Genomic DNA, 123570 nt, shown 5'->3' on the forward strand with positions numbered 1-123570 from the left:
TGAAAGCATTTTTAAGCATTGGAACAGCCTGCCCAGGGAAGTTGTGGAGTCACACTCCCTGGAATTGTTCAAAAAACAAGCAGACCTAGTGCTTTGTTATATGGTTTAGTGGGCATGGTGGTATTTGGTCAAAGTTTGGACTTGAAGACCTTGAGGATTTTTCCACCCCTAATTGTTCTATGATTATTTTGCATTCTTGCAAGGAGATTCCAAATCCAAGAAATTTCTCATGCCGATCAAGAATTAAATGGAAACAGACTCCAACAGTTTGACAGCACCAACAGTAAAAACAATTGCCAGACACTAGAGCTACCATATGTGGCGGTTGTGTTATGTTTGGAGAAACTCTATCAGAGAACCAGCTACTTCACAGCTTTGTTCTCACGTTCTGTTAGCACCCTGCAGTCTCCTAAAATTCCTGCTAGAGAATAAAAGTATTTTATTCATAGCTACCCAACAAAAAACAGATGAGGTACTCTCTCACTGTTCACAGCATAATGCCACTGTAACATTTTACTGTCAGAATCTAAAACCACCTACTCATTCCCACACAAGAAATCAAAACCAAACCAACTCATCCTACATACTAACAAAGTGTACAGAAGAAAAACTTAACTACATATTCCCAAAGACACACAGGCAATAACCAGATGTCATGGAGAACTGGATGACCAAACATCCTTGAGGACACAGAACACTAAGCCCTGCTCTTGAGGATTCAGCCCCACTCCAAAGGGCTCTATGGGTTGTTTTCTAAAAGATGCCTTGATTAGCAAAGGTGTTTATGCTGTCCTCAGACAGCATCCTGCCTAGGAACAGCCAGAAAATACAGAATTGATGTAATCTGCTTCTCCACTGTCTTCTATCCTATCTGCCTGGCAGAATTAGGGTGCAAGCTAAAATTCCCAGCTGACATGGTTAGACAAACATGCCACAAGCTTCAGAAACAGCTGCCTGTTAAGCTGCCCTTTGGAATTCATGGCCCACCAGAAAAACAGCAAGGCAATTATGTGCCCATACCTAAAAGTCACTAGCTGGAATTTGGTTAAGGGGATTACAATGAAACATGGATATGTGGTTGTGAAGAGCCATTCTCCTCCAGAACTGCCCCTTTCCTCCACAGAAATGTTTCTATATCCTGAAATTAGGACTCTCTAATACATAGAAATGTTATGAGGCCTTCTGCAGAATCCAAAGAAGAGGACAAACCTGTATTTGTTTAGCCCTCAAAAAACATTTTTAATCCTTTTCCTTAATCTAAAGCAATTTTCTAGAACAACTTGGAGAAGCGTTGAATGATACATTGTATCATACAATGAAGTACCATGCAATGTATCTAAGTACAGCATGTTCAGCCTGTTTTGATATATCAAAAATGTTCAGTCAAGAGTTAACAGGCTGCCTCATACTTCCAGTGAAGACAATTTATTTACCACTAGCTAGAAATTGCAGTTCAGAAGCAGTTTCCCACTTTTTGAAGGGAATACAGAACCAACAAGGTAATACAAAAAATCAGCTTCTATTGTATCACTATATACCCATTAATGGCAAACTGAATTTTTATTAAAATTTTTCTGGAAAGAAACCTGCAGTAACAGTAAATCAGATGGTGATAGTATATAAAAAAATACCACTTGTTCTGATATGCCACATTTTGTACCTTACACTGTGCAGTACCTTATTACACAGCTTGATGTGAGCACCAATTCTCAATGAAATAAATTTAATGGGAATTAAGTCCCTAACTACCCTTAGCTATTTTCACCTCTAAACCAAAGGAGAAGCAATACTTGGGAGAAAGAGATACTATACTACATCAAGAAGTGTGTGAAAATCTGACTGTTAATTTGAATTTGAATCAAAATAGATTCTGAATCTATAGATTTTAGGGGTTTTTTTTCCTATCAGATTATTGATTTATTCAGTATTCCTATTTTTGCCTGTTTTATGAATGCAGTATTTTTCAAATGCAAATGTACTTTCAGATATAGTTGTTCTTCAAAGCACTGTAATCCTATTGACCATCTTCTTGACAAATGCCCCACAACAAGCTGGATATGCCTTTATCTTTGGCAGAACTGGGATTATCATAGCCCATATGTGTTCAAGTAAGAACGAATTGAACAGATATGTTTATGTATGAAATGTTTAATAAATGTCAAAATTCCTATCTAACTTTAATCAATGCTGAAAGCTGACCAATTATACAGAGGAAATGTTTACACAAACAAAACAGCTGCATAGCCCAAAGTATTCAGTACTGGTATGAAACTTACACACATACATAAAATGTTATGGAAAACTGTTTGAATGGACCTTGAGGGGAAAAAAAATCCCAAATGAAAACTCTGCTGGACTTGTTTCTGAAACTAATTAATTCCTTCACTAAAACACTTCCTGTGTCAAGCTCCTGTCTCAGTGTGCCCTGGTTGCACAGGTACCAAAAGATTGCCCATGGAAAGGGCACACAGAGACAAGGCACCTCCCAGCAATCTACATATGCCACAGCTCTTTTCAGTGAGTTCCAACCCCAACCTGACACCAACTTCCTCATCAGCCTTGGACAAATCATCTGAGTGGTTCTTATTTATCCACCTGGTGTGGGATTGTAAGGGAAAATGAATGCTTGCTGAGTGCTCAGTGACAGAAGTGTGCACTTGTGTTCCACACACTTTTACTGGTCCTACTCCTACCATTCTGTCCCTCAGTCCAAATGGTGACATTTTCATTATGAATATAAAAGCAGGAATAAAGCCAGAGCATATGGCACTTCATGGCTGAACAGTGCTTATAGAATTGCATTTCACAGCTAGCATGTGACAAGCACACTTGTCAAAACCTGGTTAACCTGTATATTCACCTCTAATGAATCTTCATGACCTTGCCATATACAGTTTTATACTGGAAAGGATTTGAAACTTTAAATTATTTGCTTAATTAAGCTTAAACTTTAAAAATAATGGCCCTGGCCCCTAGCTGTTTCTGAAAAAAACCAAAACAAACACAACGCAATCTTCAGAAATATTTCATAGAATAAAAAAGCATGGAGATTGCAAGCTGGTTTATAACCTTAACATTTGCAGGACCATTTGTTTCTAATTCAGCTAAGATAAATAATGTCAAAAGTTTTCACTTTTATAATGAATGTGACAGTCTTTAAAAATGGTTTTTTCTTTTTAATTCATTCATCATAATACCTGGTCATCTATTTTTTCCTCAGTGCAACTATCAGTACTTCACTTACTCAAAATTCACCAGTAACAAATGCTTGTCTGTTACCCTGGAAATCTGGATTAAAAAAAAAAAAAAAAAAAAAGAAGAGGGGGAGAGGGTTGTGAATATTAGCAACTTGAGGAATAAATGGCATTTGCTGCTCTCTAAGAAGTTTTCCTAGAAGCTTCAAAGATTCACTCACACAGTTCACTGTAATGTTTTAGAATTTGCCACAGAAATTAAATTTGAGTACTTTTGACTTCTAGAAACGGTGTTCTGCTGCCCTCACTAGCAGACACATTTTTCTTTAGCTACTTTCTTAGCTACAGGAGTTTCTCTGCCCAGTGCCTCCACAACAGCACTGCAGGATGACACATAACTGTGTATATGATGCCCTCTTCATCTCCAGGGCAGCCCTACCAAATTCATGTAAATCCATACTGATCTACTTACCTGGCCACTATTTCTAAGCTAGGCTGGGAAATGTGCCAGTTTAGTGAGTCTCTGAATTTATATTTCACATATTCTGATGATAAGGCAGCAATTACTGTTGCTAATACCTCACTATTCAAACAAGGATCTATTTTAAAGTAGAGCGACTCAGTCACAGCATCAGGCTCACTTCAAACTCAGGCTGATACCACTGCATAAACAAAATATGCCTGATCTTTCAAAGATTTCTTTGGAATTCTAATAACAAACAAACCAAACTAAACCAATCTAAAAATCAGTAGAATAACTGTTCCCTTATATCAGTTTTTTTTACTTCCCATCCTTTAGGAAACATGCTTTTGAAAGCCATAAAATGAAGGCTATTCATCACTGAAATGTCGTGTTGTCACTTTTTCAAAAGCCTCCCACAGAAAGACAGACAATGTAAGATGTCAGAGTAAAGTCTTTGCTTAATCCAATTAGCATTTAAATATTTTAATCAATAAAATATGACAATTAGACTGGGCTAGAAGCCAACTCCCTGAAAGCCACGCCTTTTGTCACACACAGTCTTACTTGCACTGTTGTGTTACAGAACAGTAGTAAACATAGCAGAACAGTAAATATCCATGACACAATTTGGGAGCTGTATCAACTTAAAATCTTTACCTTCTATGGCAGCAAAAGGAGCAACCAAAAATCAACAGCAAATAATAATTTCCTGGAGACTGGGCTGGTTATGATATATTTAAGATGCATGTGACCCATTAGCCAGCAGAAAATGGCAAATGCGAGTTCTATGTGTTTGCATGTGACCTGAAACAGTTAAAATACTGATAATTGAATCATCAGCACCATGATGACACAGAAAACAAACCCTGCTCAACATTTGTTTTCCCAATGGCACTCGGCAGATGAGCACACAGCAAGTGCATTTGCTGGAAGTGCTGATGCCTAATGAGTCACCAACATTGCTAAGTTCAGTTTGCATCTTTTAGTGCAAAGAGAGAGACAGAAAGGAAGGAGTAGTTTTGAGAAGTTTTCTACTAGAAAGCCAGTCTGAAAATGGCTGCCTAAACTAATTAGATAGTTATTTGGTCATTGAGTCACCAGTGCCTGAAAAATCTACTTGCTTAAAAATCTACTTGTTTATCACAAATGTTAATCACAAATGGCATCCAGGCAAAAAATCAAATGTCAGTAGTGCCTTCCTGAACCACATAACAAAGTAACCTTTTACTAGCAATACCCACATGGAGAATACTTCATGCATCTTTCTTCTTGGCAAGACATCAGATTTTTCCAGGTTCCTTGAACACAGCTTTTTCTGTTATCCTGAAGTGCAAGAAGTAAGCCCTCCCTGTCAACAGAGCACTTGCATTTTCTGCATTAGACAGACATTATGAACACACGTTCTGCAAAGTCAACTATGGCCCCTCCCATAAAAGTTGATAAAAAACCAGTTTCCTGATGAATTTCAGAGACAACTTCATCCATAAAAGCACACATCTGAGAGGAAGACAAGCAGTACAAAACCAACTGGTCTTCATATGAGGCACAGCTATAAACCTCACAAGAAGAAAAATAAACACTTGGGTCTGTTATTTGTAAGGGCAGCCACCAGGCTTTCTTGTACTGTCCAACCAGTTCTGCTGACTGGGAGAGCAAAAATACTTTAGCTTAATAGCAAACCTCAGCTGTGATGCAGCAATGTTTTCATTCTCTCATGATATTCAGGGAGAGTTTTCCTGTCACTACTATTCCCTTTTGCATCTGGCCACGTTCATTTTCTAAACCAGTGATCTAGTGAGAAACTCATAAGCAAAAGAGGTATGTTCATGCTCCCATGCTGAACCAGGGCTCATTGAATAGACAGTTCTATTAAGCAACTGGTAGGTCAGTGCCAAAAACCACTCTTGGATTCTTCAACAGCCAAAGCCAATGACAGAAAAAGGCACATATTTAGGCCATATATACTTATACAAAATCAAGAAGCCCAGCTCCAATCCAAGAAAAGCAATGATTTGTCAAGGGGAATTCTAAAGACTTTGGTAGCTCCAGAATTTTATTCACAGCACAGAGGCCCTATCATAAACTAAATTTTGTCATTATAGATGTAAAGAGCTTGTCTCCTGGCTATCATCTTTCAATGAATAATGAATCTCTCATGCTGGGGAACCAACTTGTGTATCTAGGAACCTTACAGCTTTGTATTAGGAAAATAAAGCAACATAGTTCACTGCACCACTTTGAACAGCTGTGTTTCAACTTTTGCATATAGCTTTAATGACCACTGATAATACAAAGGCACCAGCCATTCTTGCCCAGGACTGTGGAAAGACTGGCAGAGGGTCACGGCCAAAGCATCTCTGGGTGGAGCAGAGCTGGAAGATTTGTACAATCTGAGGCACTGCAGAGAGATGGGCTGATGACAGGAGTGATGCCAGAACAAGCAGGTGCAACAGACTTGCCATTTGAAACCTGCACATCCTATTTTGCCAAAAAAAAAAAAAAAAGGATGATTTTTGTGCAAGTCTGGGCCATTTTCAAGAAAAACTGAATGCAAAGTGGACAGTGACGTCGTTGTACAGAAGACAAAGTCTTTCTGGTTGTTATTCTGCTGATGAAGGAACAGAATGGACCAAAGAGGGAAAAACCACCACATTTTACAAGAAAACAATTACAACAATCTTAATGCTTTGGAACAGTATTGCCAAATGATAATTCTTTTATGGTCCCTTCTCCAGCTTCTGCAGCAGGAAGAGCAGGGTTAAAAAAATAAAACAACAGGGGAATGAATGGGAGAATACCCTGACACAACAAGGACCCTTCAACAGCTCCTGTTTAATTTTCAGCTGATTGGCTTCTCCAGGCACAGTGACACTATGTAGCTAATCTGTTCTCTTCGTACTCTGCACCAAAATGCAGAGTACTTGCATTGCTTACTCTTAGCTCAGTAATAGTTCCGGCCAAAGAGCACACAAAGAAACAGCAAGGACAGTATATACTAAGAATTCAGCAGTACCAAGGAAAATTCTAATCCTACTAAATTTGGCAGCACAAATCTCTTATGTAACCTGTGATTTAGAGGACAGGCTGATCATCTGGGAATATTACTGTGTTCTTCTCAGTACATTAAAAAAAATTGGCAATTTTTCATTACAAATTTTGTTTTTCACTGCATAATGTCTCAGGAAAGACATCCCATGCTTACAAAACATTTTTAGCATCAACAATATGCTTTTATATATGACAATTCAATTATACAGAGGGTGTATATAAGTTTAATAGCTACCCTTAAGTACTTCTCTGCCAAGGCTGCCTTGAACTGTGGTACATCTCTGAGGTTCAGGCTTGTGATCTACATTTAAAGCAGTGAGACTTCAAAATAATGCTTGGAAAATGAGCTTTTCTGAAAGTTGAGTGTTATATCAGCAAAATTTACAGATCTCTGAACTGATACTCTCATGAAGCTGAGGAGCTTTGAGAGCTACAGATGAAAGATCCTGAGCATGTAAAAACCACCAGAAAAACAGAAGACTATGTATCCACCATTAAAAAAAAAATCAAAACGAAATCAAAACCTGTCTTTTTACAACAAAAACAGATTCTAACATGAAAAAGCAGCTGTCCAGTATTAGGACAAATGTAAAAAATAGGACAAATGTAAAAAAGCTCAATTGACAAAAAAATTATGAATCAAGCACCACATTATTTAAATTCCTGTTGTTCTTCAATCTTCAATACATCCTTCAAAAAGAGGAATTAATTCAATGCCAATATTTATAGAGTGCAATAACCATTCAATTCATGCCAATTCATTCAAGAATTATGATGTCATGCTTTTGAAATAGAGATACTGGCCAGTTTTAGGAAGAGAAGTTTTATTCACAGAATAACAAAAAACAATCAATCCTATAGCACATATCCATAAAGGGTGAAGAGTTCAGGGATTATTGGAGAACCTGCCATCTGAAATTGTCACACACACTGCTTTGCTGCAGTGTGTGTGACAAGATTTGCTGCGAAACTTGAAGCCAATTGCAGACATTTTGTTCTCACCCATATAAAGAATGTGTTATAGAGATATACACTAATATGGGAATTCCTTGATGTGTTTGAAAACAAGTGACCAACACCAAGTTATCACCAGCTAGCTAACCCATGTACCTCCATGCAGTTGTTACAGTAGGAGAAGCTTTTGCAATAAAAAGCAGCAACATTCCTCTCTTTGGGGAGGCCCAGCTCATTCCACTATCCTGACAAAGCTTCTCAGCAAACATAAAATGCCAAAAATAATTACCTCTTCAGCAACTGCATGGCAGGAAGGCAACAACAAAGAGGATAACTGTAAGCCCAGTGTTCTTCATTTTGCCCTACAGAAGGAACAGCAATTTTTTCAGTTTCCATTAGTTATGTAGTTTCCTCTGTAATAATATGAGAACAAAAAGGAACCCAAAACAGAATCTGTTCATAGGGAAATTCCCATTGATAGTTTTTCTGTTACAGTTGAAAGACAGTTGCAGAAGCATGAAATTGCCAACAGGAGGATGCAGGGGAGTAAACACTTTAATAGGTCTAGTAAAAACCTCACCATGCATTAAGAATTAATAATTCTTTGCCCTAAATTAAGAATGAACTAAAAATTAACCATGAATTAAGAATGAATAATTCCTTTTCTTAAAATACATGCAAAGGAGTAATTATTATGCTTCATAGCAGGAATTACTTTAATATGTAGACACTAAGCAAAAGACAAAAGAATTGCAGAGCCACAGTCAGCCACTCATGTTCAGAGACTGACTCCTTGTATCAAACCAGAGCTGGAAAGCAGGCAGCCTGCTTTGATCTTTTAAATTTGACATGTATACAAGCAATTACATCACAGAACTCAAACCCAGTATTTAAAAGACAGACTACCATAGGATATTATGAGACTGAGATATTTAGAAATTGATGCTCATTATTTTATTGCCTTGGGCCACCTGATACCATATGTAAAGTCTCCTTGGGGGCTAACAAGGGAATAGCTGATCAGTCCTAAAGCCTGTGCTGGTGTTGGATGGGGTGGAGTTCGTTTTCTTCACTGTTAGTGGGTTATTGGGGCTGTGTTCTGGATTTGTGCTGAACACAGGGTTGATAATACAGAGATGCTGAGCAGGCTTACACAGAGCCAAGGCCTTTTCTGCCTTTTGCACTGCCACAATGGGAAGGAAGCTGGGGCTGTCTGGGAGACTGGGAGGAGACAGCCAGGACAGGTGACCCCAACTGACCAAAGGGATATTCCAGACCATATGACACCATGCTCAGTGGATAAAGTGGGAGGAAGAGGAGGAAGGGGGGACATTCTGAGTGATCAGTTTGTCTTCCCAAGAAATTATAATGGGTGATGGGGCCCTGCTCTCCTGAAGATGGCTGAATACCTGCCTGCCCATGGGAAGCAGTGAACTAATTCTCTGTTTTGTTTTCCCTATTCAATTGTCTTTATCTCACATTTCCAGGATTTTACCCTTCTAATTCTCTCCTCGGTCCTGATGATGGGAGAGTGAGTGAGCAGCAGTGGGGCTTGGTTGCTGGCTGGGGCTAAACCACAACAATGCCAAAGAAAGAACTGGCAGGACAACACACCAGATTTCACTAGCTTAAAAATTTGTGATTTAAGCAACCATACTGTAGGCAGAAACAAAATACAACAAGACAATTGCATTAAAATCTGAAGAGCAAGGTCATAATAGTTTGGGATGAGAATAATCATAAATACTTATAGGCATACAATTAAATGAAGATACTTTAATGAGTTGATGCAAGTTCGTATTTTATACATCTACCAAACATTACCATGAGACAAGCAGAAGACTTGTGATAGGGAAAAAAAAAAGTATTCATCTCAAAGATCTCTGTTCTGATGGTAATCTAGTTTCAACCCAGCCACTTGGATATTCTCCTTCCCTTTGAACTCTAACAGTTGCTGAAAGCCATTACCTTTAAATACCAGTCAATATTAGTGCTAAAACAACAATAAACAAATATTATGTACATTTTAGGCAAGCAGGCTGTCTTTACCTCTCATTCCAAGTACTATCATCCAGAAAGTAATATTCACAAATCATTTCAGAGAAAAGTTACTGTACAAAGACACAGAAGGTAAAGTTCATAAAAAGACTAGTCAGTACAATTAGACAGACGTTTGCTTGTAGTTCTTCGTATCCAAGACCTTCTTGCCACACATTGAGCAGATGCCTATAAGCACACAAAAAGTGTGTAAATGATTTTAAAATTATTAAAATCTTTTCTCAAAAACACAGTTACTATGTTTTTGTAAGCATCTTTCTCACGAAATTGTTCAAATGAGCTCTTATTAACAATGTATCTGTTCTCAGACATGTTCTCAATAGATACTACAAACTTAGAAGTAATATTGTAGCTTATAATACAAATTAATATGTGCAGCATGTGTGTAATCCTTCCTCTGAAGAAAACAGGCTCTATTTTGAGAGCATTATCATTCACAATACTGCTGGAAGCCTCTATAATTTGCTGGAATGCCTGAAGAGAGCCAGGAAAGACTCACTTCTGACCAAAAGGTAGAAATGGTGTACTGTTAATCATTTTAAGTCGTGTACACAAACGAGGCCCGAGATGGGCAGACAGTAGCAGGACTAAGAAAACACAGTCACCAACAAACTGACTGCTAAATGGGCATTCACAGGTGGGGTGCTTTGGAGAACTGTGGAAGTTTAGAACATGTTTTCATAGAATTAAGGTATTTATAGAGCAGAAGTGTAAAACAATGAACACCAAGAATACTTGAGAGTTGAAGTGATGAACACTGATGTCCCAAAGTACTTTGTCCTAAACTCTAAGAGTGTCAAGTCAAAAGACCAGAGTACCAAAATGTACACAAGTTGGGCAGAAGGGTGGGTTGTCTCAATCTTTCCCTCTCCTTTCAAAGCAGAAAGGTGCTAAGTCTTTTATCTGGTAGGACCACACCTCAATTTACACAAACATTCACCTGCAGACAAAAAATGGCATCTACTGCTGCTTTCTCCAAATTGTGTGCTTTCATATACTGACATCATGACTGGACATGTATCTAGCAGTCCATTAGGGAAGAGAACAGCAGGGAACATGGCACATTATTTACTCTGGAGACCAAAATTCAGCCCACTAAATACTGACTTCAGGTTTAAACTGAGGATTAATTAACTTGAGATTGCCTCTCAATTTCAGAGATATGCAAAGCTGAAGCACTGAGCTGTATAACTGCATTTGCTTCAAGAAGTATATCCTAATGACATCTTTGATGGTCAGAGCTAGAACCTTAATTAAAAAAGTTCTTAATTTTATGAAGATAACAGGTTCAGCCTGGAAAGATACACAAACAGACAAAGATCAAATTCTGAAGCCCACCCAAACCAGACATAAATTTTAGAATGAGTACAAGGTTCTACAGCATGGGATTCAGGCAGCTGTCTGGGGAGGACCCAGCAGGCAACATTCCTACAGCAGGCTGCTAAACCACTGACACAGTGACACAGCACAGTTCACCTCGTGCTATAAGAACTCTTCGGCAGTAAGTCATGTAACTGACTTCATGATGCTTTTTTCCATCCAGGAATTTTAGATTTAGCTATTATAAAAATGGGAGAGGAGAGAAGGGACCAGAAAAGAGACTGCAACAAGCAACTGAGTTTTAGAAGACCTGGGGTTTTTTGGGATTTTGAGGAAAATCAAACTTGTTAGATGACAGTTCTCTAAGCAATTGCCCAGATTAAGTTTCCAAATGTACCGCTTCAGACATTCTAAAAGAAGCAGAATTACAGAATGACAACAGTTTAAAAGAATCTCCTTCAGTCTCTAGTCCTGCCCCACTCGAAACAGCCAACTTGGATAAGGCTGGCTCAGGACTGTTCAAGCCATTCTCTGAATACCTGCAGTAAAGATTCCACAACCTCTGATGGTTCCTGCTACCAGAGTATTTGATCACTCCCAGACTGAAAAATTGCTTTCCTTGTATTTAATTAGAACTTTCCACATTCTAACCTGTGTACATTATTTCTTATTCTATTACTGTGTACCTAAAAGTCTGACTCCATGTTCCCTGTGCCTGTCTATCAGTAGCTGAAGATAGCAATTAAATCTCATCTTAATAAAAAAATACAAATTTAAGTGTTGTACTTCTCTTCATAAATACAAATTTAAGTGTTGTACGTCCTCTCTTGTCCCAACCCAAACTGTGGTATTTTGGCACTCAGTGAAACTCACCTTTTTTATAGGCACATCCTTGACAATAGTGGGACCCTGGCTGGTGAACAGAACTCTTACAAATCCGACATATTGCAAATTTGTTCTTTCCATAAGGATCAAACCTGGGAAAAAGGAAAAATATTTTATTTATGCTCCTTGAAATTAAGTCTTTTTTCTGCCTCATCCTAAAAAGTCTAAGCCAGAGGGTGCAGTCAGAAACTACAGCAAAAACTGTAATTTAGAAAAGGGACATACAATAATTATTTCTAATAAGCTACACAAAGTATGCAGAAAAGCTCCCACTTTCCCTATTAAGAGGCATTTCTTCCATCACAGACAACAACTTCATAAAAGCAGAACTAAAAATGCTAATTTTTATTAAGATACTACATGACTTTGAACTTAAACTCCTTCCTTGGCCCTTGCAAACAGAAAGTCCTGCAGACATGAAGGAAATGCTCAAGAGATTATCCTGGCAATCTTAGCACAGAAAGTAAGTATTCTCAGCTTCTGTCCTACAACAGCATCAAATCCTAGCAAATCCAGTGAGAACTGCAATAAAATACTCCATGACTGAGCCGAAAGCACCCATGAAATACATATGGACATATTTTTACCGACAAATCAAATACCATAATCCTTGCAATTTTAATTTATGAAGTGTATTTTGGACAAATTTGGAGTGGTTGCCTAGCTATGCAGGAAACAGGCTCAGTTAGTTTGCTAACGGATGTTTTTAGCCAAAATCAGTGTTAAGTACTAACCTTGCCTTCTTTGAGGTCAACGCCTTGTTTTCATTTAATTTGCGACCACCGCTTTCTACAAAAAAAAAAAAAAAAAAAACAAAAACCAATAATGCCGTTCCAGGCATACTTTAGAAATCTTAATTTACAACTTTTACACATATGCAAATAAAGTCACAAAGAGAGATAAAATATTCAGCACAGCATTAGGGGACAGGGTAACAGAACACTTCATGCTCCATTTAAATACTCTATGTATTGTCCTCCCATGCAAGAAGGAAAAAAAACAGAAAACAAAACCAGACAAATTCAATACGAAAGAGTTCTGGGCAAATAAATTTCCAATGCATTAAATCAGTGTGGGAGGGAAAGTACGTGACTTAATATTTAAACTGATTAGTAATATAAAGTTTTGGACTTAAGATGGTAAGAGCTCAGGTGCCCAGGTGGCTTTCTAATACCTCAAAAGCAAGCTGCTAAACCTTGCTGAGGTTACCTGTAGTGTTTCTTGCACCATCTTTCCATGTATCGGGAGTGATCACCGTTCCAAGCTTCTTCTCGCCTACATACAGAAACATTACAAAGGAGAAAAACAGAAGCATGGAGTCACTCAGGTGGGAAAAGCCCTCTGAATTCATCGATTCCAATCTGTGACCAATCACCACCATGTAATTGAACCTTGGCACCAAGTGCCATGTCCAGTCATTCCTGAAGCACCTTCAGGGACGGTGACTCCACCACCCTCCTGGAGCCCATTCCCATGTCTCATCCCCATGACTAGGAAGAAATTCTTCTCAATGTCCAATCTAAATGTCCCCTGGCCCGGTTTAAGACAATGTCACCCTGTGCTGTGGCTTGTTGCCCAGCAGAAGAGGCCGATCCCCACCTGGCTACAACCTCCTTTCAGGGAGTTGAAGAGGGCGATAAGGCCAACCCTCAGCCTCCTCCTCTCCAGACTAAACAACCTCAACACCCTCGGCCACTCCCCATCAAACCTTGTGCTTCAGACCCTTCACCAGCACTGCTGCCCTTCTATGGACCCTGCTCCGCCACCTCAGTGTCCTTTTTGTAGTGAGGGGTCCAGAACTGAACACAGCAGTCAAGATGCGGCCTCACCACTGCCGAGTACAGCAGGGCAATCCCTTCCCCGGCCCTGCCGCTAACGCTATTGCTGATACAGGACAGAATAATTTAATCTATGCACATTAATACGCTCCACAGGCGGAGAACGACGGCTCACACAGGGGAGAACGACAGCTCACACAGGGGAGAACGACAGCTCACACAGGGCCCTGCCGGGAACCGCCACCCGCGGCCTGCCCTGAGCAGCCGGGGAGCCGCGGCGGCTGCTCCGCTCGGGGAAGCCCTGGATCCCGGCGGGCAGGGCAGGGCCCGGCGGGTCGGGCAGAGCCCCCCCGTAGCCCCGTACTCACACTTGTCGCACACCATGGCGACCCCTCCACAGCCGCCGCTTCCGGCACCGCCCCGGAAGCGCCTCCGGCCGGGCCCCGGCGCCTTCCGCTGCCGGGCGGCGCCGCGCGCTCCGCGGTAAGAGGCGGGAGCGGCGCCCGCGGCCGCGCGGGGTTTGGTTGTTTGAACAAACGCTGTTTCCTGTCCCAAAATCCTCCCCTTGGCCCCCAGCTCGGCCCGGAGCTCTGCCCTGCGCGTCGCGGCCGCGGAGGATGCTGTCCCGGCGTGCCGGTGACGGGGCGGGGCTCGGTGTGTTGCAGGTGCCGCTGCCCGGACGCCATGAGGGAGGCGGAGGTCAGGAGGCTGCTGGCTGCCAACCTGCTCTGCGCTCTGGCCATCGTCCTGGCCACACTGGCCCCGGCTTTCTTCCTGGACGGATTCAGCGTGCTGGGAACGCACCTCACGTGGCTGTGTGTTTGTTCTGTTTGTGTTGCTACCCTTAATATAATCTTACACTTAGTCCTTAAACCAAATCGGTCTCCTAAGAGACGTTCCTTTGGTCACAAGGTAAGATTTTATTTTAATTAAATTCTTAAGTTGTTACCAGGTAATAAAGAGGGGAAACAAATTCTCTGAAGTAATCAAATGAGAAGGAAGATAATTTTCAATGGTGAATTCTCATTTTCCATTAGTGAGTTGAGTGTAGCACCTTTTGAAACAAATTTTTCAGTATTTTCATGATGTTAAACTTTCTCTACCTGTAAATAACCTATTCAGGTGAGTGATTCTATGCTTTCCTGTTTCTTGTCAGTGCAATGTTGTTTGTAGTCCCAAGAATTTGCGTGGTGGCAAAACCTGGCAAAATTAAGTGGCTCAAAACCCATTTTGCAGTCCAGGCCTGGCTTATCTTCTTGATAAGTGGATATACTAGGAAAAAATGTCATCACACGCTTCTCGTGTGTAGTTGTACGTTTGTAATAACTTTAAAAGGAAAAAAAATTTTTTTTCAGAATCTGACACGTAAAAGAGATGCTATGCTACAATGCTACATTTCAACAACTAAAAAAATCAAATGGAAAAATATTAAAATGTCTGCATTTCCTTCTATGATGAAATTATGAAATTTGCATACAGAAAAATCTAAAGTTGGGAGAAACTTCTTGTAGTTACAGTTTTTAACGGGGAGCATTAAAGATATGAATCCTAATAAAACCTTTGGAACAGAGTGATTTTGGAGCAGCACATGACTTACCCAGCAGGGAGGGAATACCCCAGAGTTTTGAAGTCGGGGGAATAGTCTACTTCTGACTTGCTGAGCCAGGCCAGATGTAATGCTCTGAGGTGGTTTTTAAGCATTTAAGTAATCATCCCTGCCAGCATATCTTTGTGTGCAAAGCTCCTGTCTAGTTTTGCTGACTGAGGAGGATGTGAAATGCACAAAACCATGATGGGAAGGAAGCAAGTGTTTTAACCATCTGTGATTTGAAAATGAAGCACACTTCATGTTCTAGGTGAGATTTCATCCCAGGAAATAAATATAGAAAGGAATAAATGTAGAAAAGTAAGGGTTCATGGAAAGTTACGGAGTTTGCACTGGTGACCTGATCAGAACAGACCTTACCAGAACTGTTTATCAAGTGTTTTTCCTTCTACATGATATAGTGAGTACCCAGAAAACTCGTTTAAGTTCCTTGAAAATTATGTGTTTTGCAGACTTTTAGAAAGTTATGGATATTTCTCAAATATATTCAGAATTTAAGATGCCAAGTTCAAAAGATGTCGTGTAGTTTTAGTTAATGTAATTTTGATTCTTTACATAGCAGACTTTTTTATATTGTAAGTTTTCTTGCTTTTAATTTTTTTTTTCACTTTTTGTGAGAGTTGCCTTTTAATGAATGGATATAACAGTCAGATGTAAAACAGAAGTGTAAAAATGTCCAATAAAATTACTTCTGGTTGTCTTGTAATTTCTGGTTATATTTTTTATACGTTTGCCCTGTTTAATGGGATGCACAAAAAAATTGTAGGTGGAGTGTGATGTTTTTTAATTATTTATTTAAAGTATTAATATATGGAAAACTGTTTTGAAATGTGCCATGCTATTATATTGTGCTGCAGCTGAAATGAAAGAAGTAATCAGAGTACAAAGCTCTTGATAAGATGTAGACTGTGTGTGTTACTTATGTTCTGTTTTGAAGCATTATTCTGATATTTCATTGCTCTTTTTTAGATATCCAGATTTCTAAAATGCTGTATATACTTTTTCATGTCTTGCATACTGTTTCATGCGATTATTGTTCTTTATGGAGCACCTCTCATAGAGTAAGTCAGAAGACCCTCTCTTTCTCTAAATATTCTAAGGGGCAGCTCTCCTTGCAGATGTTGGTATAAGTACTTGGGAATTTTCTGGTACACTGGAAGTTAAGGGATCAACTCCTAGCTGGGGGAAGAAAGGTGTCTGTTTCAGCTTTCTCTTGGTTTTGGGTTGTTTTGGGGTTTTTTTTGTTTGCTTGTTCAGTTGGTTTTTTTGGAAGCCAGCTCTTAAATGAGACTTCTGTAAATAAAAATTGCAACACAGTTACAAACAACTGTTTATTTTAATTTTTATGGTAAACATATGGACACAAACACTTTTTGGAGCTTCATTTAGTCATTTTCCCTATAAGATTCTAAACCACACATCTTGCCTATTTTTCATCCTTTTGATATTAGTGTTTTAACTGTTATGAAAGTTTAAAGGAGGAAGTGTGAAGCAACTTGGGTGTTGAGAGATACACTAAGTAGTTGGATAACAATAGTTTCATGTAGTTTGGTTTCATGGTTGCTGTCACAAGTGGAAAAATAAATGGAATAATGAAGTAAGTATCCTAGCATACTTCAATTTAGAACTAATGATCTATGTGAAGTACACCTGTGGTTTTTTAAAAATTGCTACATCTCACTCTTGAGATAACAGCAGAACTCTTTCCAGCATCCTTTACTATTCTACAGAGTAAGAAGAAAATATTTTATTCTATTATATGAGGTTTAAGAAAGCACACACGCTTTCACAAGTTGAGTTAGAGGGACTTTTTTCTTCCTAAATCTTGGAACTTTTAGAGCATTAGTGACCACCTCACTTAATTTTGTAATATTCTTTTTCTTTTTGTAGGTTAGTGACTGAGACATTTTTGTTTTCAGTTCTTCTGTCTACATTTACTACTTTACAATGCTTGTGTTTGCTGGGACCAAACATACAGGCATGGATACGGGTATTTAGTAAAAATGGGTAAGTCCTAATCTAAAGTTTCTGATATTTCTCTGAATAGAAATGGACAGAATTGATGTAAAAAATATATAGTGGAATTTTTGTAAAGAAAATAAAACTTCCTGGATGATGGGTGGTTTTTGTATTTGTGATTACAGACATATGGGAGCTTTTCTGACAAAGAAAGATTTATTTGAAGACACTGATTCAGAAAAACAGCATTTTATTTTTGGTGCTCAGATGCTAAATCTCACTTTATATGTGTTTGAAGGAAGTAAAGTTTCCAGCACATATTCTACTGAAGTAAAAGCATTGTGCAATTCTATGTGATGGTTGTCAGATAAAGGGGAGACCTGACACTGAGCTGTGCATGGAGAATCTTGCACATGATCCAGTAGTACCTTCGTAAATACAATTTTTAAAGTAGGAATAGGAGGTCAATACAAGCACTGTTTTAAACTTGAATACAATATTGAAAATTACACATAACTTGCTCTGTTCTTAATTATGTAATATTAACCCATGCTCTTTTTTCAATTTCAAAGAAAGCTGTTTTGAGTGTCAGTTTTCAAGGATTAATTTTTTCAGGAGTATGTTTAAAGTAAAACAAGCCTTCTAACCGCATTTTCACCTCCAGTGGCAACCATGGCATCAGCATCTATCAAGGATAATGTATTTTTCAGAAGATTTCCATTTCTTCTGCTTTTTGTCATTCCATAAATATTAGCAGGTAGAAAGAATGGGACACTGAAACATAAAGAGGCTTCACGTGTGCTTGAGATTCAATGAGATTTTAGTATTCATTCCCTTTTAATAGTTCATAATGGTGAAGTCTCATCTCAGAAGACAGCAAAAGGTTGTATTACACTGCTGACCTATGGAATTATTTTTGGTTTGCACTCCTTTACAGGAGGAGACTTAAATGCTACTTTCAGGTATTAAGTTCTGGTTTATCTCAGTTCTCAATTTACTGAAAAATATCTTGAATCCTTATTCAAGTCATTTACACTTGTTCTTTTCAGTGGATGTGTAAATATACTGTAATAAAAGCAAGGAGTCATTTAGCCAAAATAAATCTTTGCTGATTCACTTGGTCATCTTTGGAGGTTTTGCATCTGAAATAACAGCTGAATTGAACAGATGTATGACAATATCAGTCTGTCTTAGTGCCAGGTAGATTTTGAATGCCTGTTGATTTCTTTTTTTCCTAGTCTAGATCTTAATGCAATTTCAGCACAATCATTGCATAGGAAGCAGTTGTCTTGTTTTGACACTTCTGCTGTGAGAATTTGTCAGTACTTCTTACTAGTGAGCCACGTGACATTATGAGAGAAAAAGGTTTATTATTAATGATGTTTGTTTACACTTGGAGTGAATATAGACTACAAAGAAATATTGTAGTAGGTTTCTTTATGGATAGTAGCAAGCTGCTCATTTAAAAATAATCCTGTGTTTTTTCTTTTGACCTCGTGAAATTGGAACATCTTAGGTTTGGGCATGAGATGAGTGAAGACATGATACATTAAATAAGGTTGTCTCTAACCCAATCATATGGAATGAGCTGGGACTGGTTAAGTGGAAGAAAAGGATGGTTAGGTGAAATCAACAGAGCTGCTTTCCTTGAAAGCAGAATTTAGGGAATTGAATTGCACTGGATCAGTTAGCTTGAAAGTCTGATTAGGTGTATAGCTTAGTATGAAAAAAAAAATTGTTTTTAAGTACCTGAGTGCAATTTAGACTTAAGTAACCTTAAGCCTATGTGCACATAGAATGTGTGAGAAAAAGTAAGTCTATATATTCTACATGACAAACCCTTCCAGTCTTAGTTAGCTATAAATAGGGCCCTTTTCACTAATTCTGCTTTTGGGAAGGGGTGGGCCCACACCAGCATCTCTGGGCTCCTCACTCGGACATCGAGAGTTGTGACTGATGTCGGGGTCATGGCACTGATCATACACTGTCATGTCCTGCTGTGAGTGGTTAGAGGGAAGTAAAAGCTGCAGAAAGGGGTATCAGCATTCATGGCAGCATGTGGCTGTTATTTAAATAGTGTTTCAGTAACTTAGGTGAAATAGCTTCCTGCATAAAAGTCTTTAAGAAACCAGTTTTTTGGGTTTTTTCCTCTCTCTCCTTTTGGAGACTGTTTGTTTCAAATCACTGCTCTGAGAAATTGTGTTGAAATTATAATAGCAATTATAAGGGGTAATCAGGGCAGAAAAGAGATTTTATTTGGATGTTGCCAAAAAATAGTAAAAAAATCATGACATTAGGGCTTCTTCCTGTTTTCATTATGCCTATTTTATCACTTTGTGAACTACATACTCTTACAGACAAGAAATGCCCCTTGTAAATGTAGGCATCATCACACACCAAGGGCTGCTTAGTATTTAGTCCTACTACAGCCTAGAATTCCAAATCTTGTCTATGAAGAAACTGTCTCAATAGATTATTTTGTCAGCTAACCTCTTAATTCAAACATTATTTGATGTGGAATTGAATGTACTGTGTTATTTAAAGGGGTTAAATAATTACTTTAGGCTTTTAAAGACCTTTCTGCCACTAGTGTTATCTTAATCATTGCTACTTTTGTCTGCAGGATTTTCTTAGTTTAAATGAAAGAAATGTGGAAAATGCAAAGTTTATAGACATTGCTGCAGTTTTTAGTCTTATGCAAATGAGGAGTTTATGTGATGGTTTAAATAATAGCTTCAAAAATCCCAATAAGTGTCAGTCATTCCAAGAAGAAAAGTGAGTACTTAAGTAATGACTTAAAGTAATTGCTCCTTCAGGATGATGCTGGAGGACAAGTCAGGTTGTCTTTGGGTAGCCAGTCCATGCTGCAGAGGGGTTCAATTAGCAGCTGAAATAGTTGCCAAACTGCCAATGGCTGTTTTTCACTTGGGCACCGTGCCTTGCTAATTCGGTTGTTCTGCATTTGGACTCAGTCTGATCTCTCCATATGGTACAGCAGTCTCTGGTGAATCTGCCACACACACAAGATGTCTTGTGAGGTATAACTGTACCTCAGTCAGTCCTTGGTGTATTCTGCTGTCCTTTTCGCTGCTTTAAGGTTGTTGTGAATGTTCTCTTCCTTGTTCTGCCTGACAGCTCCCTGCTCAGTTATTCAGCTTCTGAAAATAATTCAAAAGAATTTTCTGTGTGCAGACTCCTAAACAGTTTTCCAGTTACATCAGGACTTTTCAATAAAAAGAATCTCAAACTAGTAGGATTGTGAACTGGAGTATTTTAAGTTAAAGGGGTCGTGTGATTGTAGAAGAAACAGTTCTGCTCAAAATGTCAACCTTGCACTGTCAGTACTGTAGTCTGCAAGACTTTTTTTTTCTGCAAACATTGAAAAATGTTTGCTTTAAATTTGTGAGCTGTTTGGTCAATAGCAAGTGCAGCAGTGTGTACTTGGAAGTAAAGAAATTTTATTCTCTTCAAAACCAAGTGTTCATGTCATCCAACCTAAACAGCACATGCAAAGTTCAGAGTTTACTGTGCATCTAGTCTTTGAGCTATAAAAATGCTCATTTTTTTCCTATGTTAGCTGAAGCTAACAGGTGTACATTTATAATCTGAGATGCAGCAAACTTTAAACTCAGCTCTCCTGCTGTACTGATTTGGAGCAGTGATTCTAGTAGTCTGGTTCTCCTGTCCTGAAACTGTGCCCTACTGCCTTCTGAGCTTCTGTTGCTCTTTTGTTAATTGGTACCAAGTACCCAAATGTTCATGGCCTGAGCAGAGCGATCAGTTGGTACATTGATGGTAGTAAGCACTCATCTGTTAAACAGAAATCCAGCTTTTCAAAAACTTTTGAAATCAGTAGTGGCAAAAGGCTATAAACTCAGGACTGAAGTAATTTAACATCTCTTAGAATGTGTGCCATGACTGGTAGTGTAAGAGTTCTTTAGTGTGCAAAAAATTTATCCTGCAGCCAGTGTACTTGAACTTGGATGCACTGCTACCAAAGGGCTCCAATGTGCAGTTATATTTACTTGCAGTGTTTCTTTTCAGTTGATGGAAACTTGTTTTGAAATATTCTCATAGTGGACTTCTATGTTAAATTTTGAATTGTTGTAGTCATCAAATATGTCTACACCACAGAGTCCTTTGTGACTGTGCTTGTGCTTTTCTGTACAGTCCCACAGTACACTTCCATGTCTGCCTCTCCCTGCACTGCACACAGCTATCGAGATAGATTTATGTGCTCAGTCTAGCAGTGTTTCAAGGTAACATAAATTAGCTTTTGCAGTAAACATCTCAAGGAAAAAAAAATCCTGAAGGTGTTGTATTAAAAGATTGTAATTATAGATAAATTATGCAACTTAGATTTTTACTTCCAGTTTGTATGTTTTAGGAGAAACCTGCATGCTATTTACCAAATATGTGAATTTTTATGTCTGTTTGTAGCCTCAAAAATTTGGGGAGAAATCTAATCTAACTCTCTGCCATGGTAACGTCTGCTGTTGTTGAAAACTTCTAACACACTTTTTACAGGGCTATGTCCATATGGGAAAGCAGTCTACAGATTACTTCTGTGTGCAGTATACTTGGAGCTTGGTTTGGAGCATTTCCTATTCCTCTTGACTGGGATCGGCCTTGGCAGGTTAGTATCTGCACCCTTACCATAAAGGGACAAAATACTAATTTTCTGGAGATGCACACTACACAAAATTGCTCTGAAGCTGTTCAGGTGTATTGTAGTTGGTCATAAGCTGCTCCTACAGAGTCATGCCAAACTTTTAACAACTCTTTGGAAACATCTGTGCTTAGGGCGTAAGGAGGTAAAATGCATTATTTTTATTTCCGGTTTAAATAGATTCTTTATTACATGGTTGTGAGTATCTGTTGCATGCAAATTTTATAATGGAATAGAGCTCTAATGATTTGGATAAGAAGAAGCTAGACAAGCTGGAGGAGAAATGGGAAATGATGAAGATGGCTTCAAGTTTGCCTTCAGTCTAGTAGCTTTTATTGTTCACAGGTAGGGTAAGAAATGCTTTCCTGGTGTTTTAGCTCCCCTCTATCTTTCATAAAAGCACTTAACAGAAGGTATTTTAAATGGATTTAGATCAGTTTGTGGAAATGCAAACTGGTATAGCCAAAGCATTGTACTAAACACTTGTGATTTCAAAGGAAGGCAAACATTAGCTTTTTAGTTGAACAAGAAGAAATGTGAAGCTGGCATTGCAATTCTATCTTTATGAATTCCAGTGTTTATGCTAATTTCTTACTATGTTTTTTGGCATGGAGAAGTGATTCAATTAAACATAACTGAAGTCTGCAATTGCCATAAAATGATGGCACTAGTAACAGCTTCTTCCTACATGTGCTCAGTGTTTCGTAACTTCGTCTGGTTACCAAACTCAGACACTCTTGGCTGAGTAGTGTCTACCAGGCCTGTTCTTAAGCAGATGGTTTCAGAGGTTTCTTCCAGAAATCAGTTAACAGGCAGCACACTTTCCACTGTGATATTGTGGAGGTGCTGTGGCTTACAGCTGCACTTAAAATTTGTCTTCTGTGAATAGCTCACAGCCTTTATGCCATTGTCTTTCATTGCAGTAGTGTAATTAGACATTAGAATTTGTATTTTAAAAATAATGGAGGAGTAGGTTAACATTTAAAGCAAAACATTTTCTTCCCTGAAAACACTTGTTTATTCTTGCTAGATATTTCACCGTCAATCTGGCATGGGTATGTGTTGACGCTAATTAATTGTTGACAGACATGAATGTAACCCAAAAATCAAGGGATTCACTGAAATGCAATCTCCTTCCAAGTCTTTCTCACTTCCCTGTGCTGATGAGAGGCATGCACTTTTTCCTTAATCAGATGGGATTTTAAAATAGCATGTCTCATCTGGCAGGTGTTGTTTTATTCCCAAAAATCTCAGACTTTGCTTATGTGCTGTGTATAAAACCTCCACCTTTTATGCACCAATGATATGAGGAAAACTTAGGTCAGGGGGCTCTGAGTAACAAAACAAAGACACTAATAGCTGAAGACAGATACTTCAGGTAGAGTTAGTTTTAGCTTTTGGTCCATTCCCACATGTTCCAATAGTGGGAGACATAAGTTTGATAATGGTCTGAAAACTTTTGCTGTTTGAAAAGTCTTCCAAGTTAATAAAAGACAAACATGACTGAAAATTTAGCTCTATAATCTACACTTAAACATCTAAAATGATACTAAATGACTCCTCAGAACAGTAAAGCATCTGTAGAAACTTCAGATACCCAAACTTGTCACTGGCTGTTTCTGGGTGTGAATACTCCCCAGTGCTCCCTGTAGTCTGCAATTTCCCTTTTCCTTCACCCTCTCCACCCTCATTTCTGACATACTCCTGATACCAAAGTTAGCAGGTGAGAGTTTATGACTCAAGTTCTACATCAAAGATCTTTTGCCTAGATCTAGAGCATTTGCTGCTATTCTTTCCCTTCCCCTCATTTTTCCCATCCTCACTTCTCCATCTTACACATTATAGAGTTTTGAATAGTGGGATGGGGGAAGAAATTTTTTGTTCCACTTTGAGTCTGACCTGCTTGATCTTTAATAATGTGGGCAGTTCAAGAGCAGTCATAGAGAGTTTGCTTATCAGTCCTGCAGGCTGCCACTTCAACAGTCTGAAAACTGCAGTTTTAAAGGCTAATTTTTTAAGATCTGCTGTATTAGGGGAGATGAAAAAAGTTCTTGTTAAAATGTAATGTAGTTTTTACAAGTCCAGTTGTTTCAGCAAAGCAACACAGTGAAGCACCAAAATTGTAACAGGTCTTCAAGGCAGAAATCAACTTCTCTAAAATAGCTTGTCAAGGATCCTGTTCACAACTCTCAGAAGTTTTCAATCACCTATTACTAATCTAATATTTTTGTGACGGTGATCTCTTAAATATTGGTCACTAAACCGTAGAAGTGGGAGCAGCGTCCTGGCCAGGCATTTTTGGTATTTGCCCAGGAAACACTGCTTCCCAGCTTGCCCAGCTCAGGCAAGAGATCTGTTGAGATATATTGTGAATCAGGTTCTGGGGAAACACAAATTCATGCAACAGCTGATATCTTTTGTCTTTCTCTTCCTACTGAACAGTATGGATTCAGCAACCCAGGTATTGCATGTAGTAGCTGCATGGCTGTCTCAGAAATCTTCAGAACCAGGAAACTTTTGTGTTCTTCAGAAGTTCACTGGGCACTGGCACAAAGTCCCTTTTTACAAGAGTATTCCTTTTGCTACCTGATGTCAGGTGATTACAGAAACTCATAGTGAATTCTTTCACTGTAACAATAAAAGAGAAGTGCTTTCTCTGTTGTCTTCAACCTCAGACAGGGGAAAGAAGAATGATCCTCAGAGAAGTCTGCTGTTGTTGCAGATCTGTTTAGTTTGTGAAGATCTTTAGTGCTCATTGCCCCTGAGTGACCTAACCACTTGCTGAACATAAAAATACCTGCACATAATACAGCTGCAGGATTAATAATAATAATATTTTTTAATCTCCCCCAAATACAAGGACTACTAATTTTTTGCATAGAATGCCACAGAACTTCAGCTGGTATGTTTAGGGGAACACCTACAGATTAAGTCCCAAGCAAGGTCTGAAAGAAATCATGTAGACCTTAACGTGACTTAAAAGTAATCAGAACCCAGTCAAAACCAAATTACTCCTAGACATCTGCATGAGTAAAGTATTAAGCTGTCATGCTTCTGACATCAGCTGTTTCTCATATTAGCCTAAAGACAGAGAGCTTGAGGATTACAGTTTTGGATTTACCCTTTTCCTATCCAAAAATGGACTCAAATGGAACAGCTTAGTCTTTGAACTCAAGACCAGCTTCTGAGATAAAAAGAGGTTTCATTAGTGATTGTTTTCCTTTTTGTATTTTAGCCTTTGTGCTGTAAACAACTGGTTTTTTGATCTGTAGTGGAAGTGGTTCTGCTTTAAAGCAGAAAATGTGGTTTAAATCTTATTCGTCAGGGAAGACTAAAGTGGTATTATTATTTTAGAGAGCAGTGGTAAGGCCTTTAAGCCTGCTTATTGCAAAATCTGGTTCTGATGTTTGTATTGATTATTGTTAGTATTTGTGGTGTAACAACATGCAATAGAAACACTGCTGCATTACTACCTGTAACTTCAGAAAATTCATTATTGGCAGATTGTCACAGAAAAGGTGAGATTGGTACTACAAGAACTGGATGGATCAGCAATAATTGAGAAATATCATGTGATAAAGCCAACCAAAGGGGTTTTGCTGCTGCCCTTGGGCTCTGTTGGTAGTCCTGGAATGTCAAAAGTTGTCAAAACCACAAAATATCCAGCTGGTACAGAAATGTGCTGTGAGTTTGGGATGAAAAATGCCATTGCTTTAGCTTTGTTAGAACAATATAATATGAAACAAGCTATACAGAAGAAGTCACTGTATCTTGAATTGGCATATTTTTCCACTTAATTGGGATTTAGCACTTAATCAAATCTGGTGTCTACACTTTAAACAGTAGATAGTTTAAGAGTATCTACAGTCAACTTTTAAATTGAAAAATCATTCACAAATGGGAGAATTGTAAAGCTGCTTCTGTGAAGTCTGGTTTGTTGATAAAAAGGTCTTCAAATGGAAATGGCCTGTAGTCACTCACCTAACGCAAACAAGAGGTTGGAGGCAGTACTGTGAATGCTGGAATCCAAGCAGAGTACTAAATAAAGCTGTCTGCACTATTCTGTAAGATACTTGGCTGAATTGCCACACTCATACCTACCACAGTTCTTCTGCTTTGTGTCCTTCAAAGAAAAAGCAACATTGGTTTCATTTTTTGCAACTGTTTCCCTGCCCTTGGCAGTCTGTTTTGAGTCTATCATATTTTCCTGCAAATAGAAAGAGCTGAAAAATTACCTGGTAGTCATTGCTTTACATTGTGGTTGAGATGTATCAGTAGAAGTTGTACTTTTGTACTATTACCTGGATCTTACCTGGTCAGAAAATCAGATGTCAGCATCCTTTGTGTCTTTCACTAGAATTTGTTTTTACTTCTAAGTACTTCAGGGTTCTGTGGAGTAAACCTGATGATGAATTTCATAACAAGAATTCTAACTCATGTGCTAATGACTAAAGCCCAAATGCTACTTCATCCTTACTTATTTACAAAGCAAAGGAAACATGTTGCTTCTTTATACATACATCTTGTGGCATACAACAAAACTGAGATAAATACAGATGTCTCAGAAAATCTTCACTTTATTTTCCACATTTATGTTTGAAAAATATTGCATACAGGGGGTATTCAGATTGGTGTGCCTCTCTACCCTTAAAAATAATAATGTTAATTGCATTTTTTAAGCATACAACAACTTCTATGCTAAGTAAATATTACTTAACAGGAACAGAATATTGTTTCAGAAATAAACTAACATTAATTTTCTGAATAATGTTTGAGAATGGAGATGGAAAATATATAAAGTATTTCTGTTAGAAGTATAAAATATATAGCTGAAAGTCAGTTTGCGTCCTATGATTCGGGTTTTTTTCATTATTCTGTTGCTTTTTTAAAAGCAACTTTTAAGTGTGCCATGTATGTTACTCCTCTGATAGCTTTAAGAAAAATGTTGTAACCATGCCAAACAGTTGGTCAGGGAGGCCCAGTCTGTTGTTATTCCTGCTTGTAGGTCTAGAATTTGGCTTATCTCAGACAAAGGTAAAGCTTTCCCCGACTCATTCTGCCAGGCATGTTTCAGTTAGACTGGTAGACTAATTTTGCCAGTGTTTTGACATTGTTATCCTATTTTTCAGCAATTTTTAAAGCAGTTTGCAATGCTTTATTGTGATGATTTAAGTAAGGCTGTTCTAGACAATTTAGAGTTGTACATCCATCTCAAGATGCCTCTAGGCTGATCAATGGGTATGTAAGGATTGCAGTTGATAGGACAGTTCTACAAAGAAATAGAAAATACCTTCCTTTCTTACAGTTGCTTAGTTTTTCCAGATTACCTGTTTCAAGTTGATGCAGTGCTTTTAATAACCACATGTGATCAGGATATTGGCTTCATGTGTCCCTGAGAAGTGGAACCTCAAAACACACCACCACTAAAACAGGAGGGGATGGTGTAGGAGTTACTAGGCACATCCTTTCTCTACTCAGCTTGAGGAAACTAGTTGCAGAACAACATGGGATAGGTAAAGACGTTATCAGCACGCTTTTTATGTGGTGGAACTATTATTCCAGACACAGCATTTGAGAACAACTGGATTTAGCTCACTGGGGAATTCCTCAGATTATTGCATGTTTTGATAACAGACTTTTAAATCATGTCTCTGTGTTTGTTGTGTGCATGCCCTCCCATACATCCAGGGTTTTTTGGTAGCTTAACTTTGATCTGTACCTGTTACTAGTGGTAAAACGTGACTTTGAAACAATATTCTGCTTACAGTGTTATCATTAGGTAGAAGTAAAATTGCTATATTCCTACTTCATAGTGGATACTGCAAGCATAATAGGTAGTGCTGATAAAGCTCACCTGAGTTGACTGACTGTCATGTAATTTAGCCAATATGACTGTAAATATTAGCCTTAGATACCTCTCAGACATTTGTAGCCTGAAAAATAATCCAGAGAATCTTGGGTACAGTTCTTGGTGCTTACTCAAGTAAGCTGAAATGGGACTATAAACTTTCACTCTACTTTGGTTCTTCTTAACACAGCTCAGAGAGTTTCCTTCTTGTATTCCTTTTTGGATCTACTACCTACTGTGAAAGTTTTGTTATAAGAGAAGTTGCTTAATATGAGAGGAAGGGATAATACGCAATTGGAGTTATTTTAAACAGAGGTAGAAGCTTGTTCCACTTCAGTGTGGTTATCATTGTTTATTTAATAATGTGTTTTCTCAATGTAAACCTTAATGGTGAGATTAAAGGCTGTTATGCTTGCTATAACTTTAGAACACAAATCCATGAAATCAACTTCGAGTTACAAATGCCAGCCTGAAAAAAGCCTCTCACTTTCTTCTTGGTGTGTACTTATCAACACACACATTCTGTACAATGTGATAAGACACTTGTAGTTAACATGTGCATGCAACCAAAATAGATTAAAGGCATGTACTGAAGTTTTTGAGACAGTACAGACTAAACAATCAGGAATTTAAGGCATGTTAGAAACAGGGAGGGAAAATAATTGTGCTCATTTATTCAGTTTTAAAATGAAACAAAATTATTACATAGCCTTCTAATTGACAGTCAGAAATTAGTTTTTTGAAACAGTAAGCATACAAAAAATTGTGTTTAGGAATATGAGAAAAACACTCTTAAGTTTACTGAAAAGTAAGTACAGTAGATTGCCCCACTGTATTTGCATTTGTATAATGAAAGTTCCAGCAGGCAGCTGCTTACTTCATAATATCTTTAAAAACTTTGTGTTGCTCCTCTGGTCTATAAGCATCTGGCCCTTATGTCCTTATCAATGTCTATGTAATTCCCTTGCATGGGACGCAAGGTTCGTAATAGATGACAAAACTGTCATGCAGTCAGAATTCTGCTTTAGCCAGCTGCATGCACAGTCCAGCAGAGCTAGGTACCTTGCTGGGATCCTGCAACATGCTCTGCTTTCCATGCAATATGCTAAGCATTCTCACATCATAGAATCTTAGGTGTTCTAAAGAGCACTGAGGAAAACTAGCTCATTTGTGTCCTGAAAGGTTGGCAATTCCTATTTTGAGTCATTATTCTTAAAATGAGTTCTAATATATACTAAAAACCTTGCAGTTCTGCAGTGTCTTTTAAGCTAGCCTAAAGAAATTCCTGTGAAGTCCTAACACTGCTGCCAGATGAAAAGGCAAAAAGAAAATTTAAACAAATAGCAGAAGTTAGAATTGCTTTGCATTAAACACTGCCTCATGCTCTGTCCATTAAAATGCATTTATTGTTCTTGGTAAGATTTGTTTTTGCCAAGCTGCTGTTCAGGTTCCTAGTAATCATCTACAGGTTGTTAAAATTGCCCTTTTCACCATGCATTTGATATGTAAAAAAACTGATTCTTCTTGTGTTAGGCTGTGAGAATGGTAGCTGATGCTTCCCAGCTGCTGAGACAGATAAGGCATTTCATGACAGTTTCATGAAAAATGTTCTGTTCTATCTCCTGTGCTCCCCACACTTTTCTCTCTTTATCAGCCTTTTTTCCCCTCAGCAAAAGTGCAGCTTGGCCATGTGGCCTAACATCTTATTCCCCTGCTGCTGACCCAGCCCAGACATGACATCAGTACTGGGGCAGGATATGTCAGCTTCCTCAAGGCAGAAAGGGAGCATGATGTAGGAGGAACTGAGCTGGAAAGTTCTCAGGGGATGAGAGGGGTGTATTACAAGTCTCATATTTTAAGCAAGCAGAATGGAATCTCTTGAAACAGGCAGACAGATATTTGCTGCTTAGATTTTTATCACTTACAGGCAGTTCATACCAAGTCAAGGACTTTAAACCAAGTTTGAGATAACATGAAAGAGGGGGAAAAAGCAGGCCAATTGAGTAAGTCAAAGTCATTTAAAAAGGTCCAGAAGAAAGTGATTGGGTCTCAGAAAAATGAGGCCAGCAGCTAATACAAAATAAAGCAACCCACTTCCACAGAAAGAGGCAACCCATTTTCATAGACAGCCAAAAGCATGTGAAAGTGGTGTTATTTTAGTGCAGCTGCTGTGCTTAAGAACCATATCTTAATCTGTCTTTGATAACTTGCTGCTTTAGATATATACCCATGGGTGCCTCAGGCTATTTGTAGCCTAAAAGCCATCAGTCAAGAACAAAAGGTGCAAAACTGGTATTATTACCTGTTTGTTAGGGGGGTTTGCCAGGTCTTGAGGGTTAGAGAAAATGGCAGAAGGACAGCAACACTCTTAAGTCCAGGCTTTTAACTGCTGTGCTGAGGGAGTTTTCAAAAGGCCAATCAAATTGCCCTCAGAACTATTTTGGGCTGTCCAAGCAGCACAGTAAGAATAAGTGCCTGGCCTAATACCCCTCTGTTCCATGCCACTAGAAGGGATGAGGTGGTGTCTCTTTCTGTCTTATTCATAGATGGGGAGATGGTATGTTTTATGTTTTCTTCCCTTTGCTTCCTATCTTTTCCACCTGCCATTTTTGAGTGTTCAGAGGTCAGAGATTCAACTGTTAAAGAGAGAGAGCCTGAAACTTAGGTAAGGTAACACTGATTTTTAAAAGCCAAAGCGAAAATTGAATGTTTTAGAAGACAGACAGAGGCATAATTTAAAAGTTACACGGCTATTGAAAAAACACATCCCAAGTTGCAGTTCAGTCAGGTGAAAGAGGCTACAACAATCATCAGATATGTTTTTAATCATACCAATAATCACCCACTATACACAAAATAGCACAATATACAGGGTCTTTGGGTCATCAGGGATATTCACTCTCTAGTTAGGGGAATATGATCAATTCAGAGTCCATCATCTACCTATAGTTCTGGAAAGCAAATAGGCAACTACAAATTCACCTAATGTAGGTAAAAATTTAATGAAGGATTGATCATTGATCACTCAGCAAATCTGATGTAAAAGCACCACCGAGTTAAGAAGCCTTTGTCCATAGTTTTGTGGATATTGGAGTGGTATTTGACTTCATCAGTGGATAAAAAGGTATGACTTGAGTTCCATCTGAACATTACTGAGTGAGCAGAAGGGTTTCAGGGACTTTTTTTATTGTTTTGTCCTTTAGACAAATGTAATATGCAAAATGCTAGAAATAATTACATTTTGTTTAAAAGTTGAAAAGATCCACCTGAAGTGTAAGTTTAGCCAAGGCCACAAACTTATGTGAGTTTCAAATACATGTAGTACTTACCATGCCAAAGCCTCTCAAGGCTTTTTATAGATGATCTACTATACACAGTAAATGAATGAAAACAAGCAAATCTTTGGCTTGAGAGGCAACTGCTGAAATACTCAGCAACAAAAGCAGCAGAGACAGAATGTATGAAAGTGAAAGAATGAAACAAGGTCAATAAAGAGTACCTAAGGCACCTTGTTTAGTAATCATCTTTGCTACACTCCTTAAGACCTCCAAATAACATATAAAAGCTGTAAATGCTAAGGAATGTGAAGATGAAACAACTGAGGAGGTTGAAGATGAAAGAACAGAGGACAAAATACATTACTCTTTTTTGTAGTTAAAATTCCCATGATCAAAGGATGTGAATAAATATATTCTTTTAAGTGATAATGAAGTAAAGAGCAGAATCAGAGCTAGGAAAATGAATGAAAGGAGGAACCAGTACCATTAAGAGTAGGTTCATTTGATATTCATGAATTGCAAGTCAAAGTGAAGTAGAAAAGAAGGCTGGAGATTGGGATATTTCCTGTATTGTCTAGTGCATTTCTCAGTCTCAAGTACTATGGGGAGGGGGAAATATCCCCCTTAATTTAAAAAACAAAAGAATAGGAGAGTCCAGTCCATACTTGCTTTAGGAATATGCACTGTAGAGCAGGAACTGCAAACCTGTCCTTGCGAAAAAACAAAAAGAAAGCAAAGGAGAATTTTAAAGAGGCCTGGGAGTTCTGTTTATTCTGAAATAAATAAATTAATTACCACCTTAGTTGAGACTTTTCATCAAATGCAGTATGTAGTGGACTGGTACTATAAGCTACATCTGATGACAAATTGGTTAAGTCAACTACTGCTTGGTTTGGCCATTCCTCCCTGCAAATCAATACCAATTTAAAAAAAAAAAAAGAGCAGGGAAGAATTCTATTACTACTCTGGGTCAGCACAAGATGGTTTGTTAAAATGAGTCAGATCTATTGAGTTGGTTTCCTTTTCTTTTAGTTGAAAATAGAGCATATAATTAAAGCTCTCTTTGACATAACTGGCTTACTACAAGTTTGATGATCTGGGTGCAAGATGTTCAGTCAGCTTCCAATTTTGTGTTCCCTCCCTACTGCTAGCCAGAGGGAAATTTATCCTTTTATATACTTTTAAAAAAAAAAAGCCAACAAACCTCTATCTATCTCAGTCTCTAGCCTTATTTGAATACTAATTCCTCTATACACACCTGAAAGTTTCAAAACACCATGAGAGATTGAAAGGAGAAGTTGCTGAGAAATCCGTAGGTATCCGAATGTGTACAGCAGAGTAGGAAGTCAGGTCAGCTGAATGCTTCTTGGGATATAGATACTTCTAAGGGGTGGTTTTTCCACATAGTTTTTGGACTATCAAACTAAAGTCTGCAATAGCCAGAAGCCTGCTTACATTTTAATGCATATTAATTAAAAACTGTACAACAGCATTTAGTGTTCATGAAGATGATTGTTACGCTTTTGGCATTTTTAGGAAAGCACATCAAGCTTTAAAGTAGAATAAGACTACTGTCTTTCAGTACCTAGACTTTGTGCTCATGAAGTACAAAAAACCACAGACATTTTCCTCATTGTCTGCTTTTGCCTTGTGTTCTCCCCTCAGGTATGGCCCATTTCCTGTTCCCTCGGAGCTACCTTTGGCTATATGGCTGGTCTGATTATTGCACCTCTGTGGATACACTGGAACCGGAAGCAGCTTACATACAAAAGCAGATAACTGGAGCAAAAAGAGACAAGGTATTTCTTTGTGCAGATTCCATACAGACTGTGCAAAAGTTGGGGGTTTTTAAGAGATATATATATATATATATATAGTCAAAGCAGAAGACTGTCCAAATGCAGTTAGAGTATTTCAGGCCAAGCATCTCCACTCAGTAAAATCACATAGATGCCATTTCAGCATGGTGCAGTTTTTGCTTCCTCTAGACTGTGTAACCCTGAGAGATTGTACCTTCCAGTCTGAATAAAATATTTGTAACAGATGTGGTGGCTTCTTATTACAAGTTCGTTGAGTTTGATTTTATTCCTCTGGATTTCACTGGTTGTAGAAGGCAGAAACGTAGGTTTAACTTTCAAACCTGGAACAAATTCACTATGTACTTAATGCATTGTATTTAAAATCAGTAGAATTTCACAGTAAGCCTGGCCATTGTAAAATGTCTCTCACGTGATCAAACAGCAGTTTATGCATCTTGAGCCTATTCTCTTCTTCACTGTGTGTTTCTTTGGAGTTAGAATGGCTATAATAGCTTCATCAAAAACAGTCTTCAGTCCTTTCTGTGTTAAAGCTGAACACTCCACGTAACAGTAGGCTCCTATCTGTCAAGAAAATAAGTTAATTCAATAGCAGTACGTCTCAGCTGTTCAATTCCATCTGAGCACTTCTGCTTTTTTTTCTCCCCCCATAGCAACATTGCAATGTTTGGCTGCAATCTAAAACAAGTTATCTGAATGTGCACCCCCTGTAGGAGAAAATAATATTTATCTTTTGTCCAAAGATCTGGAAGGTATTTAAGTTGGTTTGTTTCTGTGGGAAAGAAGTAAGTTCTCTACATTGGCAGTGGAGGCCTAAGATATGGTTGATAATTAAAGAGCAAAAAATAATTACATTACTCATTTGTGTTTCAAAAATAAATGCTCTGTAAGTGTCCTCATAAGCATTATCCACACAGTAGTTACAGTGGTAGTATAACATTCTCAAATAATGTCTAAAAGATGCTTCCAACATTTTGCTTGAGCAGGAAAGGTCCCTTCCAACCTCCACCAGTCTGTGGATTTTAATTATCTTTGAGTAATATTTATATAGCTTGTATAGCTTTTACAAGTGTCTACACTGAAAATTAGAACTGTTACTGACAAGAAAGTGTAATTACATAGGTCTACTCATTAATGTAAGTAAGTGTTGTTAACTGGTAAGCAGTCACAAGATTCCATATGTGGACTGCTAAAAGATATGCAAAAAGTGGTAAAGGAAGACAAAGTAGAAATAGGGGTGTTTTGTTGTTTTGTTCTTTGTTACTTGGTTTCATTTAGGAGTATCCAGTTTACCTCTTTTGCTAACTTCTGTCCTTGCTCCACAGATACGGGCTTCTCTTTCATATCATTCAGTCTTGCCAGAGTTTTTGGGTCATCACGGAGATCAATCTAGCAAGAAAGATTGAAGTCATGCTGGAATACTTTCTCTAAACAAAAGTCAGCAGGCAATATGATACCCTCTTTTTAAAGGAGAATCATTCAATCGAATATTATCACTATAAAAATGGAGTCATGTCATGATTCAGATTGTGGACCCTTCCTGATTCAAGAGCCCTCAATTTAAGTTGTGAACCTTTAATCTAGAAGGAAGAAACATTTATTCTGTAATTCAGTACTTCAATTAGATGCGATCATCTTCAAACACCAAATGCAGTGGCAGAAAGATTAACCCATAGGTAACACCAACATGTGAGTCACTTCATAAATGAAGCCCAGTCCACTACCCATGAGAAGCAAGAGGAAATTGTCTCATTTCTCCCCTTTTCCTTTGCTTCAGCAAATATTGCATGTGACTAATAGTTGTAAACCCAAGAAATTCCAGTAACATGGGCATGAGCAGACAATTTTATTGAATAAGTCCCGTGACTTTTTAGAAAGTCACGTGGGAGACATGCGGCTCATCTTGCCACCGTGTTTACAATGGACATAAGTTTTTTAACAAAATGGGGATAGCTCATTGGAGAACAGCACGTATCTGTGTTTTTCTGCCACCTGTAAGGGTTGTTCCTCCAAAGGCAGAAAGAGTTGCTGCTCAGGTCCTGTTGGGCCTCAACTTTGAGCCCAGAGAAAAGGCACCATACACTGATCCTAATTGTTTAAATAAAAGTAGAACAGAACCAAATATACCTGTGTTCCTACTAGTAAAAAGGGAACATTAGGTGCATATTCCTTCAACTCCGGTACCCATTCTTCCTTCACATTTTGAAATGAAGCAGGGTTTACCACTGAGAAGCAGATAAGGAAGACATCGGTCATAGGGTAAGATAAAGGTCTCAGACGATCATAGTCTTCCTAAGGAAGAAAAATTCTGTTATCTGCAATATTAAACTGTTGCCTGTATTTTAACAGTTATATTCAGAAACTGTATTTGTATTTCATGAAGGTTGTTGAGGCAAACTTTCTGAATGTTTAAAACTATTCCAAGTTGGTTAGTGTCGCTGTTAGAGCAAAATTTATATATGAAGATAACTATATGTGAATGTAAATATTTTGAAAAATGTGTTAATACTGATAGAAACTTGCTTCTCTATGAGAATATACAGAAGATTACCATTCAAAAAGTTTTCACTTCAGGAAAAAAACAAAAGGCTTATGGTTCAAACATACTTGCAGATCAAAGACTAGTATTTGTAGAGAAATGAGCAGGTGTGACTGCTGTAGAGTCATCCAGGTTATACAAAGCTAGACTAGATTAAGGCTGTTTGATGCACTTAAATGTTCTATTTTGGTTCATACACAGAGGTGATATCTAAAGCCCTCCGTAGAATTTTGTTTCTTAGAAACCTTACAGTCCTGCTCCTAGTGTTCAGGGCAGTAGGCAGGATCAGAAGGGACCTCTTTTGTCTGACTGTGCTTTCTACTAGCAAGCCCAGCAAAGGATTAGATGGAACAGAAATTCAGAATCAAGAACACTATGGAATATTAATGCCTTTATTTGTTTGCTGGGAGTGTGGGAGAGGAGTTAGTGTGAAAAAGTTATTTAGGACATTTAGAGCCCCAGCATTTAAAGTCAGCAGTCCTACTGCCAGGGTATACCATACTGTGGCAAGACAAGTACCTAGGAGCATTGCTCCTCTTGTAAATCAGAGTTCTCTCTAGCAAGGGAGAAAGTGGATTTTTGCCCCATGTTTTAGCTGACAGCCAGAAGGAACATGCCCCAACTTCTCTCTGCAAGGCTTCCTTTGGTCTTTGGCAGTGAACCAATGCCTTACCATTCCTACTATAGAATTTTGGTGGTTTTTGCAACATAGATAACTAAGACTGAGGCCTGGCATTGCAGAGACACTAACAAATGCTGGATTTATACCTTCCACAGTAAACACCAGTTTATTAGGGCTGCTGCAGCAGTTTCCCTTTTTCCCATGTAAACTCCCCATCTTAATTAAATCTCACAAATATTGCAATGATTCATTCATTAAACATAGAGGCAGAAATGTAATTCAAGTCCATGTTTGAAATGAGACAGAAAATTAAATTTTTGTTTCCTTGGGAACAGCCACATTACCAAATTATTAACCTATAGTCACACCCTCAGAAACGCACTTCATTGAGTTGTTAGGTTTTAAACATGGTCACTCGAATTTCAGAAAAACTGTGAGAACATCCTCAGAGCAGTTTCTGCTTGGCTCATTTTTCCATTTGGAAGTCAACAGCTGTGGGAAGAGAGCTGTTATTCTCATGAACTGGAGGAAAGACAAGCACAGGCAGAAATTCTGCAGTAGCAAGGAGGTGATCATTCCTTGTCATACTCTTATGCCATTTCGAGTATCCACTCTAGTTTTGTAAACAGGCTTGTCAATTAGCTAAAGCATGCTTAAATGTTGACAGGGCTTTCCAGTTTCACAACCACAGTAACTGACACCACCTTGAAGCTACAACATTTGACAGGCCTTTTCCCTGCCAGTGTCAGGGTCTTGCCCTGATTCAGAAGAAAGAAACAGTAACCATGTCTCTTCCAAATTTGTGGACATTCATCATAGAAAGCAGAAATAACTTCAAAACACCAACACAGGAAGTTGAAACTCTTTTAGCATGCAGTTAGATTTTTTAGACATGTATTTTATGTTTCACTTCTACTACTGAATATAGCTAGATCCTGCTCAGGGTTGCACTCTGTTTTCTGGGGTGGAGATTAAAATCCTAAAAGAAACCTCTCAACTACCAATTACTCTGTTCCCTGGAGTACAAAATCTGCATGAAAGAACACACAGTGGACCCATCAGTTGCTCTGAAATTCAGCTCTAAATCATATGTGGGGTATTAGTGAATATGTTGTATTTTTTAAAAATCTACTTAAAAGCTGTAATTTGTTCCTACTGCCAAAGAGCTGCCATCCCTATACTCTGCATTTTCTAAAAATCTCATATCTGGATTAGGATAACTAGAATACTGCCTGCACTAAAAGCTGGAATGGAGAAAGCCTTTCACTGTCACCAGAAATTACTGTTAGTCCATTACCTTAAAATAGCTCTTTAGTTAATCCATTTCAAATTACAGATGGACCTTTTATTCATAGCAAATATTAATCATTTTCTTAAAGCCAGTCTCAGGTCTGAACTCCTTTCCTGCCCTGCATTTGTTTGTGTGCCTTTTGATTTATACCCTGTTCCACTTGCACTGGGCCAGCTGTGGGCAAGTGTATTTAAGAGTTAAACAGAAGGCAGGTACAGTGTGATTGGATACATCATGTACCACAGCCAAAGATGTGTGTGCTATTTGCTGCAGTGGCTTCACTGCATTTAAGCTTCCTTAAATTATCAGAGAATTTGGCGATACCCACCAGCCCTGCTGCTTGAAACATGACAGTGCTCTCAGGCTCTCCTTTGAACCTTGTGTGTGCTCTGAACATCAGGTGTGCATTGACACTAATAGTGGCAGTAGTTCTAACAAAGCCTCCCACCACGTGATTGGAGTGGTCCTGAGTCCTCCTGGGAGAAACTCTGCTTAAATTTTGTCAACATCTAGTAGGCCATCTGGGCTTAAAGACTCCTTCTGCCTCCCAACAGCCCCTCAGAAACAGCAATAAAACCTGTAAACTTTCTCTGATATATTGGGCCAGCATAACTGCTACAACTGGTAGAAGAATCTGAAATACCAAATTAATTTAGACTGAATGTTAGAGAAGCCTAGAAAAATCTTATTGCTTCAACTATAATTTATTTCTTCAATCTAGTGTAAGGGAAATAAATGTGGTTTATTCTAAAATGAAATGCAATGGCAAAATTGATTATGCTAGCCAGTCAACATAAATTCCAATTTGAGTGCTTGTGCATACCACACTATACAGCAATTAGATAATTAGACAATCTGATTGGGGGAGGCACTGCATATATATTTAGACTTCAAAAATATTTAAGGAGATTAGCAGGAATATTTTAAGAATGTGAATAAGATGGGCAAGAAAGCCCCGAAGGACTGAAATAGTCAGTATAAGTCTCAAAAACTTGAGGCTGTAATAGTGAAACAGCTCATTCTCCAACATACTCTAGAGTTTAAAAAAAATTGTTTGCTGAAGCAGGTGAATACAGAAAATATGAGGGCTATATTAACTTCAGACAAAACTGGACACAAGAATGTTGACTTAATTAATGTTCTGTGGAGCTGTGATCCCTCTAAAAGACATGACACTGCAGCAGGGCTATTCATAATTTCCCTAGTATCCCTGTGGAAAGCCAGGACAGCTGCCAGTACACAACAGACATAAAGAAGGAGATGAGATGGAGCTAAGGACTTGGCTTCTCAAGTACAAACAGGGGGTTTTGTTTTTAAAGTGGAGAATGGAAATTCAGGTTTTAAAATTACCATGTCTTCTTATGGTAGGCTGAAGGTATATCTAGCATTGTCTTTATCTTGGTTCCTGAAAATCAATCCTTTAGGTCTCCTTTTCCATGTTACAGTACCTAATCATCTGCCTGAGATTTTCTTCTGTCTTGTGTTTGAATACTGTATTTTGGATGGTGAAGAGGATTTGCTCTAACATGTCCAAAATCTGGCTATTTTCAACATTTACCTGTCCAGAAACAGAGGTCTTGGGAAACTTTTTGTATGCAGACTGAAGAATGATACTGCAATTCCACAGCATTACAATATTCTTCATTTCATGGGTTTGCTCAGACCAAAAGCAGAACACAGTGTCCCGTTTCAAGTCATGCATTTGATTTTGAACTGATACTTTTGCCCAGTTCTATGGATATCAGCTGAGACACAGCTAAAGAAAAGGAAACTGTATTCCAAATTCTGCCACTGACACAGTTTGTAGTCCTGAGCAAATCATTATCCTCTCTCTGTTTGCATTCTCCCATCTGTAGGGGTTTGCTAGCTTAATAATGCATTAGTCTTTGCAAAGCACTCCAAAAGCCTTTGATGTACACAGCTTATGTGCAGTGGGATATTTAAAAAAAAAATAAACTCAGACAAAGTGGACTATAATAATTTCTGGACAACCTTCTTGACCCACAGAAAGCACTATTTCCTTATATTTATTAGAACACTGAGGTGAGAGGTGCAGACATACAGAGGTTCTGTATGTAGAGACCTTGTGGCTCCCCTGATTTATGGTATCACACTCCTCCCAGCTCCAGTTGAAGTGATGGACACACTGTCTGTCTGCAGAGACACCCCTCTGTCAGCAGTGTGAGACCACAGGCCTCCTGCTCATCTGGAATGGTATTAGGGTCTCTCTGGCTGCTTCAGAGAGATGGAAAGCAGTTAGTCCTTTGCAGCCAATCCCTCCCACACCTTGACCAAGACCTTTGAGGAAGTCCAGGCCTCAGATCTGCCATTGTAAGTTGTGAAGACAATGTTAACCTAGATCTGTCTGGTTGATTTTTATTTCTTTGCTAGTGTTTTTAAGAAAATAGGAGAAACCAAATTATGGTATATCATTAACACTGATGCAAGGGCCTAAGATGTGTCATGTTTTAATTCACACTCAGTGTCTTGTTCTGACAGAACCAAAGTAATGAATTCTTTTATGTGTTTTGCAGTTTAGGAATGAAATTTTAACAATGCATCTTCAGTTGTTATACTGACATATCCTTGAGAAACCTGTTTCTATTCCAAGAGGTATAAAGTGGATGGGTGGAAACAAAATAAAGCTTGCACCACTGGAAGAAAAACCGTAGCTCAAAACCTCTGCGTTTGTGATCTGTGTGTTAGCAACCATCTGTTGCTTTCACAGCTTACAACAGCAATCGTAAGGAGAGGTTCTCACTCCCAACCATCTGTTTTTAGAGGGGAAGCCAAAAATAGACATCAGGCAGAGTTGCTAGAGGAATCCAACCTTCATGCAGCAAAGGGTAATCACTACTGCTCAGAGGAGTGCAGTGAGGCAGAGTTTTGCAGAGTAAAATCCTTGGTAAAAGTCTGTTTTAACCACTTCATAGTAACAAGAGTCAGAAGTCCTCTCTCATTATGAATTGCCATATTTCAGTTTTTGAAATGCATTTCAAAGCTGTTCTTCAAGACTGCATTTTTCAGTTTTCCTCCCTGAAAATAAGTTTCTGTTTTAGAAGGCCCCCTGTAATATTTTGGAAAACATAACAAGTGAACCATAATGACTGATGTACATAAATGTGGACTTAGTAACAACTCACAGCTACCTCTGGACACATCTCGTCATCTCCCCCAAATTATTTGGAATTGAAGGCTGATCTGCAGCTTTGCCATAAACACCAGGCAAAGCCTCAAAGGTTTTTGAAAGCAACTGCTTTACTGCAAAAGTACACCAGGAACCAGACTTCACTGAGCTGAATCACCCTGTGGTTTCTGATTCTACAAGACACTTGGTGGGGGAGGAGAGAGAGGGAAGTGGCCTGTACTGCCCCATGCCAAGCATAAATTGCTTCCCTGGCTAAAAAACACTCTTCAGATTTTTCAGTCTGGGCTGTGTAACACTGTAACCCTTTGCAAGGAAGGAGGGTGGAGCGTCCCCCAGGATGCTGGTTTCCTGGCACTGCCACTCACAAGGCACCACTAATGCAGGACCATTTGGCATAAAGCTGCAGTTTGGACTGACAGTGCATTGTCTGCTTAGCCAATTCCACGACCCAAGCTCTGCTATGCTGATGACTGCATTTGATTTTTCAGTTGTCTACATCTGTAGCCCTTAGCTTTTGAACATGCAAAACAAGAAAGATGCAGTGATTATTCCCTGGCTGCAGGGGAAAAGTGCACTACAGACCCTCTGTCTCTTCACAGGCTTCTGAGGATACAGCTTGCGTTGCTAAAGAAAGCAGAATTGTCCTGTTGTGGTTTGTTAGCACAGGTTTCCCAGAGAGTGTAAAAAGCTGTTGGTTTGGGCCCAGCATCTATTTTTAATTTATAGAAAAGGCTGCAAGTATGCAGAGTAAGTGCTCTTCCATTGTATTCTAAAAATGAAGTAAACTGATCTAAATCCATTTCTGAATTCCTGTGAGGAGGACTGTTCAAAGGACATATGAATTATACATTGAAAAAGCCCAGGGTTTGTGAATTACCTTTTTTTTAATAACAAAACTTTCCTCCTGGCATATTTGAGAACTGTGCAGCTGCTTACATCTCTGAAAAGCTTTTCTGGATAGACAGAAATAACTAGCTGGAAGATGGAGCCTAGTTAAGATGGATTTTAGATCATTAGAGACAGGAAGGACAGCATATTTCTTATATTATATACAAAACTGCCTTTAAATGATCAGATTTTATCCTGGCCTTAATATGAGATTCAGTACTGTCCAAATGAATGACATTACATTCAGTAATGTCCAACATCTTGCCATGTGGTGATGCTAAACTACTTTCCTAGATGGTTTCAATGGCACAATCCCTTCTCTCCATTACCATGAGAACTTCAGCTTGCTGGTTGGTTTTCTAAAAGTGAAACTCCCCGAATTTTCTGTATAGGGCTTATTATTTTAGCATCTGTATCAACAGAACATGTATTCAGCTGACTGCAGGCACAGTTTCACTTGAACACCTTCATCTAAACCTGTTGTCTACCCACTATGGAGCTCCTAAGAAATGGCAGCATAGCTGGCATGGACAAACCCTTTCACTCCTTGCCCATACGAAATTTCAGTCCTGCTCTGCATTTCTTTCTCACTGTCAGTGACTTTATGAACAGCATTTTTTCCACACCAGATTTCCATTTTCCTCAGGAAGGGAATTCACCCCAGTTGTGTCTGCAGCCAAGAACAATCAGGATTTTCCATTCTTATAGATACAGCAAATAAAAAATAAAATGCACCCTGACAGAGAGATCTGGACAGATCCTCTGCAGAACCTGGTCTTTGGAAAGATAGATTCTCTGACTTTATTTTCACAGAAGAATATGACCTGTTGTCACAGGCAAGACAACCTACAGAGTAGAGTTGGTTTAATACAGTTATCCATATAATATCAGATATGTCTTTTAATTTGCTACCTGTATAGAGACTGATTAGACAAACAAGACTAATCAGATAGGTGTCCCATTCCTTTTCACCTTTTACAAATGAACCCCAAAAGCACATTCTTAAGTCCAGTGTTGAGGAACACATAGAAGACTACAGCTTTGCTGCCTCCTCAAGGTTAGTTCCCATCACACAACTTCTCAGGAGAGTGCCAGGGCCATTATGTGCACCTTGAATGAACACATCACAGTGAAAGTTTCTGGAATGAAAGGAGTTCCTAAGAGTCTTCTGCACCTTGTTTTATATCAAGTCCCATTTGCTGGGGCTAACTTCAGCTCCCACTGAAGAATGTGATAAAACACTCAGCAGATGTTAAGGCAATTGAAAGAAAAACTGTAGGAAGTTTTTCTTAGGTGAGGAGTTTTTAAGCCATCTCACTGCCTGTGGCTGGCCTATCTGTTGTTTATAACTAAAGACACATCCCAGGTCACACCTGGCATCCATCCCTTCTTGACTCCAACACTGAATCCCAGCTGGAAATTGGACCAAGGAAGTAGCACTAAGTCCTAATGATGATCTTAAAGCATTTGTGACTACATGTCATTTAGAGCACAAGCTGCCTGAGGTACTCTGAATCTGTGTTTTATTCATGTGGAGCAATATACTCACCTAGGATGCTGACAGATGTTGCTTTGCTCTGGAGAATAATGCTGCCACCTGCATTTTTATGTGCACACCAGTGAGTGCCTGGCATAGCAAAGAATTATTGCACACGTGCCACAGCACAGATGCAGCATGGAGCAGGATTAAAACAGACTGGGGACAGTAACTGTAAAGTGTCAAATGACACAACCTCTTCAGAGCTGCTGAAAGTGTCACGTAGCACTCAGACATTTTTCTTAACACAACTCACCCAATCACCAATTCAAACAAATAGACTGCTTGTAAAACCACAGAACAGAGCACTAAAACGACACAGTTCTTCTCCTCTGTGTCCTTATTTTGCATTTTTTTCTCATTAGGGGAGGAGCAATTTTGTTAGAAATGCAAGTGTTAATTTGGAGGCTTAAAAAAAAGTCCTGAAGTTCTGCCCCAAAGCATCCATTTTTGAGATGTTGAAGTTTATTATTCCCAATAGAACTGCAGGATTTTGAATCAGTGTGCTTTGTATTATTTCTTAATTACCAGGTTCCTGGAGTCTCTATAAAGAGACATCCTTTTCACCTTTAAATGAAAGATTAATTTCTAGTACCCCACAGATACAGAGGAAGGTTGATACATGAAGATAGATGAAGGCCAAAAATTTAAAGACCCACATGCAGCAAAGGGCAAAACCATTTTAATTTCCTAGATTTTTGGAGTAGTGGTGTATGTGGGTAGGAAGAACTGGCTCATCATTTTGAATGCGCAGGACTAGCAAAACTTTGCTGAAGTAGGTTTTACATCCACTTTGTCCATGTGTTCTTAATAAGGAACTGGAACAAAGTTTACTGAAATCAGCTGTAGGGTGCCAGCTAACACAGAGCTTTGGATTAGACCCTAACATGCCCTTTTACATTGCAGGTCCATGCTATGGAGACAGCGCTCCATCTAATTTTGTTTACTTTCTTTTAAGATGTAGTTTGGAGGCTGAATCAGGAGCTAGGCTATAAATGAAAACTGCATTTTTTTATACTTCTCCTATTTACCAAAGTATGTAGAGTTCTTTGCAAAGAAAACAGATTTCAATGGAGAAGTCTGAGTATGGACCTGACAAAAATTCCCAGGGTCTCATATGTTCTGTATCAGAAAAACTCCACAAGTCATACTACCTTAGCCAGTTGTCCCATTCCATCACCCCTGCCTCCTGCAGCACAGCTGTAGATTATATGATACTCAGCTGAGTGCAGGTGCACACACCATCTTAAAATGAACTCTGGGAAGTAAGAGGATATGCAATAACATTGTGCTGGAGAGCAGTAACTGTTTGTATTCAGTGTTGCCTTTTTAGCTGGTCATGTTTAGATAGCATTGTAAGATGCCACTGTGCCTCAAAGAAATTAAAAATTAGTAAAATTCAGACAGCTCTCTGTCACAAACTAAAGGATATCTACTGACTTTTAACCCAGGAAAAAAGGGCTTTTTTCTTGACCATGTAATCAGTGTTTAGCAAGGGTCCATCCTAGGTCAGTAGTCTCCATAAAAATGTGCTTTTAACATATTAAAAGTTGAAGTTTCAGAGAACCTGTCAAACTTGGTTTGCTTTGTGTTCTTTATTTTGTTCTGCCATTAACTTGCTGTTAAAGTGGCAAAGCTATTCTGGATCTACATTTTCAAATGCATCCCTTAGATTTGGTTTTAACATAGCTCAGTGTCGCTATTCAGAAGTACCGTGGGGCTTTTGGCACTCTGAAAATGAAATGTAACTGTCTTGAGTTTCCAACATCTATCTAGTGGATGCTTCTGGGAACTCAGAACACCATCTCCCATTCTGCAGCTCCCCATCTGGTGATAACAGTGCTTACCTATCCTTCTAGGAAAGCTGCCGTGCTTTCAAAGCATGAGTCACAGCTCACGAAGAGGCGTTTAGATGCAGGCTTTGCACTGACAGTATTATTGTTGCAAGGCCATTTTTAATAACCAATCTGAAGGTATAAGTCCTTTTCCTTTTAAAGAGAAAGCCTGTCTTTGCTTAAACCCTTATCTAGAGAGCTCGAAAGACAGATTGTTAGCTCAGGCACTTCACCTCCTCTTACACTGAAAAACTTAAATTCCAGAGGGAGAATCTAGGCATGTTTTTATTTTATCAGCATACATCCAGTTGTTAAATCTACGTGGCTGGCAACATCCTGAGGCACAGAGCAGCTTCAGCGGAGGCTGAGCTATTCATAGGCCAGCACGCTGGGCTGGGAGTGAGCTCATGAGCTCCCAGCCTCCCCAGTGCCAGCTGCCAGCTCGGCTGGGACATGGAAAGGGAGCGAGGCAAAATGCATGTGGGAGGAGGGAGGCACAGGGGGGACAGGATGTTAGCTGCTGACATTTCACGTTTAGATCTGCCAAAATCATGTTGGAGGGCTCGGTGTTTACACCTCTGCAGTAAAGGGTGGCAGGCTTTGCATTGTGTGAGACTGCTTCACTCCAGGCTGACATTTGCAGCTACAGCTGCCTGGTAGGGGCAACTCAGGAGGAGCAGCGTGCTCTGGGGAGGGACATTTCTATTTTGCAACAGAGCAGCAGCTCCCTCTCTTCTCAGTAAGATACTGGAGTGGTACCTAGGGCTAGACCAGGCCTACTTACCAAAGCCAAGACAAAGAGGAAGGAGTATAAAGATTACTGCTATTTATTTATAGCAACCATCACAGGTTTGGAAACTATCAATTTTAATAACCACACCTCACACACAGACACCTTCACATTTATAACCATTTGTTTCTATATCTCTCCTTAATGCAGACACTCATCTCCCTAATAACTAAGTTAGCTTTATACACTTCAGCAGCCTCACCAACTTAAATATAAAATTGCTTTAGCATCAGGGCTTCTGTTACAACCAAAAAATCAGTTCATCTGAGTTAAGACGGCTGTGGCTGCAACCAGTGTGACCATCTGGGCTGAGATGTGCAAAGAAGTGGCTTGTTCTGTGCTTGTGAACACCATGTGTTGTGGTACTGTTCTGGGGACAGGTGAGAAGGCACCAAGAGCTTCGTTTTATCAGACCCTGTATTAGGGTGTTTAGGGCAGAGTTATAAAAGCAGAGAGCCAAGGAACACAGTTCACCTCAGCTTTGTCTGACCAGGCCCCTCTAGTATCAACAGTAAGTGATGCTGAGGGATATAAATGTTATTATGAGGCACTGCACTGTAGTAAGATTCACCATACCCTGCTCTGCCCAGATGCTGGCTTGGTGCCAAATCTGCACAAAACAGTCATGCCATGCCTCAGCATCTCTCTTCCCAGAGCAACACAAGCAGTACAGGCTCTGCTACTGCAGCCTCCCCCTTCCTTCCTCTAGATCCCAACCATCCTTTACAGCAAAGACACAGGAGCAGAGCAAGACTTCCTGTATGTGGTCAGCACACACTGGAAGAAAAGGACACCATGAATTAAAATCCTACAGTAAAAGGAACCAGCAGAAGGATAGACTCCAACTGTCATTTTAAACAACAGCCCTGAATATAGAGCAAAATCCCCAAAAGGCAACTCCTGTGTGTCCTACCACTTATTCTGACCATTTGGGACATGGCAAAGGGACATGTGGCACCTCTTTGTTAGTGCTTGTGGACATTCCTCCAAAAATGTTAACTTCCCGAGAGCTGGCATTACTTCTGATATCTTGGAATAGCAAAATGATAATCACTTGCCAGCAGTTCAAAACCTCTCCAACAGACCTCTCTTAACAGACCCCTGATGAAACCATGGTTCTCTTCCCAATCTGATTTAGCCATGCACCCCTGTTCAATGCAGAGCAGTATTGACACAGAGTCTCCCAGAAGAGGCTGCTGCAAAGCCAGAGGCCTCCAAACATCAGCATCACAAGCACCTCATGTTTAAACATCAAGTGCATTGATGTGTCTTCAGTGTAGGTAGGTGCCACAGTTCTCATCTTCTGGGGAAACCAAGACCTGCTCTAAACCCTTGCATGCAGCAAGGCTAGAAGGAGCTGCTAGCTCCACCTCTGGGAGGAATTGCTGGAGGAATGGCACTGAATTCCCACCCACCTCCCTGATATGGGAGGCTGCCTCCACAGCTGCAAACCCAAATGGGCTCTGAGCCTCCACAGCCCAGCAGCTGTACTGGCTATTTTCTGCTGAACTAGGGCCTCAGTATTTTCAGACAGAGAAAAGCCTTCTTGAACTCACAAACACTCAAAGGCCTGTGTGTAAACTGAACTTTGTGAACCACTAGTGGCATTTTTCCTTGCTATATATATATTACCAGGAAAAAATGGGATTTTAATAGGTTTGTTTTCAACCTACTTTAAACTCATGAAGATATGAGGCCTTATGTCATCGTTATAGTTACTACATGTGATCCTGTGTGTGTTGTGAGGAAGCGAGCTAGAAGTGAGTACTGGATGAACTCAAAAGCTTGCAACTCCTCTGCCAAAGCAAAGTCTGTCACAAGTTGCTAAATACATAACCACGCAAGTTAAAGAGACCCACACACTGATAAGCCAGTATTTCAGGGTGATGAGCCTGCTGTGCACCAGCTATGAATCAAAATCTTGTCTTTAATCTTTCTTCTGCCAACAGCTTTCTGCGTGGATTTGGAGTAAGTCACTATCTGAACTTTCATTAACCCCTTTCACTCCTCTTCCCCCTGAATTGAGATCTGTAGATTGGACCTATTTACTTTTTCTAGGGCTGGAAGTATAATCAGCTGCTGATGATTGTGAACTGCTTAGGTACCACAGTGATCACATACAGCCAAGTTTTATAAAACTATACTATCAGGCCAATATTTTACAGTAAAATTATTTGGGGCTGACAGAATTAGAGACAAAAGCACAGATGCATGCTGGCATAGAAATTCTAGCTTTGGGCAGCAATGTATCCAATCCATGCAGAAGTCTGTGGAAGCAGCAGGCATGTACCAGGTACAGCATGCTGTTTCCCCAACACAGAGAAGACATCATCAACTCTTTATATATTTAAGTTTTAATGTAAGCTTTCTATTATTGTGTAGCTTTGGGAAGACAGGCTTGTCAGCTGCTCTGACAAAGCAGCTTTTAACTGAATGAAGTTGCTGGACTGGCATCTTGATACAGACTCCCTTCTCTAGTTGTACTGGATGTTAGGATGGAGCTCCCATGGGCAGTCTCTGACATCTACCAGTTCCCCACACGTGCTGAAGTGGGATGGGGATAGTGGTAAAGATTTTATCAGTACCACAGGTCTGACTAAAAGGGGAGTTCTGCCAAGACGAGATATATCTGTAAAGGTAGCCTCATTAAAACACCTTATGTGAACTGAGGGTCTTCTGAATCAGGCCAACAAGTTCTATTTCTAGGTGCCTCAAAAACTGCCCTGGAATTGAAAATTAAGATTTCAGCTTTTCAAAAATTGGGAATAAAAAAGCTTACCTCAACTTTCTCTATATACAGTTTCACACTGAAAAGTTTTTTCCTAGTGTAACAGGAACACCTTAATTTGCTGTTTGTTGTAAACTGGCCAGTTTGCCCTACTGACTTTTGAGGAGGCCAAAGGTCACCTGTGTTTGCAGGCAGAGTGGGTACCACAAAGCCACCTTAGTTGAGGTTACACAGAGCTAACACATACATTAATAGCAACAAACCCGGAACAAGCATCCCCAAATTAACCATGCATTTGTACAGAAGTGCTAGGCTCATTTTCACACTTTCCAATGCTCATTAAAAAAAAAAAAATTAGTTGCACACTAATGAAATGCTTTGTCTGAGCACTAGATCCTCACTTTGCAACCTACTTAAGCAACATTTTAAAGCTGTATTCTGAACTACTTATATTCAAAACCAGGACTATGATAGTAATAAGAAATGCACTTAGCTGGCATAAATTTGACTAGCTTGTGTTTATATCAGGGAGATGACAAGCATGAAGTCAGTCTTTGTGGGAAGAGCCTCATCCTTCAGGGTATCAGCTTTCTGGAAATGGCGTTGTTTCCTACAATTCTCATGGAATTAATTTTTTTTACTGATTTCAGGCCTAACAGAGATATAAAACTGGTTAAATGTTGATTCCCTAACTCAAGGCTATATATAGATCTAAAAAGGTACACTAATTCAGGCAGCAGTTGTTCAATTAAGTATAGGAACAACATGGTTAAAATTTACAGCTTCAGTCTATGCGACTTCAGCAAGATTGTCTTACGAGTTGCTCTTTACAACAAGGAAGCATGTCTGAGGTCATGTGAGACCAAAGCACATGCTCACACTGCAAGAAGAAGTTTAATATAGGGAATACACAACTTTACCGAAACCCATGCTGCGTTTCTGTATATGCCCTGCACCTCCTGGGGTCAGGCTCTTCACAAACGGTTTCAAATAAGCGATCCCCAGACAGTACTCTCACCCTGGAGACCGTACTTGGCTCGTGGCTGGTGCCATGCAAGTTAAGCTAAGGAAGAGATGATTTGAATCATGGAGCCCTTTAGAAACCACTAGACCAGTGACCCCTCCAAACATTCAGTATTTTATCCATCATTAAAGTTACTTAAGAGCCATGCTGACATCACAGCATCTTTCACAACTGGCTGTAATGATCTTAACCAAATTAATCACGTCAGTTGTCTGGGACAGCAAAAGAAACCCAGGTTATCTCAAAGGCAGTGGCTGAGAATGACATGTTATTTTCCACCGTTAGTTCGAACAACTCTTAGTAGCTATTTGAGTGCTGTAAACCACAACCAAGGCAAGCTGCGGCAGCCTAGCTCTCCATCCGACCCGAGGCAGCGTGTGCCCTCTGTGCCGAACGGGGCACATTTCCCCCCCTGAAAGCCGGCGGGAGGGTCGGCATCCCGAGCTAGGGGCTCTGGCCGGTGGCCATGCCCGGCCCGGAGCACTGCCCCGCAGGCGCCGGGCATCCCCGCACCCCAGCGCCGGGCGATGCCGTGGCGCCTCGGCCCCAGCACCGCTAAAAATAAAGCCCGTCGTCTCCTGCCCGCCCTGGGGAATCGAGGTTGGATGGATGGCTTTCTTTTAAAGCCGGATTTTATCAATCGCCCCCCACCCCCGCCAACCCTCCTCTGAACCGCCCAGCCCGGACCACAGCCCTGAGAATAACTTCAGCGCCGGGATCGCCGGCGGGCGGGGGGACGGGGCCGGGGTCCGCGGGCAGCGCTCGGCACTCACCTGGCCGGCGGTGTCGTAGAGCCCCAGCAGGTACTGCTTGCCCCCGACGGTAACGCTGACTGCGAGGGGGGAGAAACACAGCGGGTGAGGGGGGGCAAGCCCGGCCGACCCCTGTGCTGGCCCCCCGGCCGGGCAAGGCCAGGGGATGGAGGGAGGAGGGAGGGAGGGCAGAGAGCGGCTGCCGCCCCCGGCGGTAGCGGGACCCCCCGCCCGCTCACCTGCGTAGTGGTCGAAGACGGTGGGCACGTACTCCTCGGGGAAGGCGTCGTTGGCGTAGCTCATCAGCAGGCACGTCTTGCCCACGGCGCCGTCCCCCACCACCACGCACTTCAGCATGACCGCCGCGCTGCCATGGGCCATGGCCGGAGCCCGCCCTCATGGCCCCGCGGGCGCGCCCCGCCGAGCCGGGCCCCTCGGCATCGCCGCCGCCGCCGCCGCCGCTCAGCGGGCGCCCCCGCCGGCCCCCGCCGGGCGCGGCCCCCCCGCCATCCGCCGCCGCGCTGGGCCCGGCGGGAGCCGCCTTCCCCCGGCCGCGCCGCGCCGCGCCGCGCAGGGAGCGCCCGCCCGGCAGCGGGGCCGGCAGCCGGGAGGGGCGGGCGGGCGGCGGGGCTGCAGGGCCGGGGCCGCTGTGCGAGAGCGGCCCTCGCCCCGGCCCCGCTGCCCGCACACGCATGCACGGCAGCGGCCGGCGCTTCCCCGCCCCGCAAGTTACTTGGGCGCTGCGGGCACCCCCTGCCCCGCGCAAGCAGCGCTGGTTCTGTGGCGATCCCCCACCATCGCCCTGTGCGTACAAAGGAAACTCCGGTAGCATCCTCTGGTATTAGCCCCTAACTGTGCCGGTAAGCGTGAAAATAATCAACGGGATGCGAAAGGATTTTGTTCTGCGCTGAGTTTGTTGTCTTTGGGACTAAATTCAGTAGTGGGAACAGATTTAAGAACACCAACGTGTGTCATTTGAACAGGCTTGAGTATTCGGTGTCAAGGCTAAAGGACCAGAGGACAGGACCTAGAAAGAGATGCTGCACGAAAAATGAGTGAAATCATGGTCCCACTAGTGTCAGTGGCAAAAGTCCCACTGTTCAGTGGCACTAGGCTATCACCTTAGCAAGCTGTTTCCAACTCCACATTTTCAAATGGTGTGAAATACGTCTACAGTCAGACAGAAACAATTGCCTTTTTTAGTTTACAATTTTTCCAGATTTATGCTATAAGTCCTATCCAATTACAATGAAAACGGCACACAACAGTGCAAGCCACGAGGAGACCTCTGTGTTGTGTAGTTTGTGTTTCTATTTGATCTGACATGCTTCAGGGAGAAAATAAATGCAAATCCCACATTGCACAAAGCTTATCTGAATATTCAATGAAACACATTTCCAAACCAGGACAAAATACAAAAGTTACTACTTTGCAAGTTTTTCAGCTTAGTCAATCAAGCTTTCATGCCTTCAGACCACAGAGGGTGTGAGCAGGACATCCAAGACTGCTTGCTCCGGTGCAATCTCATCACAACTCATCCAGAGAGCATCAAACCCATGAAGAGACAGAAGCTGCCCCAGGAGGTATTTCCTCAGCCCTTGGAAAATGCCAGCTATAAAAGGAAGCCGGATTTACTGAGAAGTCAGTCAACTGGCAGCCGACACAGGATTCACCACACAGATCTCCCAGTCAACCACTTTTCCTAGTGAGCAGATATGTCCTGCAGGAGCAGCTATTTCAGGATGGGTTAATGGCACCACATCCAGGAAAACTGCTTTAGAGGTTTCCAGGTATCCATGAGGGACTTGAAATCATGTAGATACTCAGTGGCCCAGGTGACATCCACTTCCCCTTTGCTTGCCAATGTATACATTTAGGAGTAACCAACACTTACATCCTTGAGCAAGAGCAGCCCAGGCTGCAGTCTGCACAGTCAATGGGAAGTATACTTCCTCCACTCTGCTGCTTGCTTAATTGCTAGTGTTGCTTCCCAAATCCTGCAATCATCATTTTGAACTTGCATAATTTCAGCCAAATGATTCTCATCCGGTCCTCCATCTTGCTCAGACAATGCATAGCCAATTAGTCTGCACTAAATATTTAGAGAAGAAGAAGAACCAGCAAACTGAAACACTCACCTTGGCTCTCTCCTCACTAGTTTGGCTGGTTGTACAGCCAGGGAATCACATAGCTGAAGGACTGGGATCTTGAAAAAATTAACAAGAGTTCTAACAAGAGTGATATGGCTCGATGGAATCACCCATAGAGGTGTAGGACTGTTGGTTTCATCCACAGCATAATTACTTGGTTTGTTTTTCACCCTTTGCAGATGTCATTTTCCAGCCAGCACCCATAGCAGCGGGATAAGGAGGGTGCAGCTCTAAGGAGAATACAAATTTCATAGTTCCTGGGAATTTGTTTATTGTCTTAAACTTCTCAGGCTTTCAGCAGGTCCTCAAGAATGTGCTAGAATCTGCTCAGTGTCACCCAGCTGCCTCAGTGGAGGTTTTCAATTCAGCTCTATTGGCACAACAGATATCTTATCACATCCTTCTTTCACATAGATTAACAATCTGTTCTGGGTAATATGCTTTCATTTTTCAGCAGTACAAACACAGCGTTAAAATAATTGCCTATACCAAATATTATTGTAAATATATTTATTAAAGACGCTCAATCTAGCTCTATTTCCTCCCAACTTCTTTCATAAGGTCATAAAATAAACCAGTATGAAATGCTGAAAAGAAATTCCTATCATCTTATTGATAATTAAAATGGGGTTTTTTCCTCATTGTTTGCTAAAAAGTTGATAGGAAATGAGAAAACAGTTCAATTTAATTTTTCACAAAAGGGACACGTTCTGACTAGTTCTAGGTTATGTGCTGAATGGTTATTTTAATATAACAGATGAGTACTAAACAGCCAATTTTTTCATTTAAGGAATTAAAATTTTGCCTTGTAGAATTTCTGTAAGATTTCTACATGCATCTGAGACTGAGCTCATATGAGGAAGAAATGTAACTTGATTTCCCTTAGAAATAAGTCCTGTTCCAAATAATTCAGGTCAGCAATGGGGGAAAGTGTGTAGAGGAGAAGGTCTAATAAATTATGAGAAGCCTGTGAAGACACAAGTCTAGTGAAACTCCATAATGATTGTGCAGCTGAACATTTCTTGGAAGAAATTTCTGGAGTACACCAACTTTTAAAGGGAGAACAGGCACAGGCACATTGTCTGGCACAGGACAATGAAGCAGGATCAAAAAATCCTTCATCTGTGCTACCAGCAGCAGGGATCATAGAAGAGAAAGAAATGGATCCAGGCCGTAGCACAAGCAGTAAAAGACCTGTTTGGTCTATGGAACCAGGGAATAAGTGGTATTAATCATGTAATCAAACACATTTTGAAAATATGGATGTGTCCATGTCCGTGTCCATTATTAACACATCTATGAATTTAACCTAGAAATTGGCACAGTATTGTTACTTTCATCAACTGTGCTGTGCACTCTGTGCTGTGAGTACACTCCAGCAAGTCTCTGTCTCAATTCCCCTGTTCAGCTGCCAGATAAACTGCAGTGCCTCTCTTTTCACAGGGGTGTTGTGCCACCACTAGCATGTGGCCATGCATCTCACCACAGAGGTGGACATCTTTCCATGCTGGATGAAATGACTTCATGGAAACAGCCAATATTTTTAGGAAAGACCCCTAAAAATGCCAGGTCCCAATCAAAGCTCAAAGCAATGTATGAAAAACACCCAAATTACTCCATGAAGTCCATCAGAGGATTAATTTCTTTCTAGGCATTCCTGCCTGTGGAAGATTGCAGCCATGGTTCTCTAGTTCTCTAAAAAACCTTCTAGACTTACAAGGAATGTTAAATCTTAGGAAAGTCAGTGGGAAGGGTGATGCCACCAGAACGCCCCGTTTGCACCATATTGTCTTTCAGACCAATCAATCTCTCATCCTCAAGCAAAGATGTCCCTAAGCAGAAGGTTACACCTGAGTGAATGTAACACAAGGCCTGGTTTTTAGTCAGAATAATTTACTGTTTTCATAAGTGGTGAGAACACCGCTTTTACAGTTTATGAATCATTACAGTTTTGCTTTTCTGCCCAAGATTAGGTAATGCCAAGAACGTGTCTGTATCTCAGCTAATACAGAGGAAACAAACCACATATTTCTAATGTGCCAAAAAAGGATAGGCAATTTGATAGTTGCAGATCTAATTCCTTCTGAATGTCACTTTCCACTCTAATTTCCTCTTAATTTAAAGGGTCACAGTTGCGAGTTTGCCTTCCTCATGTTTTTCAAGAACATGGTGATACCTCCAAGCAAGGGCAAGTACTATGTGAAATCAGAATGACAGGATGGCACATTTTAGGTCATCTGCTAGAGCACGCTGGCTCTTTACTGTACCTGTACTGGTGCCCTTCTCCCAGTGGGGGTGAAGGTTGTTCCCTTCAGGAAAGCTCAAGCACAGGTCTGGTCTCATTCTGCTATTCTGTTGCAGCTTGTGATTCTGTATTAACATTTCCTTTCTTTTTTTTACATGGATGTAACTGAGATGGGCGTTCTCACAAAAGCAACATAGTAGCAAAATAGCAAACGTGAAATAGTAGCACCAAGACCAAAACTAGAATGCATCGCTGGGAATGAGATACAATATTTCAAAAATAAATTTGCACTTCCCACTGCAAAGTCTCAAAATCACTACTCTGTGTTTTTTTCTTAATAACTCCAGTACAGGAGCTTTAAAAGTGGTCAAAGAAAATACATCAGTGGAAATATCTTCTCTGAAAAATCATGTCCTTTGAGAAGAATACCTTTTGAAGTCATGTCAATTCCATAAAAATGTTTTAAGAAAGCCATACAAATGTTCTGACAGCTTCAAAGCATTCAATTTTCATTTTTTCAGTGTAAAACATTTTAATTTCTAAATCACTATGTTTCAATTTAGGTTAGCATAGTGTTAGCATATGGTGTAACATAAATGAAAAGGTGCCATCATTAAACATTTCCATCAGCTTCATTTTTCTTGCAGAAGTTTTGGGGTTTTTTAAGGACTGCAAAATTTTCAGATTGCATTGCTAATTAGAACAAAGACAAATCTCAAGAATATTCATAAAAGTGAACTTTAATCCTCTGAACAGCTTATGTCCTCCTCATACTCCTGGCAGGGTTAAAAGAGATATTAAGAAAAAGAAAAAAGAAACAGCCAACCAAAAAAAGAAACAAAAGCATCTGGTTCAGATAGCTTCTGAGAGGATACTAAATTTCAAATATGAGAAGTCCACAGATCCAGGCCCACGCCTTAAGTTAATCTTGTGTTTTATTCAGGCCAACATAAAATTCAGTTTTCTACACAAGGATTTAAAGCACCAGAGAGAATAAATCTGTTGGAAACTTGGTGAGATTAGGGCACCTGCCTCCCACAGGTCTCTTGACAAATCTTGCATTTCAAGATAGAATATTAAAATAAAAAATAAATTATGCCAGAGCTCTCTTGGTGCTATTTCATATTCAGTGAAGGAACCTGAGCAGAATTAAATTTCTACTCAGCTACTTAGCACTGGGCTAAGTGTCAAGAAGCAGCAATTCTTTTCCTCCGGCCAACCTGATAACAATGCCTTGCAGTTCACCAGACATTTTGTTGGAAATAAAATCTGCATCATGATGGGGCTTTTTGTACAAGTCACCACCATTCCCAGGCACAGAAGAGAGCACTAAGCACTTAACCTCCTCAGCTGATGCCACCTCTATGGCTCCATACACTCCCACAGCATCAGAGTATCCCTTTCACAGGTGCCCACCTCTGATTCATCCCTGACTCATCCCAGCACCCAAGACTGTATAGTCTGGCATGGCTGTTACGTACCCTGGTGTACCAAAAGGAGAATGAAATAAAATCTTAAACCTTGGCTCACTGCCAGAGACCAGAAGAGGTACTGTTACATTAATGGGAGAGCATTTGAGAAAGGAATATCGACTCATTCCTGTGTTTTGAAATAAAACAAACCCCCAGAATATCTGGATCTGGAAAGTTAAAATTGATTCCTACATGGCATCAGTGAGTTCCCTGGGAGAATCATGCTGTTGCTCCACTCAAAACTACCCCAAAGAATGTTCTAGGGATGTCACAGTCCTGGCAACTGAGCCTTAACATTGATAATATTCTCTGACTTTGTTTAATTTACTAGGATAAATGTCATCATTGCAAGGCCTATGTGTTCCAAATTTCATTTTTATAGAGCTCCACTAACTCAAAGCAAATTATTTCCCTTGATTCTTGCCAGTAATTATTATTTATTAATTCTGGTAAATCTGGTAATATTCCCCTTTGTGCAAAAAACAACTAACCAACCAACAAATCTTCCAGCTCTAGATGTATATGCATGAAAAAATACCTTTTAAATTCCACTTGTTATAAATGAATCTGACCCTAAAACTGACATCTGGATTTTTCCCAACCTTTGATAAAGTCTGGATTCAAGTTTGAATTTTCATGAAGTTTGCACTTCTTCCAACAGGTTCTCTGAATTTGAGTCTAGATCTGCTTGACAGACAGAAGCAAGTCCCTAAATGAGTTAAGCTTCTGTACACCAGTCAGATTCCATTGTAAAGCCAAATGGTGATGCAAACATCTTTGGTATGGTAGTAGATGGGATGCTGGAAATGGGGGTGGAGAGCAAGAGAAACGAGTGGAAAGGCAGGCATCCCCACAGGACCCCCACTGCTGCTTTGGGACCCAAACACACCTTGCTCTGGTAGGGAAAGATAGCTCCTTCTTTGGCTGTCCTCTTCAACAACTTGTCATGAATCTGGCATGTGGAGAAAGCTGAAGGGCATTAAAAACAGACCTGAGAACAGAAATCCAGGCTTGGGGAACCCAGCATATGCAGGGGAGCTTGGGCTGTAAGCAGCTCACTGTGAAACATTAGAAACACCTTAGGTGCTAATAGTTTCTAGAAAGCTAATGGTTTCATAGGGCTGGAAGAAAAGAACATGCTGGAAATTTTCTCAGGCAGAGTTTTATATATCCTGATGGGAAATGGAGGGGAGGGAGAAGATACCCATAATTTTCTTCTTAGGTATGTATTGGAATAAAAGAGGAACCATAATTTCTGAGGATTGTCTCATTATGGTGTTGATAACTTCACATGCCAAAGATTTCAGTGAGTGGTGGCAACCTCTTTCCATATAACCACAGAGAGAACAGGGCTTCAGAGTCACATGTTTATTTAATTTCATTAGTACTGTTGCTACAATATTAACTACAAGCACCTAAAGAACTTCCAAGATCTAAAAAAAAAAAAAGTCCTTATTAAAAACATTACTTTGCTGGAAAACTTTGCTGACATATGGTTAAGGCTGCTCAGTTGCTTCCATGAAGTCAATATCAGCATAATTTGAACTTCTGAGAAATCAGAAAATACAGAGGATAATAAAGCAATATTCAATTCAACCTTTATATACTTGTAATGGAAATAATTCACCTTTTCAGTGGGTGATTTTCAGAGAACATAGTATATAACTACTGTAGCTCAGGCACCTCTTGTCTTTGGAAAAGTGGGCTGTATTCAAAGTGACACTTCTTTTACATGCATGCTCTGACCCAATTTCCTAGATAAAAATTCCATGACAATTAAATTTTATCTTTTCCCCCGACTCACCATTTAGTCACACATGTATTATTAAGCCCACAGAATATTTTTCCTATTTTACTTTGCACTTTTGATCCCACCCACAGGAGTGATGAACACTGTGGGGCTGAGGCCCCACCAGAAGGCATGGACTCCCATTAGTCCTACTATCATAGTTTACTAAGTTTTCTACCATTTTACACAGCATTAATCAGCTCAGCAAATACTGCCAGTTCCCTGTTCCCATTGCCAGCTCCCAGGAGGGAAAAATAAAGGTTGCTTGAATGTTGACCTAAACTCTGTATTTCCTGGCTTCAAAAAGTCTGAATTTTGCTGAAGCTGATATTTTATAAGAGCTCCAACTACTGCCAGGAAATCCTAACTCGGCATTAATTAAGGGGTTTTGTCAGTCAGTAAAAAGGAAAGATGCTTTAAAAATCTGATATTCACTATTTCCTTGATTCTTAAAATATATTTAGAGAGCATCTTTGCAATGTGTCAGTCTGTCATTCAGGATGAGAAAAAAATTCTGAAGAGCCCTAAAGTTTCTGGTATGGATTAGAATGCATTGGTAGACTGGGTTGGGTTTTTTTTCTGTGTGGGGATAATAGTTTGGTTTGAACATTTTTCTGCTGACTGACTCTTTTATACCAGGTGAAAGGTGTTCACCACCATTTTGCTATTTTATTTACTAATCTCCTGGGATCTGTTTTTAATGAGAGTCAGAAGCACTGAGCTGCCTCCTTTTGCAGGTATATACAGAGAAACCAACTTTTACAATGTATGTATTTGAAGCCTAAAACACTGCACCAGTTTTCAACTGAGCTCAGCTTCTATCTCTTCAGGGAAAAAAAAAAGAAAAAGGATACTTTTCACAAAATACTTGGTAGATCTCTCTGGCACATTTTACAGCTGGGTTTTGAGGAGTATATGAGTGAGCTCTTTGTGAAGTACATGAACAGATCCAAGCTGTGTATAGATAGAGTGAAGTTTAAGTCTTGACCTAGGACTCCAGATAATCTAATCCTTTAGTTCAAGTTCTGTCAAAACTCAGCCACAAACTCATTACTGAATTTTTCAGTTCCAGAGCTCTGTGAAAGGATGGAAATGCTGTGGCAAAAGAGTCATGCAGACAGAAGAGTAGAGAGGAAGGACCAGCGGTGTCAGTGGAAACAGGGGATGCGCACCTCTGACCCCTTCTGTCCTCTGATGTAAACTTGTATACCACAGCTGCCTCTCAAGGGTAACTGAAACCTTCTTGACCTTTCATTTCCACAATCTGAAAACTCTTCTTCCAACATGACTGGAAAACACTGTGGTGGAAAGTGCAAAGAAAAAAAATCTTTCAAAGTCAATTCAAGCATTTGAAATTTTCAAAGAATAACATGAAGAAACGTTTTTCATGGGAAAACTGGCATTATCATTCCAGCTTAAGAATGGTGAAATACCTCAGGAGATGTTCATGAATATTCAGGAATGTGCAGGAACACACCTGCCACCAAACTCACTGCTCCTTCCAGGCATGAAACCAGCATTAAAAAGTGGTGGTTTATGCTGGGCAATATCAAGAGCTCCAGGAGATAAAAGCTTATCTAGACTTCAGCTTATAGTAATAGATTTTGAAAAGAATTCTGCAGTGGCATGAGTCAGCCCAGTTGCATCAGCTCCTGTGATATCTGAATTTGGTCAGTGGATGAATCCAAACAAAGCAAATCTTGTTTTAGAAATAAATTTTACATAGCCTTTGTGCAGTTGAGCAGTGCAGGAGAGGAAAAAAAGGTATTCAAGCACAGACAACTCCAACACTCTCCCTGAGGAAGATTTCTGTGGCAACCAGTGATTATGTGAGATTGAAGCCATGCAAAATATTTTCAGAGAGCTGTTTCTTCCCAGGTCAAAACAGGCTTGCTTTTGAATTCACAAATTTCTAAAGGAAACTGGCCACCTCCTCACATGTTACAATGTGTGCCCCCTTCCTTTCCCAGAAATAAGTAATATGATCATCTGTTCACTAGAATGGCTGCCAAAATCCTGGGAGTAATGGTTGTAAATATTTTTAATTTCAAGCTGGTTGAGTTGTTCTAGAATTGTCTGTTGGCACCAGACAAATCCCAGTTCCCTTACCATCCAGTTTCATGTTATCCTAAAAGCCAGTAGAAAATTCTCCTTCATGTTTTCAGACATGGAACTGCACTCTTTGAATTATCCTCTGGCTGGAAAAGATAAAGATGCTGCCACTTCCTGTGTGTGGGTCTCTAGAATGTTTACTGACCACAAGAAATGCAAAGAGAAAGACATAGGGACATAAGCATCTGCAGAAATAACTGCACATTATAAAGTCATCAGAGGAAAGTAATAGAGGCCACCTTCCCCCTTACATAGTAACACTGCTGTGTTTATGAACACCCTTAATTTTGAACAACCTGTACTCTGAAATCAGAGATAACATCACCACCTCAGGTCCTTTCCTGGCAGTAGAGCTGGATGCAGCACAGTTATGTGGAAGTCAGCTTTGTGTGTTTGCATGCAAAGGTGCTGCCATCTCCATTAATTACTCAAAGGCTGCTATCTCCACGAATTCTCTTGCAGCGAGCATGTCCTGTTCCTGAGGTCATGCCTCTCTCACACGGTAATGTGCAGTAACCAAAACACCTTCCACCTCCTTTGCAGGACCTCCACAAACACAGACTCACCCCCCAGCGGGTTCCCACCTTCAGGGCTTGATACACCCATCCTTTCCAAAGAGCACGGAGAAGGGCTAAGTGCTAAAAGCAGAAGCAGCCCGGGAGTGCTTATGCTAATGGCAGCTTTAACGCAAGTGCCCTGCCACCTGCCCGACTGACTGCAGGATGCCAGCCTTTGCTCTGCTAGGGTGTGCCTAGGAACGTTTTAATGGGAACTGGCCTGTTTTTTAAAAATCAGTAATTAGGGGGGAAAATTTTGTTAAAAAAAATGGAGCCATGTTACAGAATAGCCATGAACTGAAGTGTTTCCAAACACGATTCAGTCTTTATCTGTGTGTTTTTCCTACACATGCACAGCAGGTATTTCTTTTGCAAGAATCATATTTTTCTGCCATATTGTTTTTATTGGAAGGGGTTTTTTCCTCAAAATCCATGCTCTGAAGTAGTAATTTCCAAACTTAGTTTGGTATCATTAAAAATTTTGCCCTCTTGATTTTGAAAAGGACAAAAATCCTTTTCACGGAAAGCTGAACTGTAAAGTTTCAAATACTAGAAAATTTTTCAGCAAGTCCAGGGAGGGAAGTTTGGGGCTGATGTTCAGTTTCTGATTGTTGGAGTCAGCAGTGCTATTAATCTTAAGACCAGGCAGCTTAAAAATATTGGCTTAATGCTCATACAAGGACTTGAGCAGGATGTTTTCTCTTATTCTTCCTTCCCCACCCCTATGCTAGTACCAAATTACATACATTGCTTCAGATTTTCAACATTTCCCAATCTGGATTAATTTACATTTGGAGAGAGGGTGTGAATTAAACTGTTATAAAAGGCTTAGATGCAGTGCCAACTTGTTACTATGCTCTTTCAAGCATCAAATGCTTTTTCTGTTAAAGAAACTCTCATAGAATTTCTTGCATCTGGAAATCTCTCCCATTGCAGAACTTATTTATCAAATACAAAATATGACGTATACAAACAAAGACATTCATAGTAACACAGCTCCTACTCCAGTCAGAGGCTCTGTCATACTATGGCCTACAGGTAAGATATTGCTGTCTTCAAGGAGATTTCAGTCTGAGAAAAGCCTAACTCCTGCAGTGATGCCAAATGCAAGAGTCAGAAGCTACTAGCAGACAAGCAGAGGGCAGAGTGAACACCGAACTGCTACAGCTGACAGTCAGAACTCACAGCCTTCAGCCTGTGCTGCACCTTCCAAAGTGAGAAGCTGGGCCTGACAACGCTTCTTAACTCACTAAATACCTAGGAGTGAAAGTGAAGCCTGCCCTTGTCTTCTACTGGTCTCTTCCCCTGTATTTTCTCCTATGTCAATGTCAGACATACAATTCCATTTTCTGTCAAGGGGTGTGGTGTAAGCCTTGTCCCTACTTGGTTACAAACATCACACCCATAGCACAGCTGTTAATTATAACAGTTATAAAACACTAAAGCATGGGATGAGGCCAATTCAAATTTGGGTATGTCTAAAGGATGGTCTCACTCTTGCTGTTATTGATACTTGTGTCAGAGCTGGGTTAGTCACTAAGGATTCTGCTAGCAAATTGCATTCAAGGTCCATGTAACTCCTCCATTGCCAGCATTGGCATCTGCCAATTTTTGTAAGCTCTGTAAAAATTATTCATGGATCACAAATTTCCCAGAGATTGCGATTTTCAATTTGAAGCATTATTGGCCAACACATCCTCAGGATGCTTTAGAATCCATCTAAATCCATCTTTAGAATTTATCTACTTGTGATCTTAAGGCTGCCTTAGCCTCACACTCACTGTCACCTGGGTAAGCATCTTCTTCAACTGAGGGAATATGGGCAGGAGCATAGAGCTGAGTGTCTGGTTTCTTTCAGCAGCAGCAGAAGGGACTCAAAGCTTTGAGGAGAACTGTTAGTGAACTTTTTTTCTCCTTTGTTCACCTTTTCCAATGAACAGCTACAAGAGCCTTAGAGGTTCTGCATTCCACCTTCACCAGATTTCTTGAGGGGTATGTGATAGCATTTGTAGAGTAGCTACAGAGTGCAGCTCTTCTCTCACATCACCTCTAGCTGTCAGAGACAGCCCAAATGCTGCCAGCAAGGATCATAGTCCTTCTTCCTACCACTTCAATAGCTTGCTTACTTTTCTCTTTGATTCTCTACTGAGTGTGGAGAGAATAATGAATCAGCTTATAACTCATCAAATGTGACCAGTAGTTTTATGGTGCTTAACAGATGAGATAAATGTGAACTGAAAATTACGGAAATTACAAGGCAGCAGGTTTTAAACAATCAGAAAACAATTGCTTTAACATGGTGCTTAATGCTGCTGTGACTCATAACCACCAGTTGTAGCCGCAGAAATGGGTAAGTGTGCTTTAAAAAGATTGGAAAGATTTGTGAAGGATGATTCTGCCCTTGGCTATTAAATATGATGATCCAAATGCCACCTCTGACTCAGGAAACTGTTCAACTTTGCCAAAAAGAGCTACAATGTTCTGGGAGAAAAAAACACTCTTCTGAGATAAATATTCCCTAAGCATCGACCTTGGCCTCTGTTGATGTTAAGTTGCTGAGATAGCTGAATTCTGGTTTGGCATAATATTCTTATATTTTTCCTAAAAAATCTACATTTGGCTAACCCAGGGAGTAATCAGTGTCATACAGGGGCTAATCTATAGGGCCTTGAACAGTTCTGATGAATTTACTACTCACAACAAATACTGTTGGATATTGCTGGATCCTATGCAATTAAATGCATCAAATTAAATGAAATTAAATTAAATCCTGTGATTCTAATAATTCAGGGGTTACCCAGTATACAATCTGTATTCATTCTTCTCTGCCATGGCTCACCAAATAAAAATGGAAACTTGTAAACAATGGGAATGTGTCCACACTGTGCTGGCAATTCTTCTGAGTCTGCAATACAGAAGGCAGGCTGCAGAGAAAGAGAGAGAGAGAGAGAGAAAACAGTGGTGTGCTGCTGCACCTCCTGACGTAACCCACAATGGATCTGGCTATCCCTGTAGTCATAATACAGTCACTGAAAAAAAAAACCCAAATCCCGAACTACTTTATCCAGTGATTGCATAACCTCCACAGCCACACTGCAGCTGAGGTGAGAATCTTGCAGACAGTTTGGAAAAAGGTCTGAAACCCCATTTTCTCCAGGCAGGGGACTGTATTCACTCCTGCTCAGCCTAACAGGCTCAGAGCTCTCCTGAAACACAGTGGTTAAATTTGCCACTCCAAACAGTCCCACCCAAGAGACTGCCCTGAAGCTTTTTGCGGGGAAAGGATTTAATTAGAATGTGACTTTTGTGGTACAATGCAATATTCAGTACAACAGGACCACCAAAATGTATGCTTTGTGATTTGTGGTGCAAGTTTGCTTAGGCAACTTTTAAGAGGATCCCTAAGTAGAGAAAGGACAAAGGCACCAGACAGGAGGAGAGACTTTGCTGAGCAGGTTTGAATGTCATAAATGCACAGTTATGGCTTAGTATTTGTATCACAGTTGACAGATGCTGCAGCAGTCACATGACTAGAGCATGACCTCATATTTCGGCTCTCTCCCCTCCTCCCCCAGTGATGAGGGCAGTGCTGGCACTTAAATGAGCAGAAGGCATTTCCAGAAGGCTAGTTTGTAAGTTACTTAAAGGAGAAGCCTGAATTTTGGCACAGAGATACACTTTTTACAGGCTATTAACAGCTGCTCAACAGTGGCAGAGAAGCAAAACCCTTTAGCTCTGCTTGGGAAGTGCACTATGGTTGTTGTTAGGGTAAAAACATTGAATCCCAAATCACGTGGGCTTAGATCATCCCTTCCCAAGGAAAAATCTGCAGGAGGCACAGCAGAGGGAAGAAATGCCTCTATGACTCCTCACAGGTTTACCCTGCAGACAGTGGAGCTGCTGCAAGCTCTGATGTCCTCTAGGGATGTGGGAGAGATGCTGCAGCCACGAGCAAGCCATCTCTGCCCTGATGCTGTCCCAGAAGCCACTCTGAATGCTCTGGCAGGGTGATTGCACAGGAGGCTTGAACATCCAGGAAGAATATATAACTTTATGAAGATTTTCCAGGCATACTGAGTGAACTCCTAAGTCTGTCCACTCCTTCTGGCATAGATTCTGAATTATGCAATTCCCAGAAGGGTCCTGGGAGGAAAACATAGTATGATACTCTCTCAACAGCTGAACACCACTTCAGCAGGAAGGGGAAGCCCACCTTTTCCAAATTTCCAAAGGTGCAATTGGCTCCATGGGGATAATTTTCTATCACAGCACTGTTACACAGGAACCAGACTGGCTGAGAAGTAAAAGTCCTGAATCAAAATCCCATAGTTGGCACTGATCCCCATTACAAGTTACACCAATGGGAAGTGTTCTAAAAGTCCAGAGATTTTTGTGTATTTTAGAGTTTTCTCACTGATGTGGTTGCATTTTGCAGCTATTCATGGACTACAGACCTGAAATTTTCCATATAGCTTCACCAAAAGATAAAAAGTAAGAACTTTCTGTACAACTACTTGCCTCTAAGCCTTCTTTTCTTTAGCCTGGTGCTGGATTGAAATGTGGTAGGATTATTCTCACCTATAAGAGCAGAGGTGATTCTTTGGAGCTGTAACAGCCCACTTAGCCTCATTAATGTTGACAGCACACCAGAACTGGCTGGGATTTCTCCACTTTTGATACACAGAGGGTTTCACTCACGTTTGGCTTTCAGCTCCATGAAGGTCTTGGCCTGAAAAGCTCTGGCTGCATAGAGCAGTGGTTATTTGGAGTATCGCAGGTGAAGCACGAGCATTCCCAGAAGGACCAGCAGCTCAGTGCCCTGCTGATGGTGCCCTGCTGATGGTGCCCTGCTTTGTCCCTGACCCATTACAGGATTTTGCTGAAGATCTTCGTGTAATTACTTAGTTTCTTAAACAAAGTGTGAAAAATTTTATGATTGGCTTTTTGCAAATATTAAAATGAATATTAAATGTGTTGCGTTAGAAAGTAGTCCTGTATTAATTCTCTTAAGTAGTGTGTTAAATATAGTTTTAGGTTATAACAAAATGTTAAAATAGAAACTATGCTATGTAGGATACATTTTTTAAAGAAAGGACTTGCACTGAGATAGCAGTCACAGGACACCTAAATCTTTCAGAGAAACAGAATTTATTGCCTCATTATCAGGAGAAAGTAACTTCTTCCACCTCACTCAGGAGATGCCATTAGGATTAGGAGGAAGAAGTTGACGATGATCAGACAGAATCCTGTATTTGAATGGAATTTATGCATCATGTATGAGATGTATAATTATGCAACAGGTTATTGTTTTTAAGGGTTAATCCTCTGTTAACGTGTGTCCTTTTTTGGGCTTATGCTGTCCAGAAAAAGGTACCCGGACATCTGCAACTCTTTGTTTCTATTGTCTCATGTTGTCTTAGTTCAAATTGTCCAAATTATTATTACTCTAATTGTATTACTATTTTTATACCATTTTATTACTATTAAACTTTTAAAATTTTAAAAACAAGTTATTGGCCTTTTTCACACAAAGGAAAATTTAAACCTGAAAACCTGTGGACAAGAAGTGTGCACGTGTGCTACACGTGTGTCAAGTATTACTACCTGACCATAAGCGAGGGTCTTGCAGTCCTTTGGAGTGTGCTGGGGTGGTTGAGCCTTCATCCCCAGCAAGCGCAGTGTGTGTCCTGCGTAGCACTTGAGGCAAGGGCAGGGCTGTCACACCCGAGGCCCCGCGTTTTCCCCTCCGTAGCACTTGAGGCCAAGGGCAGGGCTGTCACACCCGAGGCCCCGCGTTTTCCCCTCCGTAGCACTTGAGGCCAAGGGCAGGGCTGTCACACCCGAGGCCCCGCATTTTCCCTCAACAAAACGAGCAGTGCCCGGTAGCGCAGCACCTCCCTCGCCGCTGCCGCCGCCCGCGCCGGCCATGTTGGGAGCCGTGCGCGGCGCCATCTTGTGGCCCCTGAGGGCTGGCGGCGGAAGCTGGGAGGGAGGGATGCGGCGCTGGCTGAGGGCAGCGTTGTCCTTGCTGGTGTGGGGAGAAATACAAGCGCTTCAAAGTGTTGTAGGGCCGCCTGATTATCGGCACAGCGAGCAGCGGTTTCAGTAGTCCATCTGTGATGGCTCCCTGTGCTGGGTGGAGATGGGGATTTTCGGGTGTCTCAATGAGCCCCAGTTCCTTCCCAGCGTATGGGAAAGCACCTTCCCGGTGGAAACCCATCAGCGGCAAAGAACTGCTGCTCACGCTGCAACACACCGGTTGCCAAACATGTGAAAAACCACAGTCATAAATATGCACCATTCCTGTTCATGGTGAGCCTGCACTCAACTCCTAAATGAGAGCTGAAAACACAGCTCTTAGCGTTTCACCGAGATTTTAAAACTGCAGAGATCTTTCTTTCACTTAGCCTGGCCCATGATAAGGCGTTTAGTGGTAAAATGTTGAATTGGAAGCGAGTATTTGGGGGAAGTAACCTGTTGGCCAGCTCCATCGTTCCTCAAATGCTGGTGGCAGTCGGGAGTGTCACCGTGGTGCTGGTGGAGCAAACTGACTTAGCCCGGGTTGGAACAGGCTTCCCCCTCTGGCATGCACAGAGCACCTCAGGAAACGCTGGACAGAAAGCCCGAACACCTTTTGAGGCCTTACATGGCCTTTGGAGCTAGATTTGAACTGAATGAGATTGCCTGGAGTAGGATAGAGAGCAGAGTGGGATCAGTCACGGTTTTAGGTATTGACCTGTTTGTCACGTCAAACATCATCCTTTGGGGAGTCTCACTTTATCTGTCTTCTTGCTAAAGCTTTCCAAAAAGAGTTGTTCAAGCCTTTTTACAATCTACTCTCCTATATCATTAAATGAGAAGTTTTCAGAGACCGTGTATATTCATTATGTTACAAACATTGATCAAAACATCTAGGTTTCTACAGGTTTATGCCGTACATTTAGGTGCCAGTAAGCATTTGAACATGTAGCTCCTACTTAAAAGTAGTTTAAAATCACTTCTAGGAGGTAAAGCAGTACAAGGTCTGTGTGTGAACCCCACCTAAGCCATGAACATTCAGGGGTGAAGAGAGCTTATTTTCACAAGATTCTAATAAGCCTAGGTGGCTTGACTATAGGCTATCCATGGTTTGTATCACTTGTACACCAGACCCTCCCAAACCAGTCTAGAAAAGGAATTTAATCTATTGGTGAGGGACCTCAGGATATGCCCCCTTATAAATGCTGTGTGTCACTGTAACTGAAATTTTATTCTGGGGGTAAATTAAATTACAGTATCATTGACAATTTGTCTAGGGCTTTACAATTTTCCCTTTTGACTTGAACTGGGATGTAAATTAAGCTTCAAACTCTGCTTTTCTGCTCACAATCTGCCTAATCAAAGAAGGAGATTCTCCTGAACATTTCAATGCCCAAGTTGCTGGTGGGAGTCCCTGATAGATTTCTCTTTTAAATTTAGCATAGCCCAGAATAGTAACTCTTACATAACATATACAGAGCAAATATGGGACTTGCTACAATTTCAGTGAGAGACTGCAGATTTCCTGCTGAATAACTAAGGCAGACAGCGTTAGAGTCATGCCTCAAATACAAATCCTGAGCAAATAAGCTTATTCTTACAAAGCAAGGGATAATATTTCTTGTATGTATCAGAATAGAGCTGACAACCAAACGGACTGTGACAGATCCCAGCTCCTCTCATGTGTCTGTGCATGGCACTGTGGCCTCTGAGTACCTCAAATCTTGCAGGTGTGTTGGACTCCCTGTTCCTGGGGTTAAAGAGAGACTGCAGGGCAAGAATTTGCACTCCATTGTCCACAGGACACTGGTGCTACTTAGGAAGGGGAGCTCTTAGACAAATAAGATCTCTGCTTATTCGCAGCTAGCTGACTATCTGTGGGGCATGTACTCCTCCTTGCAACCCACGTCTCACATGGGAGGTCTCAAAGGAGCAAAGGCCAGGAGCTAGACCTTTCTGGCATTGTATGTTTGGTAGGCCATCTAGCAAAAGAAATTAAATAGACCTTCAATCAATTTTCACCTACTCCTGCCTTTTGTTTTCCACAGCTTAACACCTTCCCTAACAGTGAACCACAGAGCAATTGCAGAGGCAGTGCATTACATGTGTGTGTGTCACACACATAAGTGATCCCTGCCGTGTGTTCCAGAGGTGAGTCTGTGAAATACTGCATCCTCTGAGTGCTCTTCAGGCTGGCAGCCTCTAAGGACTGTAGCTTTCTGAGCTGGATAGGAGTCAGCTGTTCCAGCAGGCAGGACATCCAGGTGCTGCAGCATCCCAGAGTTGCTCCAGCACTGTTAGACAGGACGATGCAGCAAGGACCTTCACTGTAAGATGGTATTAGTCATGTGAACTCTTGGACAACATTTCATTTCATTGGGATCTACAGATACAGAGTTCTAGAATTGCTAGCAGCTTGTATATAAAGTACAGGCTGGACAGAATTTGTCCCTGTGTCATTTGACAAGATTATTTACACAGAGGAATTTGCTTAGCAAAGAAACCTGATGGACACATACACACATATCAAATAAGCAATTACCCCCATACTCATAGACTTATGGAGATCAATCATACTGACCTATAGTCCCTGCCATTTCCTGGATTGATTTATAAATAAAAAACCAAACAGGAAAGGCATTAAGTCATTATTAGATTTGCCTTGGTTTTGCCTTGGTAATTTTTGATCTGATAAGAAATATCCCCCCCGCTGATTTGGTAAGGTACCCTTTTCTTGTCAGTATAAGTGGTGGTGCAGACGAGGCAGTGGAGTCTGAAAACCAGTTCATTACACAGAGGAAATGGATCAGTTTCATTAGAGGGATGATATTGCACCAGTTTAACTCTGTGTTCCCTTTAAACCTTCCTGATCCTGATCCTGGTGCAGAGTATGTAGGTACACACACTGCCACACTCGTTGAACTAAGGAAATGTGCTGCAATACTTTTTAGCTAAATCCTTACAGCTCTTCTATGAATATTTAAGTGTGGCATTTATCCATCCCTCAGACTGACAGCAATGCACTGATCCTTCATTCTGTTGTCAGGAGCTAGTCTGTGACTGTTTTCTATCCTGACAGAAAAGGCTGGGGATTTAACATGTGTGGTGTTTTCCTTCCTGCTTGCTTCCCCATGGACTTTAGGTTCTCTGGACCCATAGAAGTAGAAGGCAGCAATCACTGAAGGGTAGCTTGAATGCCCCACATTGTCATTCATAGCCATGAGTATCCTTTTTCTGCTCCCACAGAATCACAGAACTCAGAGTGTCTAGATTCTGTGCTTTTATTCAGTGTCATGATTGCTGGTCAAAATACAATTTCCATAAGGAGTAAGAAAAAAAAATAATCAGAGGAGCTTGCCTTTGTGTATGCAAAGATTGGCAACAAACCCCATGAGAAGGTGGGAAGGAAGACTCAAAAAAGCTACAAGTGAGTGATCTAGTGTGTTATGAATATCTGAAACTCTTGCTGCAATTCGTGCATGTATCTGCATGTTTTTAACAGTTTCTGTGACAAGAAAGGATATCTTCCTAGAAGCTTGACTTCTTTTCAGAGGAGAGCGCTGGACTTTAAATAGGAATTCCTGGGTTACTTTGGTCAGTTGTCTGAAAGAAATCAGACTAGAGCATCATAATTGATATATATGAATTTAAACTCTTTGAAACTGAGATTTTGTTTCAATAGCACAGGGGAACAGTGCCATTGACCTTAAAGGGAGCTTAATCTCATGTGTCCATGGTGACAGGCAGGCTCCAGCAGGAGCTCCATCATGCCAGTCTCTGGCAGCCTGGGTCTTATTTTGGAAAACTGTAGAAAGCCAATGGTTTAGGCTATAAATCAGCAATAAACTGTACAATCTCAATGTAGTGGTTTAATTTAAAATAAAGAAAACTTGATTAAAGGGGTCAGATTAGAAGCAGGATTTAAAAGTAGTCATGTAGAAGACATTTAAATAATACAAATACCTTTTATGAGACACAGTACAGAATTCAATAAATATTTAAATAAAACACTTATGTTGAGGGTTTTGCTAGAAAACCCTTGGAGAATTGTTGGTTTAATCAGGTTCTTACTGGTGCTATAAATCTGCCTTTAAGAAGAGTTTCAGTTCTCTCACATGTCCTGGCAGGGGCCAGATAAACACCTTGGGGTACTCCTGCTGTGCTAAGGTCACCTTTATGCAGACATACATCACAATGCTCTACTTAGCAGCATCAGAACAGGACTTAAATGGTGCATAAATCTTGAGCTCTTCAGGAGTTATTTTCACCCTCTCTGTATAAGAAGAAAAGCAAGTAGTTCCTTTAATCCTGTGTGGCTTCTGTATTAAAATAAGCCTTGATATTAATCCCTGGCTATCTGTATTTAAACTGACATATATGCTACAGCTTCAAATACCAGAACATTTGAGTTACCAATGTGCCTTTAAACCCTGAGCATTTATGTGCTTAATCACACCAAAGGACAGAAAAGTCATTATATTCCCAGTGTTTCCCTAATACTGTACTGGGTTCCTTCAAAACCCAGGCAGTTTTCCTGACATTATTCCCTTTTGCTGCAGTGTTCTCAGTGTTCCCCACAGTGATTTGAAAAAACATATTGAGCAAGGTAAATGTCACAGAGCAGTATATCAAGGTTGTGTTGGCATCTTGTGTAAATTCAATGACACAATTTACAAACTGGAGTTTGCACTGGAATTTCACAAAAGACAGGTGGCTTCACTTGTATGTGAGCAGATTTTCTTTCTGACAGAAACATCAGGATTCCTAGCCCTTATCCTAATACAGTTGTCAAACATGACCAAAAATAAATATTAGTAAATTATAAGGCATCCATATTTCTGGGTTTTATGAGTATATATGTGATGGTAAAGTGCTGGTTACTACAGTGCTCCTGTAGTGGTAACTTCAACAATGTCACTTCCTAGATGTACTGTGCACATTATATAACACAAATAGGCCACCAGTTTGTATCTCCTTGTGTCCCTGAAAGTGCAGGAGTACTTTATAAGATGCTGCTACTCTGCAGCAGTTCACTTTGTTCTTTACCTTGTCTTTGTATCCATGCCTTCATTTCCATCTTCTGTTTCTCACCCCCATCTGTTGATAGGCACATAGGTGGTTAACAGTAAATGTCCCGCCACACTCAGTGCTGCAGGGCAGGGTCACTCTTGGGGTTGCACACAATAAAGAAGTTACATGTGCTAGAGCCACGTTTGTGCTTTGTGCTTCTTGCTCCCCTCTGCCTGTATCACAGCAGGGTATCATGTCAGCCAAACTCTGTCAGTCAGCAAGAACAGGGGAAAAAACTTCTTTCTTCTCTCTCTGAAGTTTCTGCTGCATAAGCTCTTTGGGGCAAGGACTACCTGACTGTGAGGAAGTGGCCTTGATTTCTCAGGCATCTCTGGACACTAAAAAGAGCAACTACTGAACATCAGCAACCTCACAAATATGGGCAGGCAGAGGCAGCCAGAGTTCACCTCACATGACAGGTATGAAATCTGTCCTCTAAGTAAATGTAAAAATCCTTGGCAGGTATGAGATCTGTCCTCTAAGTAAATGTAAAAATCCTTAGCAGGAGGTGGCTGACAGTGGAGAATCCCAGGAAGTTAACACTTTTCTGGATATGAATACCAGCACGACATATGTTCTGATGCTAGAGAATTAGCAAATGAACAGCAAAGATTTCCACATGCAAGGAAATATTGTCATGACCTCTGCTGGCAAAGGAAAGTTCTCAACAGATTTTCATGCTCAGAGTAATGATTCCAGCTTCAAAGCACTTTCTGCAATGAGGCTTCTCACTAACTCATGCTAACCAAGAGGACAAACCATCCATTTCTGAAATCTCTCGTCCTCTTCAGGTTACTGAAGAACCTTAGGCACAGATTTTAAAACCTGATCTAGAGATACCACATCAAGCCAAAATCACATCAATACCACTATCTTTTTTCCTATCTAAACTACAGCAACTATGGTCAGCCACAGTGAAAAGTGTGTCTGAAGGCAAGCAACAGAAACACAATCTGTAATTTATTTATGGCCAGTAATAAAGATGGAAGAGAGTGCCAGCTCCTTTTGGGACTATTTTCCAGAGATACTACTTTTCCAAGAAAGTATCTATGCCTCAATCAAAGAAAAATTGCAACAGCTTTTGAAATGCCAGAATCATCTCCTTCCTCTTGTGACAAAGCATGGAGTAGGGAGGCATTAGGACAGGAGAAATGGGTGTTCATATCTTCACAAGTGACTTGATCTGAAAGAACCTGTTAGGTTCTGGAAGAATGGGTGTTGGTGTCTGTATGAAAATCAAGCTGCACAAGTTTGTTGCAGAACTGAGCACAGGCTGAACTTCTGAACTTTGGGGGAAAATGCATTTAAGAGACTTGATTTAAGAGACTTATGAATATTAACTTCTCTGCCCAGGGTCAGCTTAGAACAAATTTTAATGGTCATAGAATGAATAATGGGGGAGATACATATTAAAGGGGGAATATGTAGCAGGTGGCTGTATCTTCCTAGAACCTCAGCCAATGGGGAAAGGAGGAGGGCAACATGCAGTTGGGAATTTAGGATAAAAGGAGGCTGCATCCTCCAAAGATTCGGGAGAGGCCCTGTGGGGGTATGGCCTAGTGGCATCTCTCCCTTTATTCAAATAAAGTTCATTCTTGCAGGGCTGCTCTGTCTTCTTTGTGGACACTGGCCTTTCACTGGGTGATTTTCCACACAACGCCATCTCACACATAGTTAATATTTCTTTTCCAGTGACTAAACAATTCAACTGCTAAAGCCTACTGAGATGCCTAAAAGGATCTGATTACTTTGAGCACTGCCTGGCTGAGGAACTCCTGGTCCTTGACACTGAGCACTCACATAATGAGATGAAAAGAGAGATGCACATTTCTTCCAAAGGTTATTTTGACAATTTTCATTTGTTTTGTTTGCAATTCAAGGATTTTTTGGTTTTGAAATAATGGAAAACTTAAAAGGATTCAAAACACAACATGTTTAGAGAAAATGCCATTCTTTTGAGAAAGGAGAGGATTTTTCTGATAGATGTTTGTTCTCTTCTAATTCTTACTTTAGTGACTGGCAGCTATTGAGAGCCTCAAAGTAACCAAAGTTCTTTCCTTGGTAAAATTGTCGTAGGTAACAGGTAACTTTCCATTTCAAAGCTATATGCCAGTGGTTAAATAACCCCAGACAACAAACCTGTGAAGATCCAAGTCAGTCTGTTACTGTGTCAATTCCAAGAGTGTGCTTTGGGATATTCTAGCTGATGAAACGTCCACTGAGTACCTATATGTAAGGCAGAAAGTGACTGATCTCTGAGACTATACTTCTAGTCCTCAGGAATTTCTGGTTTGATACTCATATGTTAAAAGTTTTAAACTGTCTCTAACCAAAACTTTGGAAACTGTTTTATTTTAGAAAATGAGGCACCATGTTTGAAAGTCATTAAAAGAGCTTGTAGTCGATACATCAGTCAAGCAAACTTTACTCCCTTAAAATTCCTTGTCTGGCTCATTGGTATCCAAGTAAAGATGAAGTTCTCCACAGATGTGCTGTTGCTATGAGGTGGACATGATGTTGCCACTCTCAAAACCCTCTGTAAGTAAGTGTCATGGGGGTTGCAAAATCTACAAACTGTTGGAACCTCTGCTGTCTGTGCTGTCCTTCACTGTCCTGGCTGCTCCTATGAGGCTGCTTGTGCTCCACTCTTACTCAGGACTGCACCCACCATTTTTTAGTGTGACAAAACCAGTGATTTCCCCACCTGTGCTAAATATTCAAAAATCATGACTCAGATCCTAGCATCATGATTGACTTAAAAGTCATGGGATTTTTCTTTTTAAGAGCCTTAGAGCATTTAAATTGTTATCTGGCTTCTGGGCTTCTTGTTCTGGAGTTTTCATCACTATGAGAGCTGGATACTTGAAAGTGTTTACTGTGTAATTGCTTGACTGATGGCTGTGACTTACAATAGGATCTGAAGGGCCAGCAGTATTGGTTTTGATTTGTATATCCAGTTTTCACAGGGGGGAAAAAAAGGAAGAAATTTGGCTTCTATAGCCTAATGCTGAAGAGGAACCTAAAGAATTTTACCCTGTTACTCATTTTGTGCACTGCAGGCAAGAGGTAAATGATTGCAGGCACGGGAGCAAAATTGTCCAATTGCCTTTGGGGCCACACTCTGGAGTCCTGCGGGGGCCAAAACAATTCTTAGTGTGAGCTGGAGCCTCCCCAGGGCTGGGGTCATTTGTGTTGCCCCTCTTGAGGTGCTGTGAAGCAGAGACTACCCCAAGCCTAGTGACTACTGGCTGGGCTTCTGATCTTCCCTGGGTGCTGGAGCTGGGAGAAAAGCCAATGTGTCAGTCCTAAACCAGTTCTTCATAGCCCAGAGGGACCCTTGGAGCAGGAAGTGCTGTCAGCAGATTACTCACCTCTGTGTGATAATGCCAAAACAGATTTCAAGGCAGGAAATGCCCAAGTAAAATCTGCAGCATTCTTAGATGAGATGGGTGAAATGTGCTAATTGATTTGCTGTTTTTTTTAAATATATTTTCTTATACAAGTTCCTTTTTGAAATGGAATTAGAAAATTTAGAAAGAAAAGGGTTCTTGAAAGCCAGAAAACTATGGTAAGATGAAAAAACCACTTCATTTAAAAAACACATTTTTTAAAATTTTGCACACAAGTGCTTAGATATCTTAGTCCATATACACATTTCATCTTTTACAGATTTTTTTTTGTTGAGTGTGTAAATAAGGACATTTTAAGGTACATTAATGTAGTAATTCTTTTTCCAGTTGTATTGGGGACCTTGAGATCCCTGACACAAGGGGTTGTCTCTTAAAGACTGACAAAATGACACAACCAAGGCCAGTGCTGTACATTAAGATGTGCACTGTAAGGCACAGTACAATAAATTTCTCCTTGGTGTGACTTGCTGCTATTTACCATCCAAAAAATGCTGGAACTGAGACTCTTTGGTTCTTCCAGTGCTGGTAAATAAGCTCCATCTACTGGTTATTGTGCATGACAAAGAGTTAGGACTGAAGACATTATTCATTTATTGCATTAAGACAGTCCTTAGTCATCCATTGGAATGTTAGAGTTGTCTTCTTTTAGATTCACTCCAGTCAAGCACCTAAACTTTTGCTTTTGGAATTCTGAGGGACAGCATAGAGAATGGATGCACAAATTTTCTGGCCAAAGCAGGCCAGAATGTTTTCCTAAGGCAAAGGAGGAGATGAATGAAAAAGATGACTGAAAAATGGGTGCATGAAGACATGCTTGGATCAGAGTCCTAGGACTAGCAGGCTTCATTCACTGCAATAATGACACAGAGGTCCTGGGGTGCTCCTGATTTGCCCTAGGAAGATGATGGCTGGGAGTGTGGTGGCTGGGTCTCTTTCAGAATTTCCACACTCAATTCACATTCATACCACTCACAGCATTTCTGTTACAGTTATCCACAACAGCAACTGTAAGGAAATAATTTGCCATGAAAAGGCCATTAAAATTTCTGAAGTCTTGAAGGTATTTCTTCCTTTTGTATCAAAAGAAACCATGAACTTTCCAGAAAGCAAGGTGGGGTTTTTTTTTTTTTTTTTTTAAATAGCATGCTTAGATTTTCCAATTTTGCATGCATCTCAGCTTGACCTAGACAATCAAAGTTTTAGGTCTAGTAACTAGGTCAGAGGGAAAACAGACCATTAGGAGGCAGGTGCAGATGAACCAAATCCCCTGTTGCAATATTCCAATATTAATGGGACAGGATAAGTATGTTCCAGGTGAATCTGGTAAGTCTAGGCATGGTAGTCAAAGTACTCACCTGCTTACAAGAGAGCTTTGTGCAAGATTACATCCAGAGTCCAGAAGGCCAGAGTGTCATAAGTCTCAGACTTCCTTGAGGACCACTCTTAGCTCTAAGGCCTGATTCCTTCTGCCTTTCTCAATTCCATATTTACTATCTGATTCACAACAGAAGTTGCTACCAAAGGAGAAACTCCAATCCTAGAATCATCTAGTGCCTGTGGATTAGGACACTCACCTAAGAGATGGAAGACACAACTTGTTCCTTCTCTAAATTAGGCTGTTTCCTCATCTCTCAGGTGAGGTCCTTATCACTGGATTACCACTTACTTCTAGGCTTTCTGCTGAACTGTGAGAGGCATCACTTGGCTTTTTCTTCTGAGACCTCATCCCTGAATAACTTGCATACAGAAGCATACCTTTGGTATAGAGATATTTAAGGCCTTGAGGGAGCTCTCATTTTCTTCTGCTTCCTCTCAGCTACTTTCAGCTAGGTCATGAGACTTCTAATGTATTTTCAAGCATGTAGCATGTTAACCACAATTTCTGCCTCCATAAAAATGTTTACATTTCATAGCTGAAAAGAGAAGCATGTAAGCTTCTCCCTGCTTAGACAGAGCCTGAATGAGTCAACAGTGAAAGACTCAGTTAATGAGTAATGTCACCAAGAGACAGGGTCCTTAAGAAACAGCTGTTGCAAATTTTAAGTCACAGTTTAACATGGCCCTCATATCTGAAAATATTGTGTGACCATTTAAAACTTTTGGCTTCAGTTTTTGTGTCTGTTGTTATTGGCAAACATTCCTTCTTTAATCAAACACATTGGGACATTATTGCTCTTACACAAGAAGTGCTTAGGCATCAAAAGCAGTACTCTCTGGACAGTTAAAAAGTATAATTTTCACCTGTGATTAATTGTGCTTGTATTTACATCAATGAGCATTTTTATGGCTCAGTTCTCATGGTTTCTTTTTGCATTTTATGCCAGTGTGGAGATAATGAAAAACCAAGGGCAGCTGCACCACTTTTTGTTGCTTTGTTGTTCCCCGCTTGTAAGTCTCTGATATCATCTTTCCCCTCAAACTTTGAGATGCTCTTATCCCTGTGACCACTAAAAAGGGTACAGCCCTGCCAGTCCATACAAAGCAAATAACCAAGCAGTAGTGCCTCTTCTTCCTTCCCACTGCCACTACTTAGAGAAGAGGGCACTGAACTTCCCTCAGTCCTCAGTGTATCAGCACCAAAAACCTGAGATGATGCTTGGCAAGTCTTCACGGGGGCTTGAGGGTTGCACAGGGGAGCCAAAGCAGGGCCATTTCCCCCCGCTGCTTGCTCAGTTTTCCTGACAAGGGGAAGAGAAAACAGAAGTTTCCGCTGCTAAGGGGTGTAGCTATGGTCCTTTCAGCCCCATGTCAGTACTGAAGAAATAGATTCATAAATTGTGCTCTCTTCTGCTTCAGTGCAAACTCACAACTGGAAATCATCTCAAAGGTTAACATGAAGATGCTCCTTTCCCTATGACCATTTTACCTTGTTTTCTAGGTTCCTATCACAGCCCAGAAGTTTTTCTGCTTTCTGCAGGGAGATGCAGCTGCAGTGGGTGGTTATGAACATACAAATTGTGATGACTGTAGCTTGGCTCTAATGCTACTCTGCCTGGAGAATATTTTGGAAGTGGAACCATTGGCCAAGACCAGGTAATTTAGTACAGTCATCCTAGTACAGTGAGATTGAATATGCAGGAAACTGGAAGACAGAAGAAAGCAAGCTCTTGAAATTGATAAAATGGCCAACCAAAGATCCACAGCTTTTCAAATTTCTTGGGAAAAAACCCAATTCCACCAATGAGGGAGCCAACATGCCTTTTAGTTTCTGTGGAAAGATTTCACTGCAGGTGTTCTGAGTTCCTGCGTCTCTCCGTAAGTGTGATATTCCCATGCTTCATCTTTTTCACACATGTACTTTCTTTTGTGACATGAAGAATCTGCTCAGCTTCATGTTTTTCTCTCCTGCCTCTTCCCAAGAGGTAGGTTGCTACTTGCTGTCTCTGTATACTCCAAACCCCACCTCCTCCCTCACAACTCAGTACCTTTTCCTTCTCATAGTACAATGGTCAAAAGACTTCCCTTGGACAGAGTGTGCTCCTTTGAGTTCCCTTAACTCTTAATATCTTTGTTTTCAAAAGCCATTTCCTGCTTTTTGTTCCTTCTTTTTTTTTCTGGGATTTTTCCATGACACATCTCCAGTTCCTACAGACCCCTGGGTGCAGGGCAGTTGTACATTTCTTCTAAGACAGTTCTTCAGTCCTTTTTAAGTGTAAGGCTATTAATGGCAGTGACTCACATAGGCATTTTCCCCTTTCAGGGAGTTATATGACACCAGCTGTGATAGAAAATTGCTGATTCACTACAGTATTAACCTTTCCACAGTACGGCAATTTTATAGCTTTATCCAGCATTCATAAATTTGAAATAAATAGTTTTTCCTACCTGTCATTCTTAGTTATTTAGGACAAGCTTTGGTCTCACATGAGTTTATAGAATTGTTTGATGCAGGCCTAAATACAAATATGACTACTGCTTAGAAATGTGGGGAAATTATATGTTGTGCCAAAATGTGAAGCCTAGAACATGTGAGAAAGAACACAATATACAATGCTCCAGTGCTTTGCATTTGACATCATTTATACAGATCCAGGAAAAAAAAAGCTTCCTCAAACATTTCACTTGATGGCTGCTAGCAATGGTGTAAGTGACTCAACAGCAATGCTACAGAGTCCAGCCCAGAATTTTTTTCTGCTATATGTGCTGCATCATGACGAATGCCTCACAGAAAATTATGTCTGCTGTAGGAAACAGGTTGCTTAATGCCATTTTGAAAAAACTTATTTCATTTCTCAGGCAAAGGAAGTGTGGAGATTTATTTGCAGGAACATCATAACTAGATAGGATAAAAAATTATGAGCTGAAGCTGTCTGATAACTCACCTGCAATAAAACTTATGCAAGAAAACTTATGTAAACAGATGCCATTCCATGGGAAATGTCTTCTCTCTGGTTGACTTTCAACCTTTCATGACTCAGGAGACACTCAAACATCATGAGACTAAAATTAACCATTATTTTTCTAATGGGAAGAAAACTGACAAAAAGGAATTCACTTGTACAAACCCTGTAGCAAACCAATGAAAGAGCTGGGATAGACTCCCAAGGTTTACCCAGCATCATGGAGGAAGGTCAGGTTCAGCTTCCCACTAAGTGGAGTGCTGTGGCCATCAGAAGTGCTAGAAAGTTAAAGTGCTGGGGCTGTGCTGGGCTCCTCTAATGCTTCAAGGAAGAAGCTGGGTATTCAAGAAACAGAAATATAACCTGTGTGGGAAAAGTGAAAAAAGCAGAGAACCTATTTTAGACTGATGCATTATTTGCTCTCTACAATTTTTTTTCAGCCCAGAATTCAGGCATAATGGGAGAATGTTGGTTTCTAGGTGAAAAGATTTGTGTTTTAGCTTTGCCTGAGACCACTGGGTTGGGGTGCGGGACATGAAGGACTGAGTGAGACCAGGGAGAGACTTCACCTTTTTTCCTGCTGCTGATGTGTATTTTGAGAGCTGGCCTTTGTTATGAGGCCAGTGCCTACACAGGTAGACCAACAATTTTTCTTTGATGAATTCTTAAAAGCCTGTCATTGAGCTTTTTTAGCTGGTTGGTTTTGTTTTTTTTTTCTTTATGGGCCAAGTTTAGCAAAGAAAAGTGTCTACTTTTTCACTAGATTGCCTGTAGGCTTATGCTGAGAGCGTGGACAAGTATCTGGGAAGTATGGGCCAGTGAAGGACAGCTGATGCAAAGCAATTTTTGTTGCTGGTTGAATGTAAATGAAGACTTGCATTTACTGTGGTAAAAGAGAATTAAAGGTTACTGTGGTTTCTTTCAGTTCTGTCTCTTACTCACTTTTTTTTTCCCCCCAGTTACATGGTTCTTTCACTTAGGGGGAACACTGTTCCATTGTTGTGATGTGCCCAAGCAAAATATAGAGCCACTTCAAGGTTGCTTTAATTGACAGAGAAGCTTCTGATTCTTTTCTATTATCCCCGAGATATAAAGAATACAGCATTACAGTACAGCATAGGCCAGTCCTAAGAAACTGACAGGGCCCTCATCCCGTCTTAAGCAGTGGATGGTTCTTACAGCAGGCAGGGTATTTGCACTCCAGGTCTTCTGTGTGTTGCTAGTTCAGCCCAATGGAGCTTTGTGGTTACTGACAAGAAAACCTGTGGAATAGGGTCATGCCAGATCCTCAGCCTCCCTACACATCAGTGTTCCCAGCTCAACATGAAGCCAATAATTCCTGCTTTGCTTTTTGCTGAGTGATAGATATGTGTCTGGCATGCACATTTGCACAGCTGTTGGAGGCCCCTGCATAAGTACATTAGGAATGTCATTACTGTTTTTTTACTTATTTGCATGATTTATCACTGAGGTATCTAGACACTCCTGGCCCATCTATCAGAAGATTGGAAATGACACCCTGCTCAAGTCCAGTTTTCCTGCTGCTGCACATATATAAAACCTGTCAGGAACTGATAGAGCTCAAGCTAGCTAAGTATTCAGTACTCTTCCCTCTCCTTTTCTTTTGCAAAAGATTCCATCCTCCTTATCTTGCTTTTAAGTCTTCTCAGCAGGTATGCAAGTCCCAGCTCACCTGTATTTGAGTGTGAGTGACCAGAATCGGATGACTGAACCAGAGTTGCAGGTAGCATCTCATCTGTGGCCTAGTGAATATTCACATTTGTTCTGTGACATTTCACAATGGGAACACCTAGGATCACATTTCACAGAATCAGAGAATTGTTGGGGTTTGAAGTGATCTCTGGAGATCATCTAGTCCAATGACCCTACCAAGGCAGGGTCACCTAGAGCAGGTTATGCAGGAATGTGTCCAGGTGAATTTTGAATGTCTCCAGAGAGGAGGACTCCACAATCTCCTGGGGCAGCCTGTTCCAGTGCTCTGACACCCTAAATGTAAAAAAATTCTCCCTTGTGTTGAGATGGAACTTCCTGTGTTTTAGTTTATGGCCACTGCTCCTTGTCCTGTTGCAGGGCACCACCAAAAAGAGTCTGGCCCCAGCCTTTTGGCACCTGCCTTTGAGATATTTATATGCACTTAAAAGATCCCTTCTTAGTCTTCTCTAGACTTAACAGGCCCAGCTTCCAGTCTCTCCTCATAAGAGAGATGCTCCAGACCCCTCATCATCTTTGTGGCCCTCCACTGGACCCTCTCTGGGAGCTCCACGTCTCTCTCATCCCGAGGAGTCCAGAACTGGACACAGGATCCTTTTTCTCAGGGCTGCAAGCAGGGCAGCTCATAGTCCACATCCCTCCTTCTCAGTCACTTCCAAATTGATGAATCCTCAGTCTCTAGCATAAACTGCGATTCTTCATCCCTGAAATGTACAGACTGGAGGCTCATGCCAGTTCTATGACCTCAGCTTCCGCAGGCCAGCATTGCTCCCTGCGCACCTCCTGGCGTACGGACCGCGTCTCCCGGCGCTGTCCCGGTTCCGCCGGCGGGGCCGGACTGCGCGCTCGGAGGGGCCGGGCGGGCCGGCTCCAGCTCCGGCTGCCCCGCCGCGGGCGCTGCCGGCGCTCACGTAGCCGGGGGGGCCACGGGAAGCGGCGATCGGGGCCGCACGTAGCGGGGCCGCCACCGCGCCGCGCCGGTCACGTCGGCGGGGCCGGGCCGGCGGCGCCTCGGGGCGATTAAATCGGGCTCTGTGTGCCGCCGAGTGTCCTCTCCTTGGCTCCGGCCGCCGGCACCTTCCGCCCTCCGCGGCTGCTCTCCGTGCACGTGTGAGGAGCCCCCCCGTCCTGCCCCCCAGCTCCGTCCGACACCTGCCTCCCTCCCCCGCCCCGGCAGCGGAAAAACTGGTCACGTTTCACCGGTGGCTAAAAAGCCTGTCCTTACTGTACCCAAAATTCTTGGGAAGCGCACAGAATTTTCACATCAGAGCAGCTGTTTGTTCGCCCAGAAGGCTCCGTATTCCACGAAGCTCAAGGAGGTGTTTTGAACAGAACAAAGACTAATGTGTCTCAGTATATAAAACAGGTTCTAAAATGGATTTTGTATCAGATACATTAAGTAAGTCACTGTTACATGGACTTCATACACAGATGTCCCCCCATATACCAAGTAAGCTCTCAAAAAAAGTAGCATGAGGAAAATACAAAAAATTTCATTTTACTCGAAATGGTGAAAAGTATTTTTAAATGGTTGCTGCTTATTTTTCTTGCTTTGTTAGCCTTGTATCCCATAGGAAATGCTTCACCTCTTAGGCATTCTAATGATGGCTGTTTCAATTTTCATTTATGGTGATGCATAACTTATGTATGCTGAAATGTATGTTGTTTCCTCTTTTCTTATAGCATCATCATGCCTGTCACCCTAAATCTGCTGCTTACTTCTTCCCTGTCCTCATGGTGCTGCTGCTTCTTTTAATTTCTTCTTTATTGTAGCAGTTTTCTTCCACTTTTCCTGTTCCTATGCACACTTCCACTACACATGCCAGCACCTGCGATTTAGCTCATTTCATCACCCAGGAAAGTGAATTAACAAAGGAAGAGTAACAAGCTGGTTTCCTGTCCTGAAAGGAATCCTTAATAATGTGTGTAGGACCTGACTCTTGGGTCTGCTTCAGCTGCCATCAGTCTGCATGGATAATTAACAGGGTTCCTTAAAAAAAAATTAAAAATAGTTCTCTATTGAGGGAAGATAATCAACCTTATTCACCCACAAAGGTGACATCCCTTAGAGTAAGGAAGTAGGACAAGAGACAATTCCACAAAGGCCACTGGCTCAGTGAAGCAGGCTCTAATTGTAAGAAGACAGAAAGTCGCTTTGAATCATGCCAGAGACCAGACCGGATCCTTTCTGCCCCAGATCTGAAGAAAATATGGAGGCCTGTGCCTAACCCTGGTCCTTTTCCTGCTGTATATTGTGGAATCTAAATTTAGACTTTAATGGATGAATATTTTGCAAATAGTCATCTCAGAGCTCAGTCTGAATGGCTGGACAATGTTTTGTGTTTGGGAAAGAATTATAAAACTGTCACAGTTTATCAATACTTTAGGGTATGTTAACAATGCACTCCAGGAAGACCTGCTTGGAGAGATTAAATTGGTTTGTTTCTGGTTTTCTGCAGGGGCAATCATATCACATGTTCTAACTTTTATTTCCAAACATTTTTCTATGTCTTGCCAAGATGCTTACAGAAATCTGTTGGTTTAAGGCTGGTCAGCCCACTCAAGTTTTCACCCTGCACAGAGAAAGGAAGTATTCTCCATGCATCTCACCATACAAGAAATTAATCTAATAGCTAAGGTGTTTGATAATAGGCAGATGATTGCCCAGAGACAGCTTTGGCTTTCTGTTGTAGCAAAATGTTTAAGCTTTTGTCAGTGTTCTTTATTGTGTCCTCAGAATTTTCTGATCTTGAAAATAGTTAAGAATTCTTGTTACTGCTTGCTGCTCAGTGCAAGATGCCTATCCTTTATTCCACCACAAATTGTTTCAGCTGTAATTTAGAAGTGATAGGACTGGTATCTCTTTATAACTGCAGATAATAGTGTGGTTATTGTGTACACTGAGAAGCACATGCAGGTATGAAGCTTTCCATGGGATAGCTCTGATGACAGCTTCTGTGTAAAACCACAATTTTTTCAGTCACATTATAAAATAAACCCTCCTCAGTGGAATTATTTCATGAGAAGTCTGTGTGACAATAGATTCATAAAAGGGACTAAGATGGAGATAAGACTGCAGGCCATAGCTAAAACTGGCAGTATATATCTTCACTCTTTAACTAAAGGTAAAATTCCTCACTGCCCTCCAGGGTCCTGTAGATCAGCTAGAGTTACTTCTTACACCTGTTAAGAAGTTCTTCAGGATTTCAGATCCTGAAGGACACAGATCTTCAACACAATCAGTAATCTTCTTTAGGGCCTTATATTGAAATTGAGGTTATTCTCTCAATAAAGTAAATAATTTGTTTGGGCTCCATTTTATTTATTTTTTCAAAAGACAATGTGTGTGTGGAGATCAGAGTCTCTCCAGGAAACCATGCCTAGTGTTCTCTTTTCTTCTAGGTTTCTACCAGAGCTGCAGGTGATGAAATATTTATCTTTATCCTCAGGAGAGGGGTTTTTGTAAACAGTGAACAATTGGATAGAACAGAAATTCATGGAGGTATTAGAGAAAAAGATTGTAGAGATCATGTAAGCCACAAAGAGTCCCACAAAGGGAGTGAGAGATGATTTATGATGAAAGGGGGTGATGCTATTGAACAGTGGGTGTCTAAGTGTCCCTTTGCAATAGAAAATTAGTGGACTGAAACTGCAGTATGGCAGTAACTTTCTTCTTCCTGAAGTGAAAAATGCCACCCTAGCTGCAAAACAACAGCATTGAGCCAGTAATGCAGATGTAAAATCTGTTTCTTCTGCATCAAACTCTAAATCAAACATAACATTCCTAATTCACATTCCAGTGGCTGTACAAGTTCTTCCTCTTTATTAGTATGTGTGTGTGTCAGCTGATAACCCAGACTTGCATGGATGATAAAGTTTAATGAAAAAGAACTAGTCAAGAACATTTGCAGGATTTATGGCTGGTTCTATTTACCAAATTGAGTTCAGAAGTGGGGAATGAGGTTTTGATATACGGTTCTTCTTTTTGCTCGTTCATTTTGAGGCAAAGTCTAAGCTTGCATAATCTAAATAGTTTATAGTTGTGCCAAGCTGAGGCTCATAGAGAACTTTTAAAAATGAGCACTATGATTTATGACTAGAGAGAGATATGAATATTCTCTTTCTAAATTTTTTCTTGGCTCACAGTAGGGATTTTGTCTAATTCAGGATGAATTACAAAGACAAGACCAGAACTGATTTCCTCAGTTTTGTTCTCAGATATTGTATGCAGCCATGCCTTGTAATCCCTTTTATACCCTTCAGTTGGCCCTAATCAGTATAAAAATAATGGAGAGTGTCTCAGTGAACTGGTTCAGCTCTCTGAATAACCGAGCCATGCTCTGGTGATCCCAGCAGTATGTTAAGGCATTACCTGAGAACTTCAATCTTCCTTTAAATCTTTCCTAGTATTTTCTTCCCAAATTTATTCTTTGTTCCCCTAATCTTTTGTTATTTTTAACCCCTTGCTTAGCAGTTGGACAGAAATCTGTTTAATGTAACTGATATAACTGGTCAGTGTTGTTTCAAGGGAGCACAATGTAAGAACATGCCATTACTTTTAAAAAGTAAGGGTTCCCTTTTTCCTTGGTGGTGGCTTCCTTTAAGAGTAAGAGCTGGAAGAGAAAATATGGAATTATGGAGAGAGAAATGCACCATGTCAGATGCTCCTGGCAGTAGCTCTTATACTCTAGAAAGCCTCTCATGGTGAAGTCAGATCACTCTTGCTTGGGGTATTTAAGATGGTATTGCACATAGCATCAGAGAAGACAGCTTGTTAGCTGCCAAGAAGCTGACAAAATGCTGTGGTAGATATTCACTTCATCCATTCTTATACTCAGTTAGTTTAGGGATTTTTTTTGGTAAAAAACCAGTTCATAATTGGTGAAATATTTTACAGGGCTTATAGGCCATCTTAAGGATGGAATGAGCTCTTCAGATGTGAAATGCCAGAAAAAAACACATACAGCTTTTATCACATGGCTAATCCTTCTTGTAAGTTGTCATTCATCCTTACATCTGAACAGTGTGGATTGCAATCAGAAATTTTGGTGAAGGATGATATTGGAGAGGAAGATCTAATAGCAAGTAAATAATTCCAAAGATTTTTAAATTATGTATAACAGAGTCAATACAATAAGAAACAGCTGATGCTTCTCAATGAAAAAGAACAGCAGTTCATTTTCTGTGTGGATAAAGAGCGTGATGATGAAGCAGTGCAAATAACAAAGCACTCTGCTTTTGGGACACATTAATGTCCTGTGATGTTTCAATAGGCTGCAAGGCAAAAAGAGTAAAGAATTGATAATATGTGTGGGAGGATTTAATCAGGTGGGGAAAACCAGTGCCTTCTTTCTGTATTCCTCAGCACCATTCATACAGTGGTGGACAGTTGACCTCCCATCTGAATGACATTCAGCCATGAATATTTCAAGGGCAAGCACTTGTCAGTGACACTTGTCATGATCCACTGAAAACCATTTGAACTGCATGGGAGAATATCAGTGAATTGCAGACTAATGGCATTACTTAGGGAAGCCATTCAGCTGGTGTTTGTTGATGAATATTAAATGTCTCTGAATATTCTGGCACTGAACTCTGCCTTTCTTGTGCATGAAGTTCTTCTCCAGTACCAGAGGCAGAAACAGTAATATTTTATGTATTTGCTGCAAATTTTTTCTTTAAATCCCAGAGGATGACTTAAATAATAGAATCATAGGATCACAGAATCATTTAGGTTGGAAAAGATTTCTAAGATTATTGAGTCCAACCAGTAACCCAGCACTGCCAAGCTCACCACTAAACCGTGTCCCCAGGTGTCTCATCTACATGTCTTTTAAATGCCTCTGGTGCTGGGGACACAACCAGTTCTCTGGGCAGCCTGTTCAAAACCTTGACAACCTTTTTGGTGAAGAATCTTTTCCTAATATCTAACTTAAACCTTCCCTGGCACATCTCAAAGCCATTTTCTCTTGTCCTATTTCTTGTTACTTAGGAGACTGACCCCCATCTCACTACAACCTCCTTTCAGGCAATTGTAGAGTGTGCACAGTTTCTAAGAACTTGTATGCAAAGTCACTTGAAATCATTGCTACTTCTCCTTTTTCACTCCTTTGGAGACTGGCATTTGGTTCCATAGTCCATTTCCCCAGAAGACACTTCTGGGACATACATTCAGCACACTGTTCTAAAACTGAAACACTGCTCCATTTAACTCTTGTTACTGTAAGAACAGCACCATGCTGTGGGTAGCTGCTAAACTCTAGCATGAAAATTAGTAATTTGAGAGCACTGGTGTTTCTGAAGAATTATTCTGATTCACATGAGAATTGACCTAGACTAGTGTTAAGTTTTTGCCTTTATGGCTTTTATCACTGGAACTTGAAGCATTCACAGATATCACAGAAATTCCAAAAATACTATTTTTTTCAAACTATTTATGGATTCATTTTCCTGTTTTCACACTGAGTGATCCATGCAGGTATTGCATGATTTCAAAATATTTCCTGGAACTGATGTCAACTGGATAATCCAGTACCAAGTAAAATTATTAGCCGTTGATTTATTTACAAGTTAAGTTATATTTCTACTTTCTAAAGTATCTCAAAATCTGTGTCATAGAAAGAAAGAGAGGCCATGGGCATTCTTGAATGGCTCTTCATCAGATGTGCCATAGCAGATTTCTTACTATCACCTGCTCCGCTTTGCTTTCAATTGGGTAATTGTTAACAAACTGCCACTTGCTTGAGACAAGCAGAGCTTGTTTTGCAGTCAGTGGCTCGGGTCTGCAGTCAGCAGTCTGAATAACTGAAGACTCATTTCAGAGCTAGCTGAGTTTCCCCACAGCTGTACTGCCATCTGGCCTGTTTCTGTTACATCATGCTCCATGTCTCATTATTCTTTTCCTATGAGCTGTCCTTGTGTCTATTAACCATCACAACTGCTTGTTTTCCCTTGCCTGGGATTTGGTCCTCTAATCTCCTCTTCAGTTCCTTCAGAATTTATTCAGTCACAGAGTATTTTTGAGCTGACTGAATGAGTATTCCCTTGCCTCAGAAAAAAAATGTGACCTCTGCAATGTAGGTTCCAACCTCTGCCATGCCTTGCTTATATACCCTCTAACCAAAGAGATTTGGGGCTATACACTCCAGGCAGGCAGTTACAGCAAGGAATTCTGGAAAGATAAGTGGCTGTATGAAATTGCTCCAGAGGGAGTGCAGGAGAGAATGGGCTGTGTGCCTCTCCTCCTTGCAGAGGGTATAACAGTATATTCAAGGAACCACACAGCAAGCTGGCTGAGAAGGGAATTACAGAAGAAACTGCCTGTTGGAGGACACTGATGAGTCAGCAGGCATCTGTGAAGAGTGACAGTTTGGGGCAAGGAAGGGAAAAATGGACTTGCTTCCTTTAGTGAGATCTCAGAGCTGAAGATAGCGGTGAATTTCAGGAAACTTCCTCCAGTTCTGCCAGGCTAGAGGAAAAAGGGAGTCTCTTAACCCTCAGCATGGCTTCCTCCTGACAAGCAGAGACTGAAGAGGCAGATCTCTGACATCAGAATGAAAAAAAAAAAGACAGAGGGAATCCAGTAGAGGAAACTGAGAATAAGATAGAAATTTTTTTGCCTTTTTTATATTTTAGCATCTCTAAAGCTTGTCAATGTTAACTAGTTTATTGACTGTCATTTTCACAAACTTATTTATCAATTTAAAAGGCTCGTGTACTTTCCCTTGCTTGAAATGTCTTCCCCTGTCATCTGTGCCAAATGCTAGACCAGCAATGTGGGACTGAGCTCTAAGTGATGGTACAAACATTTGTCAGGATGACTGTGGCATGCTTGCCTTTCTTTTCTCAAAGCAAAGGTCACTTGTACTTACAAGCAGAAAAAAAAAAAGCTAGAGAAAACTAGACTGTTTACTGTCTCACCTCATTTTTTGAAGCTTACCTCACTTCTGAGTCCTGTTATATCACATGGACTCTTTTGCTTTGCATCCCCTTCTGTCTTCTGGGCTCTATATCATCATGACTAAACCTTTAAAGTCTTTCTTGCTGTTTTCAGGACTGAAGGTTTCTAGTTAGAGCTGCATATAAAGTTTTAAAGAAAGGACTTAAGGGTACTGTCATCATCACATGTAAGCTTGCATAATTCTGTGCCCTTTCAAAATGTCTGAACATCTCTTTATTTAACAGGTGCAGGAAACCTGGACAAAAACTTTCATAAGAAAAGATCAAACAGAAGAGGTAAACTCTTCCCATTACAGGTGTTAAATTCTGCCACAGTTCAAAGTCTTCATAAAAAAGAGTGAGTAAACATGAAACTAGACAGCATTTCTATTACCTTTGAGCTGCCCACCCACTGTACCAGGATTCTCCCTGTGGGGTTGCAGAGCCCATTGTCTCTCTGGCTTGGAATACTGGATGATGAGTTTCATCATATATATGCAGCTTGGAGTAGATTCAGGTCAGTATGCAGTTTACCTGAGACCTGATTTAAAGCTGTCATTTCTAACCCACCTTTCCTATTTTCTCCTCTGCCCATCTCCTCTTTTCTTTTTTCTGTGGTGGGAGATTCAGTTTTATCTGTGTGATTCTGCATGCTATAGAGTGGTCTTAGTTCACCCTCCAAAATATTTATGATTAACTGAAAGACTGGAGAAGAAAAGACTTAAGAAGGAAATTGAAGAATAAAGCTTTCCTGGGTTCTGAAAGGGATTTTCATATTATGTCACATATCAATCATGACAGATCAGGAAAGTTATTTACAGATGTGTTTGTTAGAAAAATAACATGGGCTAGCATTGTCATTTTTGTCTCAAAGGAGATCTATGATGTTACCTTTTAGCAGTCTTTAAAGCCTTAAGAAAGCTTATGTTAAAAGTAGTAAGATGGCAAAAAGAAAGCAAGGTGGAGCTGGTTACAAAGGCAAAAGGTAAAGTAAAAAGTAGTGAAAAGACATAGACATAGACAAAGTGGTGAAAAGACTGGAGGCAACAGAGCTGGAAAGGTGGAGGTGAGCATAGTCAAGCAAATGGTTATAGGCCCATGGACAAACACTTTTGCAGCCTCTCAGGCAAAACATGGTGGTCTTTGCAAAGCTGTGGAGAAAAGAGTAGTAAGATTTAAACAGAGGCAAGATATAAGGGAATATGGGAGATGGGATGAGGAAGGATGGTGCCTTGCTTATGTGTAGTGAGTAGAAGATGATGCTGTCACCCCTGATGAGAGGAGGAGGAGATGGAAAAATGGGCAGAAGCTTGAATCTTAGTCAGATTATAATAACAGGCCTGCAGCAAACCCTGAAGTGTTGTCACCATTAGATAGACATTCACCATTTATCTATGTTTTAAAGTGAGTTTCACAATGTGTTTCTAAGGTATTGATTTCCTCATGCCATTTCTCTCCTCCCTGTGAACTGAACAGCTAAGCACAAATGTACTTTTGAAATATCTGGTTATTCTGCCCCATCCTAGATTCTCCATTTCTTATGAACAGTTTTAATGAAGACAACTGAGAACATCAAAAGAAGAAAAGATGATCTGTGTTTCTTTTGTAGAATATGGAGTGAAACAGACTTTAAGAACTGAACAGAAAGGAATAATCATAAGAACTGTTCTTCAAAGGAACTGAGATAGGAAAAAATCTGACAGGCAGATAATTTTCTATTGTAATAGACATTGGGCAAAAAGAAATCCTGGAAGAGCATGAGTCTACACTGCTAAGTACACAAAAGTGAAAGAAAGAACAGATGAGGGTGCTCAAACTACTTAAAGCCTGTTGTTTTCCACAGGGAAAACTATAAAAGCTTGGGCTTTGACAGATGTACTCATTGTTGGATAACTTCATGGATCTCCGAAAGAAATTAAACATCAAAAAGAAGAACAAAATTAATGTCAAAGCTATTTCAAAGAGCAGATGAAAGTACTCATGTAGCACCATCACAATGTGCATAGAATAGAAATGTGAATATAACCAGCAATCAGACTCACCATGAAGAAACATAGGAGCTATAGCATTCAACCGTAGCTCAATGGAATTCAAAGGTTACTGATCAGTATTCTGACCTTCAAGATAACCATCTGAAAATGTTAAGTGGAGGAATAGAGTTTTTTTTTGTTTCTTCATAAACAGCTTTTTGCTCTCCTCATAGGATTCACGTTTGCTGGAGCTGTGGGTTTCAAGCTGTGATGTTCTTCAAAAAACCGAAACATAGAATTTGCATTTATTTGAATCCTTCATCTAGCTTGGAGTGCAGATATGAATTTAGATGTCCACATCACTCCAAGTGAGCAGTCTAACCACTGTGTTAGTAGATGATAGGATTGTCAAAATGGAAGGCAGCTTTTATGGTCCTATTTTGTGCAAAGTAGACAAAACACATAATAGGCCCATGTCCACAGGAGTCAGAGTTTTGATGCCCTGTGAAGCAAGTGGGGATGAGGACCTGAGGATGTAATGGCATAAGGCCCTGAAAAATCTCTGTCAGGTGGTCACTTTGATGGGATAACTTTCCTTAGGAGATAGGTAAAAAACTGAAGTCATCTATCAAGACAATTATTCTCAGCAGTCTGAATATATTTTTCTGTTTTAATATTTTTTTCTTCTGAACTTTTCACCTTCATTCTTCAGGGCTCATCATACTTTAATAATCTACCTCATCTACTTGAGCTTCCCAAGGAGTGTTTTGGCTTTGTCTGTGAATATGTTTGCACTATTGGCATATTTCCTGATCTAATTTAAAACAGGCTAAGAGGATTCTGAAGTGTAATTTCTGAAGGAAGGAGATGTTAGCAAAATGCAGAAGCATTTCACAACTGAGCTGGAGATGATACTTCCTTCTCTGTCCTGCCCAGCCTTCCTTTTCCCATCCTTGCTTATAAATTTGTGGGCTGACTCTCAACATGTCTTCTCCATTTCCTCCTCAAACACCTTTTATGTTTAGGGGTATTGGGTTTTTTGTTTCTGAATCTCACCACATCTTCCATAATATTCTGTAAACTTCATGCTTCAAAGATGTTCTAAGTCTTTCAGATGTTTTGCAGAAAAAGCTCTTTAATCAGCTTTGACAAATGTTCATTTAGACACATTTTTCCATATATTATCCTAATGGGATACCTAAGGGTCAATCCAGTGACCTATTCACACTGCTTTTCCCATTTTGGAAAATATCAGACTACAGAGATAATGACTGAAAGGCTTGGACACTGTTCATAGCAAGGTTATGAGGCTTATTTGAGCTAATAGTTAATCCATCATCCATTCTTAAGATCTGACACAGATTACATTCTTTTTTATAGATATTTTCTTTTGAGCATCATTTCTTTTCTTTTTCATCTTCCTTCTGATATTGAGTGTCAATCAGCCATAACTCTGATTCAAAATCTCTTTCTTCTATTTTCTCTTTTTGTTTCCTCTTACCACTGCTAGCAGAGAACCTGATGGTCATACAGCACAGCTATTATATATCATTGTGCTGGTATGTATTGACTTGAAACCTTTAACCTTGTCTATGCTTTCTGAAAGCTCAAGCATAATACTAACACATCATATGTCTATGATCTAAACAGGCATTTATCACCAAAATGGTGCTAAAATCAAGAGTTCTTGTGGGCGCAAAAGATTTATTTTCATTCCCAGTTAGTTGATTTCTGGAGAATGGTGTGGTTTACACAAAAGAAAGCATGTATTGTTGATGTCCACAATACTATTGAAAAAGATATTTTTATAATATTTTCAAAATAGTCATTAGGTTTTCCGATTTTCACAATAACATAAATGTACTTTCTTCTTCCTCTTTCTCTATGAAAAAAAGAAAAATTGAAAAAAAAAAGATATTTTAATATCTGACTCAAGAAACACTGAGTTTCTGGGTATGTTTTTCTCCTTCCTTGAGAGAAAAGGCATATCCACAGAAAAAGAAAGTCTTCTTTTATAACTTGCTGTACTCTTCACGCCTCTAAATTGTCTTCTTAGTGCAATATGTGAACTTGCACCACCAAATCAGACATTTCTTCTGTAGGCTGAACAAACACAGGTATCTAATTCATGTATTGCAGTTCTTGAGTCATCTTAGGATGCTTCCACTGGACTTCCTTCAGTTTCACAGTGTCCTTTTGTGCCCTGGGGAGCTCAGACTGGGTACAGTACTCTGGATGTCATCTCAAAAGTCCTGAACAGAGAGAATAAGCACTTCCCTTGACCTGCTGTCTACGCTTTCACTAGTGCAGCCTAGCACACTATTGACCCTTCTCCACCCTTAAGGCATATGGCTGACTCATGTTCAGCTTCTCTGCAAACACAAGTTGCAGCAAGAATTTGTGGCTATGCAATGCAGGGCTGCAGCATAGGTATTCTCTGCTCTCTCACGGCAGCTGTTTATTTCTTGGTTTCCTTTTCATTATCTAGATGAGATACTGCTCTTTTAGCTTCTCCACTGGTGGTTGAGGATAAATTGTGTCCAAGAGTAAGTTAGTGATGCTGTTGCTTGTTTCTGGATACTGATTATATGTTATGTGGCCATCTAGTCAATATAGGCTATAATTAGGCATAAAATTCACACTCACAGAGCACCAGAACTTTTTCAATGTAGAATGTTTTTGCAGCAAGCTCAGTAATGGAGGAAAGTCTCCTATAGGCTGTTCCTGTCCAGTTACATATCCATATCTCCTCCAAAGCTGCCTAGTTGCTATTTAACTAGAGACACAGATCATGAGAGTATTCAGTGTGTGTGCTCCATCTCCCAACACGACAATTATGTGTAACTGTATTGGTGATGGACACTTCCTTGAAGTTTGTTCTGTCTTTGACTATACAGCCTAGTCACTTCATGCTGCTACATCTGGCTCTGTAAACCCATTTGTCATTCCTGGACTCACTCCAGAATGGTTTGCCAAGCCTTACAGACTGATGCATTTTCTTTGCTGTTATTATGTTGCCACAGTAGTTTATCTGGCAGCAGGAATGACAACTGCAGCAGGTCACTTTAGGGTCATACAGCACTCTGCTTCTTCATTATATAGGGCTGTCACTGCTTATAAGTATTGTCTTTTAAACCGGGTGTAAAGGAGGCTTGACTGTGTTGGATGGCCAGCACCATTCCTTGATTTATGCTGTGCCAGTTGTGTTACAGCCTTCCCCTCTGCACTATCCCACAATTGCCATTTAAAGAGATGGCTGCTTGGGACAGAAGCTGAGGAATGGGGCCATGTGCTTACCAGGTGGAGATGTCCCAGTTAACATTAAAAGAACATCTGTTAGTTGTCTCAGAGAAGTATTAAAGGGCAAACTGTGATCTGCTTCTTGAAAAAGGGAGATGCTTAGGAAGTTTCTCTAGAGATTTTAGCTGACAGAAAATATGTAAGGAAACAGGAGGCTGATACCCTCAATGACAAAGATGAGTTGTGCTGGTAGGAGTTATACTTAGGACTAAGAAGGAAGATCTAGAGCCATCTGGAAAGGTTGGGTGGGTAATCTTGTGTTGCTTATTAAATTTTTCAGTAAATAAAAATCCCCAAAAGGCAGATGCTCTCTAGGACCTGTCTAACTTGCAGGGAGAATATAAAGGGAGCTGTGAGACACAATGTTAGCAGGGTTACAGTCTGCCAAGGGGATGCGTGCCCTGGGGTGGTGCAGTGCTGCCTTCCTCTCCATGCAATACACACAAATGCAGACTGAAGACAGAGACTGCCTTTCACATCAAGAGTGTCTATATTCAGTTAATATTTCATTGCTCTTTTGCTCCTCTCTGAGTCATCCATTGTTCTTTGTTTCTGGGGCTTCTCCGTGAGGGAGTTGAGTCTTGGTGATATTAATTTGCTTTGTTTTTTGGAAGCAAGTGCTATTTAAAACTATTTGTTAGCTTGCTTTCTTTATTCAGTCCAAGTATTGGACTTGTTTCTTCTTTTGTATCTTTGTCCTACATGGATTTTCATGCCTTCTTTTTTTGCCTTGCTTCTCTAAAATGCCAAGCATCATCTCCCAAATTGCTATTTATATGTGTGTCCTGAATTATCAACTTCCTACCAGTGGACTGAGAAGTACTTTGTGCTTCCATTGCTCTTATTGGAATTCTGCTTTGTTTAAAAAAAAAAAAAGCTAGATAAATAAGTAATGTGCTCCGTTTACAGAAGTAGAGCTGTGCCAGGAACAATCTGGCTTTTAACTGAATCATCTGACCTTGGTTTATATGGTAATGTTCTGGGAGAAGGGATACATGTGTATCAAGACAGATATATTAGTGTTCAGTAAAGTTAGTCATAAAGAGGAAAGCACCACCCCAAAAGCTTATAGAAATGACAGATATGTATATAAATATATATTAGAAAGAAGAAATGGAGAATGTTCACAGTATTTCATATCCAAATATAAAGGGATGTTGTAGTTTTGATAGCTTGAGAAGTGATTTTTTTCTCTTTAAAGTAACAACTCTTTTTTTGGAGAAGTATTGCTGATAACTCAGAAACACATCTCAAATGTTAATGTCATTCTGAGGCAGTTCTGACCACGTAGTATGAGCTGGAGCAGGCTGAGTAACTAGGCTGACATTTAATGTGAGTAGTATTAGTGTGGGGGTTCTTCTAAGTACAGCTGTCATCGTGAGCCAGTTCCCAGAGTAGGAGGATAATAAGAGCAGGTATCCAAATAAATCCTGGTGTCAGCTTTGTGGTGATATGAGGCTTGAGCAAGGGTCCAGTTGCTAACACAATGTGTGGCACCACTCTGTTCTCAGAGTGCTGGAGATGGCTTCTCAAGTAACTACGCTGTGGATGCTAAGTTTTCTAAAACCTCTAATTGTACTGAATTGTTTCATCTGAACACGCATATCCTGAATATTAAAAAAAAAAAAAGAGATTTGCCAGCTTCTGTGCCTATGACAAATGCAGTAAGATTTGGTTCTAGAGAGAAAAGTAGAAAGTATCTCAAATGTGAAAAACCCAACCAACATTTACACAGGAAAAAATGACATTTTGTGAGTTACCAGTCTCTGAAGGAATCCTATATTCCAACAGAGCTGCAGGCACTTGTGAAACTCATGTAGGTAAGCAATGGGAGAAATAATTTCCATAGCACTGGTCCACAGCCAACAGAAGAAAGGATGTGTTCATCTTTCAGGATTGGCCTTTTCTTGGCACAGACTCTAGCAATGATCCAGAACCTGAACAAAACTTGGGGCTTAGAACATGGAGCAATAGACTTGGAAGCAAAAATTTCTGTAATGCTTCAGTGATTGATACACTCACTGCAGTGAAACATGCAGCAAATGTGGCTCAGGTTTTGCAAATAATTTTATGGTTTTTTCAGAGGTAATTTCTAATATCACCTGGGATAACTGCAGAAGTTAATATAAAATTTCAGGAAAAACAAACTGGTGAGGCTTTTGAGCTGGCTGTTGACACATGTTGGCTTGGTTTGCTTACTCAGAGGAGTCAGACACAATGTGCACAGTCTTCTACTCTCATCTTTCAAGTCTCTTTCAAGCTTAGACAGCTTGACAGCATTGTTTCAATATCTGTCATGGGAAAAGCCACGCTGCACCTTTTCACCAAAGTGAGTAGAGTTGGTCCTAGGCTCCAAGAAATTAGCTTTTCTGAAGTGTAGTTAGAATTTTAATGAGTACAGAGTAAAGTCTGAAATTAAGGGAGCTCCAAAATATAAGCATAATGAAACAGTTCTGTCATTCCATAAAGAACTGATATAAGAAGTTACTTGGATTTGGGTATGTCATTATTTTTTGGGCAAAAGATCACTGTTTTATCTATAGTGCCTCAGAATTTTTGTGAAATATTCTAGGTAAAATTCGTGGATGATGAAAAGCAGTGGAATGCCATGGAAGAAAATGAGGTTTGCTAAACTAGTCTAGATGGTAATCTGATCCCTGGAGGGTTTTAATATCTTCACAAATTACTAAAACATCAATATCATTCAACCAAACCATCACTCAGAAAATTAATGTGCCCTAATGGGTCACAGGAATATATGTATTTCCTGTTTTGTCCTTCATGACATACAAACATCTTAAAATAGATGTTTTGTCATACATCATATATGTAGATATGTAAGTAGGTTTGTACGTGGTAATCAGATTTTACAGGTAAATAGTTTTTCACTATTTGTAAAAAATTGAAGAGCTCTTTTCTTGGTGCACAAAGAAAAGAAACTGTAATAAATCAGCTTATGAAAGTGAAGTATCCCAGTGCTGGCAAAGGAACAGATCCTGAGTTTATCAGATAAGCTGTAGAAAAAACAAAATAATGTATTTCATGGTAAAATTAGATTACTTTCTCTCAGTACACTTTAAGTAGCATTGTCTTTGTTATCTATGTACAGCCAGGGTGTATGTACATACATTTGTGCTTATCTTCAGGAAATTCAAATGTATATTCTGAGTGGTCATCAAAATTCACTAAAAGGAACAGTGAAGCACAGTTGGCTAGAATAATTTTTAAAAGTTCATGGGGATTGATCAAAAACTAAATAGAGGAGGCACCTTAGCCTTTGTCTGCTTTTAAAAAGCAATGCACACATGAGAATTTTGATACTTGTTTCCTTTCTAAGAGGAATTTTATTTTACCTATTGCTGCAGTTGGAAGGAGAAAATATGAGCAAAGAAGGATGGTTGCACATGCAGGGTGTAAGATTAAAGATTAAGCTTGGATATATCATTTGTTTTAGCCAGTGGCTCAATTCCCCATATGTAAAGAGGAGATAACTCCTCTTACCATACCATTAATAATGTTATTGATTAATTTTTTAACCACAAATTAACCCAACTGCAAAACAATCTGTAGCAATAGCATGTGTCCTGTAGAGCAGCTAATGTTTTATTTCCTAAGAGGTGTCTGAGGAAGACAACCTGGCTACTTTAACAGCCTAAAAGCTGCAATGTAAGGAAATATTTTGCCAGCCCTATCCCATTTTTCCCAAATAACAGTGCTTTGATCCAGTGTATTGGAAGGTTGTCTAACCTGAGTGGTCTGAAACAGCTGGTGGCTACATACAACACCATTTGCTGATTTGCCCATTTATTAAATATTTTGTAGGAATTTTTCAGTAGCTGACTACCAAAATTCAGCTTCTGGAATTCCTTTGGAATTCTTTGCACCTACTCACAATCCCATATAACTGACATCCTACTCTAAATTTGGCCTTCAGCATAGATGCTCATATGAGATGCATGGGGCTTTACTGAGAAAATATCTTCAGATATTGAAATACATAGTGAAGAGACAATTGCTACTCAGGCATGTACATCTCTAACTCTTGGAACATATGCAGTTATGTACCCTACTGTGCCCTTGCAACTATGGAAACTTTATATAGAAAAGGAAATGAAAGTAAAAATTGGCAATAACTGCAGCGCAAGTGATGAAAACAATATACTGTCCTGCTATGTGTTAACTTCAGCTCTGGTGGCAAAGCCACAGCAAGTTTGGAGAGAGAAAAGGAAAGTGAAACAGAGCAAGAGAGACCATAATTTGTAAGTGGAAGTAGCAGGCTCATCTTTGGGTGAAAGAAGAAGTGATATTAGCTTCTTCTCTGGTTTGAATATGAAGACATATTTTAAATCAGTAAATCAAGAGCATGTTTAAAATTGAAAGGTCTTGGGTACATGGAGAATGAGGGATATTGTAAGTACCTATTTACTGTAGGAGGTTTACTGTAATGTCTGCCAAACAGTTTCCTATGCCTCCCATTTACCAATTAAGTCATTCAGCAAAACCAAATTGATTTCCTGACTGCACTGCAAGGTATGATCCCTGGACAGAGATGAAAATCCTTTTTGCCGTTCTTGAAGATTTATGAGGAAAGAAATTCATGAGGATGTCTTGAGACTTGCTGAACAAATACATAATTAGAAAGCATATAAGGCATTATTATATCTGGATTCTCCATAAGGAATTCAGGGAAGCTAACTAATTAAAGCAAAGAGACTGCCATAGCTCCATTTCAGTGTCTTCTTAGAAAATACACATATGGAAAGCACAAGGTAAATATGCAAATACACATGTACCCTCTATCCCTTCTTGCTCTTTTACTGATTATTCAGTAGCTAGAATAATAGTTTAACTAGGTAATTGGATCATTGGCACCAAAAGCAATTAAAAAGTAATATATTCATCTAGAACTAATGATGGAATTCTAGAGAACTGTGTATCATTCTGTCTTCAGTGTACTTTGGGATTTGAAAAAACTGTAAACTGACAGAACATTTGATAAATGATTCAACAGGAAGTGGTCTCAGTAACTCCATTAGTCTTTCTTATCTTCACTGTATCTGTCATCCAGCTCTCCACACATGACCTACTGAGCAAATATACTCGCTTTGCACTAGTGTGTATGATAGATGGAACAGGGCAAAAAACAACTGAGGTGCTGTGTTTATTTATATGTTATAAACTGTAATTGATAGATCCTTTTCTTAAAGTTTATATAGACTAATAACAGTAGAAGGACTTTGCCTCCCTATGCCTGAATAACAAAGAAGAAAATCTTTTGTAAGATTGTTGAAGGCCTCACGTTACCTTACTACAGACATCTTTTGTGGTATCACAAAGTCACTGTGAACTTGTGACCAGTTCCTGCAAGAAATTCCAGTTTGCAGCTGGGAAATGGTAATGCTGGTATATCTACAGTAGGGAATAGAGAATAGTGCAGAGATTCCTGGATTAATTATATCTATGAGATTCAGTGCAACACCTTGATGAGAAACTCTTCAGGAACACTGAAATGGGATAGCCATTTTCATGTTGCTTTTTCTGATCCAATAAACCTGCCTCCCAGAAAAAAGCTCATTTGCTTGTGCACAAGGACAGTCTGGGAGCACACAAATTCTGGCAGAAAGCTTCCCTACAACATATAGATATATTTATAGGGGAGAAAACAGTACCTGAGTAGGACGGTCTGTGATGGAGGTGGTAAGCTCTGTCCCCTCAAGGAGCCTGGATACTGCCCCAGCAGTCAAAACAGAAATGTGACAGAACAGGACCTTGCCAACAACAAGCATCAGTTTGTTGTGGCAACACACCAGTCATGAAGTCAGCCAAGGACAGAATCTCTGTGGACGTTGTGTCCAGGCCCTTGAATTGGGACAGCTGGTTTCACATTTTCTGTATGGAAAACCTGGGAAGAAGAGTCTGTTACATCCTGCCTACCCTGTCCTTGGACATTAGTTAGCCACCATAATAGCTGGCTTTATTTTCTTCCTCTTCTGCTCCTCTTCCTCAAACTCAATAATGAAGAATTTGATTGACTTATTATAAACCCAAATATTTTCTAAGATATGAAATCTATGTACCCACTTCTATATATTGCAGCAAGTCCTACAAACCTGGAAACAAGAGGTTTGACTTTCAGTTCACATGCTGAAATGTCAGCCTAGTTCTGGTCAGTTAAAAGGATGGGACTGGCTTCTAGGTGGTGACTAGACAGTACCCTAAAACTTGTGCTCTGACTGTACTGGAGACAGTAAACACCCCCCCTGTCTAAGGTAGATTTCCATGAAAATTTCCTTGTCTGAGATACAAAAGGATATTGGTTATGTCACATTTTAAAGAAGTGTGATACACTGTTCTTACTGCCTAGTGGCCCCTAGCCAACTCCACAGGGAGTACTGTACAAGGGATTGCTGACAAATTCTCTCTTCAAAAGCCTACAGGTGAGATTTTTGGAAGATTTACCTATAGGCCCATATTCAGTATCCATTTTTAAATTCATATTAGGCAAGGAACATGATAACCATAAATGAGAGTTAAGCTCCTAGACACTTTCCTATGGGCTCCAGTATGCCTTGTAAGTCTGTGCCTACATTATCTTCAGTCACTCCTTTCCTTAACCTACATCTTTGTCAGCACATAGATATCCCTATTCTGTTCCAGAACATCCTTGAAGATGCTTTAGCATTATTACAAAAATAAGAAAAAAATGTTCTTTAAAAATGCAACTTATTATACTCTATTTGCCCTTATTTTTCTGCTTTTTAATTATTTTTTCCCTCACTATACCAATCATACATAGAGGATTTCACCTGTTATACACACAGGAGCCCAATTCTGGAAAATGAACTGATTTCCTCAAGAAGACTGTGACTGATTTGACATCATATCACCAACATGTTTGGCATCATGCAAGGGCATTCATCTATCCAAATAAAGTCATGCCCAATAAGAAATCATTTTGGAATGTGTTCCATTTTATCTCCTTAGTGACTTGTGCTCACCTTTTAAAAAAAATCACAGAGAGATTTCAGAGCCGAGTTTCTTAGCCTGAAAGGAGGTGCTCAAGAGAATTTAATTTTCTGCTGTATTTTCACTCCCTTGCTGGGCAGGCACCTTGCATTGCCTCAGGGCCATCTGTGCCCCTGGGACAGAAGCATTGTCCTCTGTGCTGTGCCACTCTCTGCACTTACAGGCTGTGTCTGTCATCAGTAGACCAGCAAGTCCTGGGGACTGCACACCTTCTTTGTAGCTGAAGTATTGTGACTTCAGAAGTTTCCATACTGATAAGGAAAGGTATCAATACAGCCCAAATTAAAGGTATTTTGTCTAGTGAGAATATGACTGGACCCCTTCCATACAACTTTAGTTATTCAGTAGAGGATATTTCCAGCTGAGAAAAGGTAAAGAGTCATCTACCATATGGTATGTCAGGTTAAAGTAGGTACAGTCTTATCAAACTTTCAGGGTTGTTAGGATCAGAGCATAATTCATCCGTATATCCTCATGTACATCCCTTACTGTCTTCTATTTAAATAAGCATTGTCTCAGTCTGCATTCTCTTTGCACTGTGGTTTAAACAGGAAAATCACTTTAAGCCCCCTCACTGCTTTAATATTTCTGTGGGAGGCAGTGATTTGACTTTATTTTTTAAAATTACTCAAGAGTAATACCTGTAAATAAGCTGCTTTCAAATTTCTGTTCTTCTCTCACTGAAATAATAAGAATGTCACCCAGACAACTGGGTGGCAAAGATGGTCTTGTTTTCTGCTGAATCTGACAACATTTTCTGTACATAACCTGTATAGGAATATGATTTATAGTACCATGATCAACTTTGAATACTTATTTTCATTGTTGGTAACCCCTGGGTTTTCATCAGCAGCAGAGGTGATATCCATTTGTATCCAATATTAATTCAAATTCACAGGCATGGATGTAAGACCACTGAAAATTTCAGAATAGAGAGTTTGCACAAAAGCATGATTTTAACACACATTCAGTGCTAACTTTTGGGGAGGGGAAGAACAAATCTCTTGCATTTTAGTTACTGCACACAGGAGGTAACACTAAATAGTCTTAAATATATCCCCAAATCATAAAATCAAGGAGCAAAATAGGTTAGCCTTCCCCTGATAGGTTCTTTCTGAGCCATTGTGGGTACCCATGCTATACTTCCAAAGTTATTCCTATAATGATGAAAGCAAGATATTTAATTTTTTTTAAGTGGCAATTTCTGTGTAGCTGCCTAGCTTCTGGGACCTGCAGCTCAAAAAGCTGTTGAAAATAATCATTGATAGTCATGAGAAGTAGCAATACAGCAAAGGAAGAAAAATCCAATATCCTCCTTCGCTTCTTCAGGCCCTTCTGAGCTGTGATTAGTTCTTGCCCTTCTCTGGGCTGACAAATGCCCCTTTTAATTTGCCTGGCCATGCCCTGTACCCTTATTTTACAACAGTAGGCACACTCATCACCAAGTATATGGTTTCATGTAAAACCACAGGAAATGGTGGTTTCAGCTATTTTAAGCCTGAAAGTGGGCAGTATTTTACAGCTGGCTTGATTTCAAGAGACCATAGCATGTAAAAAAAGCTTTTTTACTATCAGGGTTGTACCTTAAGCTAAAATATCGTAAGCCACATGAAGAGCCCTAGATTCATGATTGACAGTAATAATAATTCCCATATTTCTGGCAGCTAATTTGTGATTTATTAATATCCACGTTGGGAATTACTGACCTTGGCAAAACAAAAAGTTTGTTAATTCAGTCAAGGCTACATTTCACATATTTTATTTGGCATTCTCCCATAAGCTGCAACAAATCAAAGGGCAAATCTGGAAGCAGAAGGAAGGCACTGATTCACTAGTTAATTGAAACTTTTTTTGAATCTAGCAACTTCGTTCTGGGGCCCTCTAGCCAGAAATTTCTCTAAACTCAGAGCTGGAGGGGGCTTTAGGGTTGGTTGCCAAAAGTTTGCACAGACGACTGCAGAGCTCGGATGGACGTTTGGAGCCCAAGGTGAGCTCCTACCTCTACACAGGCTTAACAAACCTGATCAAACCCTTCCTCTTGTTTTTTAAACTCTGCAGCGGAAGGCTAAGGAGAGGGGGCGAGGACAGGGGCAGTGTAGCAGAAGGGGAGATGGCCCACGGCGTGGAGTCCCAGGCGGCAGCGCTCGGCCGGCCGGGGCTGCAGCGGAGCTTTGGCTCCCGCCGTGCCCCCAGCGCAGCCACGGGCAGCCGGCGGCTGCTGGCGCTCCGGAAAGGCGGGACAGCACAGGGACCCCGCCGAGCCGGCAGCCGCCGAGCTCAGCCTGCGAGCCCCGGTGCTCCGGGAGTGCCCCGGGAGTGCCCCGGGACGGGCGCGGCGGGGGCCCCGCCCCGGCCCGGCCCGGCAGAGCGGAGCGGGGCAGGGCAGGGCAGGGCAGGGCCGGCCGTGCCTCCGGGGGCGGGCTGAGACACCGCCCTGACCGTGAGGGGAAAGCGCCGGCTGGCCCTGCGAGCGAGGCACAACGAAACTTTGGAGACCTTCAGTGCCGGGCAAGGGTGAGTGATTTCAACTCTTCTGTAACGGGGAGGAGGATGCTGTGGGTGAGTTTTTATATTCTGAAGAGTGTAATGTTAATTTTGCTTATTTTCACCAATGCAATCCTAGAAGTGTTGCTCAGATAGAAAACCTGTACTAGCTTGCTAAGAATGATTTTCAATTTGCCATTCTGAGGGGTGAGGTGAGATAGGAAGAGAAGAAGTAGTTTCTGGCGAGCTGCAGCAGTGTCCCAGGTGCTCAGCAGGGCCTGGGTGCTCAGGTGTGCCCCTTGTCACCCTGAACAGGTGAGGAAAGAGGCTGTCAGTAAGGGCAGCTGCTAGGACTCCTGCCCCACTGGTTTTAGGGAGCAGTTTGTCTGTGGTAGAGTTTGGTGCAGTTCTGCTAGCTGAATATAGAGCTCCTGTTGATCTCAGTTGGATGCTTTTGCTCCAAGGCCATTTGGACCTGGCTTAAAGGCCAGTGCAACACTTGTTAGCAGTCATGAGCAGCCAGCTTCTAGGTGTAATGTATGTACTCTGTGTTTGGGGGAGTGGGGAGAAGAGGCTTTCAGGTCCTCTGAGACATAGGCTGCTGCTATATTTTGCAGCAATAAAAATTTTGGATCCTGCCTACTGCCTTCAGCTTTATAAACTTCTTTGTAGGTTTCACAGAATGAGGTAGGTCTCCACTTGCATTACAGTTCTGAGAATGACTCTCCAAAATACAGTAATAAGGTGTAAAAAGTGTGGGTTTGTGCATGCAAGTTGCTTCTTCTCAGTGGTAGGAACTGCGGCCTGACTGGGCAAGTGTTTGAACCTGGGATGCCGCTGATCATAGCCAGGTCTGAACACAGGCTCCTCCAAAGAGCCTCACACCTTAAATCCTAGTGCTCTCTGTCATCTTCCATTTTCTTTGCCAAGATCCATTTAACCTAAATTACAATAAGGTTTTTCAATTATCCTTTTGTGTGTGCTTGGTTGTATAGCTGCTGGCTTTGACAGGTGTTGCATGTTTAAAAGCAAGATACTACCTTTCTGCAAAAATGCACCTGTCTGCATAGACACCTGTGTTCCTGGATTTTCTCTTAAAAATAAGGTGTTTGTGGTGCTGTGGTTAGGGTAATTACTACACTTCTGAGATTCCCTACTTGTTTGAAGCTTAGGAACTCAAATTGCTTAACTCTTCATGGACTCAAATCCTTTCAATTGACTTGAAATACCAAACTTTGGATGTGTGGTTTTCAAATGGGAATTTGGCTTCTTAAAAGCCATAATATCCTGAGATGTGTTGTTACTTTATTACTGCACAGAGAACTTTAAAATCCTCCCTTGATGCTTTTGTCCAATGACCTTACCATGTAGCACTGAGGCTAACTTTCACTGAAACCAGTGAAAATCATTCTGTTAACCTCAGTGGTAGCTGGCTTAGCTCTTTTGGCTTGTAAAAGCACTCAAGAGGATTATCACTGTAGAGACCAATAGCATATTGTAGCTGTAAAAGTCTCATTTCAGACACAAAACCTTTTGGGTCTGCACACTGGGCACCACCTTAGATAAAAGTTGTTTGGGGTTTCCTGTGGTGGTATTCTCTTGCAGCAAAGGTGGAGTTTGTTGCAACTTAAGGATTTTTAGTTCCTCAGTGAGGGAAGCAAGAAAATAGATCCTTATGTGTTTTCTTATGCAACCTTGAAATCACACTAAAGAAATTGAATTTTCATTAAGATATCTCCCCCCTGCATTCATTTTTTTGCATTCTGGCCCTGAAAGTTTCACTGCTGTCTAAGACTCCTGACTCCACATGGGTCAACCTCACTAGAGAAAAAATATGGGCGTATGACTTTTTTCACCACCTTAGTGAAATTAATGAAATTGAACTTCATTGAAATTGGTCACTAGCACGAACAAAGATGTGAATGCTTTAGGGAGAGAGGTATAGGAAAAGTATGAGGTGCATCTCTGAGATGATGAGGGTGATTCTGGTTGAAGGGACAAAATTCACTGGACTCCAGTTTCTCTGACTGGTGAACCTGTCTGTGGGCTTTGCCACTTGCAGGGCAGGAGCAGATGAATCTCACAGGTGTGCAGCCAGACTAAGGGTCTTAGCAGGAGGTTCATGGATGTGAATCAGGGTCTTGTTACTTAAATAATTTGAAGTAGTGCCATGCTTACAGCTGTTCCTCCATCCCTAGTTTGGTAAGCACTTCTGCAGTACTCCTGAGGGATAGCCTGTGTCTGTCCCCAGTGCCCTGCTGCTCTGCATGGCTCCAACACAAGCAGCATGGCCTCTGGTGCCCAGAGCTCTGGGTGCTGTTTCCTGCATGCCAGCAACTGGCTCTGCCTTCAACCTTGCTGTGAGTAGAGGTAAATGGCTTATACAATTTGGGTTATTTCCAGCTAGGAAATAATATTTTTGTCTTCTGAGTGTAATCACCCAACATGTGGTGTCTCCGCAGGGCATGGAGAGCACCATCAGTCAGTTGGTGCTTTGGCTGAAGTATCAGTATTAAAAGGATGGGAATAAAGCTTTGGAGGTGTGTGAAGTGGTAGGAATTAGTGGAAAGGTTTGCATCTTTCTAGAAGCCAGTCTGTTCACTGGCAAGAAAGAAGATACTGGGCTGTATTTGGGGGCTGACACCATGGCTTTGGTGAAAAGTAGAAAAGGCTCTGGTCCAGTGTAGTTTTCTCTCTCCAGTTGTTTAGGTAGACAAGCCTCTGCTCAGAAGGACAGTAGGACCAGCATAGGCTAGCTAGCTTCTAGTGACTTAAAAGCAACTAAACAAAAAAAGCCTCAGAGAACCTTTGTCTTTGAGAAGATATGTTACTCAAATTGCAAATTTTTAAATAATCATTTTTGCTATGCTGGTATTTGATATTGAAGAATCTGTGTGATTGTATCTCATTATGACATTGCTGTTGGTGAACTTGGAAGCAAAGTGAGTTGGCTTCTATAAAACTGATGGTGTGTTTAAAGGTGAGCAGTATTTATGAGCCATATTTGTTGGACTAAATCCCTGTGTGAAGCACTATTCCTTATGTTACAGCATCTGTAAAATGGAAATATTTTCCTTCCTTTGGAACTTGCAGCAGGCCAGCTTGTAAGTTGCAAGACTTTTACCCAAAAATTTTTCATGGATGTTGGTATTTCAACATCAAGCTTCTTAGCTAGGTACAGTAAAATGTGGCAGAAAACAGGTGGAACTGTAATGCTTCCTGTGAATCATCCCTAGTCTGACACTGCCCTCTCTTGGAGGCCATCAGTTGCTTTTTTTTTTTTTTTTTCCCTTCTTTCCTTCCCCGCAGTGGGGGCTTGGTTTTCCTTCTGGATAAATCACTAGAAAGTTTCAAAATAATTCAAGATACTTGCTGCTATTTTCACCCCGGGGTAAACAACCGTCTTCTAGGTGTTGGGGTTTTTTCTTTAATTTTTTCTCTTCCTTTAGAAACAAGGGGAATTGATGGAAGATTAGAAATAAATCAACCTTTTGAAGCATTTGTTTTGAATCTGTCAAAACAAGGTAGAGTTCCAAGGAGCCAAAGGGATGTAGATGACCAAACCTTGCTGAATTTTGGGAGGAATTTCAATGTCAGAGGATGTCAATGCCATAGGAAATCTTACTCTGTGTTAGTATGCAGTGTCCTAAATCTTCTAGCTGATCATGTATGAAGATTTTGAATTGCCTTCTGCTTAAATGTTTCAAGTAACATCTTTTTAGTAATATGACCAGGGCAACAAGAAGGTTTAAGGACTAAAAGTTTTCTTTTGCTAAAATAATGCTGAAATATTTGTTTAAATTTAGCTAGGTTGACAAATTGCTCCAGAACTGTTTATCCAGCCTCATTCTGGTGTCTAAACAAACAAACAAAAATGCATTTTATTCATCTATCATGGTTTTTAAAAAATAATTTTCCCAGGTGATTTAACATGACACAAACTTGATGTGGCTGTGAATACTCTGCTATCCTGCTGTTAAAGCCTGACTTGACAAATTTTGGTGAGTAGCTTACTATTTGTTTTAGGGACAAGAAAGATTTGAATGTTTCTGCTGGCCTAGGAGCAAATCTATTTTACTTTACTATAATACTCTCCTAATATTTTTTTTTACCTAATTTCATGGTAAAAATCAGAGGAGAGATTCTTGACGTTCTGATCCATATTCCTGAGCAAATCAACATGTCCTTGACATTGAGAGTAAACCAACAGGCAAAAGATAGTCAGACTTGTAGGAGGGGTGCAGTCCAGACAGGGCTGAAGGCATCTCAAGGAGGCCACAACAGCTCCAATTATTTTTACTTCACTTGTTTTTAGGGGCCTCTTCTCAGAGTGAGCCTACCTGCTTTCAGGCTGAAGACTTCAAGGAGCCAAATTAATCTTTTAGTTATCTGTGGTCACATTATTGGGCACTTCATAATAAAATCCTGGAAGCTTGGGATTACCCCAGTTCTTGTGTTTTTGATGAACAAAAGTTCACTCAAGCCTTTAGCTGTCACATATTCCCAACGCTGTTCTTCAGCACTCTGGATTGGTGTGTGTTGTTGGTTTTGCTACAGCAATTCCAATGTAGAAAACTCTTGATCTTTTCCCAGGAGAAAAAGGAAATTAATTGATTAATACTTGTTGCCTCACCAAGATGACAGCAATCTTCAAAGCTATCCAACTTTAAAAAGAGTATTCTGAATGTCTGTCTCTGTGAAGACTAACTTTTCAAGGGTGAAATAAGTTATCTTCTGTCTTCTTCCTGTGCAACTAATAATTCCACTGTCTATTAAGACAAGAAAATGCCTGATTTTGTTTTTTTTACCCCCACAAGTGGATGTCTGAGAACATTCTGCCATGGTGGTGGGAGCATGTTCCTTCCAGAGTCTGTAGGGGGTGGAAGATTATTTTGGCCTCAAACCTTAATTCAGAGGTGCTGAATTAAGAGTTTAAAGAGCATACTTCCCTAAGATGCTTTAAACTTTCAGCTATGGTGGAAGAAATCCTTTAAGTTCAGTTGTTCTCCTGAACCCTGGCTAACACCAAAATTGGAGCAAGTGCTGTTCTGGTTGGATGCAATCTAGAATAGCTGCTGGAAAAATTGCCTTGGGCTTCTAATTTATGTGGGCTTCAGTTGCTTGTAGCCACCATGGTATTTCAGCACAGAAAATGGAAATAAGTAGTCAGCCAGTTTTTGGTAGCATTTAACACATATCACTGCATTTTGAAGACTAGGAGAGCTTGTAATGGTTTATATAGAGATATCTTGTGTTCTTCTGATGTTTCCAGATCTGGGGCTTGTGAGCTCTCAGAATGTTTCATGTGAGACAAGTGTTTAAATTTTTTCTCTTGTCTCCCTTTTCTTGCTGGAAAGGAAAATTATCCACACAGGAAGACCAGAGTGTCTTTTAGCTCCCACTCCACTGATATGCTGGGGCTGGTACTGTTGCATCCAAGTTCTTTTTCCTCCATTGTCCTCTTCCACTTGGGGACAAGGGGCAGGATGGAGAGGACAGGAAGGGAAGCAGCTGGGAAAGGTTGCTCTGGGAGATACAGCAGATGAAGGCACAGTATTGTGCCTTATCCCCTTTGGTAGTACAAGGACAGCACATAGGTGCTTTTGACCTTTTGAAAGACAATGCCCTTTCATTCTCCTGAGTGGAGAATGGTGATAGAAGACAGGGTTTTAGAGGGTTGGAAGGTAGTTTGGTTGGAGTGCAGACTCCTGTGAAATGTATTCCTTGGCATCACTGCCCCCAGGGGCTGTACAGAAGATTTCTGCTGTGTTTTGAGACTGATTTGTGATTTGCAGGGTTCCCTGTTCAAGAGAGAAAGTGAGGGAGAGGCAGTGTCAGTGCAAAGACTGTTTTTTATAAAACCAGAAAAAGGCAGATAAGGAGAGGGATTGGAGTGGGGCACAGCTACAGATTGTGCTGTGAGATAAAATGTGACACATAGTTTCCTGCACAGCCCCTGGTATCTAATGGTCTGGCTTAGCTCTGGCTGCAGTCTGTCCTTCTATGAGGTATTCAGGCTCTTTCCTTTTCCTGCATATTGTCAGGACTCTTATAAGAGCCTAAAATCCCTGAGGTCTCTGTCAAATTGGGATTGGAACTGGGCAGATATTTATTTTAAAAGGGAAAATAAAACCCAAAGTGTCTCTGTTAAGTGAGCAAGAAGGGCAGCAGAAATTACTGAATAATCTGCTTCTACTTCACAGATGTAGTAAGGTGGTTTTCCTTAAAAACACCTCTTTTTTTTCAAATTTTTTTAAACACGGTGACCTTTCTTGATGTCAGACTGCAGATAAAACGTATACAAAAATCCTAAGACGGTGTCTTTAACAATGATGTTTCACACATGCTCCAAAAACACCCATAAAAACACATGTGAAGAGTGGAAAGTATTTAGTTTTCTCCCTGTGGGCTCTGTCCCTGTGCATGAACAAGTCAATCAGCAAAAGAGTAGCAGAGTCAATGATGTTTTAATCCAATTGATCTGTGATCTTCTTCTTGATATTGCTTCTTGCTTACCTACTGTAGTGACCCCAGTGTTTGTGTGTCTGAGGTCAGCACTGGGCTAAAAGAGTATTTGCAGTGGCTGTTGGAGGGCCACATCCAGGCTGACAGGCTACTTCCAGCCAAAAAGGGTCCTAGCTAAGTTCCTCCTTTGCTCTTCTCAGCTGAAGCACGAATCTGAATGTACCTCATTTTCTCAACTGCTAATTCTCAGGAAGCAAGTTGGGATTTTGGGATCTGAGGTATTTCACCCTTCTGTGAAATTTGATTGAGATCTGCTAGCTCAAATGGTATCATTAGTAATTTTGAGATTTGAAAATACTAGCAGCAGAGATGAACAGATTGAACAAAGTATACCATGCTTTTTTAGAAAGAAAGAAAAAAACTAGCAGAGCTCAGACATCCTCTTGTAAATGTTCTTTTTTTAGTTTTACCGGAAGTTGAGAAATTAAAGCCATTTGACTCTGACATATATGCAAATGCAGAACCAAGCTTGGAAATTTGTGGGAAAGGTGAAGCAGCCTCTTTGCTCGGCCTCTGAGGCTGTTCCCCAAAAGGTGGCAGTCTCTGCTAGCAGGAATGTGTCTCTCGCTGGCAGATGGATGCTTTTCCTTAAGGTTCATTCAGTTCAACGTTCTGCATTGGTTGGGTTTTTTCCCTTCCCTTCCTCTCTCCATAACCTTTATCTTTCAAACGAGACCAGCAGCCTGTATATTTGACAAATATTTGTCTAGCACTGTAAATGCACACAGACTTAAAAATGACCTTTGAGTTAAACCAGAGCAGATTCCCACACAAAAAGGAATTAGTTATAGTTAGGTTTTTTCCCCCAAGCTGTGTAAACAAAAATTATTAGAATGCATGCTATGAATGCTTCATCTCTGCATCTGTGACCGGGCTTCCACAGCTTTTTAAAATGTCATTATAGCTACAACCATTCCCTAGAAAACATGCCAAAGGCCTGGACCTGTACTCTTCAGTTACAAGGAAAGCTTCCTGGTATATGCAGTGTTCCCTGAGCTTGGGCTGAGACCTGAAGGACTTGAAGCTGGCCCTGTGTTGTAACTCAGACCCTGCGGATCTGGGACTCTGCTTACTGATGTTTTTCTGGTGGAGCTGTATTTACTTGCCAGCCCGGGCTCTACTTCTCCACAAGCACAGTTGATCCTGAACCACTGCTGGGTCTGACAGTAGCAACGAGCCTTTGGATCTTCCTGCAAGATCCAGCCAGTGGTCATTATGGGACAAGGGAGAATGCATTTCATACTCTGATGTTTCCACTTCCTTACACGCATGACTGAAGAGCTCAGTGAACCTAGGGAATGGAAAATGTCTGCAGAAGCAGATAATTCTGTCCTTCCAACTGGGGACAGAAACCCAAGTTTACCTCTTGGGACACTCAAAGACATGTGCTGGTTATTCCTTAAAAACATATGGAAAAACAGACTTTCCAGAACAGATCTTTTGCACTTAGAAGCCTGACATTTTATTTTAGGCCCTTTGTAATGTAGGGTTAAACTAACAAGTGTATTCTAGAGACAGTTTCACCAGGACTGAGCTTTCTACTGTGCAGGCACTCTAAAGTAGCTTTGCCTTTATAGCATGACAATTTTTATGCCACTTTAATTGGACTAAAAGAATCTTCATAATAATAGTAATAATAATAATTCAAACTAGCATGGTACCATTAGAAATTGGATTAAACTAATCTGTCATTGGGCCTGCTCTCAGATTGTCGTCTCTTCTTTAAAAAAGAAATTGCTTGGTTAAAATATCTGACTCAGCCTCACTAAAAATCATATGACTTGGAATGAAAATCTGGAATTCCTGGAATTTTTTTGGTGCGGAGAGAATTTGGGAGTGTGGTACTAGTTTGTTTTTAAGAATGCATTTATTTGTTTGCCAGACCCTGTGGAAGTGATGAGTGTAAAACCCAGCTTGCCTCACTACTGATCTTAGGGAGGGCTTTTGGTTTCACTGTTGCCTGTGCTAAGGCTTCACAAAATGGGATAAGTAGTCAAAAGCCATCAGCACAGAACATGTCTAAGGGCATCTGATTCACATCAGGGAAGGTAGAACAGAGCTAGAGAAGATTCAGATCACAGAAACAGTGATTGTCAAAGGCACCTAACACCTTCTGGACAGCAAATAGGCTTGGGACTTCCTTTCTTGGGAAAGAAGCTACTGAGAAAGGGTGGACAACAGTCTTTTGATGCCACAAGGAAAGAGAAGATGAAAAGGGATTTTCTTGCTGCTGCTTATAATCAGAGATTCAGGGAATGTGAAAAGATTTAGTGGGATTGGGATTTAAAGCAAGGGGACATGGTTTGTAATGTCTGAGCAGTTGTGCAGAGGCTAGAGGTACAAGAACTTCACATGGGTTCAGGAGTGTGGGATTAAGGAGTCTCACCAGAGACCTGTGAATTGTGCTGATCCTGGCACAGTGAGGAGTCACCATATGCTTGCACTAGTCTTGCTTTTTCCCCTCATCATCTGGTATTTGCCAGGGTCAGAAACAGATTAACCCAGGTTGCAGAGAGTGATGTAGACAGAAGATCAGCCCATCTACTGTGTGGGTCAGTGATTTTTAAACATTTCAATAACTAAATTTCATGTGGATAAGAATCAGTTTGAAAGTTTGCCTCTTTGTATTTAGGCAATTGTGACTTCTAAGTACCTTTTCTCCTTTCAAAGAAATATTTCACAGATGTAGAAAGAAGTTGGATGACTTGCATTATTTCACAATTGATGTAAAATTTCCTTCCATTTTTTTTACCCTTTCCCCTCTTGGTTTGGCACACTGCACTTTCTCACTAGGGGCCAGATTCTGGGAGATGATTATTCTAACTTCCACAGAAAGTTTCCAGGAGGCATTTGGCAGAGGACAAAAACCTCAGGGTTTTTTTCTGTTAGAGATGGCTTTGTTATTTTTTTTATCTTTTTTTGGTAGTTTTTCATTTGTTTGTTTTTTTTGATTTTTTTTTTGCCTTTTTTGGTGGTTTGTTTTTGGTGGTTTTTTTTTATTGTTGTTGTTGTTTGGGTTTTTTTTGGTTTTTGGAGGGGAGGCTGTTGTGAGGTTTTTTTTCCTCACTCTCTTTTTTTTTTTTTTTAAACTGATCACATTCTGGAGCATTTGCTTTGTTCATATCTGGATTACACCAAAAACAAGGAAAAAAAGAAACCGACTGAGAAAACCTTTAAACCAGTAGCTTGTTCCGCTGTGGACAAAAGTAACATGACCACATTGGCCCTGCACATGTTGCATAGATGTTTAAATGCAGACAAGCTGGCACTGTCATCAAAATAATTCATAAAAGTGTTTCAGTTAAAGTTTTTCAAAACTCTCATTGTCCTTCTTTCCTCAGTTAAATTTCTGGGGGTTTCTGTCAGCTGCCATTGGGACACCCATTGAAACACTGGAAACCTACTTGGTTAGATGCTATCTAAACTTGCTAGGAGGGTGGAGTAGTCAATAATCTTAGTTCTGAAGATTTTTTTGTGTAAGTTGGATGAAAATGATCCTTCTTAAAACAATAAATAATCCAACAGCAAACTAGCCCAGGCATAAGAAATTATAAGACATTAATAAACTTACGTAAGTATAACCTTTTGTTGTTGTTGTTATATTTTTATAATCTACTAGGGAATAAATTTCCTAATCAGATAAGGAAAGGAATGAATGTTAAATACACATTGCTTTAAAATAGACCTGGATCTTTGGATCTCTGTTGCAAAGACATTTGGATCAAAGCTTATTTCTTTAATGACAAATAAATTGCATTAAACACAATTATATGCCTTTCATGAAGATTCAAAGACAGAGCTTGTCAGCCATGCAAATATTTTGGCATATGCATTACAGGTTTCTTCTGGGCTGGGCAACCTCTAATTTAATTTAAGAAATGAGTGGGGGAGAATCATATTTATAATAATAAAATCACTGTTTCAGAAGAAAAGGATAGGAGCCTGTTTACTGCCTTCAGTGGGCTTTAGATCAGAAGCAAAATTATCACAGTTATCTCTAATGCCCTTAAAATTATTATCATAAACTTCCTTTTCTTCTCTTCGGTATCCACATGGAAGATCTTGTAATCTCTGCTAATTTTGAGGCAACAGTTTCCCTGACTTTATTAGAGGCTTTCCAGAACTGTGTTAATGAAACAATGATACATGACAGGTTGGGTGTTATGGTCTAATAATGATCTGCCTCGGAGGTTAATGGCATTTGGCTCACAGCCTCGGAGTAATAGGCGGCGTGTGCACTCAGTGCCCAGGTGTAGCGTTGTTAATTCACTTTGGTTTACTCCAGGCCCTACGTGCATCATCAAAACACTTGGCCCTTCCTTCTTCAGCCCCAGAGGAGCCTGGTGTTCGAGGAGAATAGTGAGGTTTTGCCAAATGGGGGTAACACATCTCAAAAGAGAAATGGGATGAGAGGAGCCTTTCCCCTGCTCCTGCTCAGGCTGCAGCCTGCCCGGCGTGCCTGGTGCCCTTCTCCCTAGCCTGGTGCCTTTTCCATTGCCCGGTGCAAGGCTGGAGCTAGGCACAGAGCTGTGCTTTGCTGTCCTCTCCTCCTGCCCCACTCTCCTGGGGAGGTGGTAACCCAGGCTGTGCCACGTCTGCTACATGCCTAGGAAAGCTCAGCTTTGACAACTGAACCTCAAGGACAAAGGGGCTCAAAGGCCATGGGAAGCAGGTGACAGCAGCCTGCTTGCTGGGCTTGGAGGCTTTACAAGTGAATTAGCTTCAGCCATAGGGTGGAAATGTACAGGGTGGAGGCAGAAGCAGAATAGCACGAGATGGCACGAGGCAGGACATGTTCCCAGCAACACTGGTGGTGCATGGTTGCATGCACCAAGGCAGGGTGAATTCACAAAGGTTACATTTTTTGGTTCTTATATGACTGTTGTTACTGCAAAGAGAGGGAGCACCCTGTGAATACTGAATAATATGGATGTGTAATTAGCTCAAACCTAGAAGAGAGGGAGGAGGCATTTTGTTTAGCTGAGGTATGCTCCCTCTGAAAGAGAAAGCAGCCCAGAGACTCAAGAACAAATTTTATATACAATTTCCCTAGGATAAAATTCAAACCCTCCCCCCAAATCCTGCTATAGTAGAAACAAGGAAACTGAAACGCCTACTTATTGCATTAACACAGCCAGACAGTCCTGGGGGTATGAAATAGAGCACTGAGTTTATACACTGCTGGGTGGGTGTGATGCAGACACTGCTCTTGAGTGAGACACCACTGCCTGCACTCTTGATTTTCTGAGCTGCTTAAGGAACCCAAGCACTGCCCTGCCTCTGGTAGAAAAGGGCCAAGAAGGGTGAATACACATCTCATTCTCACCTGATAAATTTTGCTTGTGGGTAAACAGGCCTGGGATCCAAGCACTCATTTCAGACAATGCAGTTCTTATCACATGGACTATGAGGAGAATGAGTATTTCTGTACTTCAGTTGCTTAACTAAGAATGACTTCCAGGGTGACATGTCTCCACTGTTTGCACGGAAGGGCAAACAATAATGCTGTGTATTGTGTTTGATGCTTGTCTAGCAGAGTGATTTCTTTTTGTGCTGTGATTTTTGGTTTATTAGTGCTTAAAATGGGAGCTTTTTTTAGCAGACAAATAACTAGACTTTGTGGTGATGTTGTCCAGTGATTAAAAATAGCTTTGTACGTGGGAGGAGAAACTATGAGTTTACAGTGAAGAACAAATCCTTTAAATGCTATCTAGGAAAGGACAGACAATCGATTTGGAGTGAAGAATATTAAAATATCATCACTGTTGTGTAATATGTCTCGTCCTAGTACTTTCTCCTAAAACTTCAGTTCCTGAAAAGAGTAAAGATGCTGCTCCTGTGAGGTTGCTGCTGCTCTGTTCTCCAGAAGCACTGATGCCTGAAAGGGTGTCTCTAGCTGAGACTGATGTCTGCAGGCTAACTGCGTGGGAGACCAGGTGTGCCGTGGGATGGAGGGGCTCAGGAAGCCTGAGTGCTATTTCTGGCTCCCTCAAGGCTCTGGTGCATGACCTGGGGAAAGGCACTCAGCCTCTCCCTGCCTGTGTTTCCTTTCCTGTTTATATAGCCCGCACACCCTTCAGGCAAAGTCTTCTCCAACTGCTTTCAGTATTGAAAGTCCACTTTTCCTCATCTCTGAAGGAGGGCTATGGCCCTTAATATGTGATAATGGATAAATTAAAGAGATATGGAGGTCCTTCATGATTCTAGTCCGGGATTTGCCTGTGAACAATGAACACATTTACTCTTTCCTGTGAATAATAGATGGTTCACTCTCTCATGACTCTTCTTTTCCCCAGTTGAATTGCCTCAATCTAAGTTCCAGAGGATTATTAATATAGTAGCCATTGCATATTTTTTTAAAAGTCAGAGTGAACTTGAGAAGGCAAGATGCTGAAACAATAATATGTTGCATATAGGTCCCTCTTTTATTAGAGTACTTTTATGAAACATACCTATGGTATAGAATAGTGCCAACAGTTTATGTGCAAGTCATAATAATCCCGGAAAGAGTACTGTGTTAGGGGAAGACAAATCACCAGCAGCCTGGCATAGGTGAAGCAGCTGCATTTCCAGGCCCAGCCTGCAGCAAGGCTACCAATGTATTCCCAGGCATTAGTAAAGGCTGCACCCTGCTCCTGTAAACTAGTTACATGTGACCAATCTTTTATATTCCTTTGTCTCTCTGTTTTTCTCCCGTCTGTTCATCCCAAATCACCTAAATCCACTCCTTTCTCCACCTCTGACGCCTTCCCTAACATCCTGTAGGAAGTGGCCTGCAATCCCAAATTGCTCTGCCCCTGTATTTCACAATGTGTCCTATACTCCTGGGCAGCAACTCCCCTCCATCCAAAAGGCATTCTAGTGTTGATCCAGCCTGATGGGTTTCATGCCTGGACACTGGGCCTGAAGTCCTGCTGGGACAGTCCCAGGAAGGGTCTAGGTAGAGTCTCTTCTTAATTTGGGTTTCTGCCCTAGTGCCTCTGTATTCCTCTAGGGTTGTGAAGATCAGGCTGTGGTGAGCTCATGGCTCCTGTCACTAGCCAGGGCTGAGTATTATTTGTGCTTCCCCTCCTGCCACCATCTCTCTAGGTATGCAAAGGATTTTTTATCACATAACCTAACGCTCCTGAGGTTTTCTTTTCAACTTCTTAAACAACTACAGGAAAAAATGTGAGTAAGCAAGAAAACCCCAAATCTGTAGCTGTTTAATTCATGGCTACCCAATGTGCCTAGTGCCTGAGAAACACATGTATCAGCCTTGTCAAAACTGTATAGTGAAACCCATGGCAAACCAGCGTAACTGCTTTTCTGTATTAGCAATTCTGCCCTTGCTCGCTTTTTTTTTTTAGCATCATTCTTCAAACCATAAGTACAAAACCATAATTAGTACTCAGAGCAGATACAGCAACTTCAAAAACAGAAATCAAGCAATAAACCCTGGGGCAACATAACCACATCTTGGTTGTCACTAGCATGTTATAGAGGCAGTAATGATACACGGAAGTCTATGGCTTCATGTGGAGATGAGATAGGAGGCATTTATGAAGGTTAACACAATTTCTGCACAAAAATTGAAGGGCTTTATCTGATGATGATGGCAAACTCCCAGGTTTGTCCTTGTGGTGAGTTAGGTTGCATATCCTGCTAGTTATTTGTCAGGCTCTTTTCTGTAGCAAGGTGAAAGCTGTAGATTCCCTCTTTCACTTCTGTATCATCTAGTTACCAAATTCTTCTACAAGCTACCAAACTCCTTGTTGGCCTGGGCAAAAGTCAGACCTGATAACAAGTTTGCTTTTTCACCCTCAGCTTTTGCAGAGATGGCTTCTTTTCCAAATAAAAAACTGAGCTGGAGGAAAGACTCACAATTTGTTTCTTTCTCTTCCATGTGACGCTGGGAGGCGGTTGCGTGTTTAGTACAGAGCAGCCTTTTATGAAGATGTGCTTGCTTCAATTTGAGCAGCCTGAGCTGAGGGCTGTGCCCAGTCAGAGCTCGTGCAAAAGCTTGGTGTGGACATACAAAAGGATCAGTTGACTGCAAGCCAGAATCTAATAATGACAGTCGGTATCTTGGGTCTTGTCCATGCCAAAAAAAAAAAAACAACAAAAAAAACCAAACCAAAACAAAACAAAAAAAACACACACTGCCTTAACTGTTCCAAAGGATTGTATTTTACACAACCCAAAAATACAGTTGAACTGGTAGTGCCGGTGTCGTGGTATTTGGTATTAGGGTATCTTTCCCATTCATTCCTGTATATGAAACCATGAATATTAGTGGAAGACACACAAATGAAGCTTGGTACATGTCCTTGTAGCAATGGTCTCAAAGAAATGCAGTCATGCAGTCACAGTCACTGCCTGGTAACCACTCTGTGTGGTGACACTATGTTCAAGGTACCTACAAAACCTTTGAGTGAAACCCTCCCAGACAGAGCCATTCTCCTGCCCCTTTGGTGGGAAAGGAGCTGGGTGTGCTGCTTGGGCAGGGAGTGGAAATCCACCTCTGCCCCATCAAGGAGGTCTGAGAAAGGAATGAGTGGAGATGAGGATGAGATCAAAATGTATTACTTGGGGAGTAATATAAACTACTATCACAAAATTTGATCCTGAAACATAACCTGGAAGATAAAAACTATTTTAATAACAATGCTTTGAGGCACAAGGGAAAGGAGGAATAGAGTAAATGACTCTGTTGTTTCGTGAAAAACCCAACAAACCCAACAAACCAAAAAACCCCAACTTGTATTTTTTGGGTGATATTATTTTCCAAGTGCAAACATGTAAGACAGTTGTTAAAGCAGCTCTGAGAGGTGCCTTGTGCCAGAAGCCTTCTGTTCTCTTCTTGAATGGGAATTAGTTATATTGTTCTGAGTGTTTTTAGAATGTTTGCCCTTAGAGAACTTGTTATCTATGATAATTGGGGTAAAGCAACAGCACTTCAAAGTGAAGATAAAGATACAGATAAAGATATTTTTCCACCTGTGACCCTATTATCCCACTCTATATTTCTTATTCTCTATTTTGACCAGGTTGCTTCTAATTGCTTTTCCATTCTTCTGATAAAATAATTGGTGGGTTTAGTTGAGGTTTGCTGAGCTGAAAACTGATGTCTAGCACTTCTTTCTTTTCTTTTTTTTTCCCACGAGAACGTCTTGCTTTGTGGTTGCTTGAGGAAGTTGACTTAAGCAATTTAAAATGTAGTCGTTGCTAATTTAGAAGGAGACACTGGCTGTTAACTCAAAAATATATGCCTAAATATGCCAACAGGTGCAAGAACTGCAAATCACATGATGGCTACAGGAAACCTATTAACCATAGTGTTTGGGTTAAAGACGGGTCATGCTGATAATTAAATAGAGAAGGTAATTTTTTTGCCATATTTTTTCTTCCTCCCCTCTCTGTTCTATGTTTCTGTGTTCTAGAGCTAATATGAAAGGTTGTGACACTGATTAAAATCAGAGACAGTCATAGCTGTAGTAGGAACAGAAATAGAGGTGTGAGGTTAAGCAGATGTCAGCGTCACAGTGAACTTCTGTGCTCTTTCAGGTCACAGCTTTTCAAGTACTTTCTATGTATTGCAAAAATAAAGCTCTTGAAGATATATTGTGAAAAATATGAAGCTAGAGATCTTGTGTAAGGCACCATTTGGGTTTGGTTTCCAGAGCTAGGACTAAGTTTCTTTCTCATTGTAAGGAGAGAGCACACAGACAAAAAAAAATCTTTGGGGTGGATTGCAATATTAATACGAAGAGGCCCTCTTCTATACAACCTGGTTTATCAGCTCTGCAATCTCGACATGTAAGTACGTATAGCCCATGTCAAAGCTCAGTATCAACTGAGTAAAATCTGTTAGCTTTCTGCATCACAGATTTCTGTAGGCAGAGGAAACCTGGAGATTCATCCTTAGCTGTGTTCCAAAGCATTTCACATGTTTGATATTGTTGTGCTTGCTGCTTGAATGTTCAAAGTGCAGGTTATCATTTCACTCTTACTTTTCTTCCCCCATTCATTACTTTTAAGATGATGTAAATTGCCTCAAAGTTGGTTGGTGCCATCCTAATCTGGAATCATTAAAACATGTTTGTGCAGCACGTAGCTACATCTGGTACTTAGAGTTACAACATTTCTGTTTGAGGTCTACTTCCTAAGGATGTTTAGGGAAAAATCCCAGCAGCATTCTCCAGTATCTATTCTTCCTGGGACAGGAAGAACATCTGCCTGCCTATAGCAAAGGCAGTGCTCTCAGAGGATAGGTGAAGCAAGTCTGTGTGGCAGGGATAGTCTTCCAGAACAAACAAGGTGGTACAGGGGATTCTGTCCTACAAAAGGAAAAAAATAAGCAAATTAGAAGGTTAAAAGGCTTCTCACTTCCTTCATCCCCAGCAGAGCAAGATGATGTGATGAGTAGGATTTTTATTTTCCAGGATGCCTTCTGACCTGGTGAGGTGAATTAATCCCTGTCTGGCCTGTGCCAGTGTATCCTTGATCTTGGGACTGAAATTTGCAGTTGCAGTCCAAATGCCTTGCTTCATTAGTCAGCTTGTGCTGCTGTCCACACTTTGGAACTGTACAGGAGATAGAAGTTGCTGGGAGTTTCCCTTAAGATTGAACTGTAAGAGATAGAAGTTGCTGGGAATTTCCCTTAAGATTGTAACTCTCCCATTTCTTTCAGTATTATGGTGGAAAGTTTATGATGAGGTGAAATTAGTAAGAAAATATGTAATCTAGACTTAAGTGGCAAATGTGTAGATTTTCATGCTTCTGCTTGTGGCTTCTTACTTGCAAGGTGGGAGTATGTGGACCCCACTTCTCTAATGCAAGAAAAATCTTGGGATCTTTCATTATAGACCATTTCCCTTGGTATAAAATCCCATGCAAACTAATGCTGCAGTATGCAACTAACCTCTCTTCATCCACTAGCTGGGCTTCCTCTTTAAACTGCCACATAAAATCTTTATATTGTAAGTGTTGGTAAGCAGTGATGACCCAATGATTAAGGGATTGAGTTCAGCTTGTTCTGCTGCAAATTTCTTCTCAGGCTTCAACACATTAGACTGTTTGGCTTTAGAGCACATCCTCCTTGACTAGCAAGGTATCTTAAAAGATAAGGATGATATGAGAAACTCCTGCCTTGTAGTCAAGTAGTTTCTGGTTCTTCCTACCTGATTTGTCACCCACTGATATCTCAGAAACTCATCTGTGTCATGGATAACCCAACCCTATATTATACAACTGCTTCCACAGAAATAAAATTTTTATTACTGTTTTAGTAAGCAGTTGCTCTTATTCACCTAATTATTCCTTCCTTATATTACTTATGTGCAATATAAGGAAGGACTAATAGCACATGTTCACATTTGCAAATGTTCACATCAATATATTGCAAATGTTCACATTTGCATAAGCTTGATTTGCTTACTTGATTATTTTTAAGATTTCAGTGTATATAACCATTTTTCCAATGTGATACCTGTGTTTTTTACCTAAGGTGAAAAACATGTCTAAGGTAGACTGTCACAGGATATTCTGAGTTGGAAGGGACCCACAAGGATCATCGAGTCCAAGTCTTAAGTGAATGGTCTGGAAGGGGATCAAATGCACAACCTGGTGATATTAGCACCATGCTCTAACCACCTGTGTCTTCTGAATGTTCCTTGGAGATTAGAGCAGGGTGTTTGCTTCTCTGGATTCTCCATACTTTGTGTGCCTGCTTGAAGCTGCAAAGCACCACTCACTCGTGGTTACATGTATTCTAATGGTGTAGCATTAGAAGAAACTGTAGAGGGAAGTGGGCAGAAGGGTGACTTAATACTATTGTAGCTTATTCCTCTGTGGTCTCATTTCCATTACCATACATGACTGGAGAAAGTATTCTGAAAGGCTCTGCATTTTAGAAAAAGCTAAAATAAACAGCATTTTGAGCTAAATATTACATCAATGATGGTGGGGGTTTTTTGTTCTGCTTTGGGTTTTTGTTTGTTCGTTTGGGGTTTTGTTTGTTTTGGGTTTTTTTGGGTTTTTTTGTTAGCAGAAAGCAAGGGTGGAAACAGAGTTATTGGAATGTTATATCATGAGCTGGAAATGGGGCTGATCTAGGCAACTGAGAGGTGAAGAAAATTTGCATTGCAAAAGATGCACAGTTCTGTCCTGCTCAGAACAGTGTTGAATTAAACCACAACAGATGCAGCAACATCAAATCTGTTCCTCCCCAGAAAGGAGGAAGCCACCTTTTTTTTAGTTAGTGACAAGTCTTGAGAGGAGCAAAAAGACTTAATTTTGTTTGCATTTCAACATTGCTTTTTGCTCGTATATCAGCTTTAAAACAGCATCCTACTGTTGCTCATCTTGCATAGCCTGATCTATTCTGTGCCTGAGTGAGGAAAGCTTACATCCCAGAGATACAAAATTCTTGTTGATAGCTTGAGGGAGGCTTTGAGGCTGACTATACCAAAACCCACTAATCTGTGGCAATCACACTGCACCTTTCAAGGCAGCTTTATCAAAAGACCTGTTGATACAAGATATGGAAATTACAGAGCATGCGTATATCACTTGCAGTGGGCTGAACTAGAGCCTTTTGTTTCTAAATACTTGTCCATGTGTGAGGATTCACAGGAAGCCTGTGAATAACAGCAGAGCTGTTATTGTTGAGTCAAAGTCTGTACTGTGTTTTCCTGGAAGCTCTTGACTAGCCTGTTGATGTCTTTGAGTGTCTGTTCCCATCACTCCAGTACAGACATCCATCAGTTGCAGTACTTGGTATGAACTTCTGGAATTTGCATGCAGTTTGCCAGTAAGCATAATAGAAATCCAGGATTCAACTTAAATGAAAAAGAGATTACACTTTCCACGTGAGATTGGAGCACACCCCAGTGATTTAGCAGATCTCAGCCCTCCTTTTCACCTGCTGTGTTCTCTTTATCACTCTCTCCTCCCCTGTCTCATTTTGTCATTCCTGATCTTCTCACCAAGAAACTGAGCACCTTGGTGAACAGTGTTTCCTGAATATACAGGTTTTGTACTTCTCCTTTTCTTCCCAGCTTGGATCTTCCCACCAGTGGTATTAGTCTTTCTTCTTGAGAAAAGGAAGCCCTTGGAGAGTTGGGGAAGGGACAAATGCAGCTGTGGTTCAGTCTGCTGAAGGGCAAACACTGTGTTTGGAGATGTGTACAGCTCTCTGCCCACCATGACTGCAGCACTGTGGAGGCAGAGCAGAGGTTAAAAACCAGAACCCCTGTTGTGCTCTTGCCTGCCTGAACACAGTGCTGAGGTCCCTGCTGTTCCTTGCTGACAGAGACACTGTGCTAATACAGAAAAGTCAATATGAACAGTGAAGGGCAGATAATGTATTTGGCCTCCTGGAAAGGGAAGATATTTTGTTACATGGTGCACAATACAGCTT

General features: G+C 40.6%; 3 protein-coding genes across 8 annotated transcripts; 1 reads left to right on the top strand and 2 right to left on the bottom strand.

The window, feature by feature from the left end:
• Nucleotides 1–9415: 9415 nt before the first annotated feature.
• On the bottom strand, nucleotides 9416–14203 carry CRIPT (CXXC repeat containing interactor of PDZ3 domain). The gene is made up of 5 exons (XM_054630141.2): nucleotides 14069–14203; nucleotides 13132–13197; nucleotides 12657–12711; nucleotides 11911–12014; nucleotides 9416–9885 (listed from the first exon to the last, which is right to left on the bottom strand). The coding sequence occupies exons 1-5, from the start codon at nucleotides 14082–14084 to the stop codon at nucleotides 9821–9823; spliced, it is 306 nt and encodes a 101-aa protein (XP_054486116.1). The 5' UTR covers nucleotides 14085–14203; the 3' UTR covers nucleotides 9416–9820.
• Nucleotides 14132–39889, top strand: PIGF (phosphatidylinositol glycan anchor biosynthesis class F). 2 transcript variants are annotated; one of them, XM_054630136.2, is made up of 7 exons: nucleotides 14132–14183; nucleotides 14366–14612; nucleotides 16276–16367; nucleotides 17197–17313; nucleotides 21793–21901; nucleotides 32726–32859; nucleotides 34203–39889. In XM_054630136.2, exons 2-6 carry the CDS (start codon nucleotides 14385–14387, stop codon nucleotides 32837–32839), a joined length of 660 nt encoding a protein of 219 aa, XP_054486111.1. In that variant the 5' UTR covers nucleotides 14132–14183; nucleotides 14366–14384; the 3' UTR covers nucleotides 32840–32859; nucleotides 34203–39889. The 2 variants fall into 2 exon arrangements, with proteins under 2 accessions (XP_054486111.1, XP_077031945.1); XM_077175830.1 differs by lacking the exon at nucleotides 34203–39889 and having other exon boundaries at nucleotides 32726–33104.
• RHOQ (ras homolog family member Q) lies at nucleotides 28435–51013 on the bottom strand. Of its 5 annotated transcripts, none has more exons than XM_077175828.1 (5): nucleotides 50271–51004; nucleotides 50053–50111; nucleotides 35005–35102; nucleotides 34171–34266; nucleotides 28435–33437 (listed from the first exon to the last, which is right to left on the bottom strand). In XM_077175828.1, exons 1-5 carry the CDS (start codon nucleotides 50861–50863, stop codon nucleotides 33405–33407), a joined length of 879 nt encoding a protein of 292 aa, XP_077031943.1. In that variant the 5' UTR covers nucleotides 50864–51004; the 3' UTR covers nucleotides 28435–33404. The 5 variants fall into 5 exon arrangements, with proteins under 5 accessions (XP_077031943.1, XP_077031942.1, XP_054486117.1 ...); XM_077175827.1 differs by having other exon boundaries at nucleotides 28435–33441; nucleotides 50271–50968; XM_054630142.2 differs by having other exon boundaries at nucleotides 35005–35169; nucleotides 50271–50551.
• Between the last annotated feature and the right edge of the window lie 72557 nt (nucleotides 51014–123570).

Source organism: Agelaius phoeniceus, chromosome 3 (genome assembly GCF_051311805.1).
Source record: "Agelaius phoeniceus isolate bAgePho1 chromosome 3, bAgePho1.hap1, whole genome shotgun sequence".
NCBI classification, from domain to species: Eukaryota; Metazoa; Chordata; class Aves; order Passeriformes; family Icteridae; genus Agelaius; species Agelaius phoeniceus.

Excerpts from the sequence above, each read along its gene's own strand:
- CRIPT (XM_054630141.2), bottom strand. Across the intron at positions 12,712-13,131 it reads TGGTGCAAGAAACACTACAG|AAAGCGGTGGTCGCAAATTA; the intron begins GTAACCTCAGCA and ends TTTTTTTTGTAG. Across the intron at positions 12,015-12,656 it reads TTGACCTCAAAGAAGGCAAG|GTTTGATCCTTATGGAAAGA; the intron begins GTTAGTACTTAA and ends CCTTTTTCCCAG.
- RHOQ (XM_077175827.1), bottom strand. The coding sequence starts at position 50,863 with ATGCTACCGGAGTTTCCTTTGTACGCACAGGGCGATGGTGGGGGATCG. Across the intron at positions 50,112-50,270 it reads CGTCTTCGACCACTACGCAG|TCAGCGTTACCGTCGGGGGC; the intron begins GTGAGCGGGCGG and ends CCCCCCTCGCAG. Across the intron at positions 34,267-35,004 it reads TTTTACTAGTAGGAACACAG|ATTGATCTCCGTGATGACCC; the intron begins GTATATTTGGTT and ends CTTTCTTGCTAG.
- PIGF (XM_054630136.2), top strand. The coding sequence starts at position 14,385 with ATGAGGGAGGCGGAGGTCAGGAGGCTGCTGGCTGCCAACCTGCTCTGC. Across the intron at positions 14,613-16,275 it reads GACGTTCCTTTGGTCACAAG|ATATCCAGATTTCTAAAATG; the intron begins GTAAGATTTTAT and ends GCTCTTTTTTAG. Across the intron at positions 16,368-17,196 it reads TATGGAGCACCTCTCATAGA|GTTAGTGACTGAGACATTTT; the intron begins GTAAGTCAGAAG and ends TTCTTTTTGTAG.